This window comes from Mercurialis annua, linkage group LG4 (genome assembly GCF_937616625.2).
Source record: "Mercurialis annua linkage group LG4, ddMerAnnu1.2, whole genome shotgun sequence".
Classification (NCBI taxonomy): Eukaryota; Viridiplantae; Streptophyta; class Magnoliopsida; order Malpighiales; family Euphorbiaceae; genus Mercurialis; species Mercurialis annua.
Window position 1 is genome coordinate 37,891,441 of NC_065573.1, and position 144,179 is coordinate 38,035,619.

The following is a 144,179-nucleotide window of genomic DNA, read 5'->3' on the forward strand; positions in this document are numbered from 1 at the left end:
AAGCCCTCGGTATGAATTTATCGAATAGTATTCTATATTTAAAAAAGAACTCTTAAATTACTAAATATAACAAATTAAATGCCGATAACAGTTATGTAAAAGTAATATAGTTAGATAAGTGAAAACATATTTTATTTAATTTTTTTTTGAATGGATATGATAATATTTTTAAGAAATTTTAGTTGTGAATTACTTTAGAATTGAACGAAATAAAATTAAGAATAATCATTAAAAATATAAAATTAGGCCATGACTACTTATTTTTAGAAATAAAATTTAATTTAATTCATCCACTAATTTGTAATGCAGCTGTTTGCATGATGAGGGGTATTCTTTTTTTCTGTATAGGATATATGAGATGTTATGGGCGAGTTTCAATTATGAAACAATATTTTGAAACCTTTTATATCTAGTTTAATTCTCATTCAAACTGAATAAGTCCGTTGTGGGAGATAAAACTCTAATTAACTTCAAATTTTGAATATAGATACGGTTTAAACTCGCAAACTGGTTTAAATATAGAAAGCGCCTTAATAACTCGCGTGAACTTTGAAGATGGTGAGAGGGTAAATTAATATTACATTTGTGGATGGTTTGTTGAAAATTAAAGGTATATACAGTAAAGAGTCAATGATAGCATAGCATTCCATAATTGGAAGAGTGATTTGGTTGCAGTAAGTTTGTTGATGACTAACCATTTTCACTCAAACTTACCTTTTATTTGTATGCATATCAATTTCAAGCCCTTCCTCTTTGTGTCATTCTTCTTTTTGGCCAACAAATTAACTACTTCTCCTTGTTTCTCCTGATAGGTAACTAAAAGTTAAATACATCATCATCCAACTTTGATCTTATGTGCCCATCTCACTCCCACAATTATCATCTCACTTTATTTTCCAGTTTGGGTATGGAATTTTACTGTCAATAATTAAAAGCCATAATGCATTTTTTGGTCCCTAGAATTGTTTTGTGTTTGGCATTGGATCCATGCACTTCTTTTTATCAACATTGAACGCTTATATATTTCATTGTGTAGATATTGAATCCCTCCATTATAGAAAGTGTTAATGGCATCAATTGAAACCAGGAAAAAAAGTTTAGCGACTTAGTTAATAAAAATAAAAGTGTAGATACTAAATTTTAATAAAGCTAAAGTATGAAAATGAATAAAAAGCTTATCCCAGTTGTATAAATTAGACACAATGTTGACAAACAAAAGTATAGAGATTCAATGCCAAACAATGAACAAGTGCGGGAATTCAAATATGCATTTTGCCTAATCAAAATCATTATCTTTACAACACATACTATGTATTCTAAAAGATTTATCAATAAGTGAAAACCAAATCAGAATTCAACAATACAATTTAGATATATCATAAAAAAATTTCTCACAGTAATCAATAAGCAGACGCCATTGAATTTCTAATCAACTATGCTACACGGAAACGTTAGAAATATTATAACAGCAAAACAATATTTTTTATAAGAATATGTTATAGATGTAAATTTTCGGAATTTCATAAACGTTTTTGGTGCAGAATCAGGTTGAGCGTCTTCAAGCCGACAGTCTTCCATTGGCTTTGGGGTCCTTTAAACACTTTTTCTTGCAATTATGGAGAGGCATTGCTCAATTACTACAAAGATGATTTGATAGGCAAAAAAAAACCTTCATTTCTTTTCTTTCTTTCTGTCTCCAATAGAAACCAAATTATGGAAAAAGACTTCCACTTCTTCATGGTGGGGCTACACATTTCCAAACACACAAAAACCAGGCAATTTAGATTGAGGTGATGAAGAATAATAGATAAACAGTTATGACTCCAGCTATAAAGACGAATTCTGAGGCCTTTCCGAGATCCTTGACCCACGTTTCGGAACCTGACTCGCCATTCACCCAACCAGCTCGTTCGACTAACTTCTCGAGTCAAGCCCCTTCTTGGATGCTTATGACAGCATTCCACCTTTAATCATGGTGCATCTCATTCTACTAGTCACCAACCGTCTTATGGTGGCCTTTCGAGTCCAACCATATCTTTGTCGAATAGTTCTGCCACCAAAAAAAATCAATTTAGCATAATATTAGTCTTGAGTTCAACTAATCATGATTATAAACATATACTTCAAACTAGTTTTCCTAAAATGTGACTAGTCAATGAAATTGCCTGGTTTAGCATACCTAGAACTGAAACCTGCTCCTAATTCTTGTCTGCTAAGATATTCCTATACATGAAATTAAAGGATCAAACAATTTAGGACTAAAAAAAGTGAAAATTTTCAGACAAACTCGTTTCGATCATTATCATATACATGAAAACATAAACATGAAATTCAAACTGTAGATATGATTTTACAATGCTTGTTGTTCAAGGAACTATTAAAATTATCAACAGAAGTGGAGAAATAGGGTATTCTGCACTATTGCATATACATAAAGCTAATCGCCTTTCGAGTTGAAGTACTTTCAAGTTCAACAATCCTGGCAAAATGGTGAATGCATAGAGAGTTCAACTCAGTAAGTCACATCACATGACAGAGTAATTTACTAAAGTTTCAGAATGGCTTGTACATCAAAATTGTGAATGATGCATTGATATCAACATTTCCAATCCAAACATGTTAGCAGTTTAGAACCAAAACAAAAACAAAAAAACCATTCCGTTACAGATGCTCATTTATCCGAATAACTCGAGGAACAAAATTCTTCATGATCTTTAATTTATCTTCATACAGCAATTGCTATCTTTACAAACAAGAAGATATCTTTACTGCAAACTCCAAAAATTTCAAAAAAAATCATTCTAGTAGGATAAAAGGGCAATAACTAAAATCATGAGGCCATGCATTACTAGCTGGGCATACAAAAACTGAATTCCCTATTAATTCCCACTCTTCCTTCAATCTAAATGCCCAAAAACTTCTAATGGGTAAGTAAAAGAAGTACAAGAAGAATTAGATAGCAGAAAGAATATAATAAATCCTACAAATTTAAATTTCAAAAATTAGCAAAAACAGATGTTACGCTGAAGATGTATCAACAAGAACCTCATTGAGCACATCATCCTCACCATTTTCCAATGCGAAAAGCTCTGCATCCTTATCTTCATCGCTAGAAAAATCACGCCTTTCGTGTTTAGAGTGAGCTGAAACGAATATCAACTTTTGTGCCTTGTCCAATGCTGCTCTTGAGTGTCCATTAGCATACACCCATTTCAACAAAGACCAATTGCATTTGAATCCGCAGGCAGTAGCATGAAGGAAAATAAGCCTAACTGCAACTTTTCCTAGTGATTTAAATTCGGTAAGATACCTCTCCCACACGAGCCTACTACTTTGCGGATTGGCCATTCTCATTTTTCCAGTAATCGGATCTCGTTCTTTCATTTGGACAGCTCTTGCATACACCGGATCAAGCCCTTCTGTTCTCCATTTCATTAGTTCCATTAATGCAATATGAGCCTCCTCCCTAGAGACTAGCCTGGTAATGAGCTTGTCAACGTCCTTCTCCTGCTCAGCGGTCAAGCATTTGAATGGAGGAAGGTATTTGCCACTCGTGTCTGGGAGCAAATAAAGCGGATCAAGTATGTATGCAGCAGCCCAAGCAGGATGATAATTCTTCTTGAACCGCCTTTCTATCACTTTCTCCACCACTCCTTCTGCAATGTGGAACTTTGAGCACCAGCTCTTCACTTTTGCTCTTAGTTCATCCCAAAGTGGCAGGCATTGTCCGACTAATGGCCGTTCTGTTTCGATCTCTTGAGCCATTTCCTTGATCAACTTGACTAGTGTATGCACAGATTCCATTTCATTCCAAAACCCCACATCGCTAATCATTTCAGCAATGTCCCTAGCCGTTGGATCCTCAATGGACACTGTCTTATAAGATTCATCCAGCAAAACCATTGACAATGCTCGAGCCGAGCTCAAGATATCCTCTAGCATAGTAAACACAGGACCAAAATCCATCTTCTCGTATTCATGCAATGGCACTCGCAATAATCCCGCGTGTCCATACTCCTGCAATTGATACTTATGGAAACAACTTCGAATTCGGGTCTTGTTATTGATGAAATTTGCAAGCTTGAAGCAGTTTTCAGTAACAGATTTAAACAAAGGAAGCTCCTTGCTGAAATCCTTAATCAAACTAATGAACCCTTGAAATTGACAAGAAAGATTAACCATCCAGTAATTCTGATTCTCTAAATTCCTTAATGCTTTAGCCTTAAACCTGTCTGCCACTATACCTACACATTGCTGCACAGAATTCCCACAAATTCCTGAAACAGTCTCCCATAAAACCTCTTCAGCATACTTACACGGAACCGAGCCATTAACAAACACAGCTCTTCTATACAAACTAGTCCCATTAGGCAAATTCACAGTCAAATTTACCAAATTCAACTCACTTTTAGTAACTTTCCAACCATCAGATGCAATTTGAAAAAACATAGCATCTCTAATTCTTGCCTCAGACTCAGCTTTAGCTTCTTCAAACTTAACATCCAACCTACCGCCAAAAAACTCTCTTCTTGAAACACCAGGCAAACCAACTTGGTTCAAGAATGCACGAAACTTAGGATGTTCAAGAGCAGAAAAAGAAACCGACCCACAAGACTCATAAACCCAATCAGCTAAATAATCAAGAGCACAATCAATCTGAGACTTACTCAAAGCCGGACCAGGAGAAGTTTTAGGAGACTTCAACTTCTTAACACTGTTCTCCAGCATAGCTAAGGCATCCAAATCATCTTTCCCACCAGACAGCATCAAATGCTGCTGCTGCTGCTGATGCTGATGCTGAGGCAACACAGCTAAATCAACTGAAAATCTTGTCGGATCAACAACAGCCAACTGATTATTCACTTGATAAGAGCTAGTATTAAGAGCAACAGAACTATATGGTGAAGTAGAACTTGCACCAGCCGAACGTTTTCTATTATTATGCACTACCACAGAAGGAACCGGAGCAACCACGCCACAAGTGCCGCCACTCGACGGTGAAGCCACGGTGGGAAGCGGCGGCGGCGGCGGCGGGGTATTAGAAGGGGAGATAGAAGAAATGGGTTTAGGCAAAGAATTAAAATTCGGACAAGTGCCACGTTTAAGATGTTCAGAAGCAGTTCTTGAAGGATTAGAAGCAGAAAAAACAGCGTCACATAAAGAACACCGGAGTTTAACTGCTTTGGGTAAACCGGTGTCTGTGCTATGAACTAAGAGAGGCTCTAAGTGTACCCAATACCACGCGCCTTTACCCTTAATAGCCTTGGTTCTAACCATTACTAAACCTTCGTATCTCTTGTGTACAGCTTTTGCGTTAACCTCGTCTGATGTTGCTGCTGCTGCTGCTGAGTCCACTGGTGTAGTAGTTGCCGAGTTAGTTGTAGCCATTATTGTTTTAAAATCAATAAAAAAAGAACTTTAGGCTTAAAAATGACAGTTTTTGTTGGCTGTTTCTATTAATTTTTTGCATTCACCGGTTGGGGTGGTAACCGGAGTTTGATTTTCCGGCGGGTATTCATGCCGGGGATGAGGTAATTCGATCTGGGTTTGGTTAGTTGATTGTTAATTGTTTAAAAAGATTGTGACTTTGGAGTTTTTTAATGGATGGGTGAGTGACTAAAGAAGAGAGAAGAAGACATGGAAATGAAAAGGAGAGAGTGGCTCTAGTCTTTTTTGTTTTGAACTGGTGTGGCGCGTCGTTGAAGATGGCGGTAAAGTGCGAGTGGGGGAACATGAATAAGCTATGTTGATGGAAACTGCTACAATGAAATAACACCACAGTCGACGTACGAAAGCACTACAGACATTGGTTGTCACTTCTTGGTCATTGGAGCGTTAATTACACGCGCATTTTAAAGAAAATATGGAGGTTCTTGTTTTGGCATCCTTTTCATGTTTTTATGCTCTTTATTTGGTAGTAAATTTTAAATATTTTTATTTGTTTGAAATATATTTTTAATTTTAAAAAATTTATAGTACTTCTAGTTTAAATGTAATTTAATAAATTTTATTTTTATATATTTCTTCGATAGACGACAGTAAATAGTTCATTGGTTGATTTTAAATAAAATAAATAAAAAGATATATTCTAAAAGTTATTATTTATTAAAACTAAATAAAAAAATTATGAAAAAAATAAAGAACTCTATTAAAAGTTAGTAGAAAATATTTTATATTTTCTTTGATGTTGTTGGGGTTTCAGGTTTGTAGGGAAGGATCCCTCTTGTCTGTTTCCTTCATTTTATTTTCTTTTTTTTTTTTGATGGATTTTTCTATTATAATTACTAGTATTATTTTTGTATTAATTTGTAAGAATTTTTGAATTTTATATTAATTTGATGAGGATATGGACATGAGAGGGCAACCTAGGAATTTGATGAATTAATTCCATCAACAGTTTTTGTTTCTGCGGACAGTGTTTGACCAAGACAAATCCATTTGAGATTCTTCTCGGAGACCAAATGCAACCAAAAAAAAGGGGGTTGGAGGAATTTTTTTCCCTTTGTTTATAATTGTGAATGCTTATAAGAGTAGGGCTTGGCTGAAGATTTTATTTTAATTTTTTTTCTGAAGATATGCAAGATAGAAACGATTATATTTTTCATATATGATTTATATATATATATATATAAATATGTTCACAAATATTTATAAATTTTATATGCCATTTACGTCATCCACATTAACTTTAAATACATCGCAAACAATCTTGTTATCATGATGCCGAAGTCGATGCTTTTGACGATCACAATCTTTCTTATAAACTTCAAGTCTTTTTCATAATTTTCAAAGTCTTTCCCATAATCTTTCATAAATCACTAACATTTTTGCTTTCCATATGGTCCAAACCTACTCTGACCAATTGAGTTAGGAGTTTATTGTTATCTTGATTTAATTTATGCAAATTATATAAGGATGGCGATATTTCCAGATCAACTATTTATAGGGCCAGAGCAACTTTGAAATATTGGACATTATTATCCTATATTAATTAGGCATTCATTTTTTTCTTTTAACTATTCTTTTAATTTCTAAATTAGCCTTATTTGATAATAAATAAAACACTTAAATTAAATCTGAATACTTATTCTATATCGATTTCTTTCTCCTTAATCGAACTAATTTTTTTGATAAACCTGCAAAACTAATTTTCTTAACAACACTATTAGTCAAGTAATGATTATATTTAAAAAATGCAATACATCTTCTCACATAATTTTTTCTTATGGGTGTCGAATGTTGACGTTTTTCTATGCTGATTATTACTCAGATTAATTTGTTCAAATTAAATAATTAATTGTGATGTTAAGAAAACTTTCTATTGTAGTGGCAAAATCAAGTGTAGGTGAAATTTACATTGACCATGATATATCTTGCATTTGTCTAACAATGTTGAGTGCAAGTGATATATATTAATTGTGATATTGCGTTTTTATTCATCATTTTATTATCAAAGCCATAAAAAGTTCAAAAATATGCCGTCGGAAAGTTAATTTACAGGTTTATTAAAAGGTGTGGTTTCAATTAAAAAAAAATTAATATTAAAAAAATATTCAAGCTTAAGTGTTCTATTCAAATAAGGCTAATTTAAGAATTAAAAGAATAGTCAAAAGAAAGAAATGAATGCTAATTAATAGAGGGATAATAGTGTCCAATATTTAAAAGTTGCTCTGGCCGTATAAATTGTTGATCTGGAAATATCGCCACCCATTATATAATTATATAATGTTAATTTCTATTTAATTAATTAGGTGTACATATTTTCATAATCCAATCTAAACAAAAAATTATGTGGCATAAAGTGGATACTGGAGAGATTAACTGAATTTTCTTCTTATTGTAAATTATTTTCCTACTCTACCCATTAGAACACTAAATAAATCATTTGATTTCTTTTATTCTGTTGACTTTGGCTGAAGAGATACAATGTTTATAACAACTTTCAACATTTGTGCAATAAATAAATATTGATATGAAGATGACACTATAACTTTACCATATTTTAAGTTACCCTCAGTCCCTCACTTTCTTCTGTAAATTACATTTAAAGTTTATGCAAAAATATTTAAAAATTAGTCTTATTTTTTAAAAGAACTCTTTAAAATTATCTAAATAATAATTAACTCTAATATTCATTAATTCAACTATACTGAAATGACAAAAGTATCCTCATTTTGGAATATATTTGTACCAGCTAAGTACCTAAAGCATGTCAAATCACCCTGTAATTTGGCAAATTTGATCAACTTTAAATTCAAGTGTATAAGAAGCTTGTAATGTGCAATAGAATCCTATGAACTAAGATGAAATAGCTTATGATTCTTTTTATTATTATAATTTATTTAGCTTATGATTCTTTTTAATATTATTATTTATTTAGCTTATGATTCATGCAAATTAAAGAAAAAATAAATAAATGTGTGAGTTATGGAGGGACCAAAGAATGGTATGGGTGTCACTCATCCAAATGCTTAACTTAAATAGTAGTGTGATAATTCCATTGTTTGATTAAAAAGATCAATACATAACCTTCTTTCTTTATTTTATCCTATAGTCATTTTTAGAATAGAGAGACATTCACTTATTCTTGGCTATCCTTTTGCTAAAATGGACACAAAATTAAATTTCAAATGAAGGACAACATTGAAAGCTATTTTGTCTAATGAAAGTTTCTGACTTTTTATTACTGAAAATATTTTAATCTGGAATTTTGAAATTGAATGAGTGCCAAAATATGACATTAAAAAAATGTAAGTTTATTATCCCATTTTAAAATTAATTTCAGAAAATAGCTTTTACCCCCTAAGCTTTAGATGCTAGATAATTGAAACTCTGTACGAGGGAAGTTTCTCTTTAAGAAAACAAAAATATTAAGAGAAAATAGTGATTTTAAAAAAAAAATTAAGGTAGTAAACATTAATTTAATACAAACTCAAGTAGGTAATAGTAATTAACCCAAAAAATAATTGGCTTTGTTTGGATGAAGGATAAATTCTAGAGTATCTTTTATAAAGTGATTAACAATTTGGTATTTTATTAATTATTGGTGTTTTAATCAAGTAATTTATCTATCAAATCTTGATTTATGTTCACTTATCTTCACTTATTCACTAATCCATTATTAACATTTAATGTTTCCTTTCTTGAAAAAGAGATGCTCATTGACGTAACCTTCTACAGAAATTATTGTATCAAGAACAAAAAATACATTTAAAGAACTTGTCTTTGGTTAATTCAAATATAAGCAATCTCATTAATTATAAGCTTACAACAAAATCATCTTTAAATTTTGAGGATAACAAAATAAATGAAAGAAACTTATTGATTTGTTAGGGTCAAGAAAGCCATATTAACCTTTTCTATACCCATTAGTAGCAATATTAACAAAATTTTGTTTAGAGCAAATTATTCTAAAGCTCCCACATAATTTACAAGTCGGTATCTTTTGTTTATAAGTTGGTATCTTTTGTTTGAAAATCAAACGATTTGGTACTTCAGTTTTATTCTGTAAATATTTGCAACTTTCTGTTAAATATAGATACTAAATTGTTAACGGAATTAAATGTGAGGTATCAAATCGTACATAATTGAAAGTGAGGTACCAAATTGTTAATATAATTGTAAATGACGTACCAAATTGTTTGAAAGTGAATACTAAATTATTAACAGAACTAACAGAGGCCCATAATTGTTGACGAAATTAAAATTGAGATACCAAATTATTTGATTTTTTTAAAATAAGAGATATCAATCTGTGAGTTATACAAATATAAGGGGCCTTGAAATAATTTACTCTTTTGTTTGTCTACCAAAATGAAGGTGGTTATTAAGGCATTAATTGAGGTTAGTGGTCAATATTAACGGTAGATGTTAGTATTAATCAATAAGCCAAACCTCCAAAAAATATTAAATCTTTGCGATCTATGTCAGTTAGGACCAAACCTTTCAAAATCAGAAAATATAACCACTTTTTACATATTATGTTTCTTTGATAGTCTTTTTTGAACCGGTTTGATTTTTTATTGTGACTAAACCTTTTATTATGAAACAACACACAAAAATTTAATATTTTATTGTAATTATATTTGGTTTAATCTTATATACATGATTCTCATGTTGGCAAGAAAATCAATTTAATTCGAATTTAACTGTAAAAAGAACACAATTTGTCAAAACGGGTTATATTTACCAATTTTAAAAAATTTGGTCATAATTGACATAAATCGCAAAAATTTGATATTTTTGAAAAATTTGGCCTAATCAATAACCATATTCCTCAGCTGTCATTCACCTTTCAAATGTAAACCATATTTTGATGTGTTTTAAAAACCAAAACGGCAATTAGATTAGTGTCACCACAATTTCATGATTCAGTCCAACCATCGATATTTTTTTTGATATGTACCAACCATCGATATTATTTAGATAAATATAAATATATATATCTATTATATGATTTTTTTTCTTCTGAAACATGTCTATATATTTAAAATTTGAACACATATTTAAAATTTTGTCTGACAAATGAATCAAATTAATTAATAAATAAATTATATTCTAATACAAAATACATTTTCACAATTCAACAATTTTTTGTTTTTTGTTTTCGGTTTAAAGAGCTTGAAGTTTATTTTTGATTTTTAAGAAAGAATTGAACAAGAATGACTGACATTTGATTTCCATTCGAACCAGCTTAATGGGCCGGTCATGTTATGTTCTTAAAAATGATATTTTGAAGAAGAAAAAAACAAATCAAAAAGCTCCTACCCCTAGTTAATTTGATTTTGACATGCAACTTTGAATTGTAATTTGGCAATATATTTCAGCATAAAATTATATTTATTAATTTATTTGAAATTAGATACTCATGATTAAATTTGAAGTTGAAATAGTAATAGGTTGGGGGCTATGATCTATAAGTCCAAATTAAGTTGATTGTGGTTTATGACAATATAGGGACTTGGTACCTAAAATTCTGTATGTATGCTCAAAAAAGGGAAATTTTGAATATTAGACCTTATAGTCTGGTCTCCACCACAATGCTGATCTTTCACTATACTTAATACAAAGACCTTAGAATCAGAATTATTTTTCAAAATAGAAACATTGTGTTTTTATCTTGTCATTTTCATTACTTTAAGTGCTTACAAGTAATTTGTTTTTTCTTTTTTCCCTTTTCCAAACATATTATAGCAACAATGTGTCCCTTATTGTTCTGTTTTTATCCAACTCAAGTAACCCCCTCAATTTTTCCTTATTTACACTTTTTCCCTCTATTATAGATATAATTTTGAAATGTTTCTTCCCATTTTTTAATTCCATTGTATGCTGAGCCCATTTGAATTGGAATGAAGGCTACAAAAAAATAGCAATTATTAATGAAGCAACATGGCATGTTTTGTTGTTCGGATTAAGGTTGTATATTTATCATTAATTAGGTTTACCAAATTTGAAGCAATTAGCAATATCACTATTCAAACATTACATTTTAGTGGAGAAAACTCCTTTTAGAGAAATTAAGAGCATCCACGTCCCTTTTTAGCTTAGTTGGGTTAAGAATCTCTTCATCATAAGAGATATAATACTAATTTAAGGGATACAACATATTTATATAGTAAAATCAAAATCATTTTAAAACAAGATAACTAAGAATGGATAGACAAACACTTAATCAGTAGATTACTATGCAATTTGTTGAGAGTTTATCAGCTTAATTCTTAAATAAGTTTTCTTAATTATTAGAACAAGTTTTCTAAATGAGTTTGGTCTTGTTTTACATATATGGCTTAATCATTGAAAAATATTCCACATTTTTAACATTTTTTGTTCACGGTCCAAACTTTCAAAAATGTTCAAGCTTATCTTTTTTTTTTTCAAAGTTTCAATTGTAACCATTTGTGTAAATTGTATTAGAAAAAGATTCAAATAAACCTTTCACATTACTTCATGTCTGGACTTCTTGATGGTAAACGGTAAATTGCAACAATATGATGCAATGAAGGACATATATGTTTGAACGTTTTTTTCACTCTAATTTGAACAATGGTTATAGTTGAAATTGAAAATTGAAAAATAGAATAAAATTGATGATTTTAAAAGTTTGGATCATAAACGAAAAAAATTAAAAAGATGAAGTATTTTTGAATGATTAAGCCTTTCCATAGTCTAAACGAGGTGGGTATTTTCCTAATTAGTATGTATATTATATACTCAAATTGTCATTTTGATTATTAATATCCTGATTTACAGTGAAATGTTTTGTTTTGACCTCATATAAGAGAGAATTTTTAGACTTTAGTGGTGATGTAACTAAAAAAATTAAAAACGGTTAAGAAATAATGTCGAAAGAAATAAAAAACAATCGATGACTAATGGTCCTGGTTGTGGTCTCAAGAGTACAAATTTAAATTTAGTAAATCATCAAATTTTGTTGAAACTTGAGAATATGAAGTCTTAACAATGATATTGTTGAATCATAGGTCCTAATCACATACACAATTACTATAGTACTGATGCATTGATGCTGGCACGAGTTTGATAAGTTTGTTATTAAGAACCTATTATGCCAAACGCATGATGTGCTATAGCTATGAGAAATTATGCACTTAATTGAATCCAAATTAAAGAAAAAAGTTTAAATTGGATCAAAGTAGACAGTTTATTGTGAATTAACCAGGCAAATATCTTGCTATCAAGATAATTAGACGTGGTTAATTACAAAAAAAGAGCTTAATGTGCAGTGCCTAACTTGGTATCTCATAATTAAAATTCTTACATATTAGTCCTTTTATCAATTGCTACATAGTCTACATTATTGCATATAACTGTTTTTGTTTGAATTAATGATAATTAATTTATTTTTCCATTTTCTTCTTTTTATCCCCATCATTTATGCTACACAATAATTATGGTTAGCTTTTCTTTATATTCTTGTTCTCCTTAGTCATGAACATCTTATTATTTATTGAATTATCTCTATACTACTTGTAAATTATGATATTTATTTATATAAAAGTTGTTCTGATTTTCTATCTGGAAAAATAAAATTCAAAATTCATGAATATTGTCAACAATTTGTGTGTCCTTTCAATGAAGCTTTTATTCTGCTAATTGAAGTAGGTAAGACACACTACAAGCTCTTCAATTATGATATACTACTGTTCAGAAACATGCAAAAGTAATGAGTTGCTATATACTAGTGGTAAAATCATTTTAAACTCTTTTTTTTTTTTTTTTTTTTTTTTTTTTTTGGTAAGCCCATCCGGTTTCCAAGGCTTCGCCTAAAGCTTTAATAATAAGTTGCATTAATCTCTTTTCTTTTGTACACAAGACAACAATCATTTATCACCTTCATATTTAAATTTCAAGAATATACATTTGATTTTGTAATAAGGGTTTCACCTACAAGGGCAAAATCCATTTTCATCATAATTTCAATATCCAAGAAAATGGCCAAACATATATGCACATTGAAAATGAGTTGTAAAATATTTTTCAAATTTTTCAAATGCCAGAATGAAAAAGAAAAGATATCATTGAAATATGCTTCGTATGTGGGATCAATTGCATGTCTTGTTTGACATCAATTTTAGGAGTCACTATATGTCACAAAACAGAAAATGTGTCCATGATGAATATTCTCATGTGGACCAAATATTGGAAAAAAATCTGTATTATATTATTGATAAGTTTTTATTTGAAATATTGAGAAAAAAATTATATATATCCTTAACTTTTGGGTCAACTATATTTTTATGTTTCGGAAATATGTATAAATACTAACATTTCTAAAAAGATCACTCAAATTCTCACTTAATATTGTTTGACCATAATAAAAAATGATGTTTATTTTTTACCAACAGAAACCGTTTAATGTCAACCAGATTTAACTATTGCTTTTATTTTAGAGGGAAAAAGAGAGTCATATATGCCTCTAACGTTCAAAGCGAAGATCAATTATGTCTTCATAGTTCGGAAAGATGAGTAAATACCACTGGCAATTTTAAAAAAAAACACATTCAACACTTTCACCATATTATTAAGAAAAAAATTGCATTTCTCAGTAGGAACTGAAAAGAAATACAAATATGTCTTTATATACATCAGCGTTAGTAACTCATGTGACAATGCAGTTACAAAAATAAAAAAACACACTTAAAGCATGTGTATAAAATTTCGAGTCGAGTCCGGCGCTAGAGAATAAGAGTGTTAACAAATTTGAAAATACAATAAAAAATTTTCTTTTCATATAAACTTTTATCCAAGTTCCGCCAATAACTTAAATTTTATTATGGTTAAATGAAAACATATTATTTAAACATAAAAATAGCTAAGGCGTGTTTGGCATGGAAAAAGAAAAACAGCATTGGTAATGTATTATTAGGGACCCATGATTAGTAAAGAGATGACAACCACGTGTATGATAAAGATTGGTGTAAGGTAAGGTAAACATTCCAAAATGATGCCCACAAAAAGAAGCCAATAGGATCTAAGAAATAATTACCAAAATTCATCAGAAAACTTCACTATTCTTCTTTAACAAAAGTTGAAAAGGATTAAAAAGGGTAAAATTAAGAAAGGTGGGGCCAATAAGACCTTAATACCAAAATGAAGCTTGTTTTTGCAAATTACAAACAGCTGTATTGTAATACTATCAAAGCACATGATTGTGGGACCCACTTGGTTAACGTTATAGTTCCACCTGTAAATCACTTAAATGCAAATTAATTGGATAATTATTGTTGTAGAGATTTCAATTTTGTCTCTGATACAGTTTCTACTGTTTTTCGTATACCGTCATAAGACACATAACGTGGAAAAAACAAAAAAATAAAAAAGGACGCCCACCGAGGGGCTCGAACCCTCGACCACAAGGTTAAGAGCCTTGCGCTCTACCAACTGAGCTAGACGGGCAGCTTGTAGGTAGGCACAAGTAATTACATATTACACGGTTAATTATATATTCCTGAACCTGAAAACAGACAACAAATGAAGTGTATTTTGGGAGCAGCAACTTCTTTGTGAGTGAAGGAGAAAACGCTAGAATGGTGCTTCACTGAATTTGAAAAATCACCAAGCCAAGAACTCCCTTTCTCATCGGTTTAGAGACAAGTTCTATTGCTATTTGTAGGCACATTTTCTTTAGAATCGTTTGTTTTCTCTCAGGTTTTCGAAATCCTAACTTTTCTATTAAAGCATCACTTGGTTAACGTTAAACATCCTCTTGCGAACATAGGCTTTTATGGGCCTCATAGAGAATTAGGTTGAGAAAAGGCCTAATGTCTTAAAAAACCCCGACCTTTTAACCCTTATTCAATCATACACTGACGTTGAAAATTTGTCAATTTTACCCTATTTTGCATTTTTGTGTTTCAATTGTACCCTGAAAAATTAAATTAACGTCTTTTGTGTTTGGAAATTTGTTTAAAACATTCTCCATGTCTCGCATATATTAATTGTATATTTTAAAAATTTATTTAAATTTAGTTAAATTAATTAAGAATTTAAATTAGTGTTAATTTGATTATGGTTTTTAGTTAGTTTTTAAAAATAAAGAACTTATTTGTACGTTTTTGAATAAAAAAGAATTTAATTTCATGTTTAGACTTAATTAATTGAATGATTTCATCATTTAAGTAAAAAAATTAACAAATTAAAATATTGGGGTACAATTGAAAACGGAAAATTCAAAAGTGGGTAAAATTGATAAATTTTCAACGTCGGGGTGGAATTGAAAAAAACTTTAAAGGTCAGGGGTTTTTGAGTGATTAGGCCTTGAGAAAATTACATGAATTCCCTCAAATATTGAAAAATTTATGTTAGTGACCCGTGTTTTAACTTTTTGCAGAAGTCTCTCAAAATTTAAAACATCTTTTCATGCCTACTTTTTTATATTTTACATTTCTATTTTAACCGTATTGTACATATAGACTATTGTGTATTTGTCACACTGAATCATTATACCCCACTTCTTCTTCTCTATTTCTCTCAAACGGTTATTTCTATTGTCTACCGTCGAATCTCCGGTGATGCTCCCTTCATCGCCGCTTTCTATTGTTGTTTCTGATTGTCAGATCTCTTGTGCTGCTCCCAGCCTCCCTCCCTCGCTGGATCAGTATCTTTTTTTATTATTGAGTTTCTTCTACATCGGTGCTTTTGTACTATTCTCTATTTGTCGGGCCTCCGGTGGTCGGAGGATCCATAGATTAAGTAAGCGGATTTAGAAGGAGGTGGGAGAAATGTGGTCGGAATTGAATGAAAAATCAAGAACTGAATTAAGAAAAAGAAAAATGACGAGAAAAAAGTAAGAGTAGTTAATAAGATAATGAACCAAAAACCCAATTGCTAGTGGGAAGATACATTTGTTGTTGATTTTTAATTGAATTGAAATTTCTTATTTATTGGTAGTGAAAGATTTGAAATTAATTACAATAAATTGAAAGATTTGTGTTCTGTTATTTTGTTTGAAGTTCTAAAATTTAGGCATGGAGAGGAAAAGGAAACTGCATATGAGGTCTTGAAGTCCCTATCGCTATTGATATTAGCTGTTAAATCTCAAGCGAGGAGTTTTTGAAGTTTATTAATGATTTAATGATGGTTTGAGTAAACTGAAGGACATAGTTGAAGCAGTTATTATCAATTTTCCAAATTTAATATATATCAAATTGTCTTTATTAAACTCATATTACTTATGTGTAAAATTATCGGCTATTTGTCTATAATGATATCTTAACTTTTGGATTGTTTTAATACCTTCATGACGGAAGACTTATCTCTTCCATATGAACATAAACTATTCTCTTGAAGAGTGGATGCATGTGATGTAGGAAGATGCAAATTTATATCAACTGAACTAGTTGAATTTAATTTTTAATAAAATTTTGTCTTGTTGCTCTGTACAATTTTAAATGATATTTTATAATAGAGAATTTTGAAATTTAGTGTAATATTCAAAGTTTGATTTTATAACCAAATTTTAAAAAATAAAAAACCAAGATCAAAAAGAGTAAATGGTTTTATCAAAAATGTATAAAACTGATTAATAGGCAACTTTTTCCCATCTAAGGAAAATGGTTGTTTGAAAGAAGTAACTAATGAAGTCAATAATGAGACGGATCGCCGAGTTGCACATTCAAAGAGCTCCGTCAATGCGATTGAAGAAATTAGATATAATTTTTTGTTATTTTACTGATGTTCTATTATTATACCTCTTGAATGTATTGATATATTCAATATTTGATCAAGTTGTATTTTTATTTCCCTATTAATGAAATTTTCATTATTCTCAAAAAAAAAAAAAATGAGACGGCCATCAAAATCTCTACTAGTAGGTTTGTGAAAGAAAGTTTGACCATAAGGAGATGCAATAGTATCTATGCACAGTAAATTATATAAAATTAGATCAATTAATAATTTAATAGAACAGATATAGACATTCCGGAAATCTCACTTTATAGACACAAACTACAGAGAAATATTTTTAAATGAAATATATTTGACAGTCTATAAAACGATAATCAACCTGATGTGAACTTATATCTACTGAACTAATTTATTTTTTTAATAAAATTTAACTTGCTACTTTTTTACAATTTTAAATGACATTTTATATAGAGAGAATTTTGAGATTTAGTGTAATCACAAATTGAATATTTATTTTAAGTAAAATATATTTGACAGTCTACAAAACCAAAAATCAACCTGATGTGAATTGGATGTGAACCTATATCAATTGAACTACCTTAATTTAATTTTTAATAAAATTTGTTTTGTTATTTTGTACAATCTTAAATGACATTTTACATAAAGAGAGTTTCGAGATTTAGTTTAATCACAAATTGAATATATTTTTTAAGTGAAATATATTTGATAGTATATAAACCAAAAACAACCTGATGTGAATCGGATGTGAACTTATATCAACTAAACTATTTTAACTCAATTTTAAATAAAATTTGTCTTATTGCTCTTTACAATTTTAAATGACATTTTATATAGAGAGAATTTTGAGATTTAGTTTAATATCAAATTGAATATCTCTTTAAATAAAATTTATTTGACTGTCTATAAAATCAAATATCAATTTGATGTGTACCGGATGTGAACCTATATTAGCTGAACTACCTAAATTCAATTTTTAATAAAATTTAAAACTGATTTCTTACAGTACATGCAAACTATAAATAGAGTTAAATATTGTATAATATATTTGTAGATAACAACATGAAAACACTATTAAATATACAATTTTAATTCTCTTATAGTTACAATAGAAACAATTATTCTTCATAGATAAACAATAGAACAGAATCACATTTATAAACTCAAATAAATAGAAAGCACTCAAATCATAAAGAGAAAACTACACCATATAATCTGTAAATAATAAATCATCAAAAACAAAAGAATTGAGACATGAATTCGATAAAATGCAGCCCATGCCATTGGAATTAATTTAATCTACAAGACAATGAACATTATTTATCTAAACTAAAATTGGCAACTAACAGAATAATTCAAGGTAAAGGATCGTCCCTGAGAAAAAAAACATCAGATATTCTTCAACTTCTTCATCTTAGAAGGCAAACATCTTCCTTTCTTTCACAATCTCCTTTTCCTCGTTTAAAAGTTGAAAACTAATTGATGAATTAACAAAAGCTTTGAGTTTAAGAAGTGGCAAGAAATGACCTAGATCCAATAGAATAAACCAATAATTATTCCGGCGAGACCATTTAAATAACCACAAGAGAAACCATGTCGGCATCGATCAAATCGGATAGGAGAAAACAAAATTGCAGTTTCCCTGCTCTGATAACTCCAAACAGCCGCCGTTGAAGCTAAAAATTGGAAAAGAAGATAAAGAAGAGTGAACCAAATGCACTCTGAGAAGATCACCGCTGTCGCCGTCCGATGAGGATAACAACACTCAAGGGGCCTTCAACTTTGTCTTCTCTGGTTTGTTAAAAGGAAGAAGTGGTTGGGGGTCATAATTGTCCTAATGTTTTTTTTAATTTAAGTTAATTTTGAGTTATGAGGGATTTATGAAAAGTTTTTTATTTTTTTGAGAGATTACTGTCAAAACCAATATTGTGATGTAAAAACATAACATAGAAATTTTAGGGAATTTGTGAAAAAAATCCAATTAGGTTTGTATTGGGCTGATGGTCTGATGGGCTGATCCTATATCATATCATTTTGACAATTCTACATGTCAAGAGTACAATAATAGAGATTTCGGGTGGTTCAGCAAAAATAGACCAAAAAATACGCTGCAGTCTAGTTAGGAGATGCAATCTGAATGGGCCAGCCTTTTATAGAGATTTTAGATGGTTCAGGAAAAAAAAGAACAAAAAAAGACGCCCACCGAGGGGCTCGAACCCTCGACCACAAGGTTAAGAGCCTTGCGCTCTACCAACTGAGCTAGACGGGCAACTTGTTAAAATCAACAAGTTTAATAAATAAAAACGTCAGTCTTATGATTAAACAGCTTCTAGATTGCCAAAATCCAGATTACATGCCAATAAAGAATTGCAAATTTGATGCCATTTTAAGAGTTAGTCATTAAGAAATTTATCTAAGCTGTGTTGGCTCATATGATACAAAGGCCATGTTTGATTCATTGTTTACTGTTGAATTTCATACAATAACAGAAAAATTCAAAATCAAAGTTCAAAGCAGATTTCTAGATCCCAGACAATAAAATTCAACAAATACTTAGGATGAAATATTAGCATTTCAAGTCACACAAAGAAACATGGATACATTTGCATTTTTTTTTACATTTGGATGTTCAACAAACAGTCCTCCTAAACAACACTTCAAATTGCAAATCCACTTAACTTCATCAACAAAACACCCCGACGCTGAAACTTAATACGGAAAACCTACTTACCCTGATGCTACACAAATCACAGTTAACCTCCCATACTAAGATCTCTAAATTAACCAGGCTAATAACATATTGATGTCAGCTTCAAATCGAAAATATCCGAGAGATGTACCCTAAGCACATTTGATTTAACAACAGTTCCGCAGTTCAGCAGCTAGTCAGATTTGAGATTTTGCGTAGGAACATTGTATCCATTCTGCCCGCCATCATTTGCCATTTCCTCTTTCAACTGTATAAATTAAGAGCATGGAACTTTTATCATAAACAAAGACTGATGTAATACTGAACAAGAGAAGAATGATGAAAGTTCTTTTTTTACCTTCTTGAGTACCTTCTTCTGATACCGATAACCCTGATCAAAGAAAACAGACCACATAAATGATCAGCTGAAATGGAAGCGTAAATAGTTTAGTGGCGAGATTTATCTCCTTACCTTATCAGTTCCATAAATATAGTCACAGTAGGTGAAAACTGAAGCGAAGTTACTCTGGCTTTGTCCTCCAACGTAGTGATGGTAATCATGATAATCAGCGCCACCGTAAAATGGAATATACTTGGTTAGAGTCCAGGGGAAATCGTACCTGAAAAAGAAACATAGAATGTCTAAAACAAGCAGAAACAAAATAAATCCATTTACTTCACATGCCTCTAAGTCGATTGCAAAAATCCCAGGTTTAGGTCAATAACGCACAAAAAATTCTACTCCCTTCTAATAAGAGGACAAGAGAGTAGATCTGGTGCCTTTTTGAACCTGCTATCATATTTTACATTGCCCAGAAGATTTTTGTCAAAACACAGTGCAAAGATACAACACCATTCATCGTCTAAGCCCAAAATCAACTTATAAATTTATATCCTCGTAGCAGCTAGTTCTTGCAATGCGTCATTATACAATAAATTAAAGTCTCATTCATCATGTTGGAGACATACTCCCATTCACAGGTAAATGGCTCCTATAGAAACAAATCTAGGCTCCTACAAGAATTGTTTCCTATTTCGGTATGAACACTTCTATTGTAATTTCTGCTATATAATCATTTCAAAAGTGTAAATGAAACCAAGACAGCAAGAAACTACTATAAATTATTATGAGTTACTAAAACTACTATAACATTCAATCAATATAGGATCATTTAAATTCCCCTTGCAACCCAGTAACATATTGATCTAGAGAAGCCGTACTCTACATGACACACATAATAGCTGCAAGGCTTTGACCTCAGTGGGTTGTGCACGACAAACACAGAAAAAACTTTTGCACGAAGATCATTGAGTCCTATGTTTTGACGTTTTGTTTTCATTTCTGAAAACGCTTCTAATACTCCCAAACCTTATATTTATAACTATTCTTACAAAACAATGCCATTTCACCATTTCCCACAGTTAATGTTTTCCATTTGAGAGTTTCTATTCCCACCCAACACATACAGAAAATCACCTACTATTGCCAAGTGTCCATTATTACTTAACTAGATGGTGGTTGGGTTAGAAATCAACAGTAGCCTACTTAGCAAAACAGACTACAAGTAAAGAAAGAGAAAAAAAAAGTGACATGTTGATCACTTGATCCTAGTCCTGATCAATGAAAAGGCAGGCACACTGTTGAAGATACTTGAAATCTCCTATTACTTTTACCAGAAATTCTTCAATAAAGTAAAAGGCAACAACAATTCTAAAGTTAGAATCATTTTTGCCACAGTCAACTAGAGAATAATAGGAATCTCAAATATTATGAAAAGAACAGCATGCATACCCGCTGTGTGTCTCAATAGCTTCAATCTGCCTTAAAGCAATCCATAACCAAAACGTGATCATGTGACCAGGAGCCATTGCTGGTCCGAGAAAAGACGGTATTCCAAGTATCAAAATTTCAGCCCAGTGCGCATACGGAGCAGCATAACCAATAGGAGCAGCATATTCATGGTGAACGCGATGGATTTTCTCATACCCCCATTTTCCATGAAGGAATCGATGAATCCAATAATTCGTGTAATCCTCCACCATGAAATATACCAATAACTGAAGAGCAATTTCCCATCCTGAAGGTAATGGCAAACCTGTTCTGATCCCAATCATCTGAGTATGCAAGAATCAAATCTACCATATCAGTAAACAATTAAAGTATCATTTTATTACAACAACATTGCGAATAAATGAGAAAATTCTCCTAACTTTAAGAACATTCCAGTCACCATCTAGAGACTCAAAACTAATAAAATGATTATCCAACTACCTAAAAGAAATGCCAATAAAACAATTCACATTTCTATAGACCTAATTGTCATACAAACAGAAAATAAAGGATTAAACAAATAGAAACAATTACATTTCACACATATTTTTTCAATTCCAGAAACTCCAATAAGTATCATTATCTTACAGAAAATTAGATATTCAAATTGGAATATAAATTAAATTATGATCACCAATGCAGAAACTAGTAAATCTAAGCATATAAATTCTATTTATAATTTAGAGAATCCATGCAATTCTCAACAAAAATCATAAAAATGAAAGACTAAAGCTACAAATCTAATGCAATTAAAAATCAAAACTTTAACAATCCCCAGATCATAAAAAATCAACTTAAGCAATACCCATATCATAAAATCTCAACATTGACAGAATCCAATTATAAAATCTCAACATTAAAAAGAAATTGATGCTGACCTTGATAGAAGGATAGGAAACCAATTGCAAAGGACCCACAACAAAGATGAACATTTTCATGACATCTTTATAGCACTTAAGCATTTCCGATGGAGAAAGCTTTACTTTTTGTTGAATCTTATGATTATAAAATCTCATAAGCTCAATAAAAACAACAGGCAATGGTACAACGGAGAAAATCAAGAAAAGAAACAGGATGTTATGGCAAAAGAGGCAATAATCTGATTTATTAGCTGAATAATTGAACCATATTGTCTCTGCGGATGTCAGGTTCCGGCCAAGTGCGGCCGCCGCCTCTTCTACGGTGGTGTACGGCAGCATTTGGCGATGACAAGGTGGAAATTATTAGCTAGAAAATTATGCGTGGGAACTTTTTGAAAGAAATTTGTGTCGATAATTACAATGGAAAAGGAATCTTGATTTGTATAGACTGAAAAATCTGAGGTTTAGGCCTTATTTATGGTCATGGTTATATAGAAGACACATCTATGTCAGCTGTAATGTTCATGCACACACTCACACTTGGAACCCACTCTGTTTTTCTTTTCATTAATATTTTTTTGGCAAAAGGTACGAAAAAACCATCAAATTTTTTCAGTTGACAAATAACCCATTATACTAAAAACAAGTACATATAATCGCCTAAACTCGATTTTTTTGTACAAATAACTCATTGCCGCCAACATAATCTTATCTCCGCTATAATTTACAGTATACGGTACAAAATGACCATCATACTTTTCAAAAAGACCAAATATCGCCCTATAAAATATTAAATCTACTATTTTTTAAACATTTGTATTATCGCCTTAAAAATGCTATATATCCATTATAATTTTAGAAAATACCATATAAATTATATATATATATATATATATATATATATATATGTGTGTATATATATATATATGTATATATATATATATATGTATATATATATATATATATATGTATGATATTTGAAATATAAAAATATAAAAATATTTTTCATTCAATAATGTCTTATATACATTATTAATTTTTACACATTTTTTAAGTATCTATTTATATACTAAAATATTATAAACGTATAATAATATTAAATTCTTAAAATATAATATGTATATATATATATATATATATATATATATATATATTATTTTATATATTAGTATTATAAAAAATATCTAAAATTTATAATTTATATTTAACATTGATTGAAAAATATTTCTAAATTTTTATACACAAACACGCGCGCACACACATGTATGTATAAGTACTAAAGTTTAAAAATAATAATATGAGATGTTTATTAAAAAAAGAACTAATCGTATGTAAATTTTAGAATAAATTTATATTTGTACAAAAATATTTCTAAGTTTTTAATTTTTAATTTATAATAATATATATTAGCAGACTAGATATGTAAATTTAATATTATACAAGTATATTTTTTATAATTGAGGGAGAATAAGCGTTTGTGAGAGGAATTCAATCCACGACCTTCACAGTTTTGTTGTCCGGCACTTATCTCATGTGAACTACAGTTTGTTGGTTATTATATACTCCCTCCGTCCCACTCTAATTGACAAAATAACTAAATTATAATAACCAATACAAACTAATAAATGACATAGATAGTTACTTATATACCCCTCTATTAATAATGGAGCTAATTAATGCTATTAGTATATTAGTCAAATTCTCATTAAATATTCACCATTTTCCCATAAAAAGTTTAAATTTAAATGAGGGTAAAGATGGAAAGTTAAAGGAAAAAATTATAATTATGATAGTTTTGTCAATTAAAATGGGACACCAAAAACTCCATATTTTGTCAATTAGAGTGGGACGGAGGGAGTAATATTTTTGTTAAGATAGTTGTATTATTATTATTATTATTATTATTATTATTATAGAAATAATATTTTTATTATATATTTATAATATTTCAGTATAAACATAGATATTTTAAAGAATGAATAAAAATTAATAATTTATATAAGTTATTATTGATTGAAAAATATTTCTATATTTCAAATACTATATATATATAATTTATATAAAATATATCATAATTATAATCGATATATACCTTTATTAAGGTAATAATATAATTGTCTAAAACATAGATATAAAGTTTAATATTTTATAGGGTTATATATATTCTTTTTAAAAAAGTATAATGGCTTTTTTGTACCTTTTATTTATAAAATTAACAGAGTTAAATTCTGTTAGCGGCAGTAGGTTATTTATACCAAAAAATCGAATTCGGGTGGTTATATGTATTTTTTTAGTATAATGGACATTTGTACCAACTGAAAAAATTCGATGGTTTTTTTGTACCTTTTACCTATTTTTATTTTTATTTTTTAGTAATAGAAATATTTGCATATAATAGCCTAATAGGACAAAGGATCAATTCGTCTCCTCAAATTGATAAAAAATGTCAAATTTAAACAAATTGGATCATTTTTGCTTTGAATTTAATGAACTTGAATTCTTTTTCACCCCTCTCACAAAAAACTGAATTATCTAATTAACCTAAATTAACTTTAACTAAAATTCAAACTAATTATAATTAATTTTAATTAAAAAAATTATTAACTCTAATTAACCTTTTAAATTCTAGTTAATTATGATTACCTCTAAAAAAAATCTTAAACCAACCACCGCCATCATTATAAACCTCGTGTTGCCTCTGCCTCACTGCGGCTCCAGATTGCTTCGCCATCAGTTCCATCTGTCCCCTGGTTCAACGAACTGAAGCATGAGTTCGACGAATAGAAGAGACGAACGGTAATAACGTCGAATTGTTACTGTTGTTCGGCGAACAATGCTTGAACGAAGAAAAAAACAAAAATAAGACATTATAGCACGTGTATTTCACTCAAAGGTGCGACTGAAGAGGATCGAGGAATTTGATACGAAATGATAAAAGTTCGAGTTTTTTTGATACGATTTCGTAGGGTTGACTTTTTTGATATTTTATGCCGACATGAAAGGGTGGATTGATCCTTTGTTCCATTATACTATCCCAACTCTTTCGAATCTACCAAATCAATATATGGGGTAGTTGTTGAGTGTTTATTTTATAAAACTGTTGCGTCATGTTATTTTTACAACAAGTTAATGAGTATTTGAGATAGTGAATCTTTTAATTACTGAACATTCTGTATGGCTAGCACGTTATTAGTTTGTTGCACGAATAAAATAGCGTAATGATTATGTTGTATAGATTTCTGCTATTATTTAATGAAATTAAGTTATAGTACCACCAATTGAGTTCCAAAATTCAATTCTAATATTTTCTTATCTATTCTCTTTTTATTCATCATTAAAATATGAAATAAGTAATTGACTATCAATTTTTTTGTTGAAAATAATTTAAATTATATTATTGAAATTTTAATTTTTTACTTCTACCACAATTTAGTTATGATAGTGTATTTTAAAAATTTCATCATACATTTTTTAAATTTTACTGGCCTATTTCATATATTACTATAACTTTTAGAAAAAACCAGTCAAATATTAATAAGCATGTTTCAATTTCAGTAATTGTTCATCCTTAGAAAAACTAAATTTTTATAATATTTTCAAGTCTAACAAAATCTAACATCTTTTATTTGAAAAATACTTATCAAAAGTGGGATAGAATTTATGAAGTAACAATAATTGAAAAAATCAAAAACTATTGGCATTAAATTGAAGAAATGAATAATTGATTAAAATTGAAGCATATTCATTGAGAATTGGATAAAATTTATGTTTTTAAAAAATACGGTTATAATTGACCTTTATCTGAAAAAGTTCAGTAATTATAAGACACTAAACCTTTTAAATTAACAATATATGTATACTTGTTCATTTAATAGTTTAAGTTTATTCGAATTAAAAAAATGTTTATTCTAATATTCTAAGTTTTAGTATTAGTTTTTGATATTATTATTGTAATTTTAGCATTAAATTTGATATGAATTTTTTTTATTTAAAGTAGGTACCAACTTAAGTTAAATATTAATCAAATGATTTTTTTACAAATAAAGTGTTCAGATATTATTATGCAACTACTCTTAAAACAAAATCTTAAAAATATATTAAATGATAAGAAAACAGAATGGGTTTTCTTATCATTTAATTATATAATTATGGTCATAAATAAGGCCTACACGTCATATATTTCAGCGTTATAGAATTGAAGATTAATTATCGTCACAAATTTCTTTTTAGCTAGTTTCATCTGAGATTTGTTCCTCTGCTGTCAGCTTTATTGATCTTCTGCTATGCTTCATTAAATATTTTTGGAAAGCATCTTGATGATGTGGCTTTTCAGTGTGAGGTTGTTATGAAGATTCAAGCTGAGCTCATGGGGTTGGTGTGTTGAATCTCAAGCTTTCGTGTACAATATATCTCAGCAAATGCTGTTATTGTAACCAACTCCTTGCTGATGTGGCATATCATGAGTAATGTGTGATGTTAACAGTTATTTTTTGTAGCCTATAAATTCAGTGAGTTACACATCTTTATGGCCTTGGATATCCGTCTAAATCCGTCCAAGTCCGATATTTAAAGTTGGGTTTGAACAATAATTTTTTTATCTGAAGCTCGGTCTGAGTCAGAGTCTGAAAAAAGCCCGTTATTTAATGGCGGATTTGAACTTTCATTTTTATAGAATTTTAAGATTATTACATATTTACCTAAAACAAAAAAATATTTATAAATAATACCTTATCACGGAAAAGATAACCAAAATACATCACAATATTAATTTTTGTGTGTTTGTACTCCCCGTGTCCTAAAAAATTATAATTTTACTATGAGTCGCATACAGTCACATATTAACCTTCTCTCTCTCATCCATCCTGACATGCAAACATCTCGCAACTGTACCTACTATAAATGACTAACCAAATTTGAACGGAATTTATTGGCTAATTCCGTTTTCTTTATTTCTTTTTCTCTTCATTCTTTAAATTAATAAGTGTGCAGGTTACAAATTACCAATAAATTTGATATTTCTTTTATATTTATTTAAATATTGTCAAAGTTTTCTAATAAATTTAAAATATATGCTACTAATTTAATATCAGATCTAAAAATATATATGAACTAAATAAAATTCATTTATAATAGATATATATTAATTATATATTATGATAATAATAAACTATTATTTTATTATATATATTGTACTTTTTTATAATTTTTTCATAAAATATTTTACATAATTCATTTAGAAGTAGATAGCATTTTCATAGCATAGCAATGTCATAATTTTATCATTACAATATCATAAATTTATCATATTCTTATCATAATATTATTATAACTTTACATAATTTATGCAAAAATAGATAATATTTTCATAACATATTTTATCGTAAATATTATCAAAATCTTATCATAACTTTATCATACTTTTATTATGAAAATTATTTTACGTACTTTATCATTGTAGTCCCTCAACTTATATATTAGACTCAAGTACATCATAAATATTATCATAAACTTACCATACATATTATACATTATCGCAATATTATTATTACGTTATCATGTTATTATCAGTATCGTATGTAACAGATTATTATATGATAATGTGATGATACTGGTGGATAATATAAGACAAAATCACATTATCACCTTATCATGTGATTATCAATATATCACCTTATTATATGATTATCACAGCTTCACCTTAGCATGTAATTATCAGTGTATCATACTGCATTGGCATCTTATTATCATGTCATTATCAGTATCGTATGTAGCATATTATTATATGATAATGTGATGATACTGCTGGATAATATTAGACAAAATCACAGTATCACATTATCATATGATTATCACTGTATCACCTTATCATATGATTATTACAGTTTTCACCTTATCATGTAATTATCAATGTATCATATTGCATTGACATCTTATTATCATGCCATTATGAGTATCATATGTAGCAGATTATTATCATCTTGTTATCATAATTTTTCTGTAATTGTTTTTCATACAGGTATTATATTATCATTTTATTATCAATAAGAATCTTATCATACTATTTTCTTCACATTATCATCTTATTATCATAATTTTTATGTAATTTTTTCCATATAGGTATCATATTATCATATATTATCATAAGTTTATTATTTAATTATCATCTGGTTATCATTGGTATCATGAATATTTTTGTAATTATATTTTCACGTACGTTGTCATCCAATTATCATAATATTATCATACTTTCATCTAGTTATCATACTGCAGTGTTATGATAACGACATGATAATGTAGTTATATTAATATGATATTCAGGCACTATTTTATCATACATTATCATGTCGTTGTCACAACATTATCATTTAGGTACTCTAAAATATTATCATATATATTATCATATTGTTGTCATAACATTGTCATTTAGGTACTCTAAAACATTATCATCTTGGTATTATATAATAATATTATGATAACGAGATGATACTACAGTGATAACAACATGATAATCAATTTTTTTCTGCAGTGTTATGATAACAACATGATAATACAGTGATACTCATATGATAATCAGAGGCTGTTTTTTTTTAAAAAAAAAATTTTTTTTGCTGTAGTGGTATGATAATCAGATGTTGGTTTTTTTTTGCAGAAAATCGTTTTTTTTTCATAATAACTTCGTTTTTCATGCAATAGATCTAAAATTGAAAAAAATTTAAGAGTAATTTATTTATATCTGAATGTTAAAAAAATTGCAATAATCACCATGAATTAAAGAAAAGTTCGCTAAAATAAAATATGAAAGAACAGTGGAGCAACGGTAAAACGGCGGCGGAGCGATGAAGGAACAACAAAGAAAAAAGAAAAAAATGGAGAAGAAAAGAAAAAATAAAGAAGAAGAAGAAGAAGAAGAGAGAGAGAGAGAGAGAGAGAGAGAGAGAGAGAAAAAGAGAGGAAAATATAAAAAATGACAGTTGCCATATGATAAGAGTAAAAAATTAATAAAAATAGTATAATGATAATATAAATATGTTTTAGAGTAAAAATAAATAAAAGCATTAAAATGATTAAGTATTTTTTCTATTTTTTTCTTATTGAGGTAGGAAATCAAATATTTTTAAAAATAAAATATTTATCCTAATTTTCTCTAAAATTTTCATATAAGCCCGCCCAAACTCTGCTTGCAAAAATATAAAGTTAGGGCCGGATTTGGGTAGAAAATATAAAGTTTGAGCCGAGCTCGGACCGGACTTGAACTTGCATAAAAAATTAAAAAGCCCGACAGGTGTACTCACTGAGTATGATAATCAGACTAGTATATTTTCTTGTTATCAAAAAAAATTTACTTTTCTCTTATGGTATCATAGCATTAAAAGCTTTCGATGTTCCTTTTCTCGAGCAATCAAAGCTTGATTTTCTTAATGAACAAACAGATTCTACAGTCTATAGTCAATGGAAAATGTTAAATATAGGCAAGAAAATGTCAATTTCGGCAAGAAAAGGCAAACCCTGTTTGAAGTCCTTTTTTTTTACATCTAGATAAAAATCTTTCGTTAGTTTTAGTTTCAATTCTACTTGATGGAGGCAATTATCATAAATGGTATAGATAGACGAGGATAGTATTATAATTAAAAAAAATCAAATTTGTAGATAGATCCATTCTAGTTCCAAACTGAGATGATGATACATGTAAAGTTTAGAAAATATGTAATACTATAAAAATGTCATGGCTCTATTGAGCTGTTTCACTTACTATATATTGCTGAGAGTATTTATGGACTCTCCTCTTGATATGGCAAGATCTGAGAGACAAATTTTTTCAAGGAGTCAATTATAAGATAGGAGATTTACAAGAAGAAATTTATACTTTTAAATAGAATAATCTGCAAATTAAAACTTAAATGCTTTGAGTCTTAGTTCTTACAATTAAAAACATTCAATTGAAACTGAAATATTAAAAGAAAAACAAAACATATATATTTTCAAAAAGGCATGCATGCAGCTCAAAAGCTGGATAAGAGTCATTGTTATAACTGTAAAAAATGTCGAATTCAAATAAATATTGGTTTATGAGTCAGCTTTCTTTTTTAGATTTGCTTTTTACTATTTTCCGTTTCTAATGATTGCTTCACTCCATCATTGGAGTTATTCAACCGACTACATTTCATATCTTCATATACTAATTTTAGGATTTTGCTAAATTTGGACTTGCTTACATAATTCTCTAAATTCGATACTTCTGTTAGAGTTGTCATGTTATGAATTTGTTTTTTAATAGTGTTATGAACAATTAACCCTACTAACTCCATTAATAATTAAAATAAATCTATCTCTGCTAAAATATATTTGATAGTATTATGGATTTGATCGGACTTTAACAAAATCGAAAGCATATTTTTCATCTATAAATGCTAAATTTTCCCTCTATGCTTCTCAATTATGTTAAAGTTACTTTTTAAATTTATATATCTCAATCAAAGTTAAAGACAACTAACAACTAACAAATAAAAATTAATTAAACTTAGAAGCATATTACGTAAATAAAAAACAGTTAAAGGGGCTGAAACTGTGTATTACATTTAAAAATACACAATCTAAATTTAATCATTTTTACCTATGAGTTATAACTCAAATGATATAAACTCCGGGCATCAATCTGTGAGGTCGTGGTTTCAATTTTTTTCACAAACGCTTCCTCCTTCTCAATTATTCAAATAAAATAAATTTAGTCATCTGTTTTTGAAAAGGATGTCGAAAAAGATTTTAAAAAATTAATTATTCTCATGTCATATTATATCTAAAGAAATACTTTAATATTTAAAACTGATTCATAATTAAGCTAAATAGTTCGAAATTGAACTCAACCATATTCATATGTAATGGCGAATCGGTTTCATTTTTTAAAAATTAACTTCAAATGAATCACAAATTATATACACTATACAAAGATATATGTGATGGTGGCACAAGGAAGTGGCCACCATGTTTGACCATGATCAGTACCCTGTCATCTCTTTTCTTCTCCTTTTCTAGACAAATCGGTTATTAATCTTTCATTTCTGTAGAGATATTATGAAAGAACTGACTGTATGAAAAGGTGAAAAGTTGTCGATCTAACTTTTAAGAATTTCATTGACAAAGATGATCGGAAATACTAAATTTTAACGGATCAAGCGAAATACCCGCTCCAGCGAAACTCTTGCTTCTCGTTCGGACAAATATACGCGGAATCTATGTCCAAATTTGTCGTTTTCCGATCTACTTATTACTTGTATATTGAGAAGATTAATTCCTCAACCTCTATCCACAAGAAGTGTCACTTGTCAATTTTACTTTTAAAATTTCTATCTCTCACTCATTATACATCAAAGGAAATGAAATCAAAGCTTATCAACTTCTAGTTTGGTAAAGTGGTGTGACCTCAAAAAGTGAAATGCTACAAAAAGAGAGAATGTTTGAATGAAAAAGCAAGAAATTGAATTGCTGCTGTGATCATAATTTGCCATTTCAATTATCTTTCTCTCAATCATTACTCCTTTTCTTCTGTCACTTTCATGTTTGAGTCCCACCAAATTAGTAGTACTATTCATTCGTGGATCTTCATCATATTAGCTTAATTATTTTTAGAGTGCTGGTGCATGTTTGATCAATTAGCAAGCATGCTTAATTAGTGCCACCAGCTTTCATGGCAGCTCAATTCAACATTTTAGTTCTATTCGGTCGAATCAAATTATGATATTAATTATTAGAATCAACGCGAGGATAATGTATAAAGAAATATCTCCGTGTTTTTATTCAGAGTTATCTTGTTTCTGTCTGTTGAGATAAACTACCGATTGTTGAAATTAGAGAAATTAAAATGTACATGATGAATTATCGGCAAGAAAAAATATCAAATACCATGATTCAACTTGAATCCTTAATGACTTAATTCAATTAATTCTTTCCATCTATATATTGTTTATTTTAATTCATAATTTTTTATGTGAAATTTTCATCACATTATATATATTTTTTTTAAAATCATTATCGTTGTTGAAAAAAACTCAGTGCAAACATTAAGTTTTGCATATAATGCAAAATTACGGAGGATTTAGATATGTTGAAATGTCAAAGAATCAATAGAGCAGCAGTGATGCATGATCATCACACATGGATTTGCTTTTTGACTAAATAGTTTGTATTTTAACTTTTTCACTCAAGAAAGGCTTAGGTTTGAAAAGAAAAAGGTAGGATCGTGTTTAAGCTTATAATTAATATAATTATTGTTTTAAAAAGATAATTAAGAAGCAAGACTCACATCATAAGTTTCCACCTATTTCATTTTCTATTTTACTTTTTATCATTACTCTTTTTCACGCTTGTTATTTCCATTTTTTTTTGAAACAACTTCCATATTATTTACAGTCTTTCACTAATTTTCATTGGATACCTTTTCATCTTAATATAACTATAATGTATTAGTATATCTCAATAGGATGCCATAAATTAATTCCATCTATTTATTGTCATGATAATTTATATTTAGTGCATTGTTTGTTACATATAAAGTAATACTATATTTTTATGTTCCATTTTTTGATATCTTAATATATATTTTAAGTTAATTTTTTTTATCTTCTTCAAATAAATTACTTCTATTTTCAATATAATCTAAAATATAATCATTAATAGAACTAAATATATTTTTGAAATTAGTGACAATATTGGCATTTTTTTTTTGGTAAGCCCATCCGGTTTCCAAGGCTTCGCCCTGACTAATCCGTATTGGCATTTTGATACCTCTAATTATATGATTATGGATTCAAATAAATTACAATGACATGACCTAGCTGGCTAAATTATGAAAAAAGGTCAAAAAAAGTCTCAGTTTATGCAATTAAAAAGCTGGATCAGAGATTTTTCATTCATTGTTTTCCAGTAAAAAACATGATTGAATCACAGCAAAAAGATAAAAAGGAAGTCGCATATCAAATCAAAACTTAATCCTGTGGTGGGGATTACGTAATAATTTTACACTTTAATTCCCTGCATGCAGTCATTGGAGCCCACCGTACATACTTTGATGATCAATCAAAGATTAGATTATTTTGGTGACGATGATCATCATGAACTGATGGCTGCAAATCATTTGGCGTGTAAATTTTGTTGTTGTTTGCTTTACCTAGTTCAGTTCCCCATATTCCCCTCTTTTACTATTTACTACTTTTACTATTTAAAATGTCATTTTGATCCAAATTAATTGACTTAAATAGCACTTCGCCCCCTTAATTTATAAGCAATTGATAATTAGCACATAAATTAACTTAGTGAAATTAGTCTTAAAATTGGTAATTATGATCTATTACCCCTATTTTTTACAATTTGTCAATTTGTTCCCTCAACTTGTAATCTAATTGTAAAAAGGGGACTAATTGACTTTAACTATCAATTTTAGGACTGATTTATCCACAAAATTAATTTATGTTATTGTTTACCAGTTCACGGGACAAATTACTATTTAAGTCCAAAATTTGAATAATATACTTAACTTTTACTCATAACTTGCTGGATTTTTGTTACAATTACTTTTTATTTGGTCTATTTCGTTATTTTATTATTGGAAAAAATGATAATAATTTATCCTATGATAATTGATATATTGAATTTTAAAGTTCATTTATTAATAAAAAAAAAATCCCCGTATAAATAATATATACTTGATAAAAATTCAATTAAAAAACATATCTAAATGCAACAAAATTTATTTGCGATAGAATGTATTAAAATGATTAATCAGTTGAAACTAAAATTAGACCATGGATTGATGTTGATTTACATGCATAATTGTTACCAGAGTGGCTCGGAATAGTGAGTTGAAGCTATTATGTGATGATACCCAGCTCTTTCGATTTTGCAATTTTTATCAATTAATTGATCTGAGTTTTGTCATACTGATTAACAATCTGTCGAACTTTTAACCTTTTAGATTAAATTAAATTAAATAAAATCAAAGTATATTCTAACAAATTAAATGCTACAAAAATATGAAAGAAAAAAATTAACGCTTGATTTACTTAAAAAAATATAAAAAATTAGTGAATTTTTTTTGACACAATATTAATCGAGCAGACTCGCATGCCATCTACACTAAAACTTCCATGACTTGCTTCAATTGTATCAAACTAATTTATCAAGGACTTGAATCTAAAAGTCGTATAAATAATAACAAATCTTGAATAATTTATTTGAGATATGCAAATCGAAATAAAACTGCTAAAAATCATCAAAATAAAATGAGCTTTGTATAAGAGCAAAGAGAAATTCTTATGTAGACTCGGTCTACCACGTCATCCGTAGACTAACCTATCACATTATGACACGTCATTAAAATGATGGCAATTTTGTAAATTCGTTTTTTACTTATTTACACCTTTGAATAGTAATATTACAAGATTGTCATCATTTTAATGATGTGTTATAATGTGATAGGTTTGGTCTACGGATGACGTGGTAGACCGAGTCTACCTAAGAATTTCTCAAGAGCAAAAGCCTTTTTGGCGTTTTTTATTCACTCAACTCCGCCGCTGCATTTTCTTTTGAAAAAGAAAAGAATTCGCCTGTAGCAGTGCAGCCAATAGTCTCCTTTTCAGAATTTACTGAAGTAAAGGAAGAGAAATAAAAAAATAAATATTAGTGACAAATTTTAATAAGGGCGATACTAGAAAATCAGATTCTCACACCCAACAAAATTGAAATAGAGAAGAATTTTTTTAAAAAAAAGAGAGCCACATCCATAATTTTTTAATTTAATCTTGTTTTGAATGGTAATTATTAAGCTTCAATTAAATCGATTTAACCAATAATAAGATTTCGCTGTGTTCTTGGACAACACAATACTAAAGTCCTGAGTTCAATTTTTTCCATAAGCGCTTCTCCGGTATATACTCATTCAATGAGCTCGGGCTCTTCACAGTTGGGCTTTCTTGCTGCTTGGCCCATTTCACTTGCCTCAAACTAAACAATTCGGCCTAATTTGCAAACCTTTCTTCTCCTTATGCAGCCATTTTTCTTCTTCTTCAGTTTTTAAAATAAAACTACTAAATTGAAAAGGAGAGACGAAGCTTATGAAGTGATAACGGTATGATTTGATTTTTAAGCTATTTGATATTGTAAAGCTATCTTCTATTTAATCGATTTAAGTTTCAAACTGATTACACAAATGATTCTCTTGGTTATTTTTTTTTTCAAATTTTGATTATATACGAGTTGAGGGTTTCAAAATTACGTACATCATTCTCGTGGCTTAATTGAACTTAGCTTATGAATTTTGGCTTAGTTTTAACTGTTTCTGTGTGATTTTTTCTGGTAATTAAGGCTTAATGATGGAGCTTCAATTTACAATTACATCAGCTACTTGATTGCTTTCACTTAGTACATTGCGTAATTATGAATAATTATGCAAATGTGAATTGCCAGATGAGTATTTTGTTTACCATTCTTCTTCTTTTTAACATAATATTCTTTTGCAGGATTATTCGGCTCATTGATCTGTTCTTGTATTTGGACTTTTGTGGTTTCTTTTGAGAGCAAAAGGTATGAATTCATGTTGTTTTCGGATAGAACACATGTTGACTTACAAAAAGAAGATACACCATTGATTTATTACATGGAATGTTACCTGCTAGACTCACAACCATATTGAATAACTGCCCATCTGCTAACCAGGCAAAACAAATACATGCACAGATTGTTGTCAACAGCCTTAATAAACTTGAGCCTCTCTTAGTCCGTCAAATCCTTGTCGCTTCTCCCAGTTACACTAAAATTGTTTCTCAGTATGTCGAGAATATTCTTTTCCATCTACGGGATCCAGAAACCTTCTCATGGGGTTGCACAGTTAGATATTTCTCTCAGCAGGGCCAATTCGAGAAAGCTTTATCTCTATACAGAGAGATGGTTAGACAAGGACTTTGTCCAAGCACATATGCTATCTCGTCTTCTTTAAGGGCGTGCGCTAGAATTTTACATAATATAGGAGGGATTTCAATTCATGCTCAGTGTTATAAGTTTGGATTTTGTGGTTGTGTTTATGTGCAAACTGCCCTTGTGGATTTGTACTCAAAACTGGGCGATATGAACAGTGCATTGAAGGTTTTTGATGACACGGTGGAGAAAAATGTGGTTTCGTGGAATTCAATTTTATCTGGATATTTAAAGTCTGGGAAATTAGAACAGGCTCAGAGCTTGTTTGATCAAATACCAATGAAAGATATTGTATCGTGGAATTCGATGGTATCAGGGTATGCAAGTAATGGAGATATGGACCAGGCTTGCCTTTTATTTCAGCAGATGCCAGAGAGAAATTATGCTTCGTGGAATGCAATGATTAGCGGGTATGTGGATTGTGGTAACATAGAATCAGCGCAGGGTCTTTTTGATGCAATGCCCCAAAGAAATAACATTTCATGGATTACTTTGATTGCTGGGTACTCGAAATACGGAAATGTCGAGTCTGCATGGATTTTATTTAACCGGATGCTTAAGAAAGATCGCCTCTCATATAATGCCATGATATCTTGTTTTGCACAAAATAACCAGCCTAACGAGGCCCTTAAGCTGTTCAATGAGATGCGTAAATCTGATAATGATGTTCAACCAGATAAAATGACTATAGTAAGTGTTTTATCCGCTTGTTCACAATTGGGTGATTTGAGACAGGGATCATGGATTGAGTCATATATAAAGAATGTTGGGATAGAATTTGATGATCATTTGGTCACTGCTTTTATTGACCTTTACGCAAAGTGTGGGAATGTTGACAAGGCGTATGACTTATTTCATTGTCTGAAGAAAAAGGACGTGGTTGCTTATAGTGCAATAATATTTGGATGTGGCATTAATGGGAAGGTTGCTGATGCTGTAAAATTGTTTGGGGAAATGATGACTGCCCAGATAAAACCAAACTTAGTCACATTTACCGGACTATTAACCGCCTATAACCATGCTGGTTTGATTGAAGAGGCCTACCGATGCTTTAAATCCATGACGAACCACCAACTTGTGCCTTTGAGCGATCACTACGCAATCATGGTTGATCTCTTAGGTAGAGCAGGAAGACTTCAAGAAGCCTATGAGTTTATAAAAAGTATGCCTATGCAGCCTTATGCTGACGTTTGGGGCGCTTTACTGCTTGCCTGTGAGGTACATAGTAATGTCGAGTTTGGAGAACTTGCAGCTCGACGTTGCTTTGAGTTGGAACCTGCTACGAGTGCCTATTATTCTCTTCTTGCCAACGTTTATGCCTCGGTGGGGAGGTGGGATGATGCCAAGAGACTGAGGAAGGCGGTGAAAAAGAAGAAACTGGTCAAATTGCCAGGCTGTAGTTGGACAGAATCAACTTAGAAGCCATCAAGAGCTCAGAAACCTCGCTGTCAATGCACCGACAAAATTGGTTTAGTCATGGATGACTATGGTGTCAACTTGTCATATCTTTTTAGTTCATGCCACAGGAAAGTCTAATGGATAATTTTTCGTCCCCTGCACCATGTCGCTGGCCCTTGTGCTACGCGTGTTCTTTCTTTCTCAGGCAGACCTTGCTCTTATGGTACAAGCGTTTCAATATGTTTAGTTCTGTTTAAGAGTCCACAATACGCAGTACGAGTGGACATTGATATCACTGTTCCCTTGTTTATTTTTGCTATACCTGTCGACGGACATCATAGCTAAGTGATTCTTTTTCTTGAAAGGAGCTGCCCATTGAGCGGATCAATCCTCTAGTTGTGGTATGTAAGATCACTCTAATTTTTGATGGACTGAAATTTACTCTTCCAGCGAGGGCATTGTAATAGGGATAGAAAGAAGCCTGCTTATTACTTACTGCCATCAACAAAATATTATTGTAATCAATTTCTGATTATCTGAATTTTCTGGCGTTTTTTTTATGTTTTTGTTTATTGTTTTAGTCCCTAACTTAAACCAATGATTTATTACTTCCTTTTTATTTTTATCTTTATTGTCAATATGAAATATGGTTAATAGTCTGCTCAATCTTTTATTTTATATTTTATACGATCGTCCTTTTAAACTTTTTTTTAATAAGTTTTTCATATATTGTTATGTATATTATATATTATAAAGTAATAATATTTGCAGAGGCTTATGGATGGACAAAATGATAATTTTAATCCAATTCTAGAAACTATAATATTGGTATCATTATAACATTATTTCCCTTAAAGAAATAGCATCTGAAAGGCAGAGAGATACCAAATTACATCATCAAGTAAAGAAATTGAAAAGACTATCCATGTTTTTTTTCTTAAACAATCAGTTTAAAGCAAATACTCTGTCCCAAACATATTTAATTATGATTATAGTTTTTTCTCATATATGAATATTGATATTTAAGTGTTGCTTGGTTGGAGATAAATTAACTAGCAAAATAAAAATAAAAAAAATTATTTAGTACATTTTGTGTGTCTTAATTACCAAACTTTAACTAGGGAAGAATTTTCTTAGCAAAATCTAAATAAGTTGTACTTCACTAGATAATTAGCTATAAAATACATAATATTTTTAAATTTAATTGTTTAGTTATTTATTAAAGATTTTGTTTTTATCATTAAATGGATAAAAAAATCGATTTTTTGAGAATTTAAAAAACACACTAAGTAGTATTATTACTACTTCCCTAATAATTAAATTTTTGAGTAGTTATTTTCCAGGAAAGTGTATTTCTTGAAAAATAAATAATTATGAAATTATAATATAAAACAGAAATTAATAAACTCTTAAATCTAAGTAAAAAAATAGTAGTATACTAAGAGATAATTTATAGTTTTTAATTATTTAGATCGTTCAAAATTAAAATAATTGAATTGGAATAATATATAGACAACAGCCCTATAACATTGTTTTTGGCTAATAATCACCACGGTATCTGATTTTTAGATTTATGGTCACTAAATCTCATGATATTTAAAAACAAACACTAAATTTCCTAATTTTTATGGTGGCACTCGTTAAACCCCCTAAGCCCCATATATAATTTAAATACCTAGGGCGCCGTTTTTTGTGGTCAACTGTTATTTAAAAAAAATGGTGGCGCCACGTCAACTGTCACATCATCAAAATATCCTAAAAGATAAATTAACACCCAAAATACCCCTAAATTATATTTAAAAAAAAACAATTAACCCAACCCAATTTAGTCTAACCCAAACTACCGATCCATCCACTACCAACCGAACCACCATCATCCGCCGCCACCCATCCACCGCAGGAAGAACATATCCATGGCGGATTTGTTCATGCAGTACAGATCGTTTTTCATGATGAAGAATGATCAGTTCTTCATGAACAAACATGAAAAACAGTCAGAGAAGATAACCAGATAAATTTCTGGCGGTAATTGGGCGGCGGCGGTTGGGTCGGTGGTGGATGGATTGACTAGGTGGTTTGGGTTAGATTGAGTTGAGTTGGGTTAAGTTTTTTATTTTTTTTAAAATTAAATTTGGGGTAGTTTATGTGTTCTAATTTTTTAGAATATTTTGATGATATGGCGCTACCATTTTTTTAGAATGTCTAGTGACCAAAAACGATTGCGCCAAAAATATTTTAAGTTTTTGGGGATTTTGTAAGCGCCGCTACAAATATTTTAGAATTTAATGATCATTTTTAAACATCAAGAAGTTTAGTGATTACAAATCAAAAGTTAGGAGCCCTGATTAGCCCATTATTTTTAAATATTTTCCCGGTACAAAAGCGAGACAATATTTTTCTAAAATAAACAACGAGACAATATGAGATCCATAGCAAGAGGCTTTTAGCTATATTTGAGGGCTACTTCTTAATATTAGTATTATTATTTTTTTGTCATAAGAGGGCTACTAATTATTAATTTATGAAAGATGTTGATTATGTTAAATTTTAGTTAAAATTGAATATGTAATATTGCATTGACTCAAACTTTGTTGATCCCGACGTTCTATTTTTCTTTATATAAATTTAACATAAAAAAAATGATATGCTATGTCTATTATAAAATGTATTTGATACGAAATATTAAAAAAAGTATTATAATTAATAATGATAATATTAATCTTTTAATTAATTTAATTATATATCTTAGAATTATTTATATATTTTTAATATAAAGAGTTTTATTAAAAAAAAATCAATATATATAAAAATAATATATATATATATATATATATATATATATATATATATATATATATATATATATATATATATATATAACAAAAAATAATCTTATTTTGCAAATTCATCAAGTTTCATTAATCGAATATGAAACAGTTACATTTATAAGAAATTCGAGAAACTTTGAAAACTAAATTCGACGACCTGACATGCATGGAACAGACAACATGCTGTCTGATTCACAAATCTATTAACTAAAATAAAAAAACAAATTATCTAACTATTTCGCCAATAAAGTGCCGTCTTCGCTCAATTCTCATCATCTCCCGCAAACTAATTTATGAAATCAGAAACTACAGTTGTGACATCGAATACAACCAACACATGAAAACCCTTCATAAAAAAGGAATAACAACCTTTCACATAAAGGACAACAAACCTTTCATATCGAAAAGACAAAATAAAATTCTTAAAACAAACAAACAAAATACAATATTGAAAAAAACTACTATAGCCCATGAATGATTTCATCTTTATTTTGGAAAGATCTCCAATTTATCTTCAATTGTTGATTTATGAAAATTTGAATTGAATTTGCGATTCGTCGATAAATGTTAATCTATCAAGAAAAAAATGAAAAAAATTTGGCTACTTATTATATTATATGAATGAAACGTGTTTACGAGACAAAGTTTTAACACAAGAAAGCATCGCGATGCCGCAGGACACGATCTAATAGATCGTTGTATCGAGTAGTTGGAAAATAACATAAAAAAAAGATGGTTACCGTCAACGGCTTATCCAAACTATTAACGACGGTCGAAGAAGAATTGAAAAAAGAGTTATGGACAGTTAGAGTTTGTTTTAGAGAAAAAAAAGAGAAGAGACGCTAAATAATTTTAGGTCTAATGTCTTAAAAAACCCTTGACCTTTTAGCCCCTTTTCAATCATATCCTGACGTTGAAAATTTGTCAGTTTTACCCTATTTTGCATTTTTGTGTTTCAATTGTACCCTGAAAAATTAAATTAACGTTTTTTTTGTTTGGAAATTTGTTTAAAACATTCTCCATGTCTAGCATATATTAATTGTACGTTTTTAAAATTTATTTAAATTTAGTTAAATTAATTAAGAATTTAAGTTAGTGTTAATATGATTATGGGTTTTAGTTAGTTTTTAAAAATAAAGGATTTATTTGTACTTTTTTGAATAAAAAAGAATTTAATTTCATGTTTAAACTTAGTTAATTGAATGATTTCATCATTTAAGTTAAAAAATTAACAAAAATTAAAAATTTGGGGTACAATTGAAAACGGAAAATTTAAAAGTGGGTAAAATTGACAAATTTTCAACATCGGGGTGGAATTGAAAAAAAATTTAAAGGTGAGAGTTTTTTGAGTGATTAGGCCATAATTTTATTATATAAATAGTCAGATTTATAATAAAATTTTGTAAAATAATATAAAATGATTAACATATTAAAAAAAAACATGTTACCTTACGAGAGGGTGCATGCCGGGTTTAATTTAAGATTAAAAATGAAAAAAGATGACCAATAGTATTTAGCGTCGCTAAAGTACAAAAAGAATAATGGAAAAAAAAGGCTAAGACGACAGACCTTACTTTTAAAAGAGGGCAGCCTTTTGCTTCAACTACCTTCCAACTTCTAACGTCTCTTCTTTCAATGGCAACCAACTTTTTAAGTTTTCACAGATTATCACCAAAAAGTACATTAACTAATTAATTCAATATCGTTCAACATTAATACAGATTTTGTTCTTGTTTTCATTCAATAATTTATACGTGAATTGAAGTCAAACACATGCCTGAGAGGAGTAGTCTCCGGCGAAGAGTCACGACCTCAGGCAGACGGAAATCAAGGCCGCCGCATCCATCTCCTTCCCCGAGTAGAAGGACAACCACTCCACCACCACTGCATCATAAGCGATTTGCTAAGAACCGCTCTAAACCAATCAAGATTCTGAAACGATGCTCGTCGGAGCCGATGCTATGGCAGAGCAGTGAAACTGAAGATCTGAAAAGTAAGAGTTTTTTATGGTGTCAGAGTGACGGTGGCGGAGCCGGCGGTGGTCTGTTGCCGAGGCCTCATACATGCATCGATGTTTTTGCTTCTTCTCCTCGCAACTCTGAGGTAGTTTATTCATCAAAAAAAAAACTCTGAGGTAGTTTTCAAAGTTATCCTATTTTGATTGAATTAGAAATTTTCTTGAAATGTTTGGTCAACCCAATTTCATTTAGTTAGAATTTTTGTTTAATTACGACAAGTTTTAATTCACACTCTAATTATTGCTTGACCCACAAAAGAAAGTTTGTTAGAGATGCATGCATTTTTTAAAATCAATGTGAATTAATATTAATTGCTCCATTATACTCCTAATTGTGATGCTTTCATTTATGATTAAATGAGATCAAGAACTTGGTGATGTGAACTTGTATACAGTTTGGCTACAAAGAATTTCAATGGTAAAATTGATTTTGATGAATATTGGTGAAGGCTATATATAACTATTAGATGTTTGTCTGATTTTGATGAAATTGCAGGGGTACAGAAAAGATGCAAAAGTGGTGGTTAATGTAACCGTAGAAGGGAGTCCGGGTCCTGTTAGGACAATGGTTAAATTGGGATCTACTGTGGAGGACACAATTAAGGTTGTTGTAGATAAGTATAGTGAAGAAGGAAGGACTCCGAAGCTTGGTAATGATTCATCGTCGTCTTATGAATTGCATCATTCGTACTTCAGTCTTCAATGTAAGTAAATTTACCAATTTTCGCATTTGAGTGGCGGTGAAAATTGATTGTGCATTTGACTGATATTGTTCCTAATAGTTGTGAATTGGTTGCGATTTGAAATTAAATTAATCAAGGGATTGTTGTTTTGGTTATGCCACTGAACTACCTTGTTTTTGGATTGAGAATGTGTTATCAGAAGTGAACTTGCATTACTAACTAGACAATGCATTAATTAAGTTTCTGAATTATGTGGACAAATATTCAGATTTCTTTTGATGGTCTTGTTAGATCAATTTGGAAATTACAAATTTGTGAGAGACTTCCATTTTGGATGGTTATGTTAAACCAAAATGTAGATTTTCGGTCTTGTACTCAGCACGATTTCAGCATTTTCGAGTTGCTCGAGCTATGTTGCACGGTAACGGAAATGCTGAAACGAGAAATACTGAAATGAAAAACGGTAAAACAATATTTTAATATAAGAATAGGCTATAAGTATTGAGTTCCAGTTTTAGTAGCATTTTTGGAAATTAAAACAAAACACTGAAATTTAAAACTCGCCAAGTTTCTGTGCAATAGTGTTCGAATATTACATGCATGTTTGTTCCAAATAATGTATGCTATGATGTTACATTCTCTGCTTAAGTTGGTAACTTAATCTGTATGTTGTATTGATAAACCAGATTGCCCACAAAATGTGCTTGACATTATTATATACTAATGTTTTATATAACTTTTTATTAACAGGTCTTGACAAGTCAGAACTGATAGGTGATATTGGTAGCCGAAGCTTCTTTCTCAGAAGAAGTAGCAGCAACCGTAGCAGTATTGGAACAGCCTCTCCTTCCATTTCTGAAACTGCTCCGGCAAGACCAATTCCGCCTCCTGCATTCTTATTGTCAGCTTTTGTTGCTCGAAAAGCTGGAAAAATCATCAGAAGATCGCATCGACTTTGGAAGGTCTTGGTTTGCTGGAAATGATCAACATCTCATTCCTACACTATGAGAGTGCTGCAACATATTATTTGCGGAACTCTCAATTGAAAATTCCTATTAGTAAATATTATTTCCTGTTTTTTTTTTTATTTTAATGGAAAAAATTACTATCACCCTTAATATTAGATGCAATATACTACTCCCGACTTTTGGTTCTAGATTACTGAACTCTTGTCGGAAGGAGGAGATATCAATTAAATGGAACTAAAATGATAGATGAAAAACAGTGAATTTTTAAATTTAACGAGGAAAATTGGTAATTTTGATATAATTTTAAGCGGTGGTAAGTAATTTTTTCTAAGAAATTGCTTAATTTTATACTTATAAATGTAAATATAAAGCTATGTTTACCATTTACAGTCCAAATTAATGATATATTGATCTTATTAGTTATATTTACTTATATTTACCTGAGTTGCAAAGTTGCAAGATCATTGATTCAAAACATTGTAAAGCTTCAATTTTTTAATTTTCTGAATTACTATAAGGTGAGGTAAAGTAGATTTGGTTCTTCAAGTTCCAAGCAATATAATAAGCGAATATTCAGTTCATTTTTGTCCCAATAAAAAAAAACCAATTGGTCTCTCTTATTTATCGTTATTTTTTAATATTAGGGTATCATCTTTACGATTTTTTTTATGTTTTTAAATTTATCGGAGTAGATTGGTTCTTGGTAGTCTAATAATTAATGATTATTATTACAATGAAGATGCACAGTGATTCAGGAATATGCTCCTATACACGACAAATTTAAACAAATGGTCGGCAAATGTTTTAAAACGTGGTCGGTTAGATGGCGAAACCACTAGGAATTAGACATGTATAATTGTTTAAGTGGAACAGTTTTGTACACTAAATTCCATGAATTTTGAAATCAACTACTCATTTTATTTCAAAATAAAACTTTAGGCTAAAATGTTTTGGGCCTAACTCAAGCTTACTAAATGTTCTGAATCAATTCAAAAGATGGGCTTTTCCCAATGTCTGCAGTTTCATTTTGTTGTGTTTCTTTTCATGTCATTTTGGTATAGGATAGGACACATGAGGTTTTTTTTTGAATGAATCTCAACTATAAGACGGCACCATTAAATTTTTTACATTCAGATTAATTCCCACTTAAATCATGTGGTACCTTGCGAGAGGCAAACTCTGACTCTAAATTTTAAACGGCTGCATATATGAATACGGTTCGAACTCACGAACTTACTTAAGTTAGAAGAGCGCTTTACCAATTCAACTATGCTTGGATTTAGGTGTATTCTTATCCCTTTTATTTTTATCATCCTTAGTGCTTACCTACGTATGCATATATATACCTGGATGATTAATACATTTAATGAATAATTTTTTTAATTGGTATGAATTTAATATGTATCTTGCTTTTTTTGGTATATTTTAAATTTTAAATAGCATTGTTTTATATGCTGAAATTTTTAATTTTAATTATTAAATAGTGGTAATATAATATAGAGGTGAAACAACTTCATTAACATGTAATGTTACCAAGTCAAACAAACAATAATCAATATTCATAATATTGATTGACCGAGATAAGCACACAACTAGTCCGAAGATTAGAATGTGCATCTAATCATCGAGTCCGAGATATCCTGATTGAAGACCATATCAAGATAACTCAGATACTACCTCTAAAAGTGTCTGACTTATCATATTTCGGACGAACACGTGTTCAACCGATCCGAGGGGAATACAGAAGATTATCTAGCACATGAGAACGTCTCCCGCCTCACGTACACTTGACATACAACTTGATGCATAACAGAATTCGCCAGCTTAGCAAATTGAATATGAAGATCAAGAAAGGAGCTTCTAAATGGTTGTACGAGTAGGTCCATATAAATCACTTTAAAAGTACCGAATTAAGCGTCGTAGCAAACAGCCGGAAAATCCCACCGGTGCATATGACCTTTGTGCTCTCAAATGATCTTGATAGCCCAGGAACCCTCGAGTGCTTCAATGATTTATCAAGTAGGATTAATAAACACATTTTGATTTAATTATTTAAGAGATTTATAAAAATGATACAACAAAATCAACTTAATCTTTTTTATAAATATATAAAGTTTTATAGATCACTAAAATTTGAGTTCATCACAAAGTAAACATTAAATTGTAATTTATTTATCAAGTGTTTTTTCTGATAAAACGACTCGTCATTGTGCGCATTTTTTATTTACCTTTTAGTGCATATATAACAATCTCTCATTAAAAGTTTTCTTTAAAATACGCATTGCAATATAAAATTATTTCAGATATCATACAAAAATTAAATTTTAACATGCATTTTATAATAAAGTCAAAAAAAATCAGCCTAATTTTTTCAATCCATAGATACATACTCTTTTGTGAGCCATAAACAGACATAAATCACATGGCCACCAAAAATTACCTAATCAAGTTTAATTAAGGGAAAAATATCCAAATCTTCATGATCAATTTACTAGCATAAGTAAAACAAAATACAAAAACTTGTGTGGGCACATTACAGAATCATAAGAATCGACAACATTTAATGAAACCATATCCGTAATAAACACAAAAACCTAAGGCCACTGTCATAACATGCCACCTTCCACGAAATTTCTCGCTTCTTCTTTTAACTGTCGCAAAACTGAAATATAAAACGATGACGTAACTGGACCAACCTAAACCAAACCTTAATTATTCTCTGCATATATACAGACATAACTCAAATTTCATTACATTATTGTTGAATTACTAACTGACTAACTGTTCAATGACTTCTAGAGCTCCAATCACCTTCCGCCACATCGTTACACGGCCTCTTCGTTCTCACCGAGTTGACACTTCACTACAGCCTAATAATTTCCCGCCGGAGAGATATTCCGACCTCGGTCAAAGTCGTGGAGAGCTCATTTCGGTTCCGGAAATGTTTGCTTCAAGTGAAACAGGGGCGTCGGCCTCACAGAGTAAGTTAACGAAGTTGCTGCTGAATGTGAACATAGAACGGAGCTTAGGGCCGGTTCAGGTGATCATGGCGCCGGAGAATACCGTTAAGGATTTAATTAAGGCGGTTATAGAGATTTATGTGAAGGAGAAAAGACGGCCATTTTTGATTAATTCTAATCCTGATTGCTTTGCTCTTCACTACTCTCAGTTCAGCTTCGAAAGTAAGTTATCGTTAATTTCTGTTTTTTAGTTAATAATTCAGAAAATTTAAAATATTTGACGATTTTTTTTAACTTCAATTTTTTTATTAACTATCATGTCATTTAAATTGTTTTATTTTAAGAATATATAATTACATTTACTTAGTTGAAGTTTGATGGTTGTCTCAATCAAATTTTTAATTGATTCAATTTTAAATTATAAGTTAAGAGTGAGCTTGTTTTAATGCAGGTTTGAAGGCTGATGAGAAGTTAATAAATTTGGGATCCAGAAATTTCTTTATGTGCTTAAAGACTTCAAACACCATCACTACTTCTTGCTCAAAGGAAGCAAATTTAGCTAATAAATCTACATTTTATTAGTTTATTTCGTTAATGGAATTCTTGATATACTACTTTAATTCCTCTGATTTCTCTAGCTAGTTATCCATATATGAAATGAAGCAATTGCTATAAATTGTGATGCACGCTATCGTAAAATCATTAATTTATGTATGCCAAGTTCGTCACACTGTTGCTTATGTCGAATTGGCCATCATAGAAAAAAATATCACAGAATGCTTATGGCGGAAATTTATTTGTCACAAATTTATGATGAGAATTTCCATCACAATTTTTTTAATATCTCTTTCAATTGTGACAAATTTTATTTTGCACGAGATTTTTTTGTGATAAATTTCACAAACCTATCACAAATTTCATTGATAAATTTATCATACAAATTTGAGACGACAAAATTGAAAAAAGTAATTTTATATTCATATTCAATTAAGTTATACTAACCTTCTTTATTACTCGTACTGTAATTATTTCATTTTTTTAGAAAGTTTTGCATTATTCATGAATTTTTAATAATTTTTCTGAAAATCATTCATTTCTACGCAAGCAAGCAGCTCATTTAACTTTGAAGTTTCACTCACTTTCAATCCATTTTGGCTAGGCTAGTATTAAAATTTCTATACAACTATATCTAATATATTTATTAGCTTGCACAACAGAAATTCATATATAAATTAGTATCATTGTAGTTTACAAGTATAGTTATTTATTAATTACTACATATCACATATAAATATTATTGTAAGATTTTAAAATCTAAAGAAATATTATTTTACATTCTTTTTGTATTTTAAAATTATATATTTTATTATTTAAAATGTTCCTTTTAAATCACATTTTTCTTTAAAAATATTTAGATTTTAAAAACAATAAATTTTAAAATTTATATTTTTTTTAAAAATTACATGTTTTTAAATTAATCATTTTTAAAAGTTAATATTTAAAAAAATCAAGGAATAATTTTTTAAAAAAATATGACAATTTTATTATTTAAAAATGTTGGTATATAAGCATAATAATTATATATGTATAATGACATCTACAGATTTAATTACTTTTTTTAACCGGAAAAAGTGTAAATATATCTCGTGTCTTTTGTTGGCACGTCATGTATTTCGGATCTCAAATGTGTACAACATTAAATGAAAATGTTAACAAATGAGTCATTTTTGATACTTTTTCAAGATATTATGGTCATTTTTAAGATTCGAAATATATAAAATGCCAACATACGGGCTATACATTAAAGTTATTAATGCACCTTTTTCCTTTTTAATTTAGATATTATATCGCTTGTGATAGAAAAATCATGTCACAAATATGGGATAATTGATTTTGGAGGTCACTCAACTTACTCAATATATCAAAATGATCATTGAACTAAAAAACGCTACAAAATGCTCATCAAACTTTCGATTTTATATCACAGAGAAGTCACTCCCCCATTTTCGATTTTAGGGTTACTGTTTTATCTTTTTGTCTTATTCTCTTAGGTGTCAAGGGTTTTTATGTCTTTTCTTCTGTTTCTTTATTTTTTATAATTAAATTTGTGATGTCAGTAATGAGCTGGACGGTCCGGCTGCCACATTGGATAAATTTGACCGGAATTCATTAAGTGACTTCTCTGTGATAAAAAAATCGAAAGTTTGATGAGCACTTTGTAGCGTTTTTTAGTTCAGTGATCATTTTGATATATTGGGTAAGTTGAGTGATCCCCAGAATCGAAAGTTTGATACTTTTTCAAGATATTATGGTCATTTTTAAGATTCGAAATATATAAAATGCCAACATACGGGCTATACATTAAAGTTATTAATGCACCTTTTTCCTTTTTAATTTAGATATTATATCGCTTGTGATAGAAAAATCATGTCACAAATATGTGTCATCGCAAAATTGTGATGATATGAAGGAACTTGTGTTAGAAAACTTTGTGGTTGATATGTCCATCATAAATCTGTAGTAAATTTATGACAAAACTCAACCCATCTTATATTGGCAGTGAATATTACTGTCGCAAAGTGCAGTGTCAAATTTCCCAATAGAAATTCCATCATGAAATTAAAAAATTATCCAACAATCGTTTTGCCATAAATTATTTTCTTAACAAAAAAAAGTTAGCCATAAATATGCGTCACAATTTGACTGGTTTTTTCAGTGAAATATGCAGATGTGTACGAGGAAGAAACTTGGTAACGAAAATTTTGGTTTTGGTGACCAAATATTTCGTCGCAAAAATAAATTTGTTCCTTGTACACATCTGCATATTGGCCTACTCCAATTAACATTTACAAATTTGTTATTTATTTCAACTTGTGTGTTTATATTTAAGCTCATAAATCACAATGAGTTTCAAATTTCTAAAAAATATAAAATTTTAGAAATTAATTAATTAATTAAATATATATATATATATATATATATATATATATATATATATATATATATATATTCCACTCGGTAGATTATTTGTACATAATTTATATAGTTTTCAGTTGGTTGCTAGCTAAAAAATAAAAATTGTATTTTAAATTTCATTATATCGATATAAAAAAAATTATAAAATTAAATTGATTAAATATATATAATTTTATTTAATAATTAAATGTGTCTTCCATCTGAAATTAATGAAATTAATAGACAACTTTTTTTAATGTTAAACATTCTTTAATATTATCAATGCTCATTTAAATACTAAATGATTTTCCAAAAAAATAAATAATTATTATACAATCAATAATTATAGGAAATATTGGAATTCTCATAAGTTCAAATATGAACTTGAGGGGGTCATATTCACGATTTACACCGTTTATTATAAAATGAACGGTGTAGATTAATTTGATTAAAAATGTACTTTTTTTATCTACACCGTTCATTTTATAATAAACGGTATAAATCGTGAATATGATCTCAAAATAAACTTGAGGGAATCCTAATCCTTATTGGAAAATTTACTAAAAAGAAAAAGAGAGTGAAAAATAAAATTAGTGTTACGCAGTTGTACTTAAACACGCGGCTAACTAAAAAGAAGTGAAGTGAAAAAGAAAAGGTCGTCTGGGTATGCAAAAGTGTGCAATACGCACCAATCTGTTAGCGTGAAACAGTGAGTTATCGTGCGCTTTTGTGTCAGGGTTGGGAGGTAGAAGAAGAAGAAGAAGAAGAGAGTTAGGGTAGATTTAGAGAGAAGTAAAGTAGGAATAAATGGGCGATCTTTATGTTTGGCTAATCTCCTTCTTCTTCCTTATTGCCTTACTTGTCGTCATCGTTTTCCAGGTCTCTCTCTCCCCTTTTCAAACCCTAAATCCTTTTCTTTCAATTAATTTCAATTACGAAGTTTCAATATGCTGTACTAGTGTACGGGATGTTATTGTTCATAGCTGAAAATTAGGGTGCCTTGTTGATTATGAGTAATTTTTTTATTAAATTGATCAAGATTTCACCTGTTCTAACAATTTTTAATTTTTTTTTATTAATTGCGAGCACTAATTGTAAGCAGCCTTTGATTCATTTAATTGCAAAGTTTTAACAATGTTGATTTCTGTCTAAGTGTTTTTTTTTTTGAGATAGAAGTTTGAACAATGTAGAAAAATTTGTTGTGGGTGCAGCTTATGTGCTTGGCTGATTTGGAGTTCGATTATATCAATCCTTATGACTCGTCTTCGCGGATAAACAAAGTGATTTTGCCTGAGTATATAACTGAAGGTGTTTTATGCCTGTTTTTTCTCCTAACAGGACATTGGTGTATGTCACTATTGTGTCTTCCATACCTCTACTACAATGTCAGGCTGTAAGTCTTTTTATCATCTCAGTGTTTTCGCTTAGTGGATTTGATAATTTTTTTCTTCTACGTGAGGTATATATATCTCTGCATATTTTAAAAGAAAGGGATAGTTTTTTATTGAACTGATATCCAATAGTTGCTGCCCATCAGATAAAAGGCTCATTTTGTCAATGCTTGAATTGAATTAAATCGGTACTTTATACGCTGCTAGAACTTGCTGTTGATTCTTAGCTTAATTGTTGGACTAATGTGTGATCAATATTGAGGAACATATCCAACAGTTTTGAACCCTTTTAATGCCTTGTCACCCTTATTATTGCTTGGAGTCGAGACTAATGGTTTGGAGGTGGAACCTAAAAAATTTAAGCAAATGTTGAGTAATAGTATAATTGTGACTTTCTCCAGCTAATTTCGAACCCCAATGATGGTGCTTTTTTTTTTTTAACTTGTTATGTGTTGGTTTGCCTCTGTGGCACTTAATTGCTATGTTGAGCCGCTAGTTGCAGGAGCAAACACAGGTAGTGGGATGCAAAGTTGAATAGTTGACTGTTGACCTATCTTAAAAATCATTAATTTCGTTAATTTGTGAAAAAAAAGATATTAGTAATCCTGCCTGCTGGACAATGAACGGTATTATGGTCAATACTCAGTATGTTATTTTGTTATTCAGGTCATGAGAATATGCAAGTGGCATACGTTTATAAATCAGCCTTCTTTAAATCGATTTTATATAATGGCAGTGGTTCTGCTTTAAACTCGTATGATGCTCGAGTAAATTCTAGGCTGCTTATATTTGCTATTTGCCTTTGATTAAACATGAGATATTCTTGTTCTGACTCCTCTCGTCCTATTATCAGTTACACACGACGAAAACATCTGGTAGATGTGACGGAGATATTTAACTTATTACACTGGGAAAAGAAGCAGCGTCTTTTTAAACTCTTCTATCTCATTGTTCTTCTCTTTCTCTCGATATTTTGGTACGTGATGACGCTAGAGCTGCTAGTATTTTTCTTTTCTGCAACTGAATTTTCTTGGTGAGCCTGTTTAAACTCTCATTTGTGCTTGCAGGATGATTTTGACAGCATTGGAAGATCACGACTTCGATTAGTTAGTTGCTTGCGTGCATGCATCATTTGCTACTCATAAGGAGCACCGGGCTCCATAAACTGCTGGCTTGTATGAATGGATAGGACAGAACAGGCAGCAAGAGCGGATCGGAAGTCTTTTGTAATTGATATAGTTGATATTCCAGGATTAATTATTAGATTTTTTCTGTTGATTTATAACTTATAGTTTTGAGGTGCTATACAATTCTTCAATCATGTTTTAGGCATTTGATTGATTCCGCTGTTCTTGGTGTTTCTACTCTTGCACAACAGTGCTTTTGCTTTTGTTCTTTTAGAATTGATCAAATCTGGATTTTGTAAGTTTATGTTAATTGTTTTGAATTAAGAAACAATCCCAAGAAACGCAACGCAATGGACATATTCACTATGTTTTTGAAATTAATTTCATCAACAAAGCATCAAATATAACCCAATTCTATTTGAATTAGACTTTGCCTCAAGACAATTCACCATTCAATACCATATACTCCAACCTTCTCCCAGTATTTTGCAATCCCAAATTCATATCATTAGTAACCAACCACTGATCTCTCATCCAAAATTAAAACATTTATTCATATTATTATTATCCAAATCCCGATCTTCACCTTCTTCAATAACACCTTCTATTTCTTCAATATTAGAATTGATTTATAAAGAATAAGCCTGCTTCTAACTCCAAAGTTTAAGGCGTTCCTCTCCCGTTAGTGGTTCAATTTGCACACCATCTGCTCGACAAAATTCCTCTGTTAGGTAAAAAAAATTCTATTCAGTTCCAAATTCTGAACCAACTTCTACTGAAATTCGAATTTTTGCGATAGCTGAAAACTCGGTTAAGTTTTTTCCAATTGGGTTGTCTCCTCATGGTGAAGGTTTCATCTTACAGTTATGGGTTTCAGTTATTCCTCATAATTTTATCATTTGAATTCTTGAAGTTTAAAAATTTAAGATCAATGATCCGATTATGCTTTTTTTTTTCTTTTTTCTTTTTTTCCGTTTCAGATTCTGAAGGAATTGAGATTGGTGATACAAGATGGTCAATGCCACTAAAGGATTGTTCATATCCTGGTAAATATTTTTAATCATACAAATTCACCAGCAATTTCATTCAATAATGGCGCAGTTTCGAAACTTAAGGTGTTTACATTTGCAGCGACATACCCATGGCGCAGTTCATAATCAATATGAATGCTTCACTGCCTACATCACAGAAGTTCATTATTCATGTCTTGGATGGCACCCATCTCTTTGTGCAGCCCCATGTTGCTGAAATGATTCGAACCGCCATCGGCGAATTTAGAGACCAGAACTCCTATGAGAAGCCCTCCTGATTCATTCTTCTTTTTGTTTTCTTCCTCGGACAATGTAAAATGCATATCAAGATGCACTTGTAAGAACAATTTTGTTACCTTTGTTGAATTTTATGGATGCTTTTGTTTAGAGATGTTGATCTCATTAGTTGAAGTTCTTTACACATTCACTTGTGCCTGCTGGTCTTGGTTTTCTTTATGCTGTCATTTCTGTTATACTTAGGGGGTATAACCCAACTTATGTGAGTCCAAGCTTGAGTCTGTTATACAAGCTTGAGTCTGTTATACAAGCTTGATGTTGAATGGACTTAAATTTTCAAGTCGAGTTCAAGTTCGAATGGGCTAAGTAGCTGATGTTAAGTATGTTAACCCGGATCAATTAAAGGAGCTCTTGAGGAAAGCAGATGCAGGTGAGGAAGATTTAAAGCTGTCACCTTGGTTTAGATTAGTTGTCGATAACTACTTATTTAAATGGTGGAATCATGCTGAGAAAGGGACACTGAAGGAAGCAGCCGACATGATTCACAAATTGACTTGAGTTGAGATCTTGTAAATGAAAAATCCATCTTAAGAACCCTGTACGATGATTTTCATTTATCTAGTTCTTAGAGATCAATTGTAATAAATTTAGTTCATGTATAACAGAAATGGACTAAAATAAAGAACATTACAACCACTTATCGTTAGTTGACATCCACAATTTACAAACCAACAATAAAAGATAAACTCATCAAAGACCAAATTAAAGCACGGTATAAATTATGAATGTCGTATGGTTGTAATTTCTTCATTTCATTAAGATGATTTGATAATTGAAAAGAAATATAAGTACTAGAACCGTATTCCAATTGATTATAAACTTGAGACGGAATTTGTCTCGTGTAATGTATATTTTGATTCATGATTAAAGAACTCATGAGGAACCCAATACATACTATGTTAGCTTTAATAATACTACGTCTTCTTCATACTAAACCAGTCCAAAGTAGAATCAATTAAATTTAATTTTAAATATTAGGCTGCAACTCACCATCTGAGAGGCTAGAAAATAGTTCCTTTGCCTCTTCAAATTTCCCAGCTTTGCACATACCATCAATGAGTATACTATAGATTACTTTATTAGGTTTAAACCGGCTTTTTTTCATAGATTCAAACAATGCGAGTCCCTTATCAAGACGCCCATGTTTGCAAAAGCCATCAAGCAAAGTTGAGTATGTTATTATATCAGGACTCATGCCGCGAGAACACATTGCGGTGAAAAGATCCTCTGCACTTTGAAGACTCCCTGCCTGACATAACCCACTTATAAGAGTAGTGTAAGTGACAGAGTTAGGAGTTAAACCTCTGTGAGGCATCTCATTAAAGACTTTCTGTGCCTCATCAATTGCAGCACTTTTGCAGTATCCTTTGATCAAGATATTATAACTAAGTATGTCCGGTTCATAACCACTGTTGAGCATTACGCCAAACACTTTTCTGGCCTCGTCCATTTGGTTTTGAAGACAATAGCCATCTAGCAGTGAATTGTATGTGACAGCATTGGGTTTTATACCCCTTTGAATCATTAAATTGATGATTCCCTGAGCCACTGAAACCATTCCTTTCTTGCAAAACACATCAACCAAAATGCTAAAAGTAACAACATCTGGTTCGATATTTCGATTAAGCATTTCGTCATAAAAAGTCAAACATTCCTTCCACAAGCTTGACTTGGAAAGACCGTGAATTAACGAGCTGTACATAACTATATCAGGCTCCATTCCCTTTTGAATCATCTTGCCAAATACACCTAAAGCCTCCAAAACCTTTCCTTCATTACAAAATGCATCAACCAATATACTTAACGTATATACATCTGGTTTTATACCCCGCTCCGTCATTTCTTTAAATAAACACGAAGCTTGCTTCCACTGTCCTAAATTATACATACCGTAAATTAACGAGTTGTAAGTTACCACAGTCGGTAATATCCCTGAACTCGTCATTTGATCAAATAATTCTCGAGCTTCGCTCACCAGCCTGTCCTTGCAAAGCCTGTCGATGACTGCACTATACGCCACCACTTCCGGCTCAAAACCTCTCTCAACCATTTTCTTCATCCAACCAATAGCCACACTAGTTTCTTCAGTCTTACACAAACCGTTTACAATCATACTATGAGTATATACGGTAGGCTGATACCCTCTCACTACAATATAATCTAACAATTCCACTGCTTGAACAACTCTACCCTCTATACACAATCCATTAATTAAAGTATTAAAAGTAACAATACTTGGTCTAAGTCCAAATTTAAAGATTTTCCCTAAAACTGAAAACCCATACTTCACATGATGCGAATGACATAAACAATTCATTAAAATAGTCAGGGTATAAACACTAGATGAAACTCCAAACAATTCCATTCTTTTGTACAAGGAAATAACAGTGTCGTATCGTTTCGTTTTAACAAGAAAAGATAGTAAGTTATTGAACTGATCAACAGAAGGCAAAGGGTTCATATGAAGCATTTGATTAAAGCAAGCTAATACATTGTCAAAGTTGGTATACGAACCATCTTTGCAAATATCTCTCGGTGAGAAATCTTTACGCCAATTACTAGAGCTAGGAGAGTAAAAACAGGCTAATGAACTGGAAGACAATAACTGCTGTGATTGAACGATGATACCGATTTGTAGGTGAGGCTGAAAGTAGAGTGTCTTAAACCCAGAAGAAGTTGCAGACCAAGTGTTTGATAAAATACTTAGCCCCCGCATAAAGAGTCGTTTTTGTTGGATTGGGATTCCCTCAAGTTCAAATGAACTTGAGAGGGTCATGTTCATTTTTGTTTTGGATTACATGAGTTGCTTTTAGTTAGCTTCCTAGTCAACAATCAAAGTTAAGGTAAACATTAGGATTATTTTACACCTATGCCTTGTATATTACCGGTTTAAACCTTTTTTTTTTGGTTTTCAAATGAAACTTTTACTCATTTTGTTTATTTATTTTTGGCATATAAATAATATTACACTTTTTAATTTTTTTATGATTTTATCTTTTTAAATTTTTAAATTTAACTTATTTTTTAATTTTCATTTTTAATTATAACTATTTGTTTAATTGAAAGTGAACAAAAAAAATTTCATTTTATTTCACTTTTGAAATTTTTTATGCTAGAATTGTAGATTAACACAACATGAGTAACATAAACGATATATTTAAATATTTTTTTGTCAAATTTAAATAAATGATTATAGTTAGAAATAAAAATTAAAAAATAGATTAAAATTGCTGATTTAAAAACAAGGCCTAAACAAAATAAATCAAAACAATTTGGTATTTTTGAATTTTGATAAGAAATTTACAATTTATAGAGTTCATCAAATAACCATAGGGTAGGACACAAAAATCTAACGGCCAACATCGAATTAGGAAAATGTAGGTTATAATGATATCGGCACCATGTGATGTCTCCTCTGTGTAAAGCTATCACTGGTAAAAACTCTTAACTTCATCTTCTTCCTAGTCGCAGCTAAAAAATCAGATAAAAATGGCGCTGGCTCTGAATACAAGCCTAAACCAGCCTTCTCTCAGGTTTTTTCTACTCTAACACATACATCCTATTCCTTATATCTATGCGCACATAACCCAATTTTATTTAATTCCAAAATTTGACTTTATTTTACTAATAGTAACATTTTTTTGTTTTTTTATTAAACATTTGCAGTTGTGGAACCAAGCTTTATACTGGATTAAAACCTCAATCTTCAGGTCTGTCTCATTTAATATAAAGTCTGTATTCTTTTCTTCTATCCTAATCTTTTTCTATTATTTATTGTTTGTCATTTTTGAAATAGGTTTATACGCAACTGGTAGACCTAATTTGACTGCAGAATTCTATGGCAAGGTTAATAAGAGCCTCCAATGCGGGTAATTTCATTTTAACTTTCTATCAGCAGAATTTTTAGGGCTTCATATCAGCAGGTTATTCAAGTAAAATTGGAGCTTTACTAGGAACATTATTTGTGTTAGTTTCCGATATACTGTGCAATTTAAAAAGGGATATCTACAATCTTATCTTTTTTTACAAGTATGTACACCATGTAGCTGCATTGTACATTAAGTATTCAACTTTAGGCATAATATTGTTTGATTGTTTTGGTTACGGATGTTGAGTGATAAATTTACACGTTGCAGGACGCTTAGCAATAGAGCAATACGAGCCGGAGTTAGAATGATGCCTATTGGGACTCCAAGAGTGCCCTATAGAACTCCCGGTGAGGGAACTTGGCAATGGGTTGATTTGTGGAATGCCCTTGTAAGTTCATCAACCTTACTTATCCTTTCTAGATTTTTGCTCACTGATGTTGTATAACGTTTTCCATTTTCTTAGGTATGTATAATGATCTCCCTCTTAAACCGTCCTTGTGCTAGATACTTAAGAATTTAGCTATAAAATTTTACTCGTGGGTTCTTGATTTGTTTATAGTGCTTTTAGCTTCTACGTTTGGGTTATGAGTGCGGAGATTTTATTTACTTTGTTTGCGCAGTACCGAGAGCGTGTTATCTTCATTGGACAAAATATAGATGAAGAGTTCAGCAACCAAATATTGGCAACAATGTTGTACCTTGACACAATTGATGATTCCAAAAGAATCTACTTATATATAAACGGTCCTGGTGGAGATGTGAGTTCTTTGTAGATCAACTCGTAATTTCTGTTAACACAATCTACATTTTCTTTGGTATTTGTACAGCTTTTATTTTGGTTTATGTTTGATATATCATTGTTAATCTGCAGCTTACTCCAACCTTGGCTATCTATGATACTATGCGAAGCTTGAAAAGTCCTGTTGGTACTCACTGTGTTGGATTTGCCTATAATCTAGCAGGCTTTATTCTTGCAGCTGGGGAAAAGGTACTCTTAGTCTATAATGGAATTAGAATGGATGAATACTTAGCTACATGATTCATTGCGTAGATCTTGAATGGTATATATTGAGTTGCGGCAGTAAGAAAGAACTGTTTCGGGTTAGCTTTACCATCACAATTCATGGCAGATTTTTGTGCTTCTATTTAATCACTACTGTCTATGTGAAGTTTACTGGCTGTTCTATATAAGAGGGGTGCAAAAATCGAACCAAATTAAATAGCCAACCCTAACCGAACCAACAATTTTGGTTGGTTTTTGGCTTTAGAAGTAAACAAATTTTAGTCGGCTTTTGGTACAAACCGAACTGTAAATCAACCGAGCCGAAAATTCAATCAAAGGAAATGTTAAGTTCGATTTGAAATATTTAATTTTTTTATAAAATCGGTTCGGTTTAATTTTGACTTGAAACATATATAGATTTTATTATTATTATTTTTATTAATAATAATTAATAAAGGACTAGAAGTCGAACCTGAGATACTCAGGTCTAATTACAATGTCTCTACCACTAGGCTATTGCCTGTGAAGACCCCGTTACATTAATGGAATAGGTAATGACCCGGTGAAAGTACCAAAGGGGTGTAGAGTCTTAAAACCGACCATATTGCGGCAATTATTATTCCATTGATAATTGGAACTAGTATGATAATTAAAAAAATAGTGGACACTGAAGTGTGATGGGATAGAGTCAAAACCAACACTAGAAAAATCAAATAGCTCATTTAACTCCTCTTTAGAAATAGAATACTTTCTTATGACTTTCTTTGCTCTGTATTGGCAGGGAAATCGCTCTGCAATGCCTCTTTCAAGAGTTGCTCTACAGTCACCAGCTGGGGCTGCTCGTGGCCAGGTATTGTTGCCATATATTGTCATGATAAACTTTAGTAAACATATTAATCAAATAGTATTTTACTTATGAGTGACATGCTTATAGGCTGATGACATTCGTAACGAAGCAAATGAGCTTCTTAGAATCAAGGACTATCTTTATAATGAGTTGGCTAAACACACCGGACAGCCAGCGGAGAAGGTCAGTATCATGGTTTCTTTTTTCATTTTTATGCGACTAGAGAGGCTACTAAATAGAAAAGAAATATTCCCCACCATACGTCCCGAGCCGGTGAACCCGGTCCCTCCCCTTTTTTTTTCAAACTTTGAGGCAATCATAAATACTCCAAGAAAAAGTGAGAAAATGTTGATGTTTATGTGCAGATTAACAAGGACTTGAGCCGAATGAAACGGTTCAATGCTCAGGAGGCGCTTGATTATGGGCTCATTGATCGTATAATTCGGCCACCTGCAGTGGATGCTGATTCAGCTTCCCGAGATCCATCATTTGGTCTTGGGTAGTGTATACAAATGTTCATAAGATTGGCTTATGCCTGTTAAAAATTGTAGAAATTTTCTCAACTCTTTGTACAATCAGCTATTGATCAGGAAGTTTCTACATTGATTCTTCTTTTAATTGTTTTGAATTCCTTGGGGATATTTGAAGGCCTTCATAACTTTAGCCAAACTGATTGAGATTTATATATTTAACTGGACCGAACACCAAATTATTTATGTAAGATAAAATAAACCAATATTGCAAATAATTGAATTAAGAAAATTATCATTCAACTAAAACTGTCATGTAATATTCACAAAAATGTTCAACTAATGCCAGTCACATTTGATTGTCCCTAATATTGGACGCACCAACACACCAACAAAAATGGTAAAAACAAAACCAAACAACAGAATCCTCTGCAAAAATTGGAGCCCCAAGAACCGGTGAACACATCAATTTTACATGCATACACGTACTTAATTTATCAAGAAATTTCGTATTGATTATCAAGAAAGTCCCTCAACCATTCTTCCCTCCGTCCTTTGTTTACCTTGGCAATAAATTCTTCAATTCTTGCCCTAAACAAATCATCATTTTTTCCATTCTTCTCGTCGTCGTAGTCATTGTCATCATCCCATCCAATCTCGCCATCACTACTCCCGCTTTCATCATCTTCGTCGTATCCATCGGAAAACCACTTTTCCTTCCTATAATCATCAACACCGTCATCATCATCGATATCACTATAACTATCTCCATCCTTAACGTCATGATCATACGTATCGGAGTCTCCAACTTCACATAAAGTAGGTTGAAAGGAATAGTTCCAGCTTCCATCAATTTCTTCCGCACAATTCGGTTTATAACTTCCGAAAACGATAGCTATAACGATGGTATTGAACAACAAAAACACGAAAAGAGGAGATGAGAATTTAAGCATTAAAGTGGCAGCTAACGAAATAATCAAGAACACAAGAGCAGGTGATACATCAAGCTTTTTCATTTCCATAATTAAACTTGTTTGATAATGCTGATACTACTTTATAATGTTGTTGTGTTTGATTAATTTATATATTTTTGGTATTTATAGTATTGCTTGGTTTAGGGGATGATTTGCTGAGAAATTATGATAAAGAGTATCTTCTTAGAAATTGTTAATATTAGTATACTACAATTAAAATTTGGTTTAATTCATTCTATCAAGTAATATAAACTTCCAAGTATGACATACCAAAAATAATTCAATTTTTTTCATTCTTCTTTCATTGTTTTACGCTAGTTACCGTGTTTCTGTACCTATTGCACACTTTTAATTTTTTATGGACATTTTATAAGCATGTAAAAGTTAAATTCTAAGTCTTCTAGAGTTTATTTCTTTTAGAGACAGTGAGACTAGAAGTCTAGAACTAGAAGTAAAATTTTATTTTATTTTTAGCTTTATGAATTATGGTCATGACATTGAATCATGATACTCGTAGTTAAAAAATGAGCCGGATTGACTCTGGTCGAACCTCAAAAAGGACCATGTCTGTATATACTCCTTCCGTGCTATTTTAAAAATTTCATTTCCTTTTACACAAATATTAATAAATATTTATTATCTTTATCTTTTCATGTTTGTTTTTATTAATTATAGTGGAATTTTCTATATTAGTTCTTTAAAGGTGATGATAAAAAGAGAAGTTTTACATAAAAGTCTTCTATAAATCAAATAGTATAAGCGCTAGGCAGCAAACTATTAGGTCATGGGTTCAACTCTTTTTAGGAGTGCTCCTCCCTCTCCAATCATAAAAAAAATGTCTTCTAAAAATAAAATTGAGATTTTTAAAATGAGACAATCCCAAATGAAATATGAGACTTCTAAAATGGGATGGAGGCATGGACTGAGACAAGGAGGGGTATGTAGTGGCATTTGCCCCCCCAAATTTTTACTTTTTACTTTTTCATCCTTGAAAAATTTTGTTTTTACTTTTTTTGACCCTTTAAGTTTTTCTTTAAATTTTTATGCCCCTCCAATTATCTAAATTTTTTTTTCACCCCTCCAAAAATAAATCCTGACTTCGTCCCTGGATGGAGGCATGGACGGAGACAAGGGGGGTATGTAGTGGCATTTGCCCCCCCCAAATTTTTACTTTTTACTTTTTCATCCTTGAAAAATTTTGTTTTTACTTTTTTTGACCGTTTAAGTTTTTCTTTAAATTTTTATGCCCCTCCAATTATCTAAATTTTTTTTTTCACCCCTCCAAAAATAAATCCTGGCTTCGTCCCTGGATGGAGGGAGTATAAAAAAAATTGTAAGAACTGGTGAAATTATACAGTGAAGTAACTTACTTTTATTGTTGGTATAAGAAATTAATTTTCTACAGTTACTAAAAGATATGTCTATTATAAGACGGTTGCCGTCATTTTATTAATTTGTTTTTATTTTAACATCAATAAAAGGTTATTATAACAATTCAGATTAAAAATTAAATATATGTAGACAAATATGTTGGATAATCATAAAATTTTTGGTTTCATTTAAGTAATTTTTAGCTTGAATTGTTGTATTAACATCCGGTTGATGTGAAAAAAAAAATTGACTATCAAAACATACTCCCTCCGTCCCGTTTAAGAAGGGACAAATGACTTTTTCACATATATTAAGAAAGCATTAACTATTATAATATTTTCTTATTTTACCCCTATTTATGATAGTGTTGTATTTTGTGTATAGACTAATACTCATTAATTATGGAAAGAGAAAAGGGGGTATAAAAGGAAAATTCATATAAATTGGCACAAAAAACACGATATGACCTTCTTAAGTGGGACAAATAAAAATGGGATATGTCCCTTCTTAAATGGGACGGAGGGAGTAATAAATAAAACGATAATAACCGTCTCGCTATAGTTTAGTAACTGTAAAAATAATTAATCCGAAATAAATTGGATATACAAGTGCTATTACCGACTAGCTAGTATTGCTAGCATGGTCATGGAAGTTTCAGGAGCAGGCTGCATGTAGCTACCATTAGTAGAAATAAATGTTATTGTAAGACTAAAAGAAGTTCAATAAGATTATTTTGTTTTTTAAAATAAATTTTATATCTTTACTCTTTCCGTTATTTTCATGTAAAAGTTTCATCTATTCAGTAATTGACTTGAGGAAATTTCCCAACACCAGCATTAATTTGAAATTTTTAAAACAAAAGAACAATAATCTGCAATTAAAAACATTCTTAGATTCGCATCAATTTGATGTTAACAAACTAATATTTTATATTAAAAGACAAAACACAAATCATTCCATAAACCAAATGATTAGCAACCAAAAATGATAATATTGGCTTTTTTGAACTGTTCGATCGCATAATATTTGTTAGTTAAGTAATATGGTTGATTGCATAATTTTTTGTGATTAAATATTTAGCAGAAGCTGACTTTTTTATGATAATACTTTCCTAGGAACATATAGAAAAATTAAAAAAAACTGGGTCAATGTCTCGTTTGGCAGAAATATATAATTGAATTAAATCTCGATTGACATTTGTATGTGAGTTAAATATAACGTGACACAAGAAAAACAATTACTACATGATAATTTCAAAAGTGAAGAAAATCATAATTTAAAATAAAAAATGACATTGCTGCCTGAATAATAGTGCAGTAATCTTCAAACGCAAGTCATATTTGTGATTAAGCAAACAATCTTTGTTCTTTGCTTTAAATTCCGGGACTAGTACAAGAAGTTTCTTACAAGCATAAATAAATAAAAAAATTAAAACTGGAACATTCAAAATTTCAGCTCGAACTCAAATACATCGACCCTCTCACTTCATTCATCATTCGAACAACCTTTCGGTTGAGTGACTGTGTATGTCTCTTCTACACTCTCGAAGAAAATCCGTAGTCAGTCTCTCATGAAAAAAAAAAAATTACAATTGCTCAGAAACAAAAATTAATCTAAAAGGATAATTTATAGCTAGCACCAGTAAAAGTATATGTAAGAAAACAGTTGCTGCTACATTAATTTAAGTGAAAAAGAAAACAAAATATTTCGGATTAGAACAACTAAAAAGATTCTACATATAGGATAACAGAAATAGTGCACTTAAGGATTAGTAACAACAACAATTTTCAGACACAAATTCACCAATTCGAAGAAAGGCAGCTCTAGATTTGAAAATTACATCAAATACTATTCTACAAGACAACACAACAACAGCAGCAACAGCCTACCTAATCAGCTAACTATCTAAAAAATTCTACCCGAACCGAAATGGGGTAAAATAAACATTACAACAATAATAAGATATTCAATAAGTTTTACTGGCAACTTATGAGGTGAGCTTCGACGAGAGAATTCTGTCATTGTCAGCGACAAACCTTGCAGCGCACCAACTGAGGAGAACCTAGTTAACTTGCTGGCAGAGACACGTTGATGTCGGTTGGCTTATTTCTTGTATCTGTTGCTATTGCTGACCAGCTATCTCCGCGAAATGTTGACTGTGGGAGGTTGGATTTTGGATCGGAGCTAGACATAGGAATTGCCATTGCTGCAGTTGTTGTTGTGATAGTTATGTTGTCGGGCTTCGGCTTCTTTGGTTTCTGCTCATGCTGGTTTCCGGACAGAAAACTGCCTACAACAACCTGACGAATTGAAAGAAAAATATCAGAATTCTTCTCCTCCCAGGAACCGTTTTCGTTTCTTACACATTTCCACAAGAATGGAAGTAATAAAAAATGAATTGAGTACAGGATTAGGCATCTTGATAGGACTAACCTGCACAGGACTCGCAGCTACCAACAGACCTGCAACTCCACCACCTACTACACGTCCATCCGGACTTGCTAACGAAACACTCATTCCACCGGATCTGCTTCTTGTTCCTCCACTCTCTGTGGGCATAAATGAACCAGATAAAGACAGTATCTCGAAGCGACCCTGCCAAAGGGAGGAGATTGGATAATGACAGTAAGTTAGCAGGCAGAAAAACTATATTACAGATCGGACTATAAAACTGAAAATTTTCCTAAATTCTCGAAGGGGCACCAAAGGTCCAACATCAACATGTAACCATCCGATCACCTCATCGAATGAGGAATAAAATAACGCAATACAGTTTAAAAATAAATAAATTAAAGCACCAAAAATCAGAACCCAAGTTCACAAGAAGCCATATAGGACCTTGAGAAAAAAGTGAAGAGCGCATGAGTGTGATCAGTAACAAGATAGCAAATTAACTAGACAAATGTGCATCAAAGATGCAAACACCAAGCAAATTAGCTCTAGGTTTCTCAGCCACAACTTGAAGATAAATAAAAGGATGAAATGCATTACCTCATATGTTAATGTGCCCCCAGAGGAATCAGGCTGCCGGAGTGTAACACTTGAGATCACTCCATTTGCAGAGAGAATGCATATAGCTCGAGGTCCTTGTTGAGAAAATGATATAATCTTCATTGTAACATCCTATTTATATCCAATGAAAGAATTTATTATAAGGAAAATATAAAATTGCATATACTGAAGCATTAAGATATAATTGAATTTTGTTTCACAGAAACTTAATTATTTTTACGATTTCCTTGTATATAGAAAAACATTTGCAAAAGATATACATGGACCTTTCAAGACCTGAATAGCACAGAAACAGAAATGTTAACATGATATGATGCAATATGACACAAGGATATGGAATTTATACAAATACAGGAAATGAAACACTGGGAAAAGTTGCATATATATATATATATATATTATATATATATAATCATGCTAATATCTTTAAATGAAATTATACCACTCATAAAAAAATTTAAAAAAATGAAAAAACCAAATATTTTTAATTAAGTAGAAAAACAAAAATTTATAGAAAAAGTAAAAACAAAATTAATAGGGAATAAATAAGTAAGAATTAAAAAAAACATAAATACTTTTATAAAGTTTAATTAAAAAATATTTTGAAACGTGTGGTGGAGTTAGGAAAAGGTTCAAGTTGGTTGTTTTAAGGTTTCCGTACTTCCAAATAAATAAGAAAAATAAAAATAAAAACATAAATACTTTCATAATGTTTACTTAAAAAGGGAACTTTTTAAAAATATTTTGAAAACGTGTCATGGAGTTTCCGAAAAGGTTCAGTTTTCAAAAAGTTCTGGATACGAAAACATTGGCTAATTTAAGATTTCCGTACTTCCTAATTTAAGACAATATAAAGGCAAATAAACCTACAAAATCCGAAGTGATTAAACTTAAAAAGTTCAACATTGAAAAATAAAGGAAACTTTTTAAAATATTTTAAAACATTTAAGGAGTTTTCGAAAAGGTTCAGAATCCAAAAAGTTTTGGATACAGACACGTAGGTTATTTTAAGGTTTCCGTACTTCCTAATTTAAGAAAATGAAGACATGATCCAAAAGGAAAAAAACCAACCAGTCCAAAGTGATTTTACTTAAAAAAAAATCAATATTAAAAAATAAAGGAAGATTTTTAAAATATTTTGAAACGTGTCATGGAGTTTCCAAAAAGATTTTTGATACATAAACATTGGTTATTTTAAGGTTTCCGTACTCCCTAATTTAAGACAATAAAGACATGATCCAAAAGGCAAAAAAACCAACCAATCCGAAGTGATTTAACTTAAAAAGTTCAAAATTGAAAAATAAAGGAAATGTTTTCAAAATCTTTTGAAACATGTCATGGAGTTCCCGAAAAGGTTCAACTTCCAAAAAGTTTTGGATACGGAAACATCGGTACTTTTAAGGTTTCCGTACTTCCTAATTTAAGACAATGAATACATGATCCAAAAGACAAAAAAGATTACTAATTCGAAGTGATCTTACTTAAAAAAATTCAATATTCAAAAATAAAGGAAATTTTTTATAATATTTTGAAATGTGTCATGCAGTTTCCAAAAAGTTCCGGATATGGAAACATAGGTTATTTTAAGGTTTCCGTACTTCCTAATTTAAGACAATAAAGACATGATCCAAAGGACAAAAACCTACCAATACGAAGTGATTTTACTTAAAAAAAACAATATAGAAAAGGTTACTTTTGAAAAATATTTTGAAACGTGTCATGGAGTCTCCGTAAAGGTTCAGTTTCCAAAAGTTTTGAATACGGAAATATTGGTTATTTTAACGTTTTCGTATTAAGACAATAAAGACATGATCCAAAAACCTACCAATCCAAATTGATTTAACTTAAAAAGTTCAATACTGAAAAATAAAGGAAACTTTTTTCAAAATCATTTGAAACGTGTCATGGAGTTCCCGAAAAGGTTCAGTTTCCAAAAATTTCGGATACGAAAACATTGTTTATTTTGATGTTTCCGTACCTAATTTAAGACAATAAAGACATGATCCAAAAGAAAAAAAAAACTACCAATCCAAAGTGATTTTAAGAATTGTGTTTCCAAAAAGGTATGATATGATGGATCAAGAAAATCAAAAAGATATCAATGCAAGTATGCAACACATAAATACAATAATAAACCGGTAATGCTCAAGACGTACCTCGCCTGCATTAACAGTAATAATATGAGGTGTAAAATTAGCACCAACAGAACATGCAACCCATTCACCTGCAAGACAAAATTTCCACAAGGTTAATGACTCCACAAAACTAGATTTCAAAAAACGCATTTAGAAAAAATGTAAATTCAACACGAAGTTAGAAACCGAGAATAATGCAGTACTTTCACCATGCATCACCAAAAATCCTTAAGAACAGAAAAAAGAAGTGCAAAATCTCAACAATGCCACTTCCTCCAATTAATAGCTTGTTTAGCATTTGATCTGTCAGCATGCATGTCCGTATAAAAGGAAGCTTATTAGTTTGATTTAACTTCCACCCAAAACGCCATGCAGATGCCATACAACAATTACGTAAAGATTTTAATTTCCTTATTAACCTAAAAGCATCAATTCACATAAGTTGTAAGACTGCTTGGTGCAAGAGACCAGCACAACTGAAACTCGGATTTCTTTTGCAGCACGGTACAAAGCAAGCAAAAATTACAAAGAACATCAATTAATTCAAGTAAATTTTTTCGTTCTATATAATTGATAATGCAATCTGAAGCAAACCCTATAATGACCAATTCCATCACAATTTAGGACAAGAATAGATATTAAAGCTCATATGAAAAACAGAAAATTTGATTTAATAATGACACAGAATTTGATACTACCATTTACCGACTGGTCTGAATATTACTGCAGCATTTACTATCCCTGTAGAGATAGAATACTGAAGAGATACATATTTATTACATTTATCCTTGTATTTGTACTGGCAGAGTATATCTACATCATTTTTTACAAAATGATAAGTATAGATTAATTTAACTTAAGTTTTTATCCTTTTTAACTACACCTTAATAGGAGTAATATAGATTTATCGAACATAATATGTTATGTTCTCACTTGATGAGATATCAGAAAAGGGATGGATATATAGGCATTCCAGCAAGAAAAATAGTAAAAAAGAAGATAACCTCAGAAAAGAGACCAAGTAGAGCCCAAGATGATAAGAGGATAGAATGATGACAAGTCAAAATATCATAAATTCCAGTTACACATAAATCCAGACCCACTTGACAAGAAAAGAATCACTCAACTACATAAGTAAGACACAAAGAATATAGTATCACCACACCAATACCAAACAACAAAAACATCTACAAAGAAACAGTAAACGTCAACACAACCTAGAAACAACAAACTTTCTCTTAATTTCCATTTGACCCAAGATCATTACCCAACTAATTCACAACATCTCTCTCACTCAGTCTCCTTTTAGTCTGATTCTGGTCACCATGAACTTTTTGCAGACTACATAATAGCACCTTCCACAAACTCTCACCCCCAGAATGGGCAACAGAAAGCCCAAAACGACAGTCTCATAACAAACAGCAAAAGATTCTGTTGCTACCATACCATACCTACCCCTCTCATACCTCACTTTCTAAAAAACCAACCATATCCACATAAACTCAGACACAGATCTCAATTGACAAATCATATCAAAGGTCCCACACCCCCATAACCCTAACCCCCACCCTCTCTACTTAACAACCACCCAAAATTTTGTTTTCACGTAAACAATCATAGACTTCAAAACCAACAAAAAAGATGACATATTTAATCTGATCAAACCTAAGGGTACTCATAAAAATCATAAAAGGTTCAATCTTTATTACCTAAATTCTCCACTTCAAACTTTGTCTTGCTCACCGGCTTTATCTTCCTATGCTTCTCAGCTGAAAAATCAATCACCGGCGGCAGTGCAGGAGCCGCCGTCGATATCGGCTTCGGAGATAGTGCCTTTGTGACTGAGCCGTCCGGGCCATACTTTCTTGGCCTCCCTCTCTTCTTCTTCAAAGTCATCATCGGATAGACCGCCGGAGCCACCGTGGACGGCGGCGGAACAGCCACCGCATGCGGTGGAGGAGGGGTGGATCCGGGGATTGAGTTAAGGTTGTCGGTGGCCCTTGGAGCTATTTGGTAGCTCGACGGAGCATCGGATCCCACCACTGTAACACCACCACTATTACTTACTGTTTCTCTTGCTTCCATTTTTTTGCTTAAACCCTTCTAAAAAATTTATTTTTATGATTTTAGTTAATACCCATTTTCAAATTTAAGCTCAAATCATCAAGAAATAACACAAAGTTTGATCTTTATAAGGAAAGAAATTAAAGATGAAATTTTTGAACCAAACTTGTAAGCTTAAATTTTAAAAACCAAGAACATAATTTTAAACAATATATATATAAAAAAATAAAATGAAAACTTTTGATTTTATGAGCTAAAATTAGAGTTTGACAGTAAAAAAAATCTGCTCAACTAAAAATAATTTTGAACTTAAATTTAGAGATTACAAGGAGCTCAAGCTTTAGTAGAACTTATTTTGGAAAAAAGCATAAAAGAAAAAGAAGAAATTAATTTCTTTTTCTTTATATTTTTGAAGAAGGCAGAAAGATTGAGAAGAGCAAGGTAGGATTTTATGTTTGATTTTTGAATTTGTGGAATTGAATTGGAAAATTATTAAATTGTTTTTGAGATAATAAAGAAAGTTTTTGTTTTGTTTTTTCTTTCTTTGTTGTTGAGCTAATACAGGTTCTTCACTTTTTTAAGTCTGTGAAATGAGATTCAAAAATAGAGAAAACTATGGGTAAAAATATAAATAATATAAGAATATTAAAAGTAGGCATTGATTAATATGTTTGTAATGATTTCACACATAATTTAGTTTTATAATACTAGATATTTTTTAAGTTTTGGTAGGGATTTGGTTTAAATATTTATTAAATAAATAATGAAAGTGGTGGAGTATTTCTTTTCTTTACTCTTTCCTTTGCTTATTTTCTATTTTTAAAACTCTTTTTTCATTAGGGAAAGCAGACAAAGTGGCATTATTGTCATCATATTAATTATAGCTTTCATTTTTCTTATAAATATATTTTTGAGTAAATGGCAAGTAAAATTAGGTTTGCTAAGACAATAAGAAATTGACTAGAAAAAGAAAAATGAAAGGTGGGTTAAGACCTAAGTGCAAGCATAAACCTTTTTATGGGACCTCACAAACAATTAACTGCTGCAAACAAAAACTTCAATTGCATAATTAGTAGCATAAACATCTTAATTAACAAATTAATTCTTTATGCATCCTTACAATCTTAATCCACAAGAAACAACAATTTAAATCAGTATTAATTTAGCATAAGCAATCATGAGCTTTCTTTTTAAATCCACCCAGGCGTGAACTAACTTTGCATATAATAATAATCAAAATTATAATAAATATTTAGTTTTGTTTTGGGAAAAGAAAAAAATGAAATTTTCTTCTCAAAATTCGGTTACAGTTTTGCAAGTTTTGATCCATTAAGCAGTGTATCCTTCTAAGTATGTTGATTGTTTCGTTGCTTTTTGGGGTGAATCTAACTGAGAACCAAATTAGAGTCCTTTTTTATTGAGTAAAAAACCCATGCAGTCCCTCAACTTGTGATGGGAAGTCAAATAACTCATTTTTAAGCATTTTGATCAATCAAGGACATTACACTTGATTTTTGGTTAACTAAGAATAAAATTGTACAATATGAAGTATTTTTAAGGCTGAGATTATCCAATTTTGTTCTTAACTAATCTAGAAATAAAGGATATTGTCTTTAATTGATCTAAAATAATAATTTTATTGCATAAAATAATATTAGTGTTGGAATGTCTTTTTGGGGTCACAAATGTTAATAGTGCTAATAGTAATAGTTTAAATTACATTGTTTTTAGTTTGAAAAAGAAAACAATAATGATAAAACTCAACTTTGGGAATCTAGTAAAATCTATTTAATTCACAATAATTTATTTTATATATCAATTCTTGTGAAGATGGTTATAAGAATTTAAAAGTATTTTTATGATAAAAATAATATATATATTTTTTAAAAATTACAATTAGATTCCGATTGAATCTCTGCTAAGTCTTTAACTTTTAGCCCGCTATCTCCATGAATGTTATATTTAGGTCTAATATTGAAAAACATATTATGGAATCAAAAAACTCAAGGCACAAGTGAATTTGTAAGGCGTTCTCTTATTTTAACTGAAGTCGTAGATTCGAACTGTACTATATGCAAGCGTTTAAAATTCAGAGTTAGAGTTTGCCTCCACATAACCTACACGGCTAGAGTGCAGATTATTTTCTCAAGTACGTTTAAATGGATGTTACCTAAGTAAATTATAATCTAAAAAATAAATTTTTTATTATTTTATTTAGGTGTTATCTATCTAAATGTATTTGTAAAAATGAAAAATATTAATTTTGAGGAGAATCATTCTATCACTCATATTATAAAATATATTTTTATAGTCCATAAATATAAATATTAATGTAAACATATCATGATAATAATATTTCATCCTTCTCATTTTAGGAGTTTCTCTTTCCTTTTCAATATTCTACTTTAAAAGTTTTATTTTTTTAAAAAAAAGTTGACACTAAATTTTATTTTGATCCATCTTTTAATCATTTTAAAGAGAATTATATAGAAAACTTCATTATATGAAATATGAAAAAAAAAATTAATTTCTATTTAAAATAAAATAAGATTTTTAAATTTGGACAAATAAATTAGTTACCTTTGAATGATTTTGTTTATATAGTTTTAATATTTACATACAAAGTTGATGATTTGTATAGTTGTAATATCTTCAAAAAAAAAACATGATGATTTAACAATTGATGTTATTGAAATTAATATCAAAAATAGATTACTGCTATATTTATTAAATACATACACACACATTTATAATTTGGATAGAAATTCAAATAAAATCTTTAGTTTATTTAAATAAAATAAACTGATGTATAAAAATATCACATCTTTTGTTAGTTAAATTTTGGGCTTGCACCTTTAAATGATATAAAACCACGACCTTCCATTTTTTTTTCAAATTTATCACCAAATCCATTTTTGCTCTATTTTTGATGACGTGGCCACCATAATCCGGCAGATTTGAAAAAAAATGAAAGGTAAAATTCACCGAAAAAATAGTCGGTGATAGATTTGAAAAAAAAATGAAAGGTCATGGTTTTATATGGCAATTTTTTAAATTCGTGATTAAAATGAAAATTCGTGTAAAGGTCGTGACTTTTTATGAAATTAACCCTATAAATAAAAACCAATACTATCTGTCAATTTATATATGGATATTATTATGCAATGAATTCTAAAAAGAAGAAAAATAATGTTTTTACTTATTTTACAAAATTTTAATGATGGTTGCACTCAAATTTAATTCTTAGAATTTATTATGAAAATGAAAATGAGTTTCTTTAAGCATTAAAGTTATAAATATCAGTTGAATATAGGCTTCTCGAGTAAATTTTTTAAAAAAAAATTATGGAGTTTTGGATAATTAATTAAATATATTTTCTGGCAAATTTGATTATTTTCCCACCTAATCTTTAGACATTTTCTAGATATTTTCTAAATAATACAATTAAAGACAATAAAAATGGAAATGATTACAGATCATAAAATTAATATATAGTTTTATCATGGGACCACAAGCAATTGACTATTTAAAATGCATTAATGACAGCTAAATTATTCAATAAAAACTTTAAAGCATCTTTTTTCTAAAACTAGGGTTCGATAAGTATTCATTTAAAATAAAAACAAAAAAATATATTTAAAAATAGACAAAAGATAAGAATGCAACAACTAGTATTAATTTTTTATTGTTATTTAATATCAATACATGGTGATAAATTCGATGCATTTCAATTTATACAACTTTCTATATTATATTGTTTCCTAAGAAAAATTTACTTGCATGCCATATAAATTATTCTTTATTTTGGTCGGTTTTCAGACCTAACTTTATTTGTACCATTAATTAAATACTAATTTTCTAATAGAATGGAGAGAAAACTTGAACTACAATTTGAATTAAAATTAAAGTAATCTATACAAATATTTATAAGAAATTACCACTTGAACTTTAGTGGTGCTCATTGCGCGTCCACTTCAAAATTGGAATCTTGAAATTTAAATATAGTAATTTTTAATAGTATAAAAGATAGAAAATAAACAATTAACAATTTTTATATTAATTCTGTTTTGTTAATTGCCGTCTGTCACTTAAATGTGAATGCTCAATAAAAAAATGGTTATGGGTTTTCTCTGCTTTACTTTTACTTGAACTAGTATCTAATAAAAAAATTAAAAGATAGTATAAAAAAATCAAAATTGTTTTATAGTTTCAAAACTTTTGTTCACCATTTGCAGAGCAAAAAAAGCTTTATGAAATGCATGAAACATTTGTCATAAAAATAAAAAAAAAAGCTTTATGAAATGCATGAAACATTTGTCATAAAAATAAAAAGGTGGAGTATTTGCAAGGTATGGTCAAGATTGGTTGAAATGTTAGTCAAATAAATTGTTGATGATATCTAGGTCAGATCTTGGTGTCGAGTTACTCCTTATTATGGGAGTTTATCCAACAGAGCTATTCTGCAATACCATTCTAATTTATTCATTCTAAGTCGAGGTAGAATGGTGAACGCTATTTTCTTATGAGGTAATATTTAATAAATTCATAAACTATACATGTTTTTTCAATTTAATCATGAATTTTAAAACGTCTCAATTGTATGCATGAATTTTTTTTTCTCAATTTGATGCATATGATGACGTGACACTCATTTATTGGTGTAATTTAATTGGTGTATCGAATTGAGAAAAAATGAAAGTTTATGCATACAATTGAGACATTTTAAAGTTCGTGATTAAATTGAAAAAACATGTACTATAATTTATGCATTTTTATAACATTACCCCTTTTCTTATTTATTAAATTTTGAGGTTGAACTCTCAATATAAAATAGCATTTTAAACTTTTTGAAAGAGGTTTATTATTTTTATTTATCAATAAAATGATAAATTTTTAATATTTTAAAAAGATTTAATCTCGCAATTTTAATAAAATTATGTCTTAGATATCATTAAAAGTAGAGCTCATTGTTAAAGAGTTAATCATTTTAATAAGTCTTGTATGATTCGATTCGAATTAATTGGAATATTAGCTCCAAAAATCTGACGATACAAGCACCAAAAAAAAGTATATGCTCATTCAATAAAATGGAATTGCATACATTTCAGCAAATCCTAAACATCATATAAATATAAAAATAGTCAACATTCTTATTAGTTTCATATGTTAATCGCTTAGGATGGATTACTTTAACTGATAATTTTATAAAATGACTCCACAAGTGAAAATTTAAAAGTTTTTGAATTAATTATAAATAAAATTATGGTATTATAATACAACTATAATATCAACTTTTAATTTTAGCAATTTTAAGCATTAAATTTAAACTTTTAACAATTTGAAATTCATAAAAACAATTAATATATTTTTACTCATAAGCATTATAGAAAAAAGAAATTTGGTTTATACTTTTATTATATTGAAACATAATGAAAAGGGACTTGAAGAAGACTTAAAGACTAGAAGAAGTAGTGTATGTATGTTTGTCCCCACTTTGTTGAAATTGAGGAATGAGAATGAAACATAAGTAAAGATTTGGCGACCTCTCATCCAATACTAACTACACTATTTGCTTTTTAAAATCCCTAAACTTTTAGCAATTCATTTGCTAACTACTCCATTTTTTATCATTAAAATAAGCATATACTGAGTGCCATCTACATTTGTGGTGGTTAAAAATTAAATAAAAAAAGAGATTGAACCGGCAAATTTGATACAGTAAATTCAAATAAAAATAGATTTTCTGTTTGATTAAAACTTAGACCTAAAAATTTAGTTAAATTTTAATGTAAATCAAACTGAACTGAAAAAATGATCGAACTGATGGATTCGTTCTGATTTGATTTATAATATATATTTGATTCCATGTTAGTTTAAAAGCAATTGGTTCCGTTGAATTCAATCGAAACCAAATGCACACCCTCCTCCCCAACAAGCTTCAAGTCCTAAATATTGTGGCTTTAGTCAAAATATTACATTCAAATAAAGGATTAAGATTCCCTCAAGTTTATTTTAAATTTAAGGGGGTCATGTTCATGATCTACACCGTTCATTTTACAATGAACGGTGTAGATTAATTTGATTGAAATTATACTTTTTTGATCTACACCGTTCATTTAATAATGAACAGTGTAGATCGTGAATATGACCTTTCAAGTTCAAAATGAACTTGAGTGAACCCTAATTCTCAAATAAATGCAAATTAAGGGTTATGAGTTGCAGCACTAGTAGACCGTTCATGGACATGTGTATCTGTCCAGCCTATCCAGACATGTTTTTCTAAGGACGGATTTGGACAATAATTTTTGGTCTAAGCACGATCCGAGTTCAAATCTGACTTAAGCTCATTATCTTATGAGCGGATTCAGTTTTTTGCGTAATTTTCCACTTAAGTCTGAAAAAACTCTCGAACAATAAAAATAGAGTGTAAGGGCGGGATTTAAATAACAAAAATAAAATTGGACTGAACTCGGACAAAACTAAGACTTATTTAAAAAAAAAAAAATCAGGCCCAGCTCGAACATCACAAACAGGTCTAAGCATTAATAAGCAGATCTGGTCTTTTTTTTTTTTTGAGAATTCAAGTGGATCTGTTTATAAAGTCATATCAAGAAATAGGGAAAATTAGATATTTACCTAAAATAAAAAAATAATATGAAATTCTACCTCAACATGAAAAAGATATTAAAAATACATCAGGATTTTAACTTCTTTGCTTTTTTACTCTATGTGTCTAAATATTTGTAGTTTTACTCTTACTATGTAACTCTCCCTCATTCACATAAACTGACATAACCTGCTCTCTCTCTAAAAAAATTCATCAGTTATTTTCAATTATATAATACAAACATCAAACGACAAGTAAATAGAAAAGCACTACTCATCAAAATTTTACTGTAAATCAACATATTCATACTGCAGAATCGACTGTGATAGATAGAAAGTCTCCCGGTCAAGACAAAACCAGATCGGCGACGGCGACGGTACAAAGGGCTTGATGGAGGTGAAAAAGAATTCGGATTCAGTTGTAATGATGGTGGGTATAGAGAGAAATTGAAGCGGAGGAGGTGCGGTTTTGTGTTGTTGAGCGAAGGTGAGTGTGAGATGATTAATTTTCTTTTTGTAAAGGTGGAAAAGTAGATTGTTGTGGTTTTGTACAGAGAGAAAGTTATTAAAAAATGTAGAGAGAGAACATTTAGGAGGAGTTGGTGTAATGACTAATCAAAGCTATAAAAAATGATTTTATGTTTTAAAATTTGTTACTGTAATGAATAATTTGCAGGTGTGGTAGAGGACAAAGAAGGAAATCCTTCGAATTTCTTTTTATATTTCATTATTGCATGTGTCTTTTTTATGTTTTAAAATCTGTTTTTTTTAGTTGACACGTAGAATCAGTTAATATTTTATTATGAAAATTTATTTTACGTATTTTATCAGCATTACATTATCATAATATTATTATAAAATATTATCATTACATTATCACAATATTATCATTATATTGTCATATATAATGTTATCATTACATTATCATAAAATAATATTAAAAGGTTATCTTAATTTTATCAATCTTATTAGAATATTATCATAATATTATCAATAATTTTGTCATAATTATTGCATAAACTTATCATAACCATATCATAACTATATCACTACATTATCATAATTTTAGCATTACATTATCATAAAATAATATCATTATATTATCATTATATTATCGTAAAATAATATCATTATATTATCATAACCTTATTATAAAATATTATCATAAGCTTATCATTATATTATCATAATAAAATCATTAATGCAGTCGTGAACTTATATTATCATAAGTTTATCATAAATATTATCATAATATTATCATAATGTTTCAATAAATTATTTTATATAAACTGCAGAATTGGATAATATTTCATACCCAATATAATAACTTTATCATAAATATAATTTTATTATGCAAAATTATTTTACATATGTTATCATAATATTATCATGATATTATCACAGTATTATCATGATATTATCACAGTATTATCATGACATTATCACAGTATTATGATCATGACATTATTATAGTATTATTATTAGCTTTATTGTAATCTTTTTATTACGTTATTTTATCTTGCATTATGCACCCAATAGCCCTGCATATACAAGACATGGATGGCACTAATTTTCCACATATTAGCATGATTTCTACATATTAAACATATTTAACTTGGGAAAATCTATAAATTCCTATAAGTTCCATTACATACAAACCATAAAACAATAACACAAAGAGACAAAATAACAATTAAATTTAGGAAGTCCACTAATTACATTCTCTTATGACGTATGAGATGAGAACCTTCACCGAACTTCTATTACTGCATAAACTTGAATCATTCCATTTTCCTTCATTTTCATGCTTAATACTAATTCTATTAGCCCCAACACGTCTCGTCCCTGAATTTTACAATCACAACCAATATACACCAAATTAAAAGCAAAAAATAAACACCATGCTCTAACTTGAAACTACTCTTTATCATTTTAAACACCTGCACAACATCATAATAAACATCATCAAATTCAAATTTACCATAAAAATTCGACGTTGTAGATATATTTTGGAAGTTTGATCAATTACAACATAACATTAAATTAATTAACTACTTAATTTTTATATAAAAACAACACTTACCAGAACGATGGAGTCGAAAAGAATTGCGGTTAAAGACAGCGGCAATTATGATGAGTCCATCAAAATTCAGATGAAGAATAGTATGCATGTGAGTTTTAAATTCATAGTTCGGTTTCCTCTCAAATTCAATTTGAATCTTATGCGCTAAACTTTATCAGTGAAAATTCACCACGTCAACACAAAATTTCATCTAATTATTGAATTCAATTCTGCATATCTCATTAGAAGACTCAATTATTATGATCTGTGGATGACACAAGCAACAAAGGACTGGTCTAGCTCCGCCGCCGTTGCCGTCGAAGAGAGCCTCCACGAAAAACTCCTCCGCTAAGTTTTCTTCTACTACTAATCTGAAGTTATATCCGTCAACCGCTTTCCATTACACAGCCGTCGCCGCCTCTTGCCGCAAAATTGGAGATTATTATTCGAGAAAAAGACGAGCAGAGAAAATAGGGAAAAGAGAAGAACAGAGTAAAAAGTATAACTATAAGAGTATTTATTTTGGATTAGAGGAGTAAAATTATAATTAAAATAATTATTAGAGTAAAATTATAAAAATAAAAAAATAGAGAGTATTTTGTTTATCTTTTTCAGCGTGATGTATATTTTATAAATATTTTAGAATTTGGAGTATTTTACCTAAATTTCTCCAAGAAATAGCCACAATGAATAGTGTCTTATATGAAAATTTTGATCTCAGAATTTTGTAACGGGTCTTATTGGTCAGCCCATAAAGTTTGTCAAAAGCAGGCATATGAAATGAGCTGGATTTAGTGTCATGTTTAGATATGAGCCATCTGGCCCATACACTAAGTTGGGCCAGTTTTATTTATATTCTGAAGCCTTCTTTATTGTCCATGAATTAGTATTAATTAGTAATTTTTAAGTTTTTCATTCGAACTCAATAGAATGATCAAATTTGTATTTTAATCAATAAAAGATAAAATCAAATTATATTCTTTTAGTCACATTCATACCTAATATCATATTAAACGATATGAAATTATAAAAATATTGAAATTCTAAATCAGGAAAGTATTGCAATTTATCACCAAATATGTTGTCTAAATTTTAAAACCATAATAAATATAAAAATTATTTCAGTAACACTTGTGAAATCACACTAAATTCTGAAATTAGTAATTACATTTTTATTTTTTATTTTTTTGGGAAGATTAATTACATTTTTATTGAAACTGCACTTGATGTAAGAACAATAGTTTTTTTTTAACTTTAACTTTAGCAAAAAAAAAAATATTTCAGTAAATTCTCAGAAGAATATAGAGGTAAACAAAAACACTAAATAAAAAATAATACCTAATGATACTTTTTTTTAGAAGCTAATGATACTGAAAACATACTAAATGAAAATGATATGAAACGTAACATAATAAATTGCCCTTATTGAAACCATATTAAAAACTACCACAAATCATGAAATCATACTAAACCCGATTTTAAAAATATTTTGAATAATCATTAAATACGCTAAAAATTAATCTGAAGATTATAGTGACACCATAGTGAAATAATTAAAATATTTCAATGCTCACGAAACTATATTGAAAATTAATGAAACTCTAGTAAAACTAAAATCTACTTAAGCCATGTATAAGTTAATTGTAGAAACAATACATAAATACTACTCTTTCCATCCCAAAGCAATAGTCTATTTTTTCTTTTTCACAAAGTTTGAAAAACACAATTAATATTCTAATTTTTCATAACTTTATCTTCATTTTTTCTATTATATCCTTATTAAATGTTATGACTACTTTACTTTTTAGGCTAATAGGCAATAAATGATAATTTATAAATAAGGGTAATATGGAAAAATCAACACTTTAAATTGTGAATTACAAAAAATAAAAACAAGTATTCGAGAAAAAAAAGAAAATTATACTATTATTTTAAAACAGAAAGAGTATTTTATTTCAATTAAGTGTTTAATGTTGTTATGTTCATATGTATGTATATTGACTCAGAAACAAACTCCAATCTATACAATGGATGGAATCAAATTATAAAAGAATCAAAGGAAGAAGAAAATGAAGTAGTTCAATCATTTTAAAAATGGGACAAACCCAACCCAAAAGAGCCTACATGACATAGAGAACAATTAAGATGTGGCATATGACAACTATATGGAACCCAATATTTGTTACATCATTCCACTAATAAGGCCATCAATCAACTTTTGGTAGACACAACTATAAATGTGTTGCTTGCATCATCTCCAATATTCAACGCTACATTACTTCCAACTACTCTTACCAGTAGATGCCAAGAGCAAGCATGGATAAGATTCCTTTTGCAAACAAAAACAATGTTTTATTTTAATTTAAGGCGATAATAGCCTAGTCAAGTATGCAATTAAACAATAAAGAATTCATGTACAATTAAGTATAAGTTAAAGTAGTTTTAATCTAAAATAATCGAATTCAATTTTTTTCAATCCAATTCGATTGTCTCATTTGTATCTCAATTTTCTAATGACTATCTTAGGAGAATTTTTTAAGTAGATTAAGTTTACCACAATATTTGTGACTAAGCTAAACACATTATAATATGTTAAAATGATGACAATTTTGTAATATCACCATTAATATCTGTACATATATATTATAATAGATTACAATATTGTTATTATTTTAATGACGTGCTATAATCTGAATGACGTGGTGAATTTAGTCTATCTAAAAACCTATCCCGATGTAGATATTTTAAGATCAATAAAGTTAAGATTCAAATTAAAATTTGTCCAATGGCATCCAACTATCACCTCTGGATCTCTATTTTCAAACGTCAAATGCGATGTTAAATGATCGAAAAAGTTAGTGTGTTTATGGTTTACATTGGATACGTACTCCAGTAAACTTGGAACAAGACTCAGATGTTTATAGTTGTCTGTATGTATGCACCTTGAGAATATAAATTTGATCATAATTAACAATAGAAACTACAGTTTCCTAAAACTGCAACATTGTTACAACGTTGTAAATATCTTTGCTTTGTAGTCTTTACTGTTTTGTCCATTCCTACTTGATTTTTCCATGGAAACTACCGGCCCAGATGGCTAATTAATCTACATTGAATTTGATTTTCCATACCACTGTTTTTTTATAGATGAAAGTTTATCATTTTATAGTGAATAGCAGCTACTCCTATTTATGTATTGGAAATTACTAATTGAGAGATTATTAAACCAACGAGTTATAGTATAAATGGTATAAACACTTGGCAATATTCTGTTAAGTTAAGGTCGTGGATTCAATCTCACAAGCGTTTTTCTTCGTCAACTATAAAAGAAATGAAGAGATTATTGTTGATTATGTAAGATGCATCAATTGTCTAGTAACAAAGGTTGTATTGGCTCAAATTACAATCAAATCATACTGTTTGGACTAAAAATTCTTCAGAAAAATAAGTTGCATTCAGAATAGTTACAACTTTTAGTCCAACGGTGAACATTTGATCTATACTTAGCATCATAAACATGCAACTCCACTATTTCAACATTCTGATAAATTAATGGAAGTTTTAACCTTTAATAAAAAAAAAAAACTAATTATGAAGGGAGGAAATAGTAAAACTAAATAAAAAAATGCATCCTAAAGCAAAAAGTAAGTTTTTTATATATATTCTTTTGTACGGATTATTGATCCTAGCTAACAAAGATAATTAGTTTCTAGATTAAGAAAGCTTAATCTAAAACAACGAGACATATAGCACATTGTACTTTCCGCCATCAAGAAAGAATATCGAATGAATATATCAACAATATTCTTTATGGCAATTACTACTCAATATTCTTTATGGAATCATTTTGTTATAAAGGAAAAAGATAGAGCCTACGCGCGCGCGTGTATATATATATATATATATATATATATATATAAAGATTAATTTCATATAAATCACCACCTCCATTTTAATCACATGTTCTTTAAAAGTCACATATTTTAAAGGACATGATTAAAATGAAAAAATGTGTAAAACTGGTTATTTTATATGGAATTAACCCAAAAAAAACAAAAGGTCTACATAGATACCTATTCTTTCTAAAATCTCTAATACATATGGGTGGCCACGAACAACTATTTCAATTAAGAGTGTTGTGTCACGTAACGTTTATAACAAGTCAATGCATTTTTGTGATGTTAAATATTAAATGTTTATTATCAAATATGCTACCGTTGCAAATGTCTTATTGGTGTGTTAATGACGTGACACAATTGTTGTTCTATATAATTATTTTTCGATTAAATTTCGCTAAAGATTTTAGTTACTTTAGTTTCTTTCAAAATATTGGATTAATTATGATTAAAAAATCTAGAAATTTGGTTAATTTAATTGTATATTTTAATTTGGTTAGCTAATTTGGTTGATTCATTTTTATATTAAAAAATGTAATTTGGTTAATTTAGTTTTGATTAAAGTAACTGTCGTTAGCTTACCCTAACTAAACATTGTGCACAGGAGAGAACTAACTTTAAAGGATGTGTAAAGAATATGAGAAAAAGGCCAAACACAAGAATAACAATGAGAAAAGAGATGGTTAATCAATTGCTTACAAAACAAAACAAATAAAATAGTAAAAAGACAAAACAAATAGCTAGTAGTTTGCTTTGTTGGATACTTGAATTCTATAGCTATATGCAACTATAATGCATCCAAATTAACATCTACATAAGTTAGATTAAGAAAAACTATGTTAATATTTGGGTTGTTTTCATAATCACTTTTAATTTGGTTGTCATGTAGCTATGGATCAATTAACTTATATTGTGTCCCTTCTATTGTTGGTTTTAAAGTGGGCAACTAAGGGAGTTGGATAATTTGGCTTCATCTTTGTCACATTTCTAATTGATGCCATATAAAATTACAATTATATTACAACACTATATAAGACAATTAACCTTAATTACAAATCATAAATTATTCAAGCACTTGCGTTAACTTACAAAGACCGGTCAATACTAACAATAATAAAAAGGAATTTATTTTTGTTTGTAGTGAACTGAATTTAATAATTATAGGTTTATTTCTTAAATTGGTATTAATAAAAGAATATATATTGTCTAATAGTAATAGAAATTCAATTTTTTGCAGGCTGTAATAATTTTAAATGAAGAATTTAATTTTTTTATAATGATATCCTAATTTTAATATTTAGTTGTATTTTTAGCCATTTTTTAATCAAGTTAATTTTTTAAATCTTTCACCTCAATATAATACTTACTAGTTTTATTTGACTTTTTGATCATTTTTAGTTTCAAACCCGTTTATTTTTTATTTCAACAATCAAAAAGTTTAACAATTTAGATTTGGATTTTTACTTTATTTTTGATTTTTTGTACTAGAAGCTAAATTATAAAATTCTGAGAAATAAATTTTGCTAACTAATGAGTTAATTTAAAACTGAATAAAAATTGAAGAAACAATTAAATTAATAAGAAAAAATTGGCTAGAGTTCCAATAAAATTATGATGTTGTTACAAAAATAATTTTTTTAGTTAAAATTGCAATAATATTTTTTTTTTTTCTATTATGCCTAAATTAATTTATTACTCATTGATTGCATATATGTTGAAGTTTTATTTCATATTTATTTCGTTGCAATGCTAAAACAAAAGAATTTTCTTTTTGTTTAGTTGGCAGAGTACAGTAAAATAAATGAATAAATTTTAGTGATTATTAAATATATCTATTTAGACTTTTCATAATTTAATATTGATATTACATCCATAAATGAGAATTACATGTAATGTATTCGTTTCTTACTTTTTATAGTTTTTCTTTATAAATTCAGTAAATTTTATATCCACCATCTCATTAATATTAAAGTATACTGTATTTCTTTTATTAAGTCAATGTTTTTTTTTCATTAATGTCAAAACTATGCAGTTTTGGCCAAAATAGAAATAATATAAATATACGAATAATTTTAATTAAATTTAAAATTGAATTTTTTAAAATTAAATTTATTGAATCTTAAATAGATTAACATAACTTTGATTAAAATAAATAAATAATATTAGTTGATACAATCAAAAATAGATAATTTCTTTCATATGTAAATTATTATTTTTTATGTATACTTGGGTTCTTTGGTTATAGTTTTGGTTTTTCGGTGGTACGGTTCTTGGTATGGAGATTTATCTAAGATCCAGAACCGTACCAATTAAAATTTTGGTTCGATTTGGTTCGGAAAAAGTCAATGGTCAATAGATTTGTTTCAGTTCTGGATATTTTCGGTTCGGTTTTTTGTCCGAGTTCAGTGATCTGCAAAACCCCCTAGCCTTTCGTGCGGGCCAGAACTTATCCGATAAGAAATTTCGCAATCTTAGGTTGTTATTGTTATGGTCGCCGTTCACCGGACCGAATGTATCAGGGTCGAACTTACCCTTCGTATCCCTTTTTGGGAAAGAAAGTACTGGAAATATCTACTACATCACATCGGTATGGTCTGAGGAACTGCGCTCGCATCTGCTTCTCAATAGACTTGGAAGGCTATCAGACTCGATCAACCGGTTAAAGAGTATTGAACGGAAGAAAAGTTGTCGTCCCTTACCTTCTCAAACTGATTAATAACAACTGTGTGTTGTAATGCTCATTAGTTGATTTGAATCAATTAGATACATAGGCTGTTTTATTGTATCTGATTAGCTCTTGTTTTATTTATTGTTTGCTGTGTGTTAATGTATTTATTTAAAATTTGTTTTTTTATCTGTTTCTCTTCACATTTTGACTTAATATGTGATTCATTAAGTCATTCGACCACTTTATAGAGCTATAATATATTTTCACACGTATCTGTTTTGCGAAGAGATCTTAAAAAATTGAAGAAGAGATTGAAATGTTGGAACACAAACTAAAGAACATAGAAAAAGGTGTTGCTTTGGTGGAAAAAGTACAAAGATTGCAAGATCCCAAGGAAAGAAAGTTTAAACTGGTGATATTTTTATTAAATATTTATTTTATGTTGTGTTTTTTCCTTGTACAATTAAAGAGAAATTCTTAGGTAGACTCAGTCCACCACGTCATCCGTAGACTAACCTTATCACATAATGGCACGTCATTAAAATGATGGCAATATTGTAATATTACTATTCAAAAGTGTAAATAAGTAATAAACGAATTTACAAGATTGCCATCATTTTAATGACGTGTCATTATATGATAGGTTAGTTCACGGATGACGTGGTGGACTGAGTCTACCTAAAAATCTCTCACAATGAAATGTCCATTTTTTATTACCGTTTTACATGAAAATCATGACGATGACAAATAATTATTGCTTATTAAAAGAAGAGGGAGGCCGGTAATGGATGATAATGGGGAAAAAAAACTGCAGATATGATGGAAAATAGCATGAATGCCAAAAAAATCAGTTGTTTTTAAAGATGGAAAAAAAAAAGCTAACATATGCTGAAGAAAACACAGATTCCTTCACATGTAACCAAATATAAGCTTTAGTCAGTAATTATTTTAATAAATAAAATAGTGTATAGAATGAGAAAAGCAAAATATTTTTAACTGTGTTTTTGTTATTTTTTGCATACACTCGTTTTAAATATGAATTTTCAATATTTTTTCGCTAATGTTAAAATTAAATAAAAATCAACTGAAGATCAATACTGATAGATTGGAGATAATGAGATTGCAGTTTTATCACAAATAAGATGAAATAAAATCGGCCACTTATAATTGACTTTTTTATATTGAGCATTTAATAAATCAATAATTAATAAAAAAAATTGAAAATCAATCTTATTTCATGTTAGATAATTGGATAGATTTTTGGTATAGCAGGTAAAAACTAATAACAAAGCATCAAAATCTTATTTTATTTTTCATCTGCATGCATGATTCCTCAATTATTGTAGAGTATGCTACAATCTTTTTTTTCTCTTCTTTCTGGCCTTACTGTGCATAAAGAATCAATTAATTTATGATATTATTGTGTAGAATAATTGAGGTGGAAAGCATTAATTTGGATTTAAAGCATGCATTTGGGTGTATGCGTGTATTTTTTTTTTTTTTCATTTATAGCAGCTGACTTTGCAATATATTCTGCTATTGCTAGCTAAATTTGTATGTGCAATGGCTTAGAGCATCCCCAATAGTTATTATAAAGAGTTTTAAAGTAATAGAAAGTCCAATGTGGATGCTCTAACAAATTAGGAGTCCAATGGATTCTCTATTATTTATATTTAAAGTAGAGAGTGAAAATGGCTCTCTCCATGTAGAGAGCCATTTTCACTCTCTATTTCATTTTTCAAAATATTAAAATTTTAAATTTTAAAAAATAAGATGGTTATTTTTACTTTTAAATATTATATTTTTACTTTTAGTAAAAAAACTGAATAAATAAATGAGTAAAAAATTAAATAAAAAAATTATTTTATTAATATTTAATATTTTATAAATATTTTTTATGAAAACAAAATAAAATAAAATTTAATATTGGAGAGGCAATTAATTTAATATTATTATTTTTTGATATTTTTATTTTATTATTAATTATTAAAATTATATACAATAAAAAACTGATATTAAAGAGTCCATTAGAGTAAAATTTTAAATATCACTCTTTATCTTTAAGATGCTCTTTATTTTATAAAAGATACTCTTTATTTTAAAGAACGCCATTGGAGATGCTCTAATAGCTTTTTCTAGAATGCCTTCTATAGTACTAAGAGCATTTCCAATGTACTCTCTAAAATTGTCAAACTCTTTAAATTAAAGAGTTTGACAATAAATTAGAAGTCCAATGGACTCTCTATTTTTTATATTTAGAGTAGAGAGTGAAAATGGTTCTCCACATGTAGAGAGCCACACTTTCACTCTCTACTTCATTTTTCAAATAGGAATTTTAAATTTTGAAAAATATAGTGGTTATTTTTACTTTTAAATATTATATTTTTACTTTTACTCAAAAAACTGAATAAATAAATGAATAAAAAATCAAATAAATAAAAATTATTTTATTAATATTTTATTAATATTTTTATGAAAACAAAATAAAATAAAATTTAATATTAGAGAGGCAATTAATTTAATATTATTATCATTTAATATTTTTATTTTATTATTAATTATTAATTATTAAAATTATATACATAAAAAACTGATATTAAAGAGTCCATTGAAGTAAAAAATTAAATATCACTCTTTATTTTTAAGATGCTCTTTGGGGATGCTCTAAAGGGTTTAATTATAGGGTTAATTGCAAAAAATATCATAAACTTTAAATTTAATATATTTTGTAATTATAATATGGACTTTAAAATTTGGTAAAATTGCTCACTAATTTTCAGTTTTTAGTAAATTAAAACACCAAATTGAATCCCGTTAAAAAATGATGATTTGACTGATGGAATACACACGTTTTTGTTTTTCAACATAAAATACTTTCATATTCTAATTTACTAAAACATGAAAGTTGGTGATTGATTTTATTTAATAAAATTCATATTTTATTTGCAAGGTGTGTTAAAATTGATAATTTAATTTGTACTTAACACTTTATAATAAATGTGTTAATTGGTTCATTTTCTCAGTTCAGAGATAAACATCGATAAAATTGTTAATTTTGAAAATTTTGATATCTATCTAATGCATATCTTTCCTGCAAACGGGCATACTTCTAGAAGAATTAAGATTCCAAAATATAATTACTTTGGAATAATTAAAGACTTTAGATAATAAGGCAAATCAAGCGTATATAATCCCCAACTTTCTGCAAGTCCCTAATAAGAATGAGCCATTCGAATCCCATATGTGTGGAAAGAATGTGCAAAAGTTTTATCCAATTATTAATTAGGAATGTGATTGAAGAATTTGATGTTCTGATAAAGATAATGAGTAAAATCTGTTCTGATTATATTTTTTTAGTAATTGGATTCCATCTAATATAATTATTTTCTCCGGTCCATAATATTTATCGCTTTTAAAAAATTGTTTTGGTCCATAATATTTGTCATATTTAGAATATTAAGAGAGCATTTATTGTTATTTTCCAAATTTATCCCTAGCAATAAATAACTTACTACTAAGGATGAAAAGATTAGTCAAACATAAAAAATAGTACTCCCTCCGTCCCACTTTAGAAGTCCCATTTGACTTTACACACAGATTAAGAAAACATTAATCATTCTTGTCTTTTCATGTTTTTTCATGTTTTGCCCCTATTAATGATAGTGGAATTTTCCATAAACTCTTTTAAGATAACTAAAATAAGGGTAAAATGGGGTATTTAATGGAAAAATATTCTAAAAATAGTAATGGGACTTTTTAAATGGGACATCCCAAAATAGAATATGGGACTTCTTAAACGGGACGGAGGGAGTAATTAATATGGACAATTTAGTAAAAGAACATATAGATCAAGACATATTTATTACTTTCTTAATCTATGTGAAATGGCCAAATGCGACAAATATTATGGAACGGAGGGAGTAAATAATTACTATGCTTGATATTTACAGATATTGCTTTTAGTAAAATACAACAGAAATAGTATTGTGACCGGTGCATCATATGTTGGCGTGTATAAAAACTGAATCGGGTCGTAAAACACAACCGAAACAAATTTGCAACTATTAACTATGTTTCAATTATTTAATTAATATGGTTTGGTTTTGTTCGATTTGCAGTCATGTGATGTTTGATGTTAGGTTTGGCAATATTGAAAACCAAAAAATCAAAAAATCAAATTAAAAAATAAAAAATATAAAAACCATTTTTAAAACATATTAATATATACACACATAAGTTAATAAACTTATACAACATATAAATACATTCATTAACGTATATGAAAAAAACTAAGACTAATTATTTAATGTTTAAATTAATCTTAAGATTAAAAAATAAAAATTTCGGTTTTCTAATTGAACTTGACTATCGGATCGGTTTGGTGTAATCCAAAATTAAAGTTTTATTCGGTTCGATTAGATTTGAAAATTTCACAAATTTCGGTTGGTCGGTTTCGGCTGATCCTAAATCAAACCGACCAATGTACATTAACCCAAAAACTTTAGGTGACCACAAAAGTGATATTTGTCCAGATTATATTTTTGATAAATACTCTACAAATATATGCATATAATGAGTAGGAAACTTAATTCAAAATTCCAATTCGTTTAATAGTTGACTAATTGTCAATTGGAATCTCAAACCATGCATAATTCAACTCTAACGATCAAACAGTAAATCCAATATAATAAAACAAATTAAGGAGCCACCAACTAATTGAAAACCGAAGAATTAAAAGAAGAAGGCGGAAGGTATAAATACGTCCTTCTACTTTTGATGGAAGAATATCTATATATCTAAATTCTAACTCAATTCAAAAGTGACCCTTAAACTTATAAAATGGAGCAAAGTAAGCCCTTACTCTAACGGAAAATTAGGAATATCAATATTCTTTCATAAAAATATAAGGGCGTATGTGCACTTTTTATTCAAAAGCATAATGCACTTTTTACAAATTAAATAAAAATCTAAAATTATTTCTAATATAATGACTAATAAAGTTTATTGCTGAGATATAATGAGTAATTTATAATATAAAATATATATTTTTTTGAAATAATTTAATGAATTACTCATTATATTCAATAATAAAATTTAATTACTCATTATATTTGAAATAATTTAAATTTTCAATTAAATTTTTAAACGGTGCAGGTACGTCATTACAAAAAATGCACACAAATCCTTGAACTTTTATAAAAGAATATTTTGTCTTTCTAAATTTAAACTCGATGCAACTCAGTCTCTAGATTTGTAAAATCGGCAATCGGTAACTTTGTTTATTTTTTCGTTTGGATTAGGGCTTATTTGCACCATTTTTATAAGTTTATGGACCGGATGAACCCAATAAGAGTTTAAGGGCATAAATATTCTTCTATTAAAAGTTGAAGGGATTAATTATACCTTCTACCTAAAGAAGAATGATTTATCAAATTAGCCTAATTCAATTGACATTATAGAGCTATAAAATCCTGTAATTAAGTTTGATTGAAGACACATTTGTAATGAACCAGTGAGTCAATGACTAGTGACACTACAAGAATAAGCCTCAGTTATAGCTTGAATGTCCGACCAAAAAAAATTAAAGCTTCAAAGTTCAAGAAAACACTCCAGTTTCACATTCATAGCCCACAAGATCTCCTAATAAAATTCCAGTTATTTAATTTGGTTCTAACAAATAGAGTAAAAAGCATGTGAAGGCTTGGCCTAATGGTGCGTAATTTGTCTGATTTAAATTTAAAAAATACATACTAACTTTTACTAATTCTCGCTAACAATTAACTTAGTATAGATATATATTTGATTGAAAAAACAAATAGAGTAAAACAGAAAACGAAAGATAACAAAAAAATAAGTAAGCAATGAGTAGGTTTTTCATTTTTGAGCCACCCAAACTCAGTCAAGGCAATATCTTCATTTTGTTTTCTTCTATTTTCAGTTTCTTTCACTAAAATAACCAGCATAAAGTAAAGGCAAAAGGTACAAAAAAACCCTCGTAGTTTTTACAAAAGTACAAATCAGCTCTTTTACTTTTTGGGGTATAATTAAGCCCTTTTTATTTTCAAATAGAACAAATAACCCCTTTCATCCAACATCATTAGAAACACTCGTTAATGGCTTACATGTCTCGCATAATCATATAGAAAAAAAGTTCAAATATAATTTTAATATTTAAAATATTTACCAAAAAGTTGAGGGGATAAGTGTCCCAAAAGTAAACTAAAAGAGTTTATTTGTTCGATTTTAAAATAATAAGGGCTTAATTGTTCAATTTTAAAAATACGAGGGCTTAATTGTGCCCAGATAAAATAAAAGGGCTGATATGTATTTTTGAGAAAAACTCGAGGGCTTTTTTGTACCTTCCGCCTAAAGTAAACAAAAAAGTAAAAGTATATGAAAAGAAGAGCCAAAATATTTTTTGCTCCTGATTTAACAAAGATTTTATTACAGACATCACGTGACTTCACACAGTATCACTTTGTTTTCTATCTTAGCCATTGTCAGCAAACCGAACCGGCGGAGTAACCGGCGACATGAGTCAGGTGTTAATGTCTAAAAAGAGCACATGCAACTGAAGAAGAAAATGAAGTGTTGTTTTGGCTTTAAATTTAATTAATTAAATAAGTCAAAAGAGTGTTAGTTGTATATCACTAACTTAAAAAAGAAGTGAGAACAAGAAGAATTTGTAGTATATTCTTGTTGTATGGACCACTCTTCCCCCCTTCGAAAATTTGAAAACAAGAACCTTTGCTAGAACTGATTTTCTTTTCCACGTCACCAGAATATAATTGGTTTCTCCTATTACAAGATGAATTAATTAAGGTTTAATTTTGTTGCTGTTAATTGACAACAAAAATTTATTAGGTGATTAGGGTTTAGTAGGAAAAACTTGTTCCCTCTTAGAGCTATAATTTTAGTTATATTTTCCAACAAATTTTTATATTTAAAATGTTATTGATTCATAGTTAGTACTATTTGATAGTAAATGGATTAGAATCAAGGGCGGAACTAGGGAGGGTCAAAGAGGGTCGGCCAACCCTCCTTTCCAGAAAAAAATGAAAAAAAAAAATAGAATTTTGGGCTGTTTTTCTATAACCGCCCCTATAACCCGCCCCTAAAACTGTAAACTAACATATTTACACCGTTTTTATACCTGTTTTATATTTCTAAATAGCCGAATGTAAAACTTTCGACCCTCCCAAATTGGAGTCCTGGTTCCGCCACTGAAATATAATACTTCACATGTATATTATAATTAGTTATGTGATTGACGTAAGAGACGATTACGTTAAATTAGAAAAATATTAGTTTTAGAAGTGGTAATAATTACACTTGATATTTATTATTATTAAAAATTATAGCATCTCTTCCGGTTAATAATATATGTCACATTTGAAAAAAAATTGTCCATAATATTTGTCGTTAGAATTTCAATAGAACATCTCTTGCTATTTTTTAATTATATCTTTTATTAATTTTTTAAAAAATAAAATAATAACACAAATACAAATATAATATGAAATGTTAATTAATTTTAAAATGTGATCAAACTGGTAAAAAATATTATTTTTTCTAATTTTTATATTATAATTAAACACGATAAATATTATGAATTGAAAAAATAATACAGTGGTAGAAGAGGCGACGTTGTAGTTTCGAGTTTAATCATTTAGTTCTTTTTTTTAAAGGAAAGGAAAAATATCCGCTATCATTTAGGGTATGGAGCAAGTAGCCTTATTTGAATTTTGGATCTCAAGTAAGCTCCTAATGTTTTAAAACCAGACCATATAAACCTTTTAGTGTAATAACATTAACAAAACGTGTTCATGTTATATTTCATGTGGCCAAAAGGGGAAAATTATGCCCTTATGGTTTAGAGACGGGAGCAAATAAACTGTTTATGAATTTTTGATCTCAATTAAACCTCTGAAATTTCAAAATAAGCATATCCAAACCTTTTTATATGCTATATCAAATGATATGGATATTCCGTGTAAGCATAAAGTAACATTACATAGCATTTCATTAACGATTTTAGATAAAGAGAAATAGATGCGCTGATTTTTAAACGTCAAGGATTTAATTAAGATCGAAAATTTATAAATGGTTTATTTGCTCCTGCCCTAAACCATATGGATATATACTCGCCTCCTTTTGACCACGTGGAAAGTGACATTAACATTTTATGTAGGCGAAAACTAGCATTTCGTTAACGCAGTTACACATAAATATTTATATGTTTTGTTTTTTCAGATGTTAGAAGTTTAATTAAAATTAAAAATTTAAAAAGGACTTACTTGTTCCATAGTCTATTAGGAAGGGCAATATTTGCCCTTTTTCAAAAAGGGTAGGGGATGAGTACAAGAAACTAGGATGGACTAAATGTCGGAAGCTGCGTTGTTTTAGTTGGACACATAAAAACATAGTAAAGACAATTAGCCGTCTCTTAATATTTCAGTCTTTGACTATACTTTCCCTTTCAAACTCTCCTAATATTTTTTGATCAATTACGCAATTTTTGTTTTTTGTTTTAAACTAAACAAAATCCATTCTGAAAGTATTGTATTTTATGTTTTTCTTTTTACATTCTAAAATTATTTGATAGACGAAATTTTAAAAAATAATCTCACATATTGTTAGACGTATTTGCATAACATAAAATGCATACACATTAATATAATTTATTTACTTCGTTCCTACTTAATTGTTTTCTAATTTTTATGGTCTTTTTATAAACACAAATTGCACCATATTGAGCATTTCAACTCTAAATGCATTGCTTTTTATTTTTATTAAATTTTTATTATATTCTTTTTATTATGTAATAATTTCAAATCATCAATCATACTCAATAAAATAATAATTATGAATATGCAAACTATCTCATAAAAAGTAAAATAAATTAATTATAAACAACCAATTATAAAAAGATGTGTTATTGGAGATTATGTACAAATAAAAATTCGACAAATATTTACTTGGTAAACAAAAACCTAAATAAAAAGTCCATTCATAAATAAGAGAATACTCTTATGATTTGAAATGAATTTTCATGAATAAATAAATCAACTAGGGAGTTTATTTAATAAGTTTGATAAAAAAATTATAGATTTTAATAATTCAACTAAAATAATTACGATTACGATGGATCAAGAACATGCATCAAAATATGGATGATAATTTGTATCATTGTATCATAAATGTGTCGTATAAAAGTAGGCTCTTTTTTTTCAATCGAAACACGATCCATTTAACTAATCGTGTCAAAAATATCAAATTCAGACACGATGCATTTATTAACCGGGTTAGCAAATGTTGAACTGTTTAAACCATTTACTAAAAAAATTATAATAAATAGCATATTTAACTTGTTTAACAGATTGGTTAATAATATGTTGAACTTATATATTACAATTGTCTTTTAAATGGATATAATTAGATAATAAATTTCCAAAACAACAATAAATTTTAGGCTATATTTATTTTAAGGTCCTTAAATTTTTATTTTTTAGTTTATCAAATCCTTTAACTTTTATTTGGTTTTTTCAAATCCTTAAACTTTCATTTTTGGTTCATCAGGTCCCTCAACTTTTATTTGACTTTTTCAGGTCCTTAAACTTTTGTTTTTCTTTGTTCATTAGGTCCTTAAACAAAGATTCATTTAAGGACCTAATGAACCAAAAAATAAACAATTAAGAATTTGAGAAAGAAAAATAAAAGTTAAAGGACCTGATCAACCAAAAAATAAAAGTTTAAGAACTCGAAGAAGTTAAATAGAAGTTAAGGGATCTAATGAACAAAAAATATATAATTTAGGGACCTCAAAATAGATTTAGCCTAAATTTTAATTATGTTAAATTACTTATGTGGTGCATGAGTATATTATTTATCACATATAATAATTTAACATAATCAATAAACACATATAAATTAAAAACTATTTAATCTAAAAAGGATTTTAAGATAGTATTAAGTAGGATTAAGATGCTTGATTTTGAGTATCGTCTTTCTTCCATTTATTGAGATGAAGTGAATAAAACATGTAAAATAAATGAACGTTAGAATAAGTTCTGTGAATTATTTTAAATAAACACTGTTATATGATGGCGAGTGGGCGACGCTTTTCAAGTTAACTTTGCCTTGAATTTATTTGTATACGGTTTTGATAATACAATAGAATAAACAAAATAGATAAAAGAAATAAAGTATAAGGATATATTCTACTGTCAAAAGATCATGATATTGTTGGTTGGGTGGTTCCATGTAAAGCAATTATAATTTATTTGTAGTATTTGAATTATTTATTTTTATTGATGAATATGAAAAAAATACTACTGATTATTATTGAGATTTTAATAGCATTATTAAATTACTAAATTCTCTGTGCATGTTGTAGTCTCTCAATGAGGACGTCGTTAAATTTTAAAATAATCACTCCCTATTTCCAATTTGATAAACAATTTTGAATAAATAAAAAATTAATTTATAAAAACACATCGCGTTTATCCTTATTTAATGTGGTGGTAATATTTCTTTTAAAAAATTATTTAGCTTTAATTAATAAAGAGTAATTAAATATTTAAATAATAAATAAATATTTATAATTTAAAATAAAAAATAAAAAATACTATAGTGTGAAGTATTTTTTTAATAATAAATAAATAAAATTAATCGACAACGATACAAATTTCAAAAAAATTATACATTTGATGAAGAAGTTATTCAAAGAATTATTGAATTTTTTTCTTATGAGCAAATATTTTAAATAATTTAATTTTAGTTATTTTGATTAGACTTATAGATAATATTTTTAATTTAGAGTCAATTAAGAACCATATAATATACCAAACTTAGAGATCGTAATAATTTTATTTTATTTTAATTGATTTAAAAATAAATAGAGGGGTATTTTAATAAACCTAAAAAAATATTACCATCTTTAATTAATCAAAGTAGTCAAGAGTTTGTTATTTTAAAAAAGAAGATACAATTTTAAAACTGGAATAACCATCTTATCTATGCTTTTGCTTACTGTCAATTTTTTTCTTAGGAAAAAATTCAATAATAAAAATATTTAGGACGGTGGTCGGTGCATGCACTTGAACGGTATTATTTTTAACAATTATAATTACTTTACTAATAAGTAATAATGACTTTTACTCTTTCCACTCCATGAGATTTGTTCAAGTCATCCTTAATAAATGATATTATAGTCTATATACTACTAAATAATGGGAAATTTGAAATGTATATACGAATGAATATTGAATCATTGATATTCTTACCCATCAGTGAAGACTATTTTATTGTTCCAAAAAAAATTATATGAAATTGTCACATTAAAACTTTCTTTTTTTTCCAATAAATTATCTTGATTTAGATAAATAACTAAAAAAAAATTAATTTTTATTCATAACTTTAATCAAAAATTGAATATTATTTACTTATTATTTATTAACCGCTATGTTTAATATCTTACGAATATTATAATTTTGGGGATGAGGTTAACCACAAATGACTCCATATTTTTTGATTTTTATGTCAACATGTCATTTAAACCAAACAAAACCATCTTACTTTTTAAAAAACAAATTCAACATTTCTTCATGCACTCTGATATTAAATTAAAAAATTCAATATTTTTTACTAAAATATGTTGAGTTGTTTGTAATATAGCTTATTTGTTTTTTTATTATTTTAAAGAATAGTTATAATTGGCATATTTAAATTGGGTAACGATGTTAAAAATATTGACTAAAATTGACATCATCCGTAAAAAAAATTACTTATTTGAAACATTAAAACGTTGAAATTAAAGTACTAGAGTTAAGAGGCTGCTGTTGATTTTCATTCAAATTCTGGTGATTAGAAAATTTTCCAGCTAGACTATGACACTATTTTTCCGGTGTTTCAAGTGTTTTTTAGAAAATAATTTTATAAATCAAATTTAAAATAAATTAAAAGTGTAATGTTTTTAGAATATGAGTATAATTTTGAAACTTTGCCTTTCCTTTGTAAATTAATTTAACAATTACTATGTTGTACTTTCCTCTTCTTTTAATCCAAGTTGTAGGATATGATGTTTCCATGTTGTAAAAATCAAGAGGAATGATGTAAAATATATATAAAAAGATTAATCAGGTCAACCATTAAGATTAATATATTAATAAGGGTCATTATATACAAACTATGTGCTGTATTAAACAATCTAGTTTTCAATTTACCTAATTTTTCTTCCACCAAACTAAAGAAAAACATCTCCACCACCACTACCTTCTTGCATTTTCATATTCTTTCCTTCAAACTTAATGAACCTATAATTATCCAACCAAACCCAACTACTTAATACTATTACTACTTTTACCCCACCTATTTGCCATATGTACAATAAAACCCAATATTCAAGCAAAGAATATTCCCATCTCAAGAAACAAATTTAAGAATATGATCTGATTAATCCCAAATTGTAAAGATTCCTTTTTACTAAGCTTCCAAGTGATAACAACACTGTCCCTGCTCCTCCTACACCTTCCTCATCCCTATCATCCTCTTTATGGTACATCAATGGCGGTAATTCCTTCACTTTTAAATTACTCGAACCAATTTTTTGTCGAACAGATTCGATTATCTTCGAATCTGCAGGGTTACCGACTCCATCAGTTACGTAAAATACGTTTTGCGCCATTTCTATTGCAGTCGATATCTCTGCCGTTGTTACATTTAGGCCATTTTCTCGAAATGTTCTGGTCACATCTGCTAAAAGTCCTGGTTTATCCGGCGCACATAATTCTAACCTTACACCCTGTCAACGAATAAAATAAATCGCATCAGCATTAATAAGATACGCGGAATAAATGCATAATACAACTAAGAATAAGAATCTGGAATCGAAAATATATGTATACCTCTGATGCTCTTCTCTCAGCTGCTGCTTGTATGCATTGAATTACACGCTGCCTTTCGGGCTCTGAGCTAATTGGAGTTCCATCAGTGTGTTTAATGTAAAATTCCTGAAATAGAATAGCTTAAAATGGTTAACAAATGTTGTGAGCACACTTGATCCCTATCAACTTGATTACGATAACAAAAAACATTTACCAGATATGCGCTGTTTCCGGCAGTGTTGATAGTTCCATGAGACACCACATATTCCATGTCTGTCAAGGTGCATACAACATCAAACAATAGTTTCATCCTGTCCTGGCATTGAACATTAACAACCGAGTAACCCTTCTCCATCCAATTCTGAACCGTAACAACTGGAGAATCAGCTCTGCGTTTCAAAATAGGCTTTCGTTCATAATCCCGATCAGCAAACATCATTTGATGTAATCGTCTCTCTGTATGTGTGACCGCCATCGAAACAGTTGTTTTCGCACTCCTAATATCATTATCCCCCTTAAGAACATTCCTCAAACGAGCCTCGATTCTATCTATATGTTGTGAGTCTTCAATCGGAGACCCGGAATTACAATCTTTTACGTAAATTAGAGAAGCAATTCGACCATTGTGAGTCCAAACTTTAGCCTCAACAATATCACACTGAAGGTCAGCTAGTACTGCAAACACCTCCGACAGAAGGCCGACTCGGTCAGTTCCGGTTAGTTCTAACGCAGTTAAACCGTTAAAATCATGAGTTCTTCCAAAGTGAATCGTACCAAGTGACTGAAAAATAAAACATTAAAACCAATTCAGTTTCCGAAACTTAAGTTCTCGTAACAGCAAATTAATGTAAAAATGCATTTAAGTAGAGACTAATAAATACCTGCTCAATGTAGTTAATAACGCTCTCGTCGGTTAATTTATTTCCGTTTAAATCAGTCACATGAAAAACTGCAGAAGTTATAACAAAAATATAATTAATTCCAATAAATTATTTAAAACTGCTAAAATGCGCAGATGTTCATAGCGCACGTTAGCAAGGCCAAAAAAACTTAAAAAACCAGAATACTGAGTTTTATTCGTTGTCTTACCATCCATGAACCATCTTCCATCAGAAGAAATATAAGCTTTTTTAATTGAAAGGTTAAGATCTGTAAGAACTTGGACAGCTTCAAGCAAAATTCCATGTTTCCTGGCACTATCAACCTGCAAGACCAAGCAAAAGAAAAATGATTTAAAAACAATTTAAGTCAATATTTTAAATGAATTTACAAGCAAACTATAGAATATGGGTAGTCAAATCATTTTTGTTTGAACTTTGAAATAGTGGGTATTATGTGGTTTCGTGGAAGGGGGAGGTTCTTGTTTACCTTGACAATTGTCGCAGTGGGACAAACGGCATTGTCGATGACCACTCTGCAGAAATTACACAGAAATATTAAGTCAGCAAAATTTTACTTTTCTCTTTTATACCAGTATGGAATTAGAAATTTGAAGCAGAAATAATTGAAAAAATAAACCTTCTGGAAAATTAAAAGACAAGTCAACAAATTTAATAAGCTAAAATATCCGGTTAATTAAAATAGATAATCACCCAATCTAAGAAACAAATAAATTAAATTTAGAATGATTTCAAAGGAGGAGATCTAGAATTGAATATGATCTGAAATGGTTTAGGTAAGTAAATTTGTGAAAAATGGAAAGAAAAATTTTCTGGGTGTCAGAAATTTAACTTAATATTTGCGAAAATATCTCAAATCCATGAGAAAGAACAGTGTGAACACCAAAAATAAGACAGAACTGAAGAACAAAGAGAGGAAGAACAAACCTAGGAGTGGTCATCTTCATGACAAGCTTTTCATATTCATCTAAATAAGCACTCCACTCCATTGATTTTCTTCTACACAATACAAGAACTAATCTTCTTTATAAAGCAGTGGAGACGAGATTATCAAAGACCCAGAAACAGCAAGAATTTATTAATTAGCTGTAAGAATTTGTGAGAAATTCAGTTCGATCACTTAAAAACTCTTCGTGTAAATCGCTGTTAACAACTCTTACCAAACTCTAATTCCTTTGTTTTCTTATGTTTCTCTCTCACTCTTTTTCTAGAGAGTTACGAATTTTAGTTTCTCTCACTAAAAACTATTTCAGATGCACAAAGCACGCCCTCTCCTTGTAACTCTCTTCATCACCCTTTATATATTTCTAATTTTGTTCTTATTTTAATTTCTTTTATTTGGTTTCGATTTTTTTAATTTTGAACCAAAACCGAACCACGCTCTGTTAGGGTCACATGGCGTGAGTGGCGCCTTTATTTCTCCTTAATATAAGGATTATTTCCACGTGTCGATTGATCTCCAATCGGGGTTGTTCAAATGTCCAGGTCGGATGCCACGTTTGATTTGCACGTGTGTGGTGAGTTGCTTGGTTTTGACTCCATTGGATTACATGTGTTTGCAACTGTAGGTTATTATTGATCTGATCAGAGGGATGGGGTCATTACAGGTGGCATGCTGTGGGCCCTACATTATTGAGATGGCTTGGTGTTGCCGACTCTATGAAAATATCATGATTGTTCAGTGTTCATTGTGACGTGCGCACGTGACAGCAGCTCCGATTTTTCTCGGCTTTTCTTATGTCCACTTTTTCGCCGGTTCTTTTGTTTTTTATTTTAAAATTGTGCATTTCAATTTATACAGATCTAAATATCAATAGGTGGCCATGAACCGGGTTAAACCGTAAATGGGTCCGGAATTAATCCAGTTAAATTCAGCCTGTAATTGATCAGATTTAAAATTGGATTTAAACTGGTTTGAAACCGAATGAATACCGGTTCCGGGCAGCTTCAACAATTATTAAAATAGAAACCATTGATTTCAATTCCAGACCGGCGGTTTTAATTTCGGACCAGATACTTTTAAGAGAACATATACTATCTGGTATCTACTATACAAATATACATATGTATATATATTTAATTGGCGATATATCTTACTATACTTATTTTCAAAAAAAAAAAATTACTATACTTATTTGTAATATATCCTACAATAACTATATAAGATATTCTTTATTTATTTTCAATATATTCTACTATAAATACAAAATTATTTATAATATATCATACTAAATATATATAATCAATTATTAAAGTGTAATATGTATATTCTATATTAGTCATGTATTTATATTTTTCTTATAATGCATGATTATTATGCCATGTATAAAAAATTATCTTTAATATTCTATTTATGTAGAGGAAATTTTGTAAAGTATCCTTTTTAAAAACATAATTAGCTCATCATTTTTTTAAATTTATTTACGTGTCGTATCTTTTTTACATAAGTTATTTATTCCCCGTTTGATTTACCTATAACTCATGTGTGCCACCTCTGGTTATTTATTTCTCTTAATTTTTACGTTCTATGTCTTTCGTTTATAGATTGTTTTTTGTATTTTATGATTGTATTTTTTATAGTATTTTTATGGTGTTTTTCCTATGATATTTATCTAGTTTTTGATAGTGTATTTATGGTGTATTTGTATTTTTAGTGTAATTCCGCCTAAAAAAACAAAAATCAATTTATCGTATCATCCATAATGTTCTCCATTCGACATATTGTCGATAAATAGACTAAAGCATTGGTTCATTACTGGGATGACATGGTATAACCTCAACTCATTCTCTCGTCTCAACATCCGACCGATTTAAGATCTTTACGGATTTATATTTCATCCCAGACTTGTTTTACACATGAGTTTGATCAAATTTTATGTTGGCATCGTCGGCTATAGGTTCTCCAGATATGACTCACTACTATAAAATAGCATTTTAGCAACGGATTTTTCCGTCGCTAAAGGCTGAAATCCGTCGGTAAATTAAGTTTTTTGTTAGTAAAAGGCAAAAATCTGTCGTTAAATAAAAAAAAAATCGTCGGTATGTCTCTATTTTCTAGTAGTATTAACGTTCCACTACACCCGACAAGCTATCAAAACCAGGCTTGAGCTCCCTCTAAATGACTACATAGTCGGTTTTTATGGTCCTCGTGACTTCATCGCTTTTTTTCCATCAAACATGAGTTGATTCTTATGTTCGATCTCATTTCATATGTAAATTAGATGTTTACGAATCGAGTTCGTGTTCATTCGATTAGTTTCTAAACGAGCTTTGTTCGAGCTCATTATTTTTTTTTGGTAAGCCCATCCGGTTTCCAAGGCTTCGCCTTGACTAATCCGGATCCGACCCGCGTCGCGCATCTGGCATGGTGGGTGAGTCTGCCAGTGGGAATTTTCTGCATTCACAAGGACTCGAACCCGAGACCTTGCTTAAGCGATACCAAGCCGCTTACCACTTGGACCAACCCCCATTGGTTTCGAGCTCATTATTTACGTGGTAACCAAGCTGAGTTCCAGTTTGGCTCATTAGCACTTAAATGAACGAAGCTCGTGTAGCATCTATACAAACAGATAAAAATATATAACTTATTTACTACCTAAATGAATCAACACGAGATGAACAAATTAAAGAAAAATAATACATAAACATCAATATTTGGATACATACTAATTATCTTATACATTGGTAAGGAATAGAAGGTCGATGGAAAATCATTAAATGTCTATATACAAATCCAAACATCGATAACAAATTATCAAATAACTATAGAAAATATCGTATGATTATTATATAAAATTATTAAATTATATATGTAATTATCTAAATAGTTTATCTAAATTGAATTTTTCATATTCAATTAATATTATACGAGAGATTTACCAATGAGCTACACCTCAAATGGTATAAGCGCTAAGCAGCAAACTGCTAGGTCATGGGTTCGAATCCTCCCACAAACGCTCCCCGCTCCCCAAATTATCAAAAAAAATATACGAGAGAGTTGATAAACACATGATTGAACTAATATACAAGTTAGCTCACAATTTTTTTTAGAAATTTTTATGATCTTGTTTATTAATTTTTAATCGAGTTTATATATAAATTTATTCACACACTATTAAACAAGCTATTTATGAATATAAACAAAGCAAATATTAGTATTATGTTTAAACTTGGCTTAATAATAAATGAACACACAATTAAACTCTACAATGACACTCTAATTAATTTGCATAAATTGTAATCTTAAAGACTACTGATGGAGGATTCATTGGTCATTTCGTTAGTAGTTAGGGGAATGCTTCACGTGTTTGCATTTAATTGGTTGGGCAGGCATGAAACGGCGCGCATGATAAGACGTAGTCGTGGAGGCACGCTTTCGGACTTATTATGTTTTCTCTTTGAGCACTCCCTCCTATTTCTACTGTAAGAATTTGAAATTGCAACTTAATTTTGTTTAACTTACGACACGTGGCAACTTACTAACTATGTCAACTCCGATTATATGCTGTCACGTACTCCATGATTCTGGTGGGTCCTACCAGTTGTCTGACAATCACTTGCTGGCTTGTCAGAAAACACGTTCACCGGTTGGTCCCCTGTCTTTGTTTGCCGACTGCTAACGTGGCAGAGTTCTTAAACCCAGTTTAAAAGTTACGACAATACTAAGATTAAGAACAGCGTGGGTAATGTATAAAAAACTAATAACGGTGGGGATTAATTACATAGCTTTAAACACACTCTTATAATGAGGTAGAGTAATAATTTGTACTAAACAGTTGAAAAGGCCTTTTGAAAAAGAAAATATTTCATTTTATTTACAAATTACAATATTTTATCGTTATAAATTATCATAATAAATATTTTTTACTTACAATATTAATGTTAAAATAGTCTTAATTTTGTTAAATGGCCTTTGAACTTCAATATTTTTCTAATTTTTTTAATTTTTTTAATAAATGATATTTGTATTAGTTTGACCATAAAATAATAAAAGGCAAACAAACTACTAATACAATAAAGTTTGAATACAAATTAAATCTAAACATCTAAAAACATCCACACTAGAATCAGAAAAGTTAGAATTAAAAGTCTTATACTAACCGCCGTATTAATACTATCAAAAGCGAGTCTATCAATCGTGGTAGTTTTGAAGCTAAAAATTCCTTATTTCTCGCTTTTCATAAGACAAAACTTGTTACTGGCGTTTTGCGTTTGTAACAACAAGCGTGTGAAATGCGGGCGTGCCAGGAAGCGGATTCCAAAATGTAACTTAACTTCTTAAACGAGCGATTGGGGTTTGGTTAACCTTATAACAAGTACTCCAATCAAGTAATGCTAAAACAAAGAAATTCAACTGTAAATATGTTTACTAATTGAATGAAATGAAAATACAAGTGTTTGAATAGAAATTGCAGAAGTTCAATCGTAAAGTTCTTTACTGATTGAAGAAAATTGAGAATGCTAAGTGTTGAGTGTTTTTGCCTTTGGGCTGATTTTTGTTGGATTTGATCGGGGGCTTTCTCTTCCTGCTCTTGTCCTATTTATAGACTTTATCACTTGAAAACTGCTGCTTCATCTTTCAACTGCACACGTTCCTTTCCACCTTCAAAAACTGCCAATCGTGTCTTGTTGCTTCTGCTCGTGCTTTTTGACTTCTAATCTTCTGAAAATAACCTTTTTGGGCTTATGGGCCATTTAAAACATAATTTAATGGCCATTTAGAACATGGGCTTAACCTTCTGAAAATGGACTTAGGCCTTTTGAAACTCCTAGGAATAACTCATCAACTTCTGGAATCAACCTCTGAAACCAATCATCTAAAATCAACCTCTGAAATAGATTGAGTCAACCTTTGGAGTTAACTTCTGGAAATTAACTTCTGAAATTAAACTTCTGGAGTATTCAACTTCTAGAAATTAGCTCCTGGAGCCGACCTCTGGAAATCAACCTCTGGAAATCAACCTCTGGAAATTAACCTCTAGAAATTAACCTTTGGTCAAATTTTAGCCAAAACCTCTGAAATTATCTTTCGTCAAATCTTGGTCAAAACCTCTGAAATAAACCTCTGAAATTATCTTTGGTCAAATCTTAGCCAATTATTCACGGTAGCTTTTTCCTATCTTTTAAAAGAATATGGGCTTTTATGGCCTTTTGGCCATATTTTTAATTTTGGTGCAAACAATGCCCCCTATATAATTGGCTTTTTAGGAATAAAGCCATTTATATATTTTCTTTAAGCCAAAATTATTTTCTTTTAGAGATTTTAGAAGGTCAAGAGAATTTCACTCCTTCTCCAAAACCTCTAGCAAACCCTAATTCCCAAAAATTTAAAATCATTTTTCTTCTCAATCCACCAAGCATTGATCCCCAAGATTTGTCTAGCTTAGTTAAATAAAATCCACCAACCTCCGGCTACCACCACGTTGCCGCCAGTCAGCAGCCCGCGCTCGCCAAGCTTTACAGCGGCAGCGGCAACCTCCAGCTCTTCTCACCCAGCTCCAACGGCAGCCTTCACGCCATCCACAACACAACTCCCATGACGTGCGGCGATTCTGGCGACCCAACAGCAGTAGCGTGGTTCTCCTTTGCTTCCGTCAGCGGCAGCAGGTTGCTCGCCATCGCCCAGCTGCTACAGCAAATATCTCGCCAGCAAACCCAGCCAAAGCTTCGCCCAGCAGCTTGCAATCTTTATACACAGTGGCTCTAAAATCAGCGGTAATTTTTTTTTTTCAATCTTACTTTCATTAATATGTTTCTGAACATCTTGGCCAACCTCTAAAATCAATCTCTGGCCAAACCTCTAAAGTCAACCTCTAGAATCAACCTCTGGCCAAACTTCTAGAATCAACCTCTGGCCAAACTTCTAGAATCAACCTCTGGCCAAACCTTTAGAGTCAACCTCTGGCCAAACTTCTAGAGTCAACCTCTAAAATCAACCTCTGGCCAAACTTCTAGAGTCAACCTCTGGCCAAACTTCTAGAGTCAACCTCTAGAATCAACCTCTGGCCAAACTTCTAGAGTCAACCTCTAGAATCAACCTCTGGCCAAACTTCTAGAGTCAACCTCTAAAATCAACCTCTGGCCAAACTTCTAGAGTCAACCTCTGGCCAAACTTCTAGAGTCAACCTCTAGAATCAACCTCGCCAATTATAGAGTCAACCTCTAGAATCAACTTATGGCCAAACTTCTAGAGTCAACCAAATCTTTAGAGTCAACCTCTGGCCAAATCTCTAGAGTCAACCTCTCGAGTCAACTTCTGAAATTAACTTCTGAATTCAACCTCTAGAGTCAACTTCTGAAATTAACCTCTGAAGTCAAAATCTAGAGTCAACTTCTGAAATTAACTTTTTTTTTAGAAGAATGGCTAGAGGCCATTAAATTACAACTAAGAAAATGAAAATACTAGTTTAGCCAAGATAGCTAAACTCCTAGAACTTTAATTATAAAAATGGCTAAAAGCCATTACATTACAACTTGTGTCAAAATGGAAATTAATGAAAATGTATTGGTTTAGCCAAAACAGCCAAACTTTTAAGACTTTGATAATACATTTGGCTAAAAGCCATTGTTACAACTCATGTAATGACATTTCTAAAAACACACTTGCATATTCTCCAGTAGATGTATGGCTAAAAGCCATTAAGTCATATCCAAATTATATTTCTCCCATATGGTGGGATTGTACTTCTTCAAGTATTTTTCATTGATGAATTTTTTATGAGGCTCACCCTCTAGACTTGATAGCCAGTATGCGTTACCACCTTGTGGACCAAGAATGGTCCTTCCCAGTTGGTAGACCATTTCTTATATTCTCTGTCTTTAGTATCGGGGGGTAGAATCAATTTCCATACTAGCTCATCTTCTTGAAATGTTACTTCGGCATCAAGAACCTCTGCCGAATTACTCTCCTCCATAATATGCTGCATACGTTCCATCAAAATTGCAGATGCAGCTGCTACAAACTCACCAGAGGTGAGCTTAACTATGAATTTCTTCAATAGTGATGGAGGAGCACGGCTTGTTGTATGGAATAATAGCCGTTGATTCTAATATTTTCTCTGCTTTCTTTTTAACCTCTTGATGAATCTCTAGAGGTTTATTTTTCTTTAGTTGGCCTTTTCTATTTTTTCCAGTAAAATGAATGGGGCCAACATAGGAATCATAGTAGCAAACTTCCACCATGTTAGTGGCAGTGGTGAATGGTTTAATATTCACTACCGATCCCTTGTCAATAAGATGGGGAAAATAGTTGCCTCCTAAGCCTAGAGGTTGATCATAATTTTCATTAACCTCTGAATCATCTATGTAAGGATGAATGACTTCTCTCACGGCTTCTATGTCAAGTGGCCGTGTTAGAGGTTGGGGAAAATAATTTCCCCCTCTTCCCAGAGGTTGGACATAATTTTTATTAATCTCTAGATTATCCATGTAAGGATGAACGGCTTCTCTCACGGCCTCCATGTCAAGAGGCCGTGTTAGAGGTTGGGGTGGCAGAGGTTGATTCCTCCCCTGGGGAAAATAATTGCCCCTTGTGTCCAGAGGTTGGACATAATTTTTATTAACCTCTGGATCATCCATGGAAGGATGAACGGCTTCTCTTACGGCCTCAAGGTCAAGTGGCCGTGTTAGAGGTTGAGGTGGCAGAGGTGAGTTCTTCCCCTGGGAAAAATAGTTGCCCCCTGTGTCCAGAGGTTGGACATAATTTTTACTATCTTCTAGATCATCCATGGAAGGATGATTAACAACACCTGCATTAAATGGCCTTTCTTCAGAGGGTGCTTCTCTCATGGCCTCCATGTCAACTGGTCGTGCTAGAGGTTGGAGTGGTAGAGGTTGGTTCCTCCCCTGGGGAAAATATTTGCCCCCTGTGTCCAGAGGTTGGACATAATTTTGATTAACCTCTGGATCATCCATGGAAGGATGATTAACAGCACCTGCATTATGAAACGGCTTGCAATTTCGGCCAGTTTGATTATTTATTTTAAAAGAGTTAACTTGAGCAAATTCATCTCTTTTATGAGGTGGTACATGCCATTCTTCAGGAGGTGATGGGTTCAAGATTTGTACATGACTAGTGCTTCCAATCTCTTGAACTCTTCCAGAGGTTTGCCCCCCGAGTCGGTTAGCCGTGTTAACAGCCTCTGGCAATTCATCATCATCCTTTGGGGACGATAATTTCACTGCAACTATTAACTCCGCCAAGTAGCGTTCCATGTCAAACTGCTTCTTGTCCATCACTTCATGCTTCAGTTTCAAAGCAGCCCGAGCATGGTTGAAACTGACATGAGTTTGTTTCATCTCAATCATGGCCTTTGACACCATATCAAGGGCTTCCGCCAATCTCGGCTTAGAATTTCGTCGAGTTGGTGTTTGTTGCCTTTCAAAACCTCGTGGTACATCTTCACTCACCTCTCCATGGAGAGGTAAATTTTCTTTCTGGATGTTTCTGACCATGTGAGCCACATAGTCTCCATGTCCTACATATGCAGAAGTAGGATCATCCACTGCATCCTGAGATACAATAACATCTTTTCCTTTCTCACTTCGAGTTCTAGGCATAACTCTTAATGTCCCACTGGGCGTGCCAAAAATTGTTACTGGCGTTTTGCGTTTGTAACAACAAGCGTGTGAAATGCGGGCGTGCCAGGAAGCGGATTCCAAAATGTAACTTAACTTCTTAAACGAGCGATTGGGGTTTGGTTAACCTTATAACAAGTACTCCAATCAAGTAATGCTAAAACAAAGAAATTCAACTGTAAATATGTTTACTAATTGAATGAAATGAAAATACAAGTGTTTGAATAGAAATTGCAGAAGTTCAATCGTAAAGTTCTTTACTGATTGAAGAAAATTGAGAATGCTAAGTGTTGAGTGTTTTTGCCTTTGGGCTGATTTTTGTTGGATTTGATCGGGGGCTTTCTCTTCCTGCTCTTGTCCTATTTATAGACTTTATCACTTGAAAACTGCTGCTTCATCTTTCAACTGCACACGTTCCTTTCCACCTTCAAAAACTGCCAATCGTGTCTTGTTGCTTCTGCTCGTGCTTTTTGACTTCTAATCTTCTGAAAATAACCTTTTTGGGCTTATGGGCCATTTAAAACATAATTTAATGGCCATTTAGAACATGGGCTTAACCTTCTGAAAATGGACTTAGGCCTTTTGAAACTCCTAGGAATAACTCATCAACTTCTGGAATCAACCTCTGAAACCAATCATCTAAAATCAACCTCTGAAATAGATTGAGTCAACCTTTGGAGTTAACTTCTGGAAATTAACTTCTGAAATTAAACTTCTGGAGTATTCAACTTCTAGAAATTAGCTCCTGGAGCCGACCTCTGGAAATCAACCTCTGGAAATCAACCTCTGGAAATTAACCTCTAGAAATTAACCTTTGGTCAAATTTTAGCCAAAACCTCTGAAATTATCTTTCGTCAAATCTTGGTCAAAACCTCTGAAATAAACCTCTGAAATTATCTTTGGTCAAATCTTAGCCAATTATTCACGGTAGCTTTTTCCTATCTTTTAAAAGAATATGGGCTTTTATGGCCTTTTGGCCATATTTTTAATTTTGGTGCAAACACAAAACGATGAAGAACCATGCATCTTTATCAAACTTTGATTTCAAGATTTTGTGGGTTTTGGACTTAACTCTTGACCTAATTAGTCTATTTTATTCTCGTTTTAAACAACATAGATCATTAAATTTATATATTCAAATTGCTTAACAAAATTTCTGGATATAAAATCCAATTTCACCCGCCAATTTAAAAGGGTGTTCAACTTGAGCTAGAGTTTCCAAAAGATCCGTGACATTTTGGCGGGAATGAGAAGGTTGTGGCGCCAACGGGTAAAACTCGAAGGGTTAGGGGCCATGTCATCACGGGAAAATGACCACAACTCCACATAGATAGAAGCATAGCAAAGAGAGGTTTGGTGTTCTTTTTCATTTATTGACGTGGAAACTACGTTAGTCCAGTTGTGTTCGGACAGTTTAAAAATTTGTTGTCGCCAAACAATTCTTTACTAAAATAATGGGGACCAACAGTACAGTCAGTAGGTGGCTTTTTGCAGTGTTGAAGGGGTGTTTTAAGTACGAGGTGGTGGTAAGAGAGTGGTCAGCCTTGATGACACGTGGATTACAGCTCATACAATCCGTGATTTGGTGCCCACTCACACTCCTATATTTTTCTATTTTTAGAAAATCGCGCCAATTTTTTTTCAAAGAGGGTGAAATTTACTTTATTGACCGTTGATGACTTTTTGGCGCCAAATTCGAAACGGGGGGTATTTTTGGTATTTGGAAATCTGACGCGGCGTGGAAACAGTAAGTAGTGTAGTGAGTGAATACAACGGCGCCGCATATTTCTCCGTGAGACACTGGAAGCATGTTTCATTCATTTGAGTTGATTAACGTGATTAAACATGTATTAATCTAATTAATCAGTATCTAAGCTTTGATTTCATTGAATATTTTTCTTACTTTAAGACTTTTAAGTAATGCAATTTGCATGAACATGGTGCAGTGGATCCCACAACACAGGAAGGGAAGATCATTGTTCTAAGAACCAGTCCTGGTTCAATCAGTTTGATCGGAAATCAAAAGTATACTTAGTTTGATTATTTCTAAAAATATATTTTTTATTTCAACTTTTTCGAACCAAAAAAATCATAAAATCAAAAATTAATAAACCTGATCAACCGTAAAAATATATTCTATGTTCATATGTTTTAAAATTTAGGGTTAATGTCAAAAAAAAATCACGAATTTTACACATTTTTTTTATTTTAATCACGTAATTTAAGTTTTCTCATTTTTATCAACGAACTATTACTTTTTCTCAAATTCATGTACGGTGCTGAGGTGGCACTCATCCATTGGTATAAAATGACCCCCACCTCAGCGAATTACATTGATGGAGCCGTGACAACTCAGCACCGTGCATGAATTTGAAAAAAAGTAATAGTTCGTGTATGAAAATGAGAAAATTTAAACTGTGTGATTAAAATGAGAAAACGTATAAAGTTTGTGAATTTTTATGACATTATCCTAAACTTTAAAATATTTGGATGAAATTCATCTCTATATTCAATATTTATTTTCTATTTAATTAATCAAACCGATTAAATCATAGATCGACAATCACATCGGTTTGGTTCGTTTATAAAACCAATAGCAAAGAACTTTGGTGGGTATCCCAAAGATTGAGTGGGTCAGAAGATCTTGGCCATCAAATTAGGTAATGGGGAGTTAATAGAAATGGGGGAAAGTAGGTCAAAGTGCATGTGAATGAGGAGACTGTTCTCACATGGCTTCAGACTCAACTCACCGTTTCAAGGCAATCAATCGCTCACACACATAACTACTTTAATAAGGAAAAAATACGCTAGGGGTGTCTTAGTTTTTCTGAATAAGAGCATCTCCAACAATACTCTCTATTTTAAAGAGCATCTTTAAATAAATAAAGAGCATTTTTAACAATAGAGAGTAGAAAATATAATCGTATTCAATGGACTCTTTAAAACTATTTCTCTATTATATTTATTTAACTTTTTTTATGTTTTTTTATTAATTTTCATCTTCACTTTCACTATCATTTTTGTTGATTTTATTTATATAAATAAACACTGTATTATTTTTGACATCCGGAATTTGCAGTAGATTTTAGATTTTAGATAGTTGTTTGCTTGGAACTTGGCATATGTTTAAAATCTGCTTATTTTTTCTTGTTTTGGAATTTTGATTATTGTCCAGAGAAACTTCATTTTCCTTAATTTAATTGAGTGGTCATGCAAGCAACACCATTATACAGATAAAAAAGTATTTAGGGTCCAAAATCACCAACCAAACAAGTTTTCATAAATAATGAAAAGGACAAAGATTACGAATCTGCAGTATGTTAAGAAGAACAATGAAAATTTGGAGGTGTTTGCTGTTTCCGAAAAACAAGGAGATAGTGGAGAAATAAAAACACGTTGCATATTTTAAAGTAGAGAGTTGATTTGGCTCTCTAGATGTGGAGAGCCAAATTAACTCTTTATTTTTATTTTAAAAATAAAGAGTCCATTGGAATGAATTTTTTTAATTATACTCTTTAAAATAAAGAGTATTGAACTAATAAAGAGTCCATTGTGGATGCTCTAACAGTACCTTTTCAATGTCTATTTTTAAAAAAAAAATGTTTCTATTTCTTAAAATACTTATACTCAAGTGTTTTAGTTATTTTTCGTGTCCTCAAAGGATAAAAACAGATTATATCTTTATTCCAGTTTGTTGTCGAAATTATGATAGCGTATGGAATCAAAACGACAAACATGATCAATAAATTTATGATTTATTTGGGACTTGTTTTTATTTCAGTGATCGAAAAATGACTGAACTCTTTCTTATGTTACGTTTTAAAAATATAAAAATGGAAAAGCTAAAATAACATATTTATAAAAGGAAAAAAGAGTACTGCTATTACTATATTTTTTTTCTATAAATAATCACTTGAGAAGGAGAAAACACAATTTTCATATTTTAATGTAGTAAAAGACTACGAAAACGTAAGCATAAAGCAAAATAGCATACATGTCTTCAATTCAGTGCCATGGCTTGCCTTGCAAGCTAGGTTTCTAACTGCTCTCCCTCTTTTTACAATATTAATCCACAATTAGATTGACTCAATCACTAATGGACCCACTCCTTCTTATTTTATTGCTAATATGGAATTAGTGAGGTCTTAAGTAACTAGTAATTATGAATCCTTCACCTTAAGTTGTATTTATGGACCGCTTAATTACTTAATTATATTGCATATAATCCTCTCTTCTTTATGTGATTACACGTAAGAATGATTTCAATACTTGTTTTAGGTAAATCTGAATTCTTAGTTTTTGCTACTTGTGTTTTCACAAACTTTATATTTGCTAAATGTTTAATTAACAATTGAATATCTATTTTTAAATATTGGGTCCTCCGATTAAATCAGACCAAATTTTATCTTCATGGCCGACTTATCGCTGCAAGGTAGAAGCTAGCTAGCTTGAATTAATCGGATAATCTTCCATTATTTAAAAAAGAAATTTTGAATTATTAAAATATAACAAATTAAATGTTGGTAATCGCTGTATAAATATAAAAATAATATAGCTGGGCATGGTAGATAATTATCAATGAGTATTATAGAAGTAGAATAGAAGATAGAGGACGTTGTAATATCAAGTCAATCCAGCTGGAAAAAAATATCGGTAGTTGAAAGCAAAGCAATTCTGCTGGCACAAAATCTAAAATAGAATGGCTCACTATACCAAAATGCTGCAATTTTAAGTGATTTCATGAAAGTGACATTATTCTTGCTCCCTAATTAATTACTATTCGACATTTCAAGATTATGGTTATTTAGCCCCTTCTTGATGAAACATCATATCCAATGGGGCCATTCTCTAATTTTTTAAAATTGACAAATATTTCCCAAAATTATTTCTTTGATTTTGATAAAATTTAAAAGTTTAATGGGCGTGCACATGTTTAATTTAATTAAACAAAAAATAAAATAAGCAAAAAACTATACTAATTTAGCTGAAGAAAATTAATGAGAATATTAATGCTATGCAAATTGTTGTTGAGGAAGGCATCATCATATTTGTGGTGTTAAAAAATAGCTTCAGTAGATCAAAATATATATGGCATTATGTATAAGTTCATGCTGTGAGTAAACCCTAAGCAAATATCAAACCTTTAAATGCTGTCCTGTGGTCCTTTAATCAGCTTTTTAGCTATGACATTTTTCATTCATAAGATGTGTTTTTTTTGGGTTAATTTGAATCCAAGTAATGGTGCAAGTACTTTTATGGAGTACTTTATTCATGAGCATGCCAGCCTGAATTTATCAAGATTTTAAGTGCAAAATTTATTTTTGATATATAATCTTAAATACACTACTCCTTAAATATAAACATTGTTATAATTAATTGATATTGTTTTGCATTGAAAAATTATAAACGATAAATTATAATTGAAAGAAAAATTGGATAGTTTTGGATAAATATTCATGGCTAACGCATGCATTATAAAGTTTGTTCTAATACTATAATTTAGAATACATAGCTATTAATTACTCAGTTTAAATTGAAATTAATTATAAAAAAAAAGTTTAAATTGAAATTGCCAGTTTTTCAACCTTTAAAAGCCAAAATAATTGATTTTAATAAGGTTTTTGATTAGCTGCATGATTAGTCCGAGTTCCCCTAATCCTATTGAATGCTCACTGAGCTATTGAAATCGTCATGCTTTTGTTAGAATTAATCTATCAATATGAGAGAAATAATAATAAAAAAATGGAAATCATCATTAGCTGTGGTTGACCTCGTATATATATAATTAATTAATTAGCAGCATCCAATGATGCAAATGCATGCAGCTGCCATCTGTAGCATTGTCACGAGTCATGACTCGTCCTGACCCTATAAATATTTGTTTTGTGTCGTAATTACTTGACAAATCCTGTTAACAGAACAGCGAAATTATCATTTTGTAGTTTAAAAGTTGTTGAATTTTAGAGACAAACTAAAAAGTAAGTAAAATCTAGGAATATTCGGTGCTTTTTGAGCTAGAGCGAACGAATTAGGTGAAATTATTTAACTAAAAATCTTAATTGATGATGTTTAGCAATTAATTAAGTGAAAATCTTAGAATGTTGGTGGGTAGATGCAACAAAAAAATTCTGCTATTAATAAAAAGAAGTGTAAGATTTTGTTATTGACTTTCTTGGCTAGTGACATGTTTTTTACCTGTTTGCTGAAATCATTTCATTTCATTTCATTTATAATAGTTACTCCCTCCTCCGATCTTTTTTAGTTGTCCATTTAGCCAATATTGCACATACTAATATATTGCTTCTTTTGTCTTAATTTATAAAGAAAAATACTAATATAACCCTATTAATTAATAAATGCCTTTTAAATTAAAACATAGAGTCATTTATTAAGGATGGGTAAACTTGGAAGATTAGTAGCTAATATCATATGGGATTACTAAATGGACAACTATTTGTAGATAAATAAAATTGGCTAAATGGACAACTAAAAAAAACGGAGGGAGTAATTAATTTCCAGCTGCCAATATCAACAAATTCAGCTAAATATGAAAGAAAGAAATGAACGCCCTAAATAAATTGCTTCACAGTAGATATTTTGTGTGTGTTTTGAAGTAAAAATTGTCGGTATGTGTTTGTTCATCTTAAGTTAAATCAAGACTGATAATTATTTGTTCAAAATTTAAGTTTAAATTCTTTTGATAAATTGAGGTCAGTTTATAATAAAGCAATATTGAAGATATGATTTTAAATGCTGAAAAACGGTTCTGAAAATTCCACATAATTTTTAAAAATATATGAAGCTGCTAAAATTTTCTACCTTAGCTTTTTATTAGTTTGACTTTTTAGCAGCATTAATTTTTTATTTAATTCTTTCAAAAATCTACTTTCTCAATTCAAAAATATTTATCTATCTTCTCTCTAAAAATCGGAAACTAAAACCATAGTTTTAGAAAGGTGGTTTTGGTCTTATAACCGGAAACCACCTCTTCCAATTTTTATTCTTTGATCTCTTTTTTGATTTTTGTTTAATAAAATTTCATATTTGAAAAACACTCTTACTTTAAATGGCTAAAGGATCTTAGTTTAGAGGAGATGATTTCATTGTTGGAAAACTATCTCTTAATTTAACTAATGGTTTTCTTTAAAAATTTATTAATATAATTTTTTCTTTTTTCTTTTTGAGTTCGTATGAAGGATCTTTAATTTGATCGAGAAAGTTGGAAGTTCTCTTGATCGGATCAAGATCTTCAACTGAGAAAATATAAATCTTAAAAAAATTGGTAATTGGGTTAATTTTGATAATGTTTTCAAATTTTTAATATTTATTTTATTAGATCTAACTTTTGAATTCATATTGAGTATGAGGTCGGAAAAGTTTCAAAATCGCAATTTCTATATATGAACCATAAATATATCTGAGTGACTCATTTGATGATTAAAATAGCTATAATAGATAATTGTCTTTGCAGTTCTCATCAATCTCTTATAGAATATTTTACTCAAATTTGTTAAAGAATCGTTCATCTTTATGTTTTCATTATTTTCAATCAATATTTCAGAATATGAAAAAATAAATCTCTTTTTAATTAATTTTATTTTCTTAATTAGATGTTAAATTTTTATTGTGCTGTTTATTTTCTATAATATTAATTTTTTTTATTGTTTTTCTATTCATGGACTAAAATTGGGTGGGGCGAGGTAGAACGATCACCCTATCATGGTTCCGAAATGTTAGAGATTGATTAGTATCAAATAATTCTTTTAAAGAAATTGAATGATCTTTTGTTTTTTTGAAAATTTGAGCTAAACGACTTTGGTATAAAAAAATTTAAAAATAACATCGAACGATAATTTTATTTGGTATACAAAAAAGTCAATCATTATATCATTTTGTCAAAAACATAGCCGCACAAGCATTATTGGACAAAAAAAAATCCGCTCAATGTGAATAAATTTCTGATTCCACCACTGCTTTCGTTTATCTTTAATATAAAATCCTCTAATAAAAATTTATTATTAATTCATTTTGTTTTGCTCTCTAAATTATAGAGGATGAGACATAAATGTAATGGGTAAAACTGCATGTTCATGTGATAAATATAAATGTAGACCACCTCTACCTCAATTTCATCCTATCCCCCAAACAGAAATGGCAAAATGAAAGAGGTCAAGTGCAAAGAATTTGTAGACATCACATACTGAACATGCAAACCTGGAACTTGGCCCCATTTCCACGAGATATGCTAGGTTTTGCACATTCCCACATTTTACCCCTTGTCTCTAAATTTTCACTTCTCTTATCTACTATTTGGAGTAATTTTTACCCTTATTTTCTGATTTTTATTACTCATTTCCCACCAAAATAATTTTATTTTATTTTACAATTAACCTATGACATTAATATGTACATTGTAAAGATCTTCAACCTTAGTTTTGCATATTTTCGTCCAAAAATGTTGACCTAAATGCCGCTAATACAAAAATGATAAAGTATACCAATAAAAATTTAGACGAATAATTAGAAAAAAATGGCGCTTGTGAGAAAAATTAAACTCATAACCTAACAAAATTCTGCTCAATGTTTATAACATTTGATCTACAACTCATTGGTTGACAAGAGAGTTGTTATAAGAACTCCTACCGAAATACTTGAATTATTTTAGAATAAATTTAAAAAAAATAATCGGATGATCAAAATATATCTCTTAGTTTGTAATCTAATCAAATAGCACTACTTTTAGCGTTTTTTTCGATTTAAGCCCAACCTTTAAAACATCTTATCCATTAGCCCAACCTTTCCAAACTTTTCATTCTATAGTCCGGTATGTATTTTATGCTTTGTTTTTTGTTAAAATGACGTCGTTTTTCGTCGTACGGACGACCAAAACGACGTCATTTTAGGCATTCATGCTAATATATGACACAAAATGAAAGGTTGTGATATGAGACGTTTTAAAAATTGGGCTTAAATCGAAAACGGTAAAGATTGTGCTATTTGGTAACAATAACCCTCGTTTGTATTTATGACGATTAGGTAAAACTTTGGTACAGAAAATATGAAAAAGTGCTGGCAATAATTTTTTCGTTGCATCCATTTAAATGAAATAAAATATTTAGTAGGATATATGTGAAATGGGAGGGAATTGTGGGTGAAAATTGACCTACAATTTATCTTGGCAAAACTTCCATTTTGACCATACAGTATCGGTTTCACATTCTCTGTTTAGGCTCCTCAATTTAATGCGAGAAATCAGACGGACCAGATTGTAAATCTATCATAAGATGTCAGCACAATTTGAAGTGGGTTACCATCAATTAGGTTTTGAACCATTGATGTTATGCATCTAGTTAGGGAAAATGACCCTACATAGCTGCAAAGGTTGACACTTGTTGTGAAATTAATTCTGTAGAGATAATTTTCAAAGTTGGATTTTGTGTAGAAAAATTGACATATAATTTGGGATAATTTGGCCCTCAAATACTAGTTTGGGTCATTTAATATGTTGGTTGCCCTAATCACATGGCACCCCATTTTGAGTACAAAATGGATTATGTCCCTTGTTTGGAATTAAACAATTTTATTGATCAATTTTTGCTAAGTTGCTGTGTGATAGAATTTAGGAAGAAAAGTTGTTCATGGTTTGGTTTTTGGTGGGCATAAAATTGGGCAGTTTTTACTAGATTTATAGATGATCTACTGGTGGCTATCTATCTATTATGAGCCTAAAGGAATTGTAATGGATTTCAATGGGCCTATTTCAGCATGGTTTGATCATAAGATGAAAAGGGCCACTGATGGATTTTCTCCTCGGTTCAACTTCAAGGTGAAGAAAGCCCATACCCATTTCGCATCTACACACAGTGATGATAAATGGGCCGAGTATCTACCCAACACCCAGTCTGCTCGGATACTTATTTTTCATCAACTCCAAGCCTTTATTAGACCCGTTTTCGGAATACAAGCTTGGATTTTTCTTTTTTTTTGTTAAATGTTCATAGCGATCGAAAAATATAGTTAGAATCCATATAAATATGGTTTATGAACTATAGTTGGGTAATACATATTAAACTTAAATCACATCCGAATATGTATTCCAAAAATCGAATTTAGGCCAATAAACATGTATGGTTATTATGATAAAGTTTCAAATTATTTTCATTAATTTTTGTGAATCATGCTCCCAATATTCCATTGTTTTTAGTGTTATTTGAGAGTTCAACACTTCTTTCACCGAATCATGATCACTTCATTCGTTTATGGAAACAATTTTTTTGTAATGTGAATTGAAAATTAGAAATTTTATCGTACAAATTCAGATAATATAAATTTGAGGAGAGAGAAAAAATTAATTGGGTGAAAATTACCCCAAAATATAATTTCTTCTTGTTGTCTCCTCGAGACTAAGCAGTATGTGGACCTGGACTTGGACTAAATATGGCCCAACTCAGTCGCTATCTTTTCCCACGAACCACCTTAACGACACCGTTCCATATCTTTCCCAATCTACATTTTCGCAGTTACTTAAATATTCAAGAAACAAAATCGAACAGCTCTCTCAAAAATGGCAGCTCATTCTCTAACCAATCTTCCATGGAAAACACAACCCAAAATCAATGCAAAACCCCTTACCTTTCAAAAAGTTTACTCCAAATCCTTAATATCTAGTAACTCTTTTAAACCCTGCAGCTCACTAGACCCACATACCCATTTCAAAAATCTCTCTTTCCAATCCTCAATTCCCAGTTTCCACTCTACGCGCCGCTCCATCTCCGCCACAGCCATCTCCAGCCTCCCTACTGCGTATTTTCCTTATGGCCCATCTTTGTTTTTGTAGTTTCTTGTATAAATTCACATATTTAGATGACTAAATTGCAGTTTTCAGGGTTTTGCAGGAACCCGGAGAGATTAGCTTCTGCTGAGAAAGTTCCAAAGTTAGTGGCTTCTTAACTTGGTTTGGATTTTTTAAGCAAGCTTTTCTTTTTGAGTTTGGTTTTGATTGTGGGGGAACATGTGATAGGTGGACATGGAGAGCAATTAAGGCTTTTGCTATGGCTGAATTGGAAGCAAGGAAGCTTAAGTATGCTACTACTGGCACTGAATCTCTTCTTTTGGGAGTCCTGATTGAAGGTAACTAACTCATTTTTCCTTATCTCGAGTTTTTATTGTTTCACATTTATGTTTAGTTGTTATTTGTCTTCAGTAGCTTGATATCAATCTTAGTGTTTGTTATTTATTGGCCAACAAATAAAGAAACACGTGATTTGTGGTACATGTTATTGGTAGTAATTTAGGGTTATTGTCATAAAATATCTTCATTTCCCCTCCTGATTTAAGCACATTCTACGTGACACCACATATCTCAACCTTTTATTTTTGTGGCATTTATAGCCTAAATGCCTTACATGATGTCGTTCTGGTAATTCACAACAGCCAAAAACGACATCAATTTTACGGAAAATAACGCTTAAAACGGCACTGGGATATAGGATGAAAAGTTTGTAAAGGTTGAGATGCGAGGTGAAAGGTTTGGTAGATTGTGCTTAAATCGAAAAAAAAGGCGAAAGGTGGGAACATTCTATGAGAATAAGCCTGGTAATTTATTGCTGTCTCATGTCCGCATCCACCAATGTAAAGGAAGCTCAAGCTACCTATGTAACTGTGGAAATGCCAAAAAGCCAAAATAAAAACTGTTAAAATGATATTTATCATAAAAAATAGGTTTTGAATAAAGAGTTTCAAAGTTCCAAAAGTGTTTACAAAAATGGAAATGAAATGCTGAAATATAGTACTCGAGAAGTTTCCATATAATATAGGAAGCTACAGTACAAATCTGGATGAAAGCATTATAAATTATGAACTTACAAACAGTTGCATTGAACGGTACTTACATTAACTTAAGTTCTTAACTAGCCTCTGCTTATTCTCATGCAAACTCTATAAATTTAACAACTTGCATTAGGTTTTAACATGCTATCGTAATTCAGAGTCGTACTATAAAGTTTGTCAGGTTCTCCTGCGCCCGGATGATACATCCATTTGAAGAGTTATTTAGTGGAATCTCGTAGTGATTTCTCATTGATGTTCTTATGCTTTGGATTGTAGGAACTAGTGCAGCTGCAAAGTATCTATGGAAAAATGGAATTACTCTACTCAAAGTGCGTGAAGAAATTGTGAAGTTACTTGGAAAGGCCGACATGTATTATTTCCCACCTGAGCAGCCTCCCTTGATAGAATCAGCTCAAAAGGCCCTTGATTGGGCTGTTGATCACAAACTAAAATCTGGTATGTCCTTTAATTTTGCTCATTATTTTTCTATTGGTTTTATTCATCTCGATAAAATTTAACTAATTGAATTCGAATATTAGTGGCTGTACTTAGGAATTTATTGGAACTAGGTGAGTAATGTCCTGAACACTAATAAAGAAAATGTAAGAGATTATTCTTCAGCCAGGATTTTCTCAGAAAATTTTGATACTAGGTTAAATTAATGACTTATTAGAAAGTCACCAGGAGTATATAATGTACAACTGCATGTTGCTAATTCTGAGATATTCAACAAAAAATAATGGGTAGATATGAAAACTACCAGTGGGATTCAAAGTGTTTTTTTGGTGTAATAATTTGTGATTAGCCAAACCGTAATCTTCTCAAAATTCCTTATTACTCCGTGACGAGTATAGAGGTTAAATATTACAACCCAATCATTTTTACCGGTTAAAACTAACTGTTCACCTTTTGCTACAATGATTTCCAGGTTCAGTTCTTCCTTTCTTGAAAAGTACCTTGCTATTTGAGCAATGTAAATTTGTTTGCTTGATGTGAATTTTTTTCTTAATTCATAATTTGTCTAATTAAGGCCATAGAATCAAATGGGGGACAACAGAGAATATTAGCTGTCTATGCTTACTATGAAGATAGCTATAATCACTTGCTCTCGACTAATGTACATCTCAATTACAGGAGATAATGAGGAAGTTACGACAAGTGATCTAGTTCTCGGCATCTGGTCAGAAGTCGACTCCCCAGGTTACAAGGTATTGGCTACACTTGGCTTTAATGATGAGAAAGCCAAAGAGCTCGAGTCCTTAAGTTCTGGACCCGGATTTGTAGATGGTTGATGCCTTCAGGTTCTTTTATGAGCACTTATGTAATTCTTTTCATTCAGAATTTGATGAAGAATTGAAATTGCAAATCATCGAAAAGAGATGATCGAGATGAAACATTTTCACACATGAGCTTCATCCAGTGTTTCACTAGGTCTGTGATTTTCTTGAATGTTCTCTTGCACGTCACTGGAAAGTTTTTGTGCCTTATCAGCTTCTACATCCCAATTAATTTTCACAACAAACACAACTAACAACGCTAAGCATGCTGACATTCCAACCAGAAAACCTAACAACAACCCGCCCAGTCCTAGTCTTGCCTTAAATGCTAAAGCCACAGCTACTGGTAAAGCTAAGAGGTAGAACCCGCCTAGATTGGCGTACATTGCCAACCAAGGCCTAGCTGTTCCCCGCACGACACCACCACATACTGCTAATGGAAAGTTTACTGCTTCTATCATAGCCATTAGCAACATCATCTTCTTTACGCCTCGTATAAGTCCTCTGTCATGGGTAAACAAAGGTGCCCATATACCCCTAACTCCTACCATCACCAACCCACCAAGTAAACCCAATACCAAGCTCACACCGACAGACACATATGCTGATCGATAAGCAATCCCTGCCTCATTGGCTCCGAGTTCATTGGAAACTCGGATAGAAGCACATGTTGCTAGAGTAAGCATCACAGAATAGAGCAAATAATCAAAGTTTAGCACGATTGCGATCACTCCAACTGCTTGCTCGGCGTTGGCCAGTCGCCCCGTGAGCAATACCAGGATCTCCCAGCACCACCATTCAAGGCAGGTAGTAAGGCAACATGGGGCCGACAACTTTATCAACCTAAGCCAGTCGCGTATGCTGTGGTCTAACCATCCCCCGTCCTTCCATTTCCCTCCATTTCTATAATTTTCTGTCACCAACACGTATAAAGCTAATAAGATCACAACAACGAGATCGGTTATCCATATCGACATGGAGACACCTTCAAGACCCTTAGCTCTTACAAGAAAGATATTGACAGGTATATGCAAAGCTAGAGCTAAAGCTGAACTAAACATTATAGGAAGTGTTACACCTTGAGTGCTCAAGTATGCCTTGAGAGGACAAAGCAAAGAAATGATTACTAAATCAGGTAAAAGATAGAAAAGATACTTTTTTGCAATTATTGAAATCTCTTCTTGCTGGCCAAACTGAATTAAAACTTTGTCAACATTAAGCCACAAGAAAGATATAGGCAGAGTTACTAATAGCAACAACAAAGTTGTCATAACAAGTGTCTTATGGAGCAACCTAAAATTCTTAGCACCATAAGCTTGACCACAGATAGGTTCCATGGCACCACATAGCCCATTCAAGACAGAGAAGCCGGTGACGTTCGCAAACATGAACCCGAGAGCGCCACCAGCTAACTGGAGCTTCCCGAGTCGGCCTAGGAAAGCTGTTGTTATAGCTGTCTTGGCAAACCATGTCAAGTTCATTGCTAGTAAGGGAAGGGCTATCGCACGCTGCGTTCGCATCTCCGAAATGATCAATTGCATAAGTTTGGTAGGCCATTTTGGTGAGATTATTATATCTGATGATGTTTTGGCAACTGAGTTTGGTTCCAAATTTGATATGGTGGTGGTAGACATAATGTGCATAAGGAAAATGGGTTGAGGGATTAATACTAAAGTTATAATCTTGTTGATGAAAGGTGGGAGCTTTTTTTGGGGCTCTTAGAGATTAAATTTGAGTGCATGGATTTCGTGAGGGAGTTAGTTTGTAAAGAAAGCAGGGAATTATGGCTTTGAGGAAGAGAGTAATAATAAGGCTAAACCCATCTAAAGGCCCTTGTACTATATTATTTTTGTTCAAAAAGCCCTTGTACTATTTTTTTATTCTTCAGGTCCCTCTACTTACATAATTTTTGATTTTCAGGTCCTTTTTTGGTTTTCTGCAGTCCCTCTACTTACAAATTTTTTGTTCCTCCAGTCCCTCAAAAGGACCTGAAAATCGGAATTTTGCCAAGTACAGGGACCTGAAGAACAAAAAAATAGTACAAGGGCTTTTTGAACAAAAATGATATAGTACAAGGGTCTCTTGATAGGTTTAGCCTAATAATAATGGTGGTGGATTTTTGTAGTGGGTGCTGAGAATGCAAAGTACCAAACTTATGTATTTATCATGCTAAAAGTGGATTCCACCAACACAATTATTACTTATTTTATAGTTAAAATAATAATTTTTACCTCCCATGTTATTGTCACAATATAAATAATTTAACTATCTTGGATTATAAGTTTAATCAAAATAAGGGATGAGTGAATTCAGTCTGGTTAATGGAAGTTAACTCATGATTCATTTCTCTGGGCAGTTAGATTGAAAAAATAGAATTACTTGTCCACAGATTCTTCTTTAAAGTGAGTACTGAGCATCTACCAAATTTTCTGAGGCAGCCACCGAAATCTATTGTATATTCTAATGTTCCTCTTATCTATAAGAACCTAAAGTTAAAGTGGATTCATATAGGGTTGTGATCGGTCGGTTCGGTTCGAATCGGCCGAAACCGACCAACTAATGTTTGTAATTCTTTTAAACTAAATTAAAAATCTAACTTGAATTCGAATTACACCAAAGTGAACAGAAAAGTTCGGTTTAGTTAAAAAGCCAACTTTTTTCTTTTTATTTTAAAATTGATTTAAACATTAAATAATTAATATCTAATAAATTTGCATATATGTTTATTAATATATTTGTTTATATTATATGAAATTTATCAATATATGTATCAACTATAATTAAGAAATATATATATATATATATATATATATATATATATATATATATATATATATATATATATTATTTTATTCAGTTTTTCAGTTTTTAAAATGTCCAAATTGAACTGAACTTTATTACAAACCAAAGCAATCCATATTCATCAAATAACCAAACTATAATTATAATTTCAGTTCAGTTCGATTTTACAGTTCAATTCAATTTTTACACATCCCTAATAGTACTTGCTCGTATTCATAATATAGCCAAGTGATTAGCAACGAAGTCATAAATATCAAGGATATTTTATTGATAATAAAGGTGAGTGATATGTTATATAAATAAAAGTTAAATATACATGACAAATACACAATAGAAAAGTCTTTTTTAGAGAAAAAAAAGCTAAAGGTGGATAATTATTCCCCTTTAGCATCAAGTGGCTCCGTCCCTATAAGTGACATAATTAAAGAAAAAAGAAAATAATTTATTAATGATTAAAAAAGAGTATACAAACAAATAATTTAAAAAGAAAAATATTATATAATGATTGACAGACTGTCCGTCTGCTCCTACTTCTAATAGAGTGTTAAAACGAGTTTGTGCCATGTGTTTGTTTTCTATTAATCCACTCGTTGACACAACGATGATCCATTTATTAATCGTGTTAGGATACGAGAATAAATAGATTATACTTATCAGCAGTGTTTTAAAAACCGGATCGGACCGGCCGGTTCGACCGGTTCAACCGTGAATCGGCCAATAATCCGGTCCAAATGTCCTGTTAGAAACGGAAATCCGGTTCAACCGGATTAGACCGGATTGAACCGGAAAAACCGGATTGAACCGGAACCGGCAGGTTTTGAAAAACCGCCCGGTTTAAGTATATTTCTTTTTAGGATAAATTAAAATTAGGGTTTGCTTATTCTGTTTTGCAGCAGCTTCTTCCTTTTTTTTTCTTTTCTGGTTTTGTTTTGATTTACCATTCAAGCGATTGTCTCCGTGTTTTATTTTCAATCGGTTTTATCTAATTCTGGATTTCTCAAATTTTTCTCTCATCTGTTCGAATTTCTATTTCAATTCTTCTCTTTTTCTGTTTTATTCTTTAGTTATATCCAAATCAAATTTTGGATAACAAATTGACATGGATAGTGGGTTTTGGACCTCTCTTACCCATTTTAATCCATTTTCTAAGTAATAATAATTTTTGAAATCTTAATATTTAGCCCTTGTAATAATATGTAACTGATGAGCAATTTATATACTTATGTTAATTTTCTGAAATTTGAATTTTTTGTTTTTGTTTGTCGTATTGTAGATATGCATCTGTGACCTGGGTTTTTTTGGATCTTCAATTTCATTATTTTTTGGGTTTTCTGGCTTTTTTTTCAAATTTAATCGTTAATGAAACATAGGCTTTTGGAAACAACACCAAATACAAGTTTATCTTTCTGTTCTATCTTATCTCTACTATGCTTTATGATTAATGGGTAATCACGAAAAGGTTGTTCAATGGTGGTGGTACTTTTCAGTTCATCCCTGATTATTTGCAGAACATTCATGAAAAAGTCAATTGATTGTATTCAACCGGTTAAACCGGCGGTCAGACCGGTCAAACCGGAAACCGGAGACCACACCGGTTCTATTACCGGTTCGGTTTTTAAAACACTGCTTATCGGCCCATGGAAACTGTTTAATTTTATGGATCACGTGTCATTTTGTGACACAATCTATTTTAAGTTGTGATGTAAACATATTAATATATTTATAATACAAACATATTTAATCTCAATCATTATTTATTAATTTTCAAATTAGGTGAATCTTTTTCGCTTGTCGCTGACATCTATGAATTGCACACATGTATAAAATTAAATACAAGTATATAAACGAACACTTAAATTTCAAAAACAGACTTAAATGATAATATGACCTCTCGACTTGTATGCAATGAGCAATTAATACATAAATTAATTTCGTGGATAAATCAATATACGAACTTGTTGATTATGGGAAATTTGTCCCATTTCGGTAGGGGTGTAAACGGGCCGAGCCGAGCCCGAGTTAGGCCAAGCTCGAGCTCGAGCTCGAGTGTGTTTTACAGGCTCGAGCTCGAGCTCGAGCTCGAACGGGCTTAAATTTTGAAGCTCGAGCTCGAGCTCGAACAACACTCGAGCTACTCGAGCTCGAGCTCGAGCTCGAACAACACTCGAGCTCGAGTTGAATATATAAAAATAAAAAAAATAATTAAAAAATCAAATTTGTTGTATTTCAATTATTTTTTTACTATATATTATGCAATTTAACCAATTTTTATGATGCATACCTAAATTTTGAGGTGTAAAATTTTAATATAATGATAATAAAAATTATTATTGTTATTTTAATACAAGCTCGTTTAGGCCCGTTTAGGCTCGCGAGCCTCACGAGCCTCACTAATTGATACTCGAGCTCGGCTCGAGATGAAGCTACTCGAGCTCGAGCTCGAGCTCGGCTCGAATTTTTCGAGCCGATCTCGAGTTTTTTTCGAGTCGATCTCGAGTAACTCACGAGTAGCCCAACTCGTTTACACCCCTACATTTCGGCAATTTGCCCCTTCAATTTGTATGTTAATAGTATCCTAAATTGGCAATTTACCCCCTTAATTTGTAAGTTAATATGTAAAAATAGGCTAATTGCCTATAATTACCAAGTTCGTATATTGATTTGCCGACAAAGTTAATTTATAGATAAATTGTCCATTACTTACAAATTGAAGGGGCAAATTGCTACTTCAATCCTAGGAGCATGAAAGGAGCTATACAACTATTTATAGCAAACTACAACTATCAACCCATAGTAATAGTGTGGTGAGTTTTTGTCTGCAAGCCAGAAAAGTGAAGAAAACAAAGACTTATATTTATTAAGGACAAAAGAAAAGGAAATATAAATTGGCCAAATAAGAACTCAAGTGTTGAAGACAATTTAAGGTATGAACAACAATTATTATGTCCTTGTCGAGGCTTTTGTTACAACTGGATGGTTATTTCAGTTCATAAATTTATATCACTTGATCAATTAGGTTAAGTTTCATTCATCACAATTAAATGAAGTAAGAAATTTATAATTCCACATCAAACAGTTTTAATTTTTTTTATGTATCCCGATTTCCATTTATGTCATTCAATTAAATAAAAATAATAATTATTATTATTATAATAAGTCTATCTAATTTTAATAATTAAAAGAAATTTTAGAGTCCGTTAAGGTTATCTGCATTTATGTCCTATGTATTTTCATGAAATTAAGTATTGGTAACCATGAAATTTTTACTTTTTTTATTTAAATAAACAATAAATATTTAAACTTTATAAATATGGGAGTCATTTTTTAAATGTTTATCGATTATTTAAATAAAAAAAGGTAAAATTTGTCGATATATATAAACGTGTTGTATATATATTGACGTGATAAATTTGTTGAAAGGGATAATTACTCTAAATTGAATAATCAACTTCAGCATCTTTTGAGCAGATACAAATTAAATTAGCGATTTTTTGATTGAACTGAAATTCCATTAAGATTCTGCAAACTAGAACCTCGCATTTAGAATGAGATCAATGTATAAGCAAAAAAGAAAGGCAAAGTGATCTTATAAACAAGGAATTGGCATCTTTAAAAAGAATGGTATAATCTAATTCTGATGGGATTTGGTAGATTTAAGATGCTAAGCTACTTTAATTTGGATTAAGAATAATGGACATAGAGATCATCAAGAATTTAAGAGGCAGTGCTACTTTAACAGAAACATATTTGCATGTAATTGTTTTATGGCAAATGATTTATAACCGAACATTTTGTACCAACTCTTTTAACCCACCTTACGTGGCAAAGTTTCATTTGTCTAATCTCCATTTAAAAGTATATATCTCAAAAAAATAGAATTTAATCAATCCACTATTTAATTGCCACGTCAGGCGGTACAAAAAGATGGGTTAAAAATGTTGGGTTATATAGCATTACTCTTGTTTTATCACTCAACTTTTTTCTCTTTTGCAGCATACTTATCATATATACTAGTTTCTTAACTTAATTTAAGACGCACTCTTTCTCAATTTTAATTTGAGCGTCACGGTTTTTGATTTATGCATTGGAATAAAATTACACTCAATAATTTTAATTAATTAAGATAGTAAAACAAATGTATTTATATGTTATGATGAATCTAATTTACGGGCTAGCCTAATTGACTTAGTCGGTCAGTATTAATTAAAATAGTGATACATAATTGACATATTATGTATCACTAAATTTTTTGATGTACTTTTTACTCTATGTTTCTAATTTTGTTTGATAATATAATGGTCAATTGAATCCTAATTAAAATTTGATTTTTTTATACCACGCAGCGCCATATTAACATTTTATACCAAATACGTTATGTCAGCGCCATGTCAGGTGCCATATGAACACAACCTTATTGTGGCCACGTGGAATTAGTCCATAAAGGTGGAATCAAAATGAAGGTGAAATAATTTGTAAAGAGAATTAGGTAAGCAAAGAAAGATGAATAATTGGGAAATGCAATCTTGATCTGTCACACTAGCTACCAAGGATGGGCCATTTCCATCATTTTCTTTATATGGAAAACCCTTCTTCTTCCTTTTCTTATTTCCATTTTTTTTTTCAGGAGATGATTTCATCTAACATTAGAAAACGACTACGAGAGTCTCGCATCTAGCCATAAAACGGCTACTGCCTTTCGTAGACAAGATTAGAGATAGTAAAACAAATGTATCTTTGGCCACTGTCTTTCGTAGACAAGATTAGAGATTTAAATAGCAATTGTCCCCTCAATTTATAAATAATAAATAATTAATAATAAATTAATTTTATAAATAAATTATTTATGAATTTACTGATTATGACAATTAATCCTTATTTGACAAATTTACTTATAAATTGAAGGAATAAATTGTTAATTAAAAAGACAATTAACTTACAAATTGAAAGAATAAATTATCCTACGTATAAAATTAATTTATATGTTAATTGCCCGTTACTTATAAATTGAAAGAAAAAATTGCTAAAGTATCTAATCTTATCTATGAAAGCCAATGGCATAAACAGGATATTAGCAGGATATTGAACATACACTACAAAAATTATTAGTTAGCAAAATTATATTATATTATATTTTTGACAATATGTTATTTAATATAATTAGCCATGTTTACAAATTATGTACTAAACACAACTATCTTTTTAGTAATATTTTATTTGTTTAACCGTATTATCCTCCTATTTTTCTTTTTATGTTTTTAGTCCCATACATCCAATAAAGCCAATTATATAATAGCCATCAATTCATTTTTAAGTTTTCTTTTAATTTATCAAATTCTGTTCAATAAAAATTTATCAAACTAATTATAGAAGTTGCATTTGTAAAAACTAAAAAAATAAAAATAAATAGCTCCATAGTTTCTGTATATGCAGTTGAGACCACTATCTAGTACAAGAAGTATAACATGCAATTTGGGCTTTAGCATGGGCCTTTTTGTTTTTCTATTATGTGGCCCAAGTTCTTAAAATGAGATGGACATGTAGGCAATTATTGTTGGGCTGATGAAAGTGATTTGAAGCCTAACTCAAGTAGCTAAAGTTCTCTAAATATATTTTTACACTTGGTTTCGAATTTTAGCGCAGTCAAATTATGACTGATTTAACATGATATATATCTAACAATTAATCTATATTATTTTATTTTTGGAAAAATTAAAATAAAATTTTAAAATGTCTTTAAATTTTCTTGAATATAAGATATTTTAGTTTCTCTTATTACAATAGTTTCTTTTGTTGTTCTAAGTAAATCGAATTTTATGGACAAAGAAAGAACACCATACGACTAGGGGTGAGTAAAAATCAAATCAAACCATCAATCCGATACAAACCAATTCATTAATTCAATATGAACCAATCTAAAATTTAAGTATGGTTGAAATGGATTGGTTTGACTTCAAATTATAAAAAGTACGGTTTTGGTTTTGGTTTGATTTTTACTAGTGGTTAACTCAACCGACGGAGAAACCAAACTTTAAAATTACTTATTTAAATATTTATATGTAAACATAACATGTGTGTATATATACATATATAAAGATAAAATATAGACAAATGACTAAAAAATATCAATTTTTTTATAAAAGTTTAACAAAAGGCCAAATTTTTTAATTTTATCCAATTTATCCTGAAATGCATGATTTTATTTCAATTTTGTCCAACTATATAATTTTACTTATATGGCGCTGATGTGTGGCATGCCACATCAGCGCCACACGAGTAAAATTACACAATTGGACAAAATTGAAACGAAATATAAGAATTGTGCCATATTCAAATGAAGAATGTGGATCATCAGTAGCTCCCAGTTTCAGAAGACACAACCACAAACTCTGTGCAAGGATAAAACAAAAATAGTCAAAACCAGAAAAACATGATTAATGAATTACAAAATATAAAATATCTTTACAAATGAACCATCCATCAGTTTTACTGACAAATTCTCAAAATTCAAAAATTGCTATAAAGTACTCAGAAATAATTCCCACATAATCAAAAGGCTCATTTCCAACAGTGTAATATGTAAATCCTAGATATAATCAGAGCTCAATAACATTCACGAAAGAACACCGTGAGAGAGTTGTACCTGCAGCTTAACTTTGATGTCCAAAACCATGAGCTCCCTTTGTGCCTGTAAAATATTTGAAATAATTGTTAAAGATAATGCTAAAACACTAACAGTAGACCTACTATTGCAAGACTTTCATGGTACAAAGAACTTACAGCTCTCTCCATTGGACTAAGAGAGTCCTTACCAACTTGCGCAGACGGTGAGCTGGTCATGTAACAAGATAAATTAGGGAAATTATTAGCTAGGGAACTGACACCAAATCATGAGGACTAGGAAAGGTACATAGCTCAGCAGGAAACAACATAACCTATCAATGCAAATTAGCTAGGAGCATGCTTTATGTATTCAAATGCTCCACTTGCTGCAGCAACACTAGATCTGCTCTCTCTTCTCCTCTTGCTCTTCATAAGTATATTTGGCACCTGATCCTGAAGAACCAAAGACGGTATGACATTTATTGCGCCATGAAATTTATCATAACGAACACAATACCACAATGTGATTGGTTCCATTTAAATAAATTGTTAGATTCCATCTTAAAACCAATTGGTGTTAAGTGGAGGTGCCCAATCAATATATAAACACATGTCCACTCACACACACAACCAATGTGGGATTTCCCACTTTAACATAAATAAACGTCATCAGCAATCAGAAGACCTCAACTTTACCTGACAGTCCCACATCTTGATTTGATATAGTGCTAATCTCAAGCTCTATCAATGATGAAGGGGGAATCGGAGTAGGATTCCGACACCTTCCAATTGCATCTTTCAACTTATCGAGAAGATTAAGACTATTCTCATCAGAACCCACACCTCTCTCTAGGTAATCTAAGAAATCAATTGCATCTTGCAACTTATCGAGAAGATTAAGACTATTCTCATCAGAACCCACATCTCTCAAGAACTCAATTGAACCAATATCATCAACAAGAGCCAACGGCTAAGAATTAGGTGCACGGACTTGACTAGAAAAGCTCTAATTCGAGCTAAATTAATTTATGAGGCAATTTTAAATAGTCGGTTACACAGTATGACGAATATAAATAAAACATTAACAAATATAAATAAAACAAAAAAGCATTAAATAATAAACACAATTTTGTAAATAAAGTCATGATCAGAACATCGGATTTGCCATTTGATCTTCAGTGCCAAGTGTTCGTCGCCGCACTCATTCTTAAAAGTTCCTACCTCATAACCGTCTACGGATGGAACAAAGGTAGCTCCTAGACAGGGAATCACATCCTTTCCATCTTGATCCGTAAGTGGCCCAACTTCATTAACGAGAGACGCGGCTGTTGGGACAGCTAGAAGACGTCTCTTCAGCTGAATGGTTGAATCTGAACTGAGCAGAGTGGTCTCGTCCTTGGAAATTAAGGGGATTCTATCGGTAAAAGAGCACGGGCGTGCAGAGATAGAACCCGTAATTGAGCGGACATGGGCGGGTTTGTTCAAGATTTGAATAGTAATACTGGCCACAGCACCTGGATACATGACGGCACATTCGAGAGCAACATTAATTGGTGATACCCCACTTATAGGTCTCAGTAACCGCTGAAAGGGTTTGTTAAAAAAGGGTACACTAAAAGAATATACAGGATTGAAGTCCATATCACTATAACCAACTTCTCTTTCTCCAAATATTTCCTGACCGTACTTCAAAGAGTACTCCAGTGGACCAGAAAAAGATTGTTCATCCAGCAAAAACGCAAAACAAACACATGTAGTGCAGCCATTATCAACCAGTCGTTGATTGATACCCTGAGGGCCATTTAAGGTAACCAAATATTCATCTTTTCGATTAAAATCCAAATATTCAGTAGCATCCTCAGGTTTGACCTTGTAAAAATAGAGAAAATCCCAGGTGCGCAAATCATGACTACGAATTAAGCCGCTGAGTTTGCCTTTAAAAGAAAAATCGCCATCCTTAAAGAGTTCGTTACGGTTAAAATAAGAATTACAAAGATAAAAGGGCTTTTCACATCAATACTTCAATAAGGAGTCCATATAACGTTTCGTACTCTCAAAAACAAATGCGTTGCAATTTTATAGTACTTTTCTATGTTAGGTTTACAGATATACTTTTTTTACCCATTAAAGTTTACTCTTTGTTCATTAATTATTATTATTTTCAACCATTTATCTATTATGTATAAATTGTTATTATTAACCAATTAAGATTGTACGTCAATTTAAATTTAAATACTGAGATATATATTATATATATAAAAAAATATAAATTTTTATTTATATAATATTAACATAAGAAAATATTTTTTTATATTATTCATAATAAAATTTATAGTTCAAATTTTTTATATAATTTTATTATCGTAAATATTGTTAAATAAAATTATTTAATATTTTTTTTCTGTTTATTTTCATTTAACTTTGATAACAACCAATAACTACATAAGTTTTATAATATATTAAATTATTGTATACGTAAGTTTGAAAAAATTTAATTACCATATAAATTAAAATTATGTTTTTTATTAATATATTATGTTATTAGATTAAATTTTTAACATTATATTCTTATTGGTTTTTAAGTTAAAAATGGAGTTTAAGGTATAACTAAAATGACACAAATGCAAATGATGATTCAATATTTACCTTTTTCTTCACGTTTGTATATTCTTTTTTATACCAGAATGTGGTTGGTTCCATTTAAATAAATAAACGTGATCAGCAATCAGAAGACCTCAACTTTACCTGACAGTCCCACATCTTGATCTGATATAGTGATTATCTCAGGCTCTATCAATGATGAAGGGAGAATCAAAGTAGGATTCGGACACCTTCCAATTGCCTCTTGCAACTTATCGAGAAGATTAAGACTATTCTCATCAGAACTCACACCTCTTTCTAGGTAATCTAAGAAACCAATTGCATCTTGCAACTTATCGAGAAGATTAAGAACCCGCATCTCTCAACAAAAGCCAACGGCTAAGAATTAGATGCACAAAATTGACTAGAAAAGCTCTAATTCGAGTTAAATTAATTTATGAGGCAATTTTAAATAGTCGGTTACACAGTGAAACCAGCTGACGTGCCGTTAGAAGATCCTGGATTCACACACAGCAATAATGCTAACAGCAATGACAAATTGCAAAAACAATAGATGAAATGTCAAATAGTCGGTTACACAGTAAAACCAGCTGACGAGCCGTTAAAAAATCCTGGATTCACACACAACAATGCTAACAGCAAAAACAAAATGCATAAACAATAGATGAAATCTATGTTTCAACATCAACAAATATAAATAAAACAAAAAAGCATTAAAAAATAAATACAATTTAGTAAATACATGATCACTCCATTGGTTTTTGCCATTTGATCTTCAGTGTCAAGTGTTCGTCGCCACCATCATTCTTAAAAGTTTGTACCTCAGAACCGTCTATGGATGGAACAAAGGTAGCTCCTATATAGGAAATCAGATCCTTCACATCTTGATCCGTAAGTGGTCCAACTTCAATAACGAGAGACGCGAGTGATGGCACAACTAAAAGACGTCTCTTCAGCTGAATGGTGGAATCTGAACTGAACAAAGTGATCTCGTCCTTGGAAATTAAGGGGATTCTACGAGTAAAAGAGCACGGGCGAGCAGAGATAGCACCATGAATTGAGTAGACATGGGTGGGTTTGTTTAAGATTTGAATAGTAATATTAGCCACAGCTCCGGGATACATGATAGCATAATCGATATCAATGTCAATCGGTAACCTAAATGGATACATGACAGATCGAGAATTAAGTCTATTATAAAAGTATTCTTGAGTATCAGTATACATTAAAGGAACAAATCCCACATTCGCAAAACCAACTCTCTGTTCTCTGAATACCTGACTGTCCGTTAAAGAGCGCGCTGGAGAAGAAGGTAGTCGAATTAAAGATTGATTACCTAGCAACAGAGCAATGTAAAGAGATTTAGCGGAGCGACCATCAACGAGATGATTGTTACCCTGGGGACCGTTTAGGGTAATTGAATAGTGATCTTGTTGATCAAAATCCAGATATTGGGTAGCATCCTCAGGTTTGACCTTGTATAAGTAGAGAACATCGCGGCAGCTCAGATCATGGTTACAAATTAAGCCACTGAGATAGCCTTTATAAGAAGACAAATTAGTGAGCATGCCTTTAAAAGAAGAATACATATGCTTAAAGTGTTTGTTACGAGTGAGCTTCATTTCATATATGTCCAATACTTGATGTCTATTAGAGAATGAGAAACCTGGGGGATGATCATGAGCAACGTTGCAAATCTTATCCGGCTTGCAGTCTCTAGGCCCCGGCTGCTCCCACTTCCCTTCCTCTTGAGGAGGAGGCTGCTCCGAGTTTGTGTCAGCTGAATCTGATCGTGGTCGCATGGTTGGTTTTTTGTTTGAAAAATTAGGGTTACAGATAGCAAAATGTTAAGGATCCTTTTACGGTTAAAATAAGAATTACAAAGATAAAATCAAGTATTTATTTCAATGGGCCTGTGAGGTTTGTGTTTGGGTCATTTTAAGAGAAAATGACACCTTAAAAGAGAGAAAATACAAAAAATTGTAAATAGACTTTTGAATTATTTAATCTTTATATTTTTGAAATTCCATATTTAAAAGTGATAACCCAATTCTTACCCAAAACCTCTGAAAATTGTATTTCATTTTATAATAATTTATTTAAATTGATTATCTATAGCTTACTTTATAATTTTGTTTTATAGAGAAGTGTAAAAACACATTTACAATTCATAAATACAAACTTTAATCTTTAGTTTAAATAATTTTTGTTTTACAGAGAACTGTTATTTTATCCATTTCAAGATTGGATTTATTTGATCTGCTGTTTTATATTACAACAATTAGGAATTTTAGATATGTATGTGGATAGATTGTTTGTTGAATGCATAACGCTACAAACAAAATTATTGTGTGGTTCAATTAAGCATTTCATCACGTTTTGCTTTTCATTTGAAACATGTCTGAACTGTATAACAATTTATTAAACATGCTATGCTATTTAAGGCCTTAATCCAATCATCACAAATCAGATACTTAGTTGCCATGTGCTTTGATTTATCATTATTGAATTGCCTATAACCTCGTTGATTTCCATTTCTTCTCTGTGCAGATCATTTCTTGCAATTTCTAACAAACATCAGGTGCTTTGTTAAAAGAAAGGAAATCTTGCAGCAATTTATAATGAACAATTAATATATGAATTAATTTTATAAATAAATTAGTCATAAACTTAATGATAACTAGTCTTATTTTAGCAGATTATTTTACAAATTTATCGTTGTCTTCTCCTTCTTCTTTTACCCAGAAATGGATAATGAGGTGTTATTGAGTTTTAGAGGTGAAGAAACTCGTAATGACTTTACTAGCCATTTATATGCTGCTCTACGTCGTAAAGTGATAACAAACTTAGGAGAGGAGAAGAAATCACACCTGCTCTTATGAATGTGATTGAAGAGTCGAACATTAGAATCATCATTTTCTCGGAGGACTATTCTTCTTCAACGTTCTGCTATGAAGTCGATAAGATGAATGAATGCACCGAAACTCATGGACACATAGTTATTCCGATATTTTACCACGTCGACCAATTAGAAGTAGAGACAACAATTAAAAAAACCAATATAACATAAACAATTTCATCTTCATTGTTGAAAGATTATTTAACTTGGTTTTCGATGATAAATATTAATCCATCAAAATAAAAATATAAAGAAATTGACTAGTTATTAACTTCTATGGAATTAAAGCGAAATAAAAAAAAAAGATGGATACCGTCAACGGCAAAATCAAACCATTGACGGCAGCCGGAGAAAAAAAAAACAACAACAGCAACGACGAAATGCAAAAACAATAAAAATGAATTGTATGTTTCAAGATTAACAAGTACAAATAAAACAAATAATCATTTAGTAATAAAGTCAGCTTTTGAAGAATAAATAATAAGCATATGTTTTAAAATTGAAGAAACAAAACATTAAAAAAGTAACAAGCACAATTCAGTGAATAATGTCATGATCAGTCCATTGGAATTTGCCATTTGACTTGCACTTTGAAGCGTTCGTCGCCACCATCATCTTTAATAGTTCGTATCTCAGAACCGTCTATGGATGGAACAAAGATAGGTCCTAGATAGGGAATCAAATCCTTTCCATCTTGATCCGTAAGTGGTCCAACTTCAATAACGAGAGACGCGAGTGATGAGACAGCTAAAAGACATCTCTTCAGCAGAATGGTGGAATCTTTATTGAGCAGAATAGAGTCGTCTTTGGAAATTAAGGGGATTCTATCGGTGAAAGTGCACGGGATAGTACCAATAATTGAGTGGACATTGGTGGGTCTGTTCAAGATTTGAATTGTAATTTTAGCCACAGCACCAGGATACATGATAGCACATTGGACAGCAATGTCAATTGGTAACCCCCATCCCTCCATAACTAACTTCTCATAAGGTTTGTTATAAATGGTGGATTCTGGAGTACACATTAAAGGAATAAAGAGCTCCTTCACAGAACCAACTCTCTTTTCTCCAAATACCTCACTGTCCTTCAAAGAGTTCGCTGGACCTCGAATCAAAGATTGATGATCCAGCAAAAGAGCAAAGTACAAAGTTTTAGAGGAGCGACCATCAACGAGATGGTCGCCACCCTGGGGACCGTTTAGGGTAATTGAATATTGATCTTGTTGATCAAAATCCAGATATTGGGTAGCATCCTCGGGTTTGACCTTGTATAAGTAGAGAACATCGCGGCAGCTCAGATCATGGTTACAAATTAAGCCACTAAAATTGCCTTTATAAGAAAAATCAGAGAGTACGTATTTGCTACGAGTGAGCTTCATTGTATAGAGATCCAATACCTGTTGCCCATTAGAGAAACCTGGGGGCTGATCATGAGCAACTTCACATACCTTATCGGACTTGCAGTCTCTTTCCCCCCATTTCTTAGGCGGAGGCTGCTCTGAGTTTTTGTCAGCTGGATCTGATTGTGTTCCCTTATAAGGCATTGTTGGTTTTTTGTTTGAGAAATTAGGGTTACATAGATAGCAAAAGATTAAGAATGCTTTTACAAAGATAAAATCTAGTATCTATTTCAATGGGCCTATGAGGTTTGTGTTTTAGTCCCGTACGAATTAATTTATATTTAGATTTACTAAAAATTTAAGAAAAACAGACTATCAGATGCTGAAAATGGCAAAAGTATAACCTCATGTAAAGAAAAACTCTCCAGGCAGTCATCTCCAATGCTCCTAATCGTCGTCACATCTGCCTCCAAATCGGAACTAGGCATTACATCGGTTCGTTTGAGTTGTTTGATATGATCCTTGAGTTAAGGATGGATTGGATGGGATTTGGTATTTGAATTTTCTGTTTGAAATGGTGATTTGGGTTGCATTTGTTGCTGGGAAGTAAATTGAAAGAGGGAAAAATAAGTGTCAAACAGTTTGTATATACAGAGTTTATGATGCTTTGTTTCTTGTTATGGAGTTATTTGCACAAGAAACAAAGCATCATAAACTTAATATTCTTGTAGTGTCATATATTATTCTTGTATTTGCTTGTCTATATGTTATGCTTTCTTTATCTATATGCTTAATTTTCTAGCTGTTAATCCTTTTTGGTTAATTCATTGTACATTTAGTCCTGATAATCAAGTGAATTCATCTCTCATTTAATCAGATAGCTTGGAATTACTACCGGTGGGTGTAAGAGTCTCGTCTAGTGGTGCAAAGTGCCACGTAGATTGAGATTGTTGGTGCTTGTGATATGCAGAAATAAGGTGGACACCCATGATTGTGATATGGGTTTACTATAGTTAGTTTGATAGCTTGTTCTAAGTTATCAGAAATTGTTTTCTAACACAGGATTATATATTCATTTTACAGAAGTTACTATATATGTACTGATCTAAAATGCAATGTCCGACGCAAGTATGCGGAGAGAGTATCAGATGGTAGGACTCTAAAGAGTCGATTATCATCTTTCACAACAACAAAAACATGACCCTGAGATAGTGAGATGCCTCTCAGAAACACAAAGTCAGAAATTTCATTGTGCAGAATTACTATCATATGCTAATGATAGTTTTAATGGAAGATGTGTGTATATACACATACATAGATTCATACATTTGTCTTCTTGTTAATATGAGAAAATTTGGGTTTATTTTTTTTATTTTTACTGTATCGTTCTTGTTAATATGTACCTTTTTTATCCTCTTGTAGCTAGGGGAGGCAAGAGTACTACATGATTGTATGGTACAATTTTGAGATAATTTACATTTTTATAACTGTCATGTAATGTAAAATATGTTGATGATATGATTTCAATAGAATTTTGATATGATTTTAATAGAGTTTTAATATGATTTTGTAGAGTTTTTGAAATGGTATTTGAGAAAAGAATTGTAATACCAATGAGTTATAACTCAATTGGTATAAGCGATAGGCAGCAAACCGTTATAGTTTAATAGTAAATCCTCCCACAAACACTCCCCTTTTCAATTACTATAAAGAAGAAAAAAAAGAACTATAATTAAATTTAGGTTTAATGGCGTAAGAAATCAAAAACTTTACCGTATTTTGCAAATTTAACATAAACTTTAAATTTTGGCAAATTAATACACACACTTCTGATTTTTGCAATTTTAACATCGATCAGTTTTCCGTGAAAAAAATGCTGATGTGGACACCGGAACAGTGGTTATTCCGGTGTACACATCCACATTTTTCTCTATTTTTTTGAAGGAAAATCGATCGGTGCTAAAATTGCTAAAAATCAAAAATTTGTGTTTTAATTTGCCAAAATTGAAAGTTTATGTTAAATTTGTAAAACACGCTAAAGTTTGTGATTTTTTACGCCATTAAGATTTAAATTTATAAAAACCGACCAGTTTTTACAGTCAATGTTTCACCAATTTGTATGATTTTTTTTTTATTCATAGCAGTTAAAATATAATACTCCATTATTTTAGAGAAGAACGAGGTTGGGGGTAATAGATTTTGGGGTCATCCAACTTTGTTCAAATTGTAAAATGGTTACCTAATTTTAATTCATGATTACCCTACTATACTAAAGTGATAAATTCCGGTGATATTTTTCCTACGTGGTTGCCGGATGCAAAGTCACGCCTTCCTCCTTCGCCATATCATCCCAGAAAACTCCTAAAATTCCACGTCATCGTCCATGTCATCATCTTCTCCCCTAACTTCTTTTAACATTTTTCATTAAACATTAAATCTGAAAACAAATTCCATTAAACCTCAATTTGGAAAAAAAATTGCATCAACCATCGTTTCTGGTGTTTGGGTATGAATCCAGACAAAGAGTTTTCGGTGTTTGGTGAAATTTTTTTATGGGTTGTGTTTATTTTTGGTGTTTAGTGGAAAATGTTGAAAGAAATTAGGAAAGATGACGATGATTTGGACGATGATGCCGTGCATTGTAGTATGACATGGCAAAGGGGAGGAATGACTCAGCCGCTGGCAGCCACATAAAAAAATAATGGCCGGAAAGGCGGAAATCATTTAGAACCGCCGCAAAGTTAACTTTAGTATAGTAGAATAACTATTTTATAAGGTTTTGAATTGGTGACTATTTTGCAACTTTGGGCAAAATTTGGGTGACACCCAAGAATCTAGTACCCAATACAAAACTAGCCAAATGCATTCCAATTTTTTAAATAATTTCTTGAAATTTACAGGTCATATCATAAGGTGCAAGACAATGCCGAAACCCTTGTTCAGTTTCCATGTTAAGACAATGTAGTTATGCAGATGGGATACAAGCATGAGTGGATAAACTTTTGGTCAGTGAAATCCTAAATTCTCAAACCAGAACAACTCTGAACGTTAGGAAAGCCCAGGGAGCATTTTAAAGCATGGGGCAAAGGATCAAGCCATTTGACATTGTCCCAAGGAGCTGGTTCAATAGGTACTTGAATTCCAAATAAACCTATTCTTGTTTTCTTTATTTTATTTGACACTTATGGCTGTTGGAAAAACATATTAAATTATTAGAGTTATAGAATGAGTCTATGGAATGCAATTATTGTTTAGTTTATTAGCAGTGGGTCTTTCTTTAAGCTTTGTTGACCGCAAGTTTTGCTGATTAAAGTGGCTCATCTGTTTTCTCATAGTCACCGCCAATCAATCAAGGTAATGTTTCTTTAACTTGTGAATCTCCCCAGCTTAATTCCGCTGCAATTGTAAATTCGCTTTAATTTAGTACTGCTGTGCTGCATATAATCGTTTCAATTTGAAATATTTATTACTGTTTTTTTATCCATTTCAAGATTGGATTTATTTGATCTGCCGTTTTATATTACAACAACTAAAGTTTTAGATTTGTAGACTGTATGTAGATAGATCTGGTTCAATTCATCATATTTTGTTTTTCATTTGAAGCATGTCTGAACTGTATAACGATTTGTTAAACGTTTTACGCTATTGAAGGCCTTAATCCAATCATCATAAATCATTACAAAAAATGCTATACCAAGCAGAGAAGTAATTGCCATTGTTCTGATTTATCAATACATCTCTGTGCAGATCATTTCTTGAAATTTCTAACAAACATCAGGTGCTTTGTTAATTAGCAGACATGGAAAAGAAAGGAAATCTTGCAGCAAATTTATCGCTGTCATCTCCTTCTTCTTCTTTTACCCAAAAATGGAAGTATGAGGTGTTCTTGAGTTTTAGAGGTGAAGAAACTCGTACTAAGTTTACTAGCCATTTATATGCTGCTCTACGCCGTAAATCGATCAACACCTTCATTGATAACAAACTTAGGAGAGGAGATGAAATCACACCTGCTCTTATGAATGTCATTGAAGAGTCGAACATTGGAATCATCATTTTCTCAGATGACTATGCTTCTTCACCGTTCTGCTTAGATGAAGTTGCTAAGATGATTGAATGCACCAAAACTCATGCACAGATAGTTATTCCGATATTTTACCACATTGATCCATCAGAAGTAGAGAACCAAACTGGGAGTTTTGCCACAGCTTTTGCTAAACATGAGATTCACAACTTTGACGAAGTGCAGAGGTGGAAAGCTGCCTTATCCAAAGCAGCCAGTATGGCTGGATGGCACATCGATGGTACTAGGTACTTCTTTTTCATTCTTTCTCCATTAATTACCCTTTCAACTGTTCCGGAACAAATAATTGTGTCTACAGATTCATCATCGAGAATTGAAGATAAAAAATTAATAAATGAAGACTAACCTATGAGTAGATCTAACTTTAACCTTTAATAACCTATACGTCAGTACGATACCTGTTGTGGTGGTTTTTGTTCTCATCTTTTTAAAATTTTCTAATTTTGGCAGCCTGGAGTCTGAGATCGTTGTAAACATTGCCAATGATATTTTGAAAAAATTGAATGCAGCATGTTCATGTGATTTAAACGGCCTTGTGGGTGTAAAACCTCGTATTAAGCATATCGAGGCATTATTGCTCAATGAGTCGCTAGATATTCGTATGCTAGGCATATGGGGCATGGGAGGAATTGGTAAAACAACCCTTGCTGAAGCTGTTTTCAGTCAAATTAAAGACCAATTTGAAGGATGCTGCTTTCTTCCAAGTGTTAGGATAAATTGTGAAAAAGATGGTGATTATATAATAAAGCAGCTCCTTTTTCAAATATCAGGGGAGAAAGATGAATATATTAACTCAGTAGATATCCGATACTCTACTTCCATTGCAAGGATGCTTAATATAAAGGCCTTAGTTGTTGTGGATGATGTGAATAGCACTCAACAGTTGGAATTCTTTCTACATAATCGCCATGTCTTTGGTAGAGGAAGCAGAATAATTGTGACAAGCAGGGATAAACATACACTTTCATGGTGTTGTGTTGATGATATTTACGAAGTTAATGGATTAGATTTCAAGGAGGCTCAGATGTTCTTTTATCAGAGTGCCTTTAGGAAAAACTTTCCTGCACAAGAGCATAGTTTTCTAGCAGATTTGTTTATAACCTATGCAAATGGTAATCCTTTGGGTCTTAAAATCTTGGGTTCTTTGTTATTTGGCAAGAATGCAAGAGAATGGAAAAGTGCATGGGATAAACTTCAAAAATATCCTACAGAAGGTATTCAGAATGTGCTGAAAATTAGTTATGACGACCTTGACAAAGAAGAAAGGGATATCTTTCTACATCTTGCATGTTTCTTTAGAGGTGAGAGAATGAATGAGGTTACAAAGATCCTGAATGCGTGTGGCTTTAATACAGACATTGCTTTAAGTGTTCTTATTGATAAGTCGCTTATAACTATTATAGAAACATACAGCTATCATTCATTAGAAATGCCTAGCTGCTTAGAAATGCATGACTTATTGCAAGAAATGGGCAAGGGAATTGTTCGAGAAGAATCTAGGGAGCCAGGCAAACGAAGCAGACTATGGGATCATGGCGAAATTGTTCGGGTGCTAAAAGAAAATGCTGTAAGATTCAAATGCATTTTCACTTTCATTTTCTTAACTTTGTTGTTTCAATCGGTTTAGTTAAATTATTTTTCGACAAGATGGTATGACTCTCTTGCGGAAATAAGATTGTGTTGCAAAGTAATTAAAATTTGTTAGCTTATGTCTTGTTCTCTGTTGACAGGGAACTGGAGCGATTGAAGCCATATGCCTGGACATGTCTAAAATTGATAAAATAGACTTAAACCCATATGTTTTTAAGAGCATGTCTAGCCTCAAGTTACTTAAATTTTATGATGGAAGTGAAGAAAAAGCTGGTAAGGTTCACTTTCCACAAGGCCTTGAATGTCTTCCATCTGAGCTGCGTTATCTTTATTGGCATGGGTACCCATTGGAATCTTTGCCGTCTAATTTTGATCCAGCGGAACTTGTGGAGCTCCATTTGCCTTACAGCATGGTATGAAACAAGAATTTAAGTAATTTACTTTCACTACAAAATCTTAGTTTATTGTTGCAAATTTTGTTTTGCTGCAGAATATCAAAAGCTTGCAAAACTTCGAGGTTCCTCAATCCAGCCGCCTTCTCAAAGTACCAATGCTATTAGGAGCTAGGAATCTTGTTCACATAAACATGTATGGCTGTGCAAGAATTGAAACTTTTCCTAGTACCATCGGTTTGAAGTCTCTTGAGACTCTGAATCTCACGAGATGCT

The 144,179-nt window shown here is 30.6% G+C and overlaps 15 protein-coding genes and 2 non-coding genes across 24 annotated transcripts in view; 8 read left to right on the forward strand and 9 right to left on the reverse strand.

The window, feature by feature from the left end:
- Nucleotides 1–1,312: 1,312 nt before the first annotated feature.
- LOC126677422 (uncharacterized) lies at nt 1,313–5,670 on the reverse strand. 3 transcript variants are annotated; one of them, XM_050372026.2, is made up of 3 exons: nt 3,069–5,670; nt 2,180–2,223; nt 1,313–2,050 (listed from the first exon to the last, which is right to left on the reverse strand). In XM_050372026.2, the coding sequence occupies exons 1-2, from the start codon at nt 5,386–5,388 to the stop codon at nt 2,213–2,215; spliced, it is 2,331 nt and encodes a 776-aa protein (XP_050227983.1). In that variant the 5' UTR covers nt 5,389–5,670; the 3' UTR covers nt 1,313–2,050; nt 2,180–2,212. The 3 variants fall into 3 exon arrangements, with proteins under 3 accessions (XP_050227983.1, XP_050227982.1, XP_050227980.1); XM_050372025.2 differs by lacking the exon at nt 2,180–2,223 and having other exon boundaries at nt 3,069–5,668; XM_050372023.2 differs by lacking the exons at nt 1,313–2,050; nt 2,180–2,223 and having other exon boundaries at nt 2,675–5,670.
- A 9,170-nt stretch (nt 5,671–14,840) lies between these two features.
- TRNAK-CUU (transfer RNA lysine (anticodon CUU)) lies at nt 14,841–14,913 on the reverse strand. Its single transcript has one exon. It is a non-coding gene; the product is annotated as a tRNA-Lys (tRNA).
- A 4,443-nt stretch (nt 14,914–19,356) lies between these two features.
- TRNAK-CUU (transfer RNA lysine (anticodon CUU)) lies at nt 19,357–19,429 on the reverse strand. Its single transcript has one exon. It is a non-coding gene; the product is annotated as a tRNA-Lys (tRNA).
- Nucleotides 19,430–19,696: 267 nt separating this feature from the next.
- On the reverse strand, nt 19,697–23,075 carry LOC126679082 (methylsterol monooxygenase 1-1-like). The gene is made up of 5 exons (XM_050374020.1): nt 22,559–23,075; nt 21,642–21,964; nt 20,322–20,469; nt 20,208–20,240; nt 19,697–20,117 (listed from the first exon to the last, which is right to left on the reverse strand). The coding sequence occupies exons 1-5, from the start codon at nt 22,877–22,879 to the stop codon at nt 20,043–20,045; spliced, it is 900 nt and encodes a 299-aa protein (XP_050229977.1). The 5' UTR covers nt 22,880–23,075; the 3' UTR covers nt 19,697–20,042.
- Nucleotides 23,076–35,553: 12,478 nt separating this feature from the next.
- On the forward strand, nt 35,554–38,460 carry LOC126678930 (pentatricopeptide repeat-containing protein At4g22760). Its single transcript, XM_050373845.1, has 2 exons — nt 35,554–35,657; nt 36,049–38,460. Exon 2 carries the CDS (start codon nt 36,191–36,193, stop codon nt 37,919–37,921), a length of 1,731 nt encoding a protein of 576 aa, XP_050229802.1. The 5' UTR covers nt 35,554–35,657; nt 36,049–36,190; the 3' UTR covers nt 37,922–38,460.
- Nucleotides 38,461–42,307: 3,847 nt separating this feature from the next.
- On the forward strand, nt 42,308–44,546 carry LOC126676300 (uncharacterized protein At4g22758). Its single transcript, XM_050370475.2, has 3 exons — nt 42,308–42,831; nt 43,242–43,449; nt 44,179–44,546. Exons 1-3 carry the CDS (start codon nt 42,502–42,504, stop codon nt 44,409–44,411), a joined length of 771 nt encoding a protein of 256 aa, XP_050226432.1. The 5' UTR covers nt 42,308–42,501; the 3' UTR covers nt 44,412–44,546.
- Nucleotides 44,547–47,068: 2,522 nt separating this feature from the next.
- LOC126677870 (uncharacterized) lies at nt 47,069–47,951 on the forward strand. The gene is made up of 2 exons (XM_050372685.2): nt 47,069–47,578; nt 47,808–47,951. Exons 1-2 carry the CDS (start codon nt 47,185–47,187, stop codon nt 47,936–47,938), a joined length of 525 nt encoding a protein of 174 aa, XP_050228642.1. The 5' UTR covers nt 47,069–47,184; the 3' UTR covers nt 47,939–47,951.
- A 2,981-nt stretch (nt 47,952–50,932) lies between these two features.
- Nucleotides 50,933–53,034, forward strand: LOC126677861 (protein cornichon homolog 4). The gene is made up of 4 exons (XM_050372672.2): nt 50,933–51,190; nt 51,523–51,704; nt 52,556–52,678; nt 52,770–53,034. The coding sequence occupies exons 1-4, from the start codon at nt 51,119–51,121 to the stop codon at nt 52,807–52,809; spliced, it is 417 nt and encodes a 138-aa protein (XP_050228629.1). The 5' UTR covers nt 50,933–51,118; the 3' UTR covers nt 52,810–53,034.
- Nucleotides 53,035–53,168: 134 nt separating this feature from the next.
- On the forward strand, nt 53,169–54,287 carry LOC126677862 (general transcription and DNA repair factor IIH subunit TFB5). 2 transcript variants are annotated; one of them, XM_050372674.2, is made up of 3 exons: nt 53,169–53,560; nt 53,810–53,875; nt 53,961–54,287. In XM_050372674.2, the coding sequence occupies exons 2-3, from the start codon at nt 53,841–53,843 to the stop codon at nt 54,136–54,138; spliced, it is 213 nt and encodes a 70-aa protein (XP_050228631.1). In that variant the 5' UTR covers nt 53,169–53,560; nt 53,810–53,840; the 3' UTR covers nt 54,139–54,287. The 2 variants fall into 2 exon arrangements, with proteins under 2 accessions (XP_050228631.1, XP_050228632.1); XM_050372675.2 differs by lacking the exon at nt 53,169–53,560 and adding an exon at nt 53,616–53,692.
- Nucleotides 54,288–54,946: 659 nt separating this feature from the next.
- LOC126677860 (putative pentatricopeptide repeat-containing protein At1g12700, mitochondrial) lies at nt 54,947–56,964 on the reverse strand. Its single transcript, XM_050372671.2, has one exon. The coding sequence runs from the start codon at nt 56,937–56,939 to the stop codon at nt 55,125–55,127; it is 1,815 nt and encodes a 604-aa protein (XP_050228628.1). The 5' UTR covers nt 56,940–56,964; the 3' UTR covers nt 54,947–55,124.
- Nucleotides 56,965–57,570: 606 nt separating this feature from the next.
- LOC126679323 (ATP-dependent Clp protease proteolytic subunit-related protein 2, chloroplastic) lies at nt 57,571–60,545 on the forward strand. The gene is made up of 9 exons (XM_050374321.2): nt 57,571–57,690; nt 57,824–57,867; nt 57,954–58,026; nt 58,294–58,414; nt 58,647–58,784; nt 58,898–59,014; nt 59,811–59,879; nt 59,964–60,059; nt 60,242–60,545. The coding sequence occupies exons 1-9, from the start codon at nt 57,647–57,649 to the stop codon at nt 60,377–60,379; spliced, it is 840 nt and encodes a 279-aa protein (XP_050230278.1). The 5' UTR covers nt 57,571–57,646; the 3' UTR covers nt 60,380–60,545.
- Nucleotides 60,546–64,430: 3,885 nt separating this feature from the next.
- On the reverse strand, nt 64,431–70,106 carry LOC126677739 (AT-hook motif nuclear-localized protein 1). The gene is made up of 5 exons (XM_050372504.2): nt 69,548–70,106; nt 67,860–67,927; nt 65,683–65,814; nt 65,125–65,286; nt 64,431–64,991 (listed from the first exon to the last, which is right to left on the reverse strand). The coding sequence occupies exons 1-5, from the start codon at nt 69,921–69,923 to the stop codon at nt 64,758–64,760; spliced, it is 972 nt and encodes a 323-aa protein (XP_050228461.1). The 5' UTR covers nt 69,924–70,106; the 3' UTR covers nt 64,431–64,757.
- A 27,161-nt stretch (nt 70,107–97,267) lies between these two features.
- On the reverse strand, nt 97,268–100,198 carry LOC126679177 (ACT domain-containing protein ACR8-like). Its single transcript, XM_050374141.2, has 7 exons — nt 99,845–100,198; nt 99,387–99,432; nt 99,108–99,222; nt 98,900–98,967; nt 98,233–98,799; nt 98,040–98,144; nt 97,268–97,936 (listed from the first exon to the last, which is right to left on the reverse strand). The coding sequence occupies exons 1-7, from the start codon at nt 99,904–99,906 to the stop codon at nt 97,571–97,573; spliced, it is 1,329 nt and encodes a 442-aa protein (XP_050230098.1). The 5' UTR covers nt 99,907–100,198; the 3' UTR covers nt 97,268–97,570.
- An 18,787-nt stretch (nt 100,199–118,985) lies between these two features.
- On the forward strand, nt 118,986–121,771 carry LOC126677634 (ATP-dependent Clp protease ATP-binding subunit CLPT2, chloroplastic-like). Its single transcript, XM_050372352.2, has 5 exons — nt 118,986–119,296; nt 119,389–119,427; nt 119,514–119,623; nt 120,599–120,778; nt 121,457–121,771. Exons 1-5 carry the CDS (start codon nt 119,058–119,060, stop codon nt 121,612–121,614), a joined length of 726 nt encoding a protein of 241 aa, XP_050228309.1. The 5' UTR covers nt 118,986–119,057; the 3' UTR covers nt 121,615–121,771.
- On the reverse strand, nt 121,386–123,547 carry LOC126677633 (protein DETOXIFICATION 56). Its single transcript, XM_050372351.2, has one exon. The coding sequence runs from the start codon at nt 123,240–123,242 to the stop codon at nt 121,722–121,724; it is 1,521 nt and encodes a 506-aa protein (XP_050228308.1). The 5' UTR covers nt 123,243–123,547; the 3' UTR covers nt 121,386–121,721.
- Nucleotides 123,548–130,557: 7,010 nt separating this feature from the next.
- LOC126678825 (DENN domain and WD repeat-containing protein SCD1-like) lies at nt 130,558–131,533 on the reverse strand. Its single transcript, XM_050373731.2, has 3 exons — nt 131,179–131,533; nt 131,042–131,086; nt 130,558–130,787 (listed from the first exon to the last, which is right to left on the reverse strand). The coding sequence occupies exons 1-3, from the start codon at nt 131,236–131,238 to the stop codon at nt 130,617–130,619; spliced, it is 276 nt and encodes a 91-aa protein (XP_050229688.1). The 5' UTR covers nt 131,239–131,533; the 3' UTR covers nt 130,558–130,616.
- An 8,492-nt stretch (nt 131,534–140,025) lies between these two features.
- LOC126678975 (disease resistance protein RPV1-like) overlaps nt 140,026–144,179 on the forward strand; it is a 7,058-nt gene continuing 2,904 nt past the window's right edge. The window contains exons 1-6 of one of the 5 annotated variants that reach the window (XM_050373902.2): nt 140,026–140,970; nt 141,176–141,194; nt 141,588–142,148; nt 142,372–143,488; nt 143,652–143,924; nt 144,002–144,179. The exon at nt 144,002–144,179 is cut by the window's right edge and continues 917 nt beyond it. In XM_050373902.2, coding sequence (XP_050229859.1) covers nt 141,640–142,148; nt 142,372–143,488; nt 143,652–143,924; nt 144,002–144,179 — 2,077 coding nt within the window. In that variant the 5' untranslated portion in view covers nt 140,026–140,970; nt 141,176–141,194; nt 141,588–141,639. Of the gene's footprint in view, nt 140,971–141,122; nt 142,149–142,371; nt 143,489–143,651; nt 143,925–144,001 lie in introns of those variants that run through there. The other 4 variants (XM_050373905.2, XM_050373900.2, XM_056105612.1 and 1 more) reach the window with 4 other exon arrangements.

What these genes read in the sequence shown, in the direction of transcription:
- LOC126677633 (XM_050372351.2), bottom strand. Translation starts at nt 123,242, where the DNA reads ATGCACATTATGTCTACCACCACCATATCAAATTTGGAACCAAACTCA.
- LOC126677862 (XM_050372674.2), top strand. Translation starts at nt 53,841, where the DNA reads ATGGTCAATGCCACTAAAGGATTGTTCATATCCTG. An exon ending in AAAGGATTGTTCATATCCTG is followed by an intron (nt 53,876 to 53,960) that starts GTAAATATTTTT and finishes TTACATTTGCAG; the next exon opens with CGACATACCCATGGCGCAGT.
- LOC126677739 (XM_050372504.2), bottom strand. Translation starts at nt 69,923, where the DNA reads ATGGAAGCAAGAGAAACAGTAAGTAATAGTGGTGGTGTTACAGTGGTG. An exon ending in TTACTGTTAATGCAGGCGAG is followed by an intron (nt 65,815 to 67,859) that starts GTACGTCTTGAG and finishes GGATATAAATAG; the next exon opens with GATGTTACAATGAAGATTAT. An exon ending in TAGCTGCGAGTCCTGTGCAG is followed by an intron (nt 64,992 to 65,124) that starts GTTAGTCCTATC and finishes TCAATTCGTCAG; the next exon opens with GTTGTTGTAGGCAGTTTTCT.
- LOC126677870 (XM_050372685.2), top strand. Translation starts at nt 47,185, where the DNA reads ATGACTTCTAGAGCTCCAATCACCTTCCGCCACATCGTTACACGGCCT. An exon ending in CTCTCAGTTCAGCTTCGAAA is followed by an intron (nt 47,579 to 47,807) that starts GTAAGTTATCGT and finishes GTTTTAATGCAG; the next exon opens with GTTTGAAGGCTGATGAGAAG.
- LOC126679177 (XM_050374141.2), bottom strand. Translation starts at nt 99,906, where the DNA reads ATGGAGTGGAGTGCTTATTTAGATGAATATGAAAAGCTTGTCATGAAG. An exon ending in TGGAAGATGGTTCATGGATG is followed by an intron (nt 98,968 to 99,107) that starts GTAAGACAACGA and finishes TAACTTCTGCAG; the next exon opens with TTTTTCATGTGACTGATTTA. An exon ending in CCGGAAACAGCGCATATCTG is followed by an intron (nt 98,145 to 98,232) that starts GTAAATGTTTTT and finishes ATTCTATTTCAG; the next exon opens with GAATTTTACATTAAACACAC.
- LOC126679082 (XM_050374020.1), bottom strand. Translation starts at nt 22,879, where the DNA reads ATGCTGCCGTACACCACCGTAGAAGAGGCGGCGGCCGCACTTGGCCGG. An exon ending in TTTCCTATCCTTCTATCAAG is followed by an intron (nt 21,965 to 22,558) that starts GTCAGCATCAAT and finishes TTGCATACTCAG; the next exon opens with ATGATTGGGATCAGAACAGG. An exon ending in ATATTTATGGAACTGATAAG is followed by an intron (nt 20,241 to 20,321) that starts GTAAGGAGATAA and finishes TTCTTTGATCAG; the next exon opens with GGTTATCGGTATCAGAAGAA.
- LOC126679323 (XM_050374321.2), top strand. Translation starts at nt 57,647, where the DNA reads ATGGCGCTGGCTCTGAATACAAGCCTAAACCAGCCTTCTCTCAG. An exon ending in CTGGGGCTGCTCGTGGCCAG is followed by an intron (nt 59,880 to 59,963) that starts GTATTGTTGCCA and finishes ACATGCTTATAG; the next exon opens with GCTGATGACATTCGTAACGA. An exon ending in CCGGACAGCCAGCGGAGAAG is followed by an intron (nt 60,060 to 60,241) that starts GTCAGTATCATG and finishes GTTTATGTGCAG; the next exon opens with ATTAACAAGGACTTGAGCCG.
- LOC126678930 (XM_050373845.1), top strand. Translation starts at nt 36,191, where the DNA reads ATGTTACCTGCTAGACTCACAACCATATTGAATAACTGCCCATCTGCT.
- LOC126678825 (XM_050373731.2), bottom strand. Translation starts at nt 131,238, where the DNA reads ATGACCAGCTCACCGTCTGCGCAAGTTGGTAAGGACTCTCTTAGTCCA. An exon ending in TTAGTCCAATGGAGAGAGCT is followed by an intron (nt 131,087 to 131,178) that starts GTAAGTTCTTTG and finishes AATATTTTACAG; the next exon opens with GCACAAAGGGAGCTCATGGT. An exon ending in ACATCAAAGTTAAGCTGCAG is followed by an intron (nt 130,788 to 131,041) that starts GTACAACTCTCT and finishes ATCCTTGCACAG; the next exon opens with AGTTTGTGGTTGTGTCTTCT.
- LOC126677634 (XM_050372352.2), top strand. Translation starts at nt 119,058, where the DNA reads ATGGCAGCTCATTCTCTAACCAATCTTCCATGGAAAACACAACCCAAA. An exon ending in TCTGCTGAGAAAGTTCCAAA is followed by an intron (nt 119,428 to 119,513) that starts GTTAGTGGCTTC and finishes AACATGTGATAG; the next exon opens with GTGGACATGGAGAGCAATTA. An exon ending in TTTGGGAGTCCTGATTGAAG is followed by an intron (nt 119,624 to 120,598) that starts GTAACTAACTCA and finishes TTTGGATTGTAG; the next exon opens with GAACTAGTGCAGCTGCAAAG.
- LOC126677861 (XM_050372672.2), top strand. Translation starts at nt 51,119, where the DNA reads ATGGGCGATCTTTATGTTTGGCTAATCTCCTTCTTCTTCCTTATTGCC. An exon ending in CTCTACTACAATGTCAGGCT is followed by an intron (nt 51,705 to 52,555) that starts GTAAGTCTTTTT and finishes TCCTATTATCAG; the next exon opens with TTACACACGACGAAAACATC. An exon ending in CTCTTTCTCTCGATATTTTG is followed by an intron (nt 52,679 to 52,769) that starts GTACGTGATGAC and finishes TTGTGCTTGCAG; the next exon opens with GATGATTTTGACAGCATTGG.
- LOC126676300 (XM_050370475.2), top strand. Translation starts at nt 42,502, where the DNA reads ATGCCTGAGAGGAGTAGTCTCCGGCGAAGAGTCACGACCTCAGGCAGA. An exon ending in CTTCTCCTCGCAACTCTGAG is followed by an intron (nt 42,832 to 43,241) that starts GTAGTTTATTCA and finishes ATGAAATTGCAG; the next exon opens with GGGTACAGAAAAGATGCAAA. An exon ending in TTCGTACTTCAGTCTTCAAT is followed by an intron (nt 43,450 to 44,178) that starts GTAAGTAAATTT and finishes TTTTATTAACAG; the next exon opens with GTCTTGACAAGTCAGAACTG.
- LOC126677422 (XM_050372023.2), bottom strand. Translation starts at nt 5,388, where the DNA reads ATGGCTACAACTAACTCGGCAACTACTACACCAGTGGACTCAGCAGCA.
- LOC126677860 (XM_050372671.2), bottom strand. Translation starts at nt 56,939, where the DNA reads ATGAACATGACCCTCTCAAGTTCATTTGAACTTGAGGGAATCCCAATC.